This window comes from Cervus elaphus, chromosome X (assembly GCF_910594005.1).
Source record: "Cervus elaphus chromosome X, mCerEla1.1, whole genome shotgun sequence".
NCBI classification, from domain to species: Eukaryota; Metazoa; Chordata; class Mammalia; order Artiodactyla; family Cervidae; genus Cervus; species Cervus elaphus.
In genome coordinates, this window is record NC_057848.1 from 41,792,112 (window position 1) to 41,914,007 (window position 121,896).

At 40.9% G+C, this 121,896-nt stretch overlaps 1 protein-coding gene and 1 non-coding gene across 2 annotated transcripts; both read left to right on the top strand.

The window, feature by feature from the left end:
• The first annotated feature begins 52,617 nt into the window (after positions 1-52,617).
• IL13RA1 (interleukin 13 receptor subunit alpha 1) lies at positions 52,618-120,533 on the top strand. Its single transcript, XM_043896062.1, has 11 exons — positions 52,618-52,781; positions 58,841-58,980; positions 64,473-64,611; positions 65,844-65,964; positions 77,776-77,963; positions 81,091-81,242; positions 87,177-87,224; positions 87,509-87,641; positions 91,136-91,232; positions 94,658-94,742; positions 118,065-120,533. The coding sequence occupies exons 1-11, from the start codon at positions 52,703-52,705 to the stop codon at positions 118,155-118,157; spliced, it is 1,275 nt and encodes a 424-aa protein (XP_043751997.1). The 5' UTR covers positions 52,618-52,702; the 3' UTR covers positions 118,158-120,533.
• LOC122691116 lies at positions 57,445-57,572 on the top strand. Its single transcript, XR_006340352.1, has one exon. It is a non-coding gene; the product is annotated as a small nucleolar RNA SNORA35 (small nucleolar RNA).
• Positions 120,534-121,896: the final 1,363 nt, after the last annotated feature.

Consider the following 121,896-nt stretch of genomic DNA (forward strand, 5'->3'; position numbering starts at 1 on the left):
TGCATGGAATATATTTTTCCATCCTCTCACTTTCAGTCTATATGTGTTTTTAGGTCTGAAGTGGGCTTCTTGTAGACAGCATATACATGGGTCTTGTTTTTTTATCCATTCAGCCAGTCTGTGTCTTGGGGTTGGAGCATTTAATCTGTTTCCACTTAAAGTAATTATTGATATATTCCTAATGCCATTGTCTTAATTGTTTGGGGTTTGTTTTTGTAGAACTTTTTCTTCTCTTTTATTTCCTCACTATATAGTCCCTTTAACATTTGTTGTAAAGCTAGTTTGGTGGTCCTGAATTCTCTTAACTTTTCCTTGTTTGAAAAGTTTTTGATTTCTCCATCAATTTTGAATGAGATCCTTGCCAGGTACAGTAATCTTGGTTGTAGAGTTTTCTATTTCAGTACTTTAAATATACCCTGCCATTCTCTTCTGGCCTTCAGAGTTTCTGCTGAAAGATCAGCTGTTAAACATATGGGGTTACCCTGTATGTTACTTGTTGCTTTTCCCTTGCTGCTTTTAATATTCATTCTTTGTGTTAGTCTTTGTTAGTTTGATTAGTATGTGTCTTGGTGTGTTTCTCCTTGGGTTTATTCTGTATGGGACTCTTTGCACCTCTTGGACTTGATTGACCATTTCCTTTTCCATGTTGGGGAAATTTTCAATTATAATCCCTTCAAAAATTTTCTTATACCCTTTATTTTTCTCTTCTTCTTCTAGGGCCCCTATAATTCAAATGCTGGTGTATTTAGTATTGTCCCAGAGGTCTCTGAGACTATCCTCAGGTTTTTTTTTTCATTCTTTTTACTTTATTCTGCTTTCCGCAGTTATTTACACCATTTTATCTTCCAGCTCACTCATCCATTCTTCTGCTTCAGATATTCTGTATTGATTCCTTCTAGAGTATTTTTTTTTATTTTTTTGTTTTGAGTTTATTTTTATTTTCTTTTCTTTTCTTTATTTATTTATTTATTTTGGTCATACATTGATATGAATCAGCCATAGAGTTACACATATTCCCCATCCCGATCCCCCCTCCCACCTCCCTCTCCACCCGATTCCTCTGGGTCTTCCCAGTGCACCAGGCCCGAGCACTTGTCTCATGCATCCCACCTGGGCTGGTGATCTGTTTCACCATAAATAGTATACATGCTGTTCTTTTGAAATATCCCACCCTCACATTCTCCCACAGAGTTCAAAAGTCTGTTCTGTATTTCTGTGTCTCTTTTTCTGTTTTGCATATAGGGTTATCGTTACCATCTTTCTAAATTCCATATATATGTGTTAGTATGCTGTAATGTTCTTTATCTTTCTGGCTTACTTCACTCTGTATAAGGGGCTCCAGTTTCATCCATCTCATTAGGACTGATTTTAATTTCAGTAATTGTGTTGTTTGTCTCTGTATATTTATTCTTTAATTCTTCTAGGTCTTTGTTAATTGATTCTTGCATTTTCTCCATTCTGTTTTCAAGGTTTTTGATCATCTTTACTATCATTATTCTGAATTCTTTTTCAGGTAGTTTGCCTATTTCTTCTTCATTTATTTGGAATTCTGTGTTTCTAGTTTATTCATTCATTTTTGTAGTATTTCTCTGCCTTTTCATTGTTTTTTTAAACTTATTGTGTTTGAGGTCTTCTTTTCCCAGACTTCAAGGTTGAACTCTTTCTTCCTTTTGGTTTCTTCTCTCCTAAGTTTGGTCCAGTGGATTGTGTAAGTTTTCTATAGGGTGAGATTTGTGCTGAGTTTTTTTTTCCTCTGTTGAGCAGGGCTGAGTGAGGTGGTAATCCTGTCTGTTGATGATTGGGTTTGTATTTTTGTCTTTGTTGTTTGGATGAGGCATCTTGCATAGGGTGCTACTGGTGGTTGGGTGATGCCGGGTCTTGTATTCAAGTGGTTTCTTTTGTGAGAGTTCTCTCTATCTGATACTCTCTAGTGTTAGGAATTCTCTGGTAGTCTAGGGTCTTGGAGTCAGCGCTTCCATTCCAAAGGCTCAGGGCTTGATCTCTGGCCAGGAACAAAGATTCCACAAGTGGTTTGTTATGGCATTAAGTGAGATTAAAATAAATACCCAAACGCAAGAAACCAAAGATGAACCCCAGACAAATGGCAGTTACAAAATCAGACAAATAGTAATTAAAATAATGGAATATACACATACACATATACACCTGTAAACAAAATCAAAACAGTCCAACAAAAATAAAGTACAATAGATTGACCTAGTGAACAAAGGAAACCGAAAATGATATCTACCAGTTAAGATCAAACTAACTAAAGCACAAGTTAAAAAACGAAACTAATGCAATGTGCCATGTGGGGAATAAAGCAGTGAAAACAAAACTAATAAACATGTTGAGAGGAGAGGAAATAAAGAAAAGAAAGAAGAGATATGCAAAGTTAAATAGAGGTAGATAAAGAAGGTTTATATTCATTAAAGATTAACTGCAAGAGGAAAAGTAGAAAAAGCAAACAAATTGATAAATGTAGAAAAATATAATAATATGCTTCAAAAATTTAAAAATTAAAATTTAAAAAAGGGAAAAAAAGAAAGGAAAACACCACAAAACTGCAAAAGGCCAATGTAGGGGCAGAGGTTTATAGCAGCAATAAAAAGTGTGATTTAAAAAAACCCTCAAAAGCTTAATTGTATTTCATCGTGCTAATAAAATCGACAACTACAATAGAGGGGGGACAAAAGAAAAAGAAAATAATCCAAAAGAAACTGCAGAACAAGTCAAAATATAAGAATAGTAAATATTTTTCTTGTGTCACTGCTGTCAGTGTCCTTTCCATTGCTGGGAGTCACAGTCCACCTCACCCGCCTAGGGTGCCTTCCAACACTGTGCTGGTCTCTGGACTTGCTGTGGGGGCAACTCAGACTCTAATCTGGCCCTACTCCTGTGTGTTCTTGCCTCCAATGTACACAGCTATAAGAAATAGTGCGTTTTCTTTTGTGGGAGCTCTCAATGTCCTTTTATATATCCCATAGACGCAGAGTCTGCCTAGTTGATCGTGTGGATTTAATCTGCAGCTTGTACAGCTGGTGGGAAGGTTTTGGGTCTTCTTTTTTAGCCACACTGCCCCTGGGCTTCAACTGTGGTTTATTTCCACATTTGCACATGGGTCGTCCACTTGGGTTTGTTCTTGAGGCTGCCCTGGAGGACTTGGGTCTGCCCCAGTGAGGGCCAGCTGCAGAGGTGGTGCACCTGCTTGGGTCACAGGGTTTCTGGCAGCACCAAGTACTCAGGATAGTTGGAAGCTAGGGCAGCAATAAATACAGTGCTCTAGAAGGGTATTGTATTTATTACAAGGCAATGGCAACCCACTCCAGTACTCTTGCCTGGAAAATCCCATGGATGGAGGAGCCTGGTGCGCTGAAGTCCATGGGGTCACTAAGAGTTGGACACGACTGAGGAACTTCACTTTCACTTTTCACTTTCATGCATTGGAGAAGGAAATGGCAACCCACTCCAGTGTTCTTGCCTGGAGAATCCCAGGGACGGGGGAGCCTGGTGGGCTGCCGTCTCTGGGGTCGCACAGAGTCGGACACGACTGATGTGACTTAGCAGCAGCAGCAGAAGGGTATGGCAACCAATATTGGCCAGTACACTCCAACATTCTTGCCTGGAGAACCCCCCTGACAGAGAAGCCTGGCAGTCCACAGTCCATAGGGTCGCAGAGTTGGACACGATCGAAGCAACCCCATGTGCATAGATGCAAGATTATTTTTGCCTGTGGCAGCTCTGCCCCAGTGAGGGTTGAGCAAGAAGGTGGCTCAGCTGCTTGGGTCACAGGGGCCATGGCGGCACCAAGTGTTCAGGGACACGGACTGCCTCTGCTGTAGGAGTTATCGCCCTATCAGAATCTTTTCTGAGCCTCTGGTAGCTGGCGATCAGAAGACCTCTTTGGCTAGTGTTTCTCTGTAGTTCTGCCCATTCAGGCACTTAGCGATCTCCCTTGCCTGAGGTCCTTTGCTGTTGTTCAGCGTGTCAGGCACATAAAGAGGCCCCACTAGCTGGAGGTCCTACTCTGTAGTTCAGCACATCAGTCACTTCGAGGAACACCCTGGATAGGGTCCGGCTCTGTAGTTCAGTGCAGTCAGAAGTTTGATGGGTCAGCCTCTCTACTGTTCAGCTGCCAGTGCTGGCATGTGGGGAGAGAGAGGCTGTGTCGATGGCTCCAGCAGTATTGTCTTGCTTCCATGGCTGCCTGGCTTTCCTCCACAGGCACTTTCCACCACAGTTTCCTCCCTCACGTCTCCTAGGTCGGTCTTGCCACAGTCAACAGAAGCTCTTGCCCTGGAACTGCTCCACAATCCCGGAGCTCCAGCTTCCAGCTGCTGTGCCTTGTAGGGGACATGCTTCGCTGTCTGGGGTATGTATGGCTGTGGCAAGGACTGTCTGATTCTCATTCCATTTAGGCTGCCACAGATCAGCTGTTTCACTCTCAGCCTTAAATGTTTCTCCTCTGACCCAGACAATTGCCCCAATGTGGGGATCAGACCCCTGCTTCAGTTCCAGCACCCACCAAGGGCAGGTCCAGTCCTAGTAACACTCCTGTTTTTCTCCCTAGTTGTTTCGTCCTACCGAGTTTTTGCATGGTTCTATTAGAAATACCAAGGGAAAATTTCACACAAAGATGGGCTTGATAAAGGACAGAAATGGTATGGACCTAACAGAAGTGGAAGATATTAAGAAGAGGTGGCAAGAATACACAGAAGAACTGTACAAAAAAGATCTTCACGACCCAGATAATCACAATGGTGTGATCACTCACCTAGAGCCAGACATCCTGGAATGTGAAGTCAAGTGGGCCTTAGAAAGCATCACTACGAACAAAGCTAGTGGAGGTGATGGAATTTCAGTTGAGCTATTTCAAATCCTGAAAGATGATGCTGTGAAAGTGCTGCACTCAATATGGCAGCAAATTTGGAAAACTCAGCAGTGGCCATAGGCTGGAAAAGGTCAGTTTTCATTCCAATCCTAAAGAAAGGCAATCCCAAAGAATGCTCAAACTACCGCACAATTGCACTCATCTCACACGCTAGTAAAGTAATGCTCAAAATTCTCCAAGCCAGGCTTCAGCAATACATGAACCGTGAACTTCCAGATGTCCAAGCTGGTTTTAGAAAAGGCAGAGGAACCAGAGATCAAATTGCCAATACCCGCTGGATCATCTAAAAAGCAAGAGAGTTCCAGAGAAACATCTATTTCTGCTTTATTGACTATGCCAAAGCTGTTGACTGTGTGGATCACAATAAACTGTGGAAAATTCTGAAAGAGATGGGAATACCAGACCACCTGACCAGCCTCTTGAGAAACCTGTATGCAGGTCAGGAAGCAACAGTTAGAACTGGACATGGAACAACAGACTGGTTCCAAATAGGAAAAGGAGTACGTCAAGGCTGTATATTGTCACCCTGCTTATTTAACTTATATGCAGAGTATATCATGAGAAACGCTGGGCTGGAGGAAGCACAAGCTGGAATCAAGATTGCCAGGAGAAATATCAATAACCTCAGATATGCAGATGACACCACCCTTATGGCAGAAAGTGAAGAGGAACTAAAAAGCCTCTTGATGTGATGAAAGTGAAAGATGAGAGTGAAAAAGTTGGCTTAAAGCTGAACATTCAGAAAACTAAGATCATGGCATCTGGTCCCATCACCTCATGGGAAATAGATGGGGAGACAGTGGAAACAGTGTCAGACTTTATTTTTTTGGGCTCCAAAATCACTGCAGATGGTGACTGCAGCCATGAAATTAAAAGACGCTTGCTCTTGGAAGGAAAGTTATGATCAATCTAGATAGCATATTAAAAAGCAGAGACATTACTTTGCCAACAAAGGTCTGTCTGGTCAAGGCTATGGCTTTTCCAGTGGTCATGTATGGATGTGAGAGTTGGACTGTGAAGAAAGCTGATCGCTGAAAAATTGATGCTTTTGAACTATGGTGTTGGAGAAAACTCTTGAGAGTCCCTTGGACTGCAAGGAGATCCAACCAGTCCATCCTGAAGGAGATAAGTCCTGGGTGTTCATTGGAAGGACTGATGCTGAAGCTGAAACTCCAGTACTTTGGCCACCTCATGCGAAGAGTTGACTCATTGGAAAAGACCCTGATGCTGGGAGGGATTGGGGGCATGAGGAGGAGGGGACGACAGAGAATGAGATGGCTGGATGGCATCACCGACTCGATGGGCATGGGTTTGGGTAGACTCCGGGAGTTGGTGATGGACAGGGAGGCCTGGCATGCTGTGATTCATGGGGTGGCAAAGAGTCGGACACGACTGAGCGACTGAACTGAACTGAACTGATATACTCTTTTTGAGTCTTTGGGTACTCCTGTCTGCTCTCAGCTGGTGTTCTGCAAGCACTTCTGTGTCTGAATGTGTAGTCCTGATGTATCCATGGAGAGAGATGTACTCCATGTCCACCTACTCCTCTGCCATCTTGTTCTACACCGCAAATCAGATTTGAAGCAATTACTGACAGTTGCTTTAGCAGTTGTTCAGGTAGTAAACTATTTTGTTCTTTGCACCACAGTGCCATTAGAAGTGAGTAGCTATGCAAGTCTGGGTTGATCTACTGTGAGCATGGCTAAGAGTCTCTCAAGAAGAGTCCTAGAAGAGTGAAATGATTGGCTCAGTAGCCAGATCCTTAAATGAATAGCCCTGTTTTAGCTGTAAGAAACTAGATACAGTTGGCTCTCCATATTCACAGCTTCCAGATCCAGGGATTCAACCAACTGCAGATCGAAAATATTTGAAAAAAAATTTCCAGAACGTTCCTAAAAAGCAAAACTTGAATTTCCTGCATGTAGGCAGCTATTTACATAGCATTTACATTGTATTAGCTATCATACATTATCTAGAGATGATTTTAAAGTGCAGGGGAGGATATGCATAAATTATATGCAAATACTATGTGATTTTATACAAGGAACTTGTGTATCTTCAGAGTTTAATATCCATGGGGGAAGGGGGACAGTGGTCCTGGAACTAATCCTCTGAGGATACCAAGGGACAACTGTACTATCATTTAGGTGAGATCCTGAGTGAATTCCAAAATTCAGGAATTATTTTAATAACCATACAGCCTGCAAAACTCTGTTTTCATAATACCTAGCATTCTAATATTTGACTGACTTAGTAAAACGCAATCTGAAACATATAGGAGCAAAGATCTGCTCACCACTTACAGCCAAATTATGTCATAATTAAATAGTTAAGACTTTTATGTATATACTTACCTTAAAACCAGAGTACTCTTGAATTATCCTGGTAAATGTCATTCCTATATTAGGCTCCTTAAATCTGTGTTTACAACCACTCTATACATGGATTGTCACTCAACTATTTTAGCATCTTCACCACAGATGTAAAAGTCATGGCCTGATGGTCTGGTCCCTCAGTGCCTGAGCCCTATTGAGCTTACATAATGTCTCTTTGCTTTCCTTAAGAAGGAAAATAGCCAATAAGATAAATATTTGCTTCAGAAACTCTTCAGACTCTCAAGTTTTTATGACATTAAGACCCCTTAAAAGAAACAAGGATAACTACAGCCCTTTAGAGAACACATTCTTATTGCTGGTTCCAGAAAGGAGAACCTCCTATGTCCTGGTGTGAACATTTCACTGCTTGCCTGAAGACACTCCCCTGGGTGAGACCATCACATGGAGGGTGTACTTACAAATGGACTGACCATGGTTAGTGCCAAAGGACTGCAGTGTAATGGTGGGGGGGGAGAAGAGAGATTTCAAGGGAAACAGGAGCTAGTTGACTATCTCTGCTATAGGAGCTAGTTGACTATCTCTCCTCTAGCTAGAGGAGCTAGCTATCTCTCTTATGGTATCTTGTATGCTTTCTCTTAGAAAGGACTATGGGAAATTTATTACAGTTAGTCTAAAGTTGCACTGCGTGACCAGGAGTCCAATTTTCTGACCATGGTCATCTTCTCAGTATGGAGAAGCCAGGCAGCTAGACTGTCATCGTCCCATCTTTTAATGAGATGAGTCATCCCAGTCTCCTACTCTCCCATTCTCATGACAGGGAATCTTGCCAGCCTGAGGAGTCTGGAATCAGTGATCTGTTTCCTCTTTTTGTCATCTTTACTTCTGTTAGCCCACTTAGGAGTGAGTGTAAAGCATCCCAAGGCATATCTTTGCTGCTTGGTTTTCCGAGGTCCTCTTTTGTCTCCTTTCCAAAGCAGTCAGGTGATCAGGACTAGGCAGGCAGGGAATCATTCCACTTCCTTTATTGTCTGTATCTCAGGTTCAGCCCCTGAGTACAGTGGGGATATGTCTGTCTTCACCATCACTGTTCTGGGGTATGTTGAAGGGTTAATCACTCAGTCATGTCCGACTCTTTGCGACCCCATGGACTGTAGCTTGCCAGGCTCTTTTGTCTGTGGAATTCTCCAAGCAAGAATACTGGAGTGGGTTGCCATTTCCTTCTTCAGGGGATCTTCTGAACCCAGGGATCAAACTCAGGTCTCCTGCATTGTAGGTGAATTCTTTATCATCTGAGCCATCTGGGGAATACTTTAATCAAATAGACTACATAATTTGTCACTAGAAACTGTCCAGTTTATGGGGTTCTGTTCTCCATTGTCCATAGGAAAAAACAACAAAACTCCTCCGTTACAATAATATAAAACAATTATAGGATTTTAAGCCAATATATATTACAGTTATAGAATTTGCATGCAACTGTATGACCTAGCCTTGAACTCTAAATTATTCAAATTGAAAGCAAATTATTCAATTTACTGCTATTATGATGATCAAGATATTTAGAGCAGTCATTCTATACAGTCCTTTTTCCCTTGCTAAAAAACAAAATTCAACTGCTATTGTTCAGTTGCTCAGTCATGTCCAACTCTTTGCAACCCCATGGACTGCAACACTCCAGGCTTCCCTGTCCTTCACCACCTCCTGGAGTTTGCTGAAACACATGTCCACGTATTCAGTGATGCTATCCAATCATTTTATCCTCTGTCGTCCCCTTCTCCTCTTGCCTTCAATCTTTCCCAGCATCAGGGCTTTTTCCAATGAATCTGTTGTTTGCATCAGATGACCAAAGTTTTGGAGTTTCAGCTTCAGCATCAGTCCTTCCAATGAATATTCAGTACTGATTTTCTTTAGGATGGACTGGTTGGAGCTTCTTGCAGTCCAAGGGACTCTCAAGAGTCTTCTCCAACACCACAGTTTGAAAGCGTCCATTCTTGGGCACTTAGCTTTCTTTATGGTCCAACTCTCATATCTGTACATGACTACTGGAAAAACCATAGCTTTGACTATATGGACCTTTGTCAGGAAAGTAATGTCTCTGCTTTTTGTTCAGAGTCAGCTGAGTCAGTTTTAAAGATTAGGCTTTATTCAGTGACTCACAAGTCCAGCAGGATCCCATGTAGCAGATTGAAAGGAGCTCTGAAGAGCCATAGAAAATGGAAGCTTTTTACAGGTAGAAGGAGTCAGGTCAAGGAAGTTATTCTAAAAGAGACCTGATTGTTTCAGGCAAGGTCACCTTCCTCTGGAGCACAGCAAGTTTCTGTCAGTTGGATTACCTCACTAATGCTGACCAGGAAATTCCAAACTTGAAAGTAATACATGTACTTTTTTGACTAGTTAAGATTACCTACCTGGAAAAGGCTGAAACTACAGTTAGGCTATATATTATATCTCAGGTTATGTGGGTTTAACACAAGTGACTCCATTTTGGACCTCTTGTCTCTGTCTCTCTCTCTCTTTTTAAAAATTTATTTGGCTGCACCATGTCTTAGCTGGGGCATGTGGGATCCAGCTCCCCGAGCAGGGGCTGATCCCACTACCACCCTGCACTGGGAGTGTAGAGTCTCATCCTCTGGACCACCAGGGAAGATCCTTGTCTCTTTTTTAACACCCCAAAACTTGGGTTTTATGAATCTGCTGTCGTATTTCCCACCTGTCTTTCTCATTTAATTTCTATAAACCATGACTATTATATTTAGTTCCAGAGACCAAATTTTAGACCCTTGATATTATATATTATACATTATATGTTATATATTCTATCTTATATATTATATATATTTATAGCTAATCAAGAAAATCTTGCCTTCTATTGGTTTGTATTAATGAAAGCTGTACAGTCATGATGTATCATATTTAGGTGTACATTAGTTTAGGCAAATGTTGAGTTTTTAGTGAAGTTTTATAAATCAATATTTCCAATTACAGTCTCATATAAAATAACTATTTTTAGTCACAAAATTTGAGATTTATTATTTCCCAAAGGTAAATATAATAATATAAAATAAGATAAAATATAGCTGTGCATTGAAATGTCAATTATCTGTTTAGCTCCATAAATGATGACTTGACAAAAAGATATGGCCTGGATATTCCTTGGCCCTTTTCAGTGTTATCTGTTACACTATATCAAAATATGAAGCCCTTTGTAAAATTTCTTCAAGCTTTTATAAGAGGAAAATTTTTTATTATAGACTTTATCACAAAGATGTGATTTGTAGCAACACAAATGATATGACACATTACTGCCACCAGAAGCCATTTGCAGGCTTCCTACTAAAGTTTCAATGCTAATTTGAGAACCTAATATTGAAAGCTTGAAAACTAAGTTGGGACTGTTCAGTAAAGAGGTTGGTATGCTCTTATTTCATCTAATCTGTGCATGAGATATCTGTTGCTTTTGATCACACAAAATGGATAATTTTTAAAATGTCTATACTATTATGAATATATATGTTTCTATGCTTATAGGGTATAAAATTATTAATATATTTATGAAGTTTTTCATTTAAAAATTTTTTTTGCATCAGCTTACATAATTATGGTGTATATTTGGAAATATTGACTTATTTTCTCTTCACTTAAAATTATTTCCCAAGTCTCCAGGAAAGGGGCATGGGTATCTGCATATTGAATAGCTCCCAAGTGAACTTGAGAACCACTCTTAGAAGATGATCTATAAACTCATATCAAAAAGTTCACTGTTGAGGCTCTTTTCTGACCATCTATTAAAAAATTTTTTAAACATTTTATTACCTCTCACTTTCTGTTGAATTTTGCATTTTACAACCTTTCATTTTTCTTAATGAGTAACCAGATCTTCTTTGTTTTTTTAATATGCTGCCTTTGTAATACAGCTTTGAAGACTTGAGTCGGTATTGTTTTTCTTTGCTCTTTCTGCTTTACATCATTTTAAATAGCTAAATGTCAGTGATAAATTGGAATATGCCTGTGATTTCGTATACACTGCTTTTTTTGGCTGTGGCTATTTTGCTTGTGATAAACATGCCATTTCTTTTGTTTTAGATAATACAAGAAGACCCAATGCATTCTCCCTGGATGAGCAACACATTACATGTATTTTGTGCAATTAGTGGTACGTCGAGTGACCGAAGTTATGGTTCCCCAGGATACACTGCTGAAATATGAGGACATGCAGATGTCAAGTAACATCAAGACTGAACTTTCTCAGGAATATTTGGAGCTGTGCAAATGTTAAAAATTTAAAGATTTGTTATACACAGAGTGTTTCTTCCTGACACCAAAATTTTCATGCTTTCATACAGGGTGCCGTGTTACGTATTTGTAAATATTTAAGCAACTTGAAAGAGCCTGGAAAATTGCACCACTGTGCTTAGTTTGTACTTTTTAAGGTAAATCTATATACTGAGAAGTAGAGCTCAAAGACTTTAATTTGATTTGCTTAATTGTTACTTATGGCACTGTGTAAAATTGTATAATGGAACACAATAAAAGGTAAAACTTCTTTGTAATTAGAAGTGAAGGAAATAATACTTTGAACTTAGCGTTTTTCTTAACAGGAAGCTAAATTCATTATTATACTAGTCCTTGGAGGAAAAAAATGATAAAATTTTCACAAAACATGGATACTTCCAACTGAGGAGATAATTTGAAACCTTGCCTACCAATGGTCCAGACTGAGCTAAAGGAAACAAAAGCATTATGTAAAAAAGGAAAATTTCACAAAGAAAGGATATATATAGAAATACCAGGCTTACCAATCCTTCAAGTTTTGATCCAATGATGCTAGGTATTCCAGTCAGTGGTCTCTCTAACATACAAGACAAGGGATTCCTTTGTGGCCTGTGTTTGCCTAGCAAGCAGTCTTTGTTGCCAAAGCTTCATTAGCTGAGGCTGTCCATAAAGCTAAACAAACATCTCTGAGATATGCAGTCAGTATATACTATGCAACTTCAAAGAGTTAGCAGCAGAATCTGAGGGTAGGGATTTTTGTAATGATGATTTTCTTCAGTTTAGAAGATTAATAAGTATTTTGATAGAACTTGATGATCACAGCATTTCTTGGGTCAATATACATAACCACCATGTATTTAGCAGCTGCTGGCTAAGGATTACATCTCTAACTATGCAGAAACCTCAGATTAACTAAATAATTCAGGAGAAACCAAGATGTGAAGGACATTTTTAACTTAAACTATCCATAAAATTTTGACTGCCTTTCATGTAAACATTAAGTCTTAGATTTATTTTTCATATGTAGTTTAGCCTATTTTATACACAAAAAAGGAAAAAACAGACACTGAAATATAAGTGGATTGCATGGAGCTTTGGCTTTTTAAATACTCTGTGATTAAGTAAATCTTAGAGCTTATTATGCACCTGGCTTGGCCATTTTTCTTTACACATCATTTTTAAGCTTTCAGGAGAGCATTAAATTACTTATGAAAGGTTAATTTTGTATTTTAATAAGGGGTTCAGAAATTCCAGAAGCAGTCTGTAATTTCTTAATATCTTGGAGTAACATGAAGAGTCAGTTTCACCTTTAAAACTATTATATTTGGCACATATGTGTAAAAAATCATCACCCAGAGAGAGTGCTGCCTTCTGAGAATGAGGTGTATTGGGGAAACAAGTGTTCTTTTGTCAATAACCAGTCCCTATCTTATCCACCAGCATGGCATTGTGCCCCGTGGGTCATTTTAAAAAGTATAACAAATGACCCCTGCCCTCAAGGAAGTTGCAATCTAGTTGAGGAGGCAAGATAGACACAAAAATAAATAATACAAGAATTAACAATATAAGACAAGATAAGTTGTCTCTGAGGACTGCCAAATGAATGACACTGTCCATAACTCATATCATATTCAAGGGATGAGGAGCTGCTGTGAGTTTTAATGTTCAGGGATGACTTTATGGAGAAAAGTAAGCCTTGAACAGGCTTTCAAAGATGAGAAGCTATTCTAGGCAGGAGGACCATCACAAGCAAAGGTGCAGAAATAATTTGTAAAAGTTCAAGGGATGGTGAAGAGGCCAGTTTTGTTCAAGGGAGTAATGGATTCTGCATCTAGAAAGAAAATTCACACCTAGATTTTGGAAGGCCTTTAATACCAGGATAATAGTATTTGGACTTTACTCAATAAACAGAAGGAAACCAGTCAAGGTTTTTGAATGGAGATATTACTTGACTAAACATTATTTTTATGAATGTAATCCTTTATATTGCTGCCAGATGCCTTTGAGTCCAAGAGAGATGGACATATGGAAACCAGTTAGATAGTTATTACAGTAATCTAATTATGAGTCCATAAGCCCATAGATGTGAACAAGAATGGAGAAGAAAGGACAAGTGCAAGAGATACTGTGTTGAAAGACTGGACATGATTCATTGATGGCCAAGGAGAAGAAAGGAAAAGTTAAAGATAATTTTGTGTCCTGTGGCCACAGGTCATGGCACAATTTCCCTAGGTTTTTTTTCACCAGCTTCCAAACTGAGGGCAGAAATGTATATAGAGAGAACAAGGTGGGTTAGACTAGAAAAAGCCAGCTAAATATGCTTTGAAACACTGTGTATGTTAGGTATTACTGTTTATATAGTTTAAAGATTCCATGGCTGGTGCACTGGGATGACCCAGATGGATGGAATGGGGAGGGAGGTGGGAGGAGGGCTCAGGGTGGGGAACACATGTAAACCCATAGCTGATTCATATCAATGTATGGCAAAAATCACTACAATATTGTAAAGTAATTAGCCTCCAACTAAAATAAATAAATTTAAAAAAACAAAGATTTCATGAAGTGATCTGCTCTCTACAGATGAATTCATATCAAAGAATACATTTCTGCTATAATGATTATTTTTGCAATTAAGCTTGACTCCAGGTTTCCCTGGAAACTACTGTTTTGATAGTCTTTGAACAGCCTGTAAAATGGGAATAAAGTCACCATTAGTAGTATTAGTTTATCACGACAATGGTAACCCATAGAGAAAGTAAGCAATTCCATGCAGATTTTCTGAGTAACCAATGCACCAATGGCATCATGTCCATAGATGTTATTATTATTGTTACCACATTTATATGAATTGACTGCATATATAAATACTGTAAATATCTTTTTAGGGAAATTTCTAAGGAAATCAACTAGACCATTCAGGTATGACTTAAATCAAATCCCTTATGATTATACAGTGGAAGTGACAGATAGATTCAAGGGATTAGATCTGATAGAGTACCTGAAGAACTACGGACAGAGGTTTGTGACATTGTACAGGAGGCAGTGGGCAAGATCATGCCCAAGAAAAAGAAATGCAAAAAGGCAAAATGGTCCTCTGAGGAGGCCTCACAAATAGCTGAGAAAAGAAGAGAAGCTAAAGACAAAGGAGAAGCAGAATATACTAAGGAGAGGTGGCAAGAATACACAGAAGAACTGTACAAAAAGGATCTTTATGACCCAGTTAACCACGATGGTGTGATCACTCATCTACAGCCAGACATCTTAGAGTGCAAAGTCAAGTGGGCCTTAGGAAGCATCACTAAGAACAAAGCTAGTGGAGGTGATGGAATTCCAGTTGAGCTATTTCAAATCCTAAAAGATGATGCTGTGAAAGTGCTACACTCAATATGCCAGCAAATTTGGAAAACTCAGCAGTGGCCACAGGACTGGAAAAGATCAGTTTTCATTCCAATCCCAAAGAAAGGCAATGCCAAAGAAAGTTCAAAGTACTGCACAATTGCACTCATCTCACATGCTAGCAAAGTAATGATCAAAATGTTGAAGCCAGGCTTCAACAGCATGTGAACTGTGAACTTCCAGATGTTCATGCTGGATTTAGAAAAAGCAGAGGAACCAGAGATCAAACTGCCAACATCCATTGGACCATAGAAAAAGCAAGAGAATTCCAGGAAAACATATACTTCTGTTTTATTGATTATGCCAAAGCGTTTGACTGTGTGGATCACAACAAACTGTGGAAAATTCTTCAAGAGATGGGAATACCAGACCACCTGAATTGCCGTCTGAGAAATATGTATGCGGGTCAAGAAGCAAAAGTTAGAACTGGACATGGAACAACAGACTGGTTCCAAATCGGGAAAGGAGTATGTCAAGGCTGTATATTGTCACCCTGCTTATTTAACTTATATGCAGAGTACATCTTGTGAAATGCCAGACTGGATAGAGCACAATCTGGAATCAAGATTGCTGGAGAATTATCAATAACCTCAGATATGCAGATGATACCACCCTTTATGGCAGAAATCAAAGAAGAACTAAAGAGCCTCTTGATGAAAGGGAAAGAGGAGACTGAAAAAGTTGGCTTAAAACTCAATATTCAGAAAACTAAGATCATAGCATCTGGTCCCATCACTTCATGGCAAATAGATGGGGAAACAATGGAAACTGACAGACTTTCTTTTCTTGGGCTCCAAAATGACTGCAGATGGTGACTGCAGCCATGAAATTAAAAGATGCTTGCTCCTTGGAAGAAAAGCTATGACCTACCTACATAGCATATTAAAAAACAGAGACATTACTTTGCCATCAAAGGTCTATTTAGTCAAAGCTTTCTGGTAGTCACATATGGATGTGAGAGTTGAACTGTAAAGAAAAGTGAGCCCCAAAGAATTGATGCTTTTGAACTGTGGTGTTGGAGAAGACTCTTGAGAGTCCCTTGGACTGCAAGGAGATCCAACCAGTCAATCCTACAGGAAATCAGTCCTGTATATTGATTGGAAGGACTAATGCTGAAGCTGAAACTCCAATACTTTGGCCATCTGATGTGAAGAACTGACTAATTGGAAAAGACCCTGATGCTGGGAAAGATTGAAGGCAAGAGGAGAAGGGGATGACAGAGGATGAAATGGTTGAATGGCATGACTGATCTGCTATGGACATGAGTTTGAGCAAACTCTGGGAGTTGGTGATGGATAGGGAAGCCTGGCGTGCTGCAATCCATGGGGTCACAAAGAGTTGGACACAACTGAGCGACTGAATTGAACTGAAACATCTTTTTTAAAATGAAACAAAAAGCAGCAGTGGTAGCAACAGCCTTGGAACCATGACCAACATATCGTAGAACTAGAGATGACTCACTGGTTAATTAAGAAACTAAATAGGTCAGCATAATAAAAACCCAAGCCTTTGATTATAAATACTAGTTTATCTGAAATGCAGAACCTGATCAATTTATTGAAATCTTAGGAATTTCCTAACTCTTGAAAATATTAATACTGAGATATTTCAGGCTTCTCATACACAAAATGGTGGGCTACCTTCAGTCTTACACTAACAGTACACTACTTCAGCTATCAAAACACAGGGAGAGGAGTAGAATAAAAGGTGATTAAGGGTGGGGAATGACTTTGTATCACAGGACTATTCCCCTGTCCTGGGAATTGGCCAGTAAGAGTGCTTTGTTCATCTTGTTTCAGTGACAATGCTTTCTTTCTAGTCGCTAGCCACACAATGGTTACTGTAAGAAAAGTGTATATGTATGTTTATCCAACTCTGGATTGACGTTGCGACTAAATTGTTCAAAGATTGTGCCTCTATGTATGACATCTTAAGACTTTTCCAACATACTTTCTTGTCTTCTCTTTTCCTCTTTGTTAAGCTGTAATTTGTGCACCATACAATTCACCCATTTAAAATGCACAATTCAGTGGGTTTTAGTACATTCGCAGTTGTGTGACCATTACCACAATTAATTTTAGAATATTTTCATCATTTCCAAGGGAAATCCCATACTCATAAGCGGTCACTCCCCTTTGCCCACCAACCAGCCCCCAGCACGTGACAATCAGTAATCAACTTTCTGTATCTATAGATTAGTATTTTAGACATTTCATATAAATGGAATCACATACTGTATGACCTTTTGTGACTAGCTTCTTTCATTTAGCATGATGTTTTCAAGGTCCATCCATGTTGTAACTTGTATCAGAACTTCACTCCTTTTTATGGCTGGATAATAACTCCTTTCGTATGAATATGTCATATTTTGTTTGTTTATCAGTTAATGAACATTTGGTTTATTTTTGCTTTTCGGCTATTGTTGATAATGTTGCTATGAACATTTGCCTACAAGTTTTTCTATGGATATGTTTTCATTTGTCTTGGGCATATACCTAGGAGTTGAATTACTGGGTCATATGGTAACTGTGTTTAAACTTTTGAAGAACTGCCAGACTGTTTTCCACAGTAATTGCACTATGAAGAGGAGAGTGTAAAAGTTGGCTTAAAGCTCAACATTCAGAAAACTAAGATCGTGGCATCTGGACCCATCACTTCATGGCAAATAGATGGGGAAACAGTGGAAGCCATGGCTGACTTTATTTTTCTGGGCTCCAAAATCATTGCAGATGGTGATTGCAGCCATGAAATTAAAAGACGCTTGCCCCTTGGAAGGAAAGTTATGACCAACCTCGACAGTATACTAAAAAGAGACATCACTTTGCCAACAAACATCTGTCTAGTCAAGGCTATGGTTTTTCCAGTAGTCATGTATGGATGTGAGAGTTGGACGATAAAGAAAGCTGAGCACAGAAGAATTGATGCTTTTGAACTGTGGTGTTGGAGAAGACTCTTGAGAGTCCCTTGGACTGCAAGGAGATCCAACCAATCCATCCTAAAGGAAATCAGTCCTGGGTGTTCATTGGAAGGACTGATGTTGAAGCAGAAACTCCAATACTTTGGCCACCTGATGCGGAGAGCAGACTCATTTGAAAAGACCCTGATGCTGGGAAAGATTGAGGACAGGAGGAGAAGGGGACGACAGAGGATGAGATGGTTATGGCATCACTGACACAATGGACATGGGTTTGGGTGAAGTCTGGGAGTTAGTGATGGACAGGGAGGCCTGGCTTGCTGCGGTTCATGGGGTCACAAAGAGTCGGACGTGACTGAGTGACTGAACTGAACTGAACAGTCCCAGCAGCACTAAATAAGGATTTTAATTTCCTCATATTCTCAACAACACTTGTTATATCTGCCTCTTTGATTATACCTTCCTAGTAGGTGTGAAGTGATATCTCAATGTGATTTTTGTTTGCATTTCCCAGATGGTTAATGAAGTTGAGCATTGTTTCATGTGTTTGTTGACCACTCTTATACGTTCTTTGGAAATACATCTATTCAGATTCTTAACCCATTTTTAAACACTGGTTTGTCTTCTGATCGTTGAGTTGCAAAAGTTTTGTATATGTTCTAGATGCAAGTTTCTTATCAACAATGTGATTTCCATATATTTCTGGGGTTGACTTTTTACTTTCGTAATGGTGTTCTTTGAGACAGAAGTTTTTAATTTTGGTGTAGTCTAATTTCTCTATGTTTTCTTGTCATGTGTGCTTTGATGTTGTACCTAAGAAGACATTGCCTAATCCACGGTCGTAGAGATTTATACCTATATTTTCTTTGAGTTAAAATTTTTTTTAAATTTTACTACTTACCCATACTTTATTTACAAATTGCAAGTCTTCTTATGGTACATAAAATGTTTTCTGTAGTTCATCTCAGTTTTGTTCACACTGAAGTGAGTTGTTTTCTATGCTCAATTGCTGCTGCCGCCAGTGATTTGTTTTCTTTCAGGATCGAGATGGGCACTTTCATATATAATCTTATTTTTAATTCCTTCTCTGGCAAGTCTTTCCTGGATTCTTAGCTTTGCATAATTATACCTACAATGGAACCAGCATCCTAAAGTCACCAAGATAAATCCTCCTGCTCCAATGTCACATAATCTTCTAAATCTACCTTCCCCTTCCCAGGGTCCCCGGGCTCTGGTGCAGCCGCCATGGGGACTATCAGCACCTCCGAGTTTTATAGTTTTAACTCTTACTTTTAGGTCTTTGATTCATTTCAAGCTGGATTTTGTATATGGTGTGAGAAAGGGGTTCCAATATTGTTTTGCATGTGGATATCCTGTTGTCTTTGTACCATTTGTTGAAAAGACATTTTCCCCCTTGAATTGTCTTAGTACTCTTTTCAAAAATCAATTGACCATAAATGTATGGTTTTATTCTGGGCTCTCAGTTCTATTCCATTGATCTATATGTCTGTCTTTATGCCAGGACTACATTGTCTTGATTAATGTAGCTCTATAGTAAGTTTTAAAATTGGGAAGTGCAAGTCTTCCAGCTTTGTTCTTTTTCAAGACTGTTTTGGATATTCTGGTCCCTTGCATTTCCATATGAATTTTAGATTCAGATTGTCAGTTTTTGCAAAAAAAAAAAATAAATAAAGCTGAGATTTTGATAGGATTTGCTGTGAATCCATAATTTAATTTGGGGAGTATTGCCACCTTAACAATATTCAGTTTCAATTCAAGAACATAAGATGTTTTTCTGTTTAGTTTGGTTTTCTTTAATTTCTTCCAACAGTATTTTGTGGTTTTCAGAGTAGAAGTATTTCTCTTCCTTTGTTAAATTTATTCCTTGGTATTTTATTCTTTTTAATGCTATTATAGAGGGAGTTTTAAAATCTCATTTTCCAGTTATTCTTTGCTAGTTTATAGAAATACAACTGACTTTTGTATATTGGCCTTGTATCCTGAAAGCTTGCTGAATGCATTTATTAGCTTTAATAGTTTTTTCTTTTTGACTGATTCTTTAGTGTTTTCTATATAATATTGTGCCATCTGGAAATAAAGAGAATTTTACTTCATCCTTTCTAATCTTGATTCTTTTCATGTTCTCATTTGGCACTTGGCTAGGACTTTCAGTTAGAAAGTTAAATAGCAGTGGTAAGAGCAAGACATTCTTGTGTTATTACTCATCTTTGGGAGAAAGCTTTCAAACTTTCACCTTTAAGTGTAGTTTTAGCTATGGGTTTTTCATAGATGCTTTTTATCAGGTTGAGGAAGTTCCCTGCAACATGATTTGCATCTGTTTTCCGATTCAATCAGTTCCCCCAGTAATCATATGATCCCTGTATGACGTATAGGGAAATAGATGACAAATGTACCCTATTAAGAAAGAGTACATTTCTTAATGTTAATATGACATGTACTGTATGACATATAGGGAAATGGATGACAAATGGTTAAGAAATGTACTCAAGATACACATCAAATTAGAAATGAAATCAAAACATCCTAATTCAGAGTCCAAAGTGTTTTCAGCTATTATATACTATTTCCTACAGTCTCCTGCTGCAGCTTTGTACAGAGACCCAAAAAGTTTCCTCTCTTCCACTTTTTTACTAAGAAGGTAAGCCCCTTAAGGGTAGAGTCTCTTCTGATTTTTTGTCTCTGTTTCCCTGAAACATAAAAGCACCTGCCAAAGAATAAGTACTTGAACAGTCTCAGGAAAGCCAGTTTAGATAAGCAGATCCTTCTAGAGCTTTTAGTATGGGCAAGGCAGTGTGAACAATACCCCAGCCCTCAAAGAGATTGTGGCTGAGGAAGATAAGACATAGTCACATAAGGAGATATAAGAAGGTCTGATAATAGCTAATCAGTGGTCATGACAAGTGCTTGAATAGGCAGAGCTTTTTTAGATGTAGAACAAAAAAGGATTCATGAAGGATGACAGCCTTGAAGGATGGGTAGGAACCAGCATGTGTGTGTTAAGGAAGGACCTTAGGCAGTTTAGTTAAAAACTTCATTTTAACTATTATATGAACACTGACCATTAGAACCGATCACTATAATAACAGCCATGCAAAGGAAAAATAATAATAGAGTGCATATAAAAGCAGGTAACATTATCTTGTTCTTCTGACCTCCTTATCCTTTTGCCTTAGACTCAAACTCAATAAAGCAGCTTTTTATTCTTTGGTCAGAACATTTTCACTCTAGTTGCTTTGTCCCCATGTTAGAAAAAATTTGAAGCCAACCTCAGTCAAATTCTGACCAACAAATCTTGTTCTTTGTGTTTTGCAGCATTTTGTAATAATCACAGATTCTGTAGATCGCCTAGGGCTGAGAGTCTTACAGGCTCTGGACTTCTCATCTGGCACGCTGAGTGTGTGCCTCTGATAGGAAACCAAGGGAAGCTATCATATGAACTGTTGAGGGCTGTAATCTGGGAATTGTCGACCATCTGTCACAATTTTTTGATCTACCATTGTAAGCCAGCTATATGGACGATCAAGGCTGTATTCAGTGGGTAGATACACAGGTGCATGCTAAGTCACTTCAGTGGTGTCCAACTCTGCGACCCCATGAACTGTAGCCTGCTAGGCTCCTCTGTCCATGGGATTCTCCAGGCAAGAATACTCGAGTGGTTTGCCATCCCTTCCTCCAGGGGATCTTCCCAACCCAGGGATCCAACCCAAGTCTCTTGCATCTCCTGCATTGCAGGCAGATTCTTTACCTACTGAGCCACCTGGGATATAGAGGTAAAAGATTATAATTATAATCTAGTAGTTATTCCAAGGGTGGCCTTTTTCTGTCATTAACTGAACTGGGTCTTCTGGATTCTGTATCTGTTTGAGAGATGTAAGTAATAGTGCCTAGCACTGTTATACTTGGGTGTTTGATACCGAGAAGCAAATCAGAGCTAATATAGACATGGAGTTCTGTTCAGTGCAAAGCTGACTAGGTCCTATAGTGCTCATGCACTGAATTATTTCATAATTCTTCCTTGCCAAAGTCAAGATTTGAAATGCTTCCAGAAGCACTGTAATATGAAGATAGTACTAGATATGAAGATAATACTAGAAGCCTCCATAGCCCAAACTAAATCTAGATACACAAACACACAAAATGAAAGAGGCTGAGTGAAGGGAAAGGGCTGAGCAGCCAGAATTGGCCCTACCAGAACAAGTACAGTGAAAGTGAAAGGCTTCTGGGAGGAAACTAGGCTTCACTTTGTTCCACCGGAACACCAAGTAGGTACAGGGTCAGCTGAATACAATTCAGGTCACATGCAAGAGAAATTATGTTCAAGGAGGTAATCGGGGGTATTTACACAGAATGTTTTGTTTTTGAAAATAAGGCAATCCCAACACCACCACCACCACATCCTCCTTTGTTATGGAAAGTGAAAGTCACTCAGTCATGTCTGACTCTTTGCGACCCAATAGACTGTAGCCCACCAGGCTCCTCTGTCCATAGGATTTTCAAGGCAAGAATACTGGAGTGGGTTGCCATGCCCTCCTCCAGGGGACATTCCCTACCCAGGGATCGAACCGGGCTCTCCCGCATTGCAGGCAGACTCTACCTATATGAACCACCACGGAAGCCCACTGACAAAACATACAAAGATGCTGGCTGATAGCAATCAACACTGCCATACTGGCACAGGCTGACTGCATATGAACCCTGCCCTGTGTCTGTCTTCCTGAACAGTAGCCAGTTATTGATCATTGTAGCTTCCACACACATCTGAGCACCGACCATCTGTCCCTTATGCCCCCAAACTCTCGGGCCTCTCTGCTTACCTCCTCTGGCTTCCTTCCACTATCAGAATGACACAGAGGTGGTTTTCGGTTTGCGATTGAGCTGATATGAGTTACTCCCTCAGTATTTCCTCTCTAGAGAGTCTCTAAAGCCATAGCCTCCTTCAGTTGAATTTAATGTATGTTTCTCATTTGGATTTGTCTTGTTCACAGATAACCGGCTCCCTTAAAAAAGATGAAAAAGTTTTCAGTTTCCCTCCCCCATTTCCTACCCATTTCTCTGCAGCTACAGAAATCCTTTGGGGAAAATTCGCCCACCCAATCTTGTTTAAAGACATTTCATCCTCACTTCGGGTGATGGGACCTGGAGTGGAGGTCTACAGTCTCTGGGTCTAGCAGTCAAGTGCTGGCCCCTCCCTCCCTAGGAAGTCAGCTACCTCATCATCCCACCCCCTCTTCCAGGAGGTAGCAGGGCGGGGTGGGTATCTTGCACTTCCTCTTTCCAGGAGGCCAACAGGCCACCACATCTTTGTAATTTTGACAAGGTACACACACGCACCTCCATTGATTCAGGACTTTATTTTTATGTCTTTCAGTAGATAGTCTTCTCCACCTAATGCTTTTTTCCTTCAGGGCTAATATCTTAGAAGTCTTGGGTCTTATTAGAGGAATTAAACTGCTTTATACTTGGCAGCAGTAATAGAACTGAAATTGTTTGTCCAAGTTAACAAGTTGGAGGGTCACTAGTAGTGAGAAAGACTTCACCAGGAAGTGGAAAAGACAGCTACAGGGATGGTTAGGCAGACCTTGAGCATCCTCAGATTCCTAAACATAGGCTGCCTGTAGACCAACTGCCAAGTTAGAAATGAGGGTCAGGCTGCCTGCTCCTGCTTGTGGTATGCAGGTATGTGTGTATATACCCTGACCTTCCCCACCATCACCCTGCTGGCCGACCTCACACATACTCACTTCTTTGGTTATTCCTTTGTTCCCTGGTCCCTTAGATCTTAGAACAGTGGTTATTAATTGGGATTTATCATTGGGCAGGATCAATGCAAGACATTTGGCAATGGCTGGAGACATTTTAGGAAGTGGGGTAGAGACCTGGGGTGCTGCTCAACACCCTACTGTGCACAGGCAGCACCCCACAACAAAAATGTACCTGACCTCTAAGGTCAGGAGTGCGGAGTACCACTACCACCTGCCTCACTGAACTCCCTGAAAGCTGCTCCACCGGCTGGTTCGTCCTCAAGGACCCTTTTGCTGGTCATCCCATCAGTAAATCCACTGGGAGATCTCTTTCCTACTAGGGACTTTTTTACCCTCAACTGCAACTGTTACCCACTTGTGTTCCTGCATACTGGACTTTCCAGGAGGCGGTAGTGGTAAAGAACCCGCCTGCCAATGCAGGAGACGTTTAAGAGCTGTGGCTTCCATCCCTGGGTCAGGAAGATCCCCTGGAGGAGGGCATGGCAACCCACTCCAGTTTTCTTGCCTGTAGAATCCCATGGACAGAGGAGCCTGGCGGGCTACAGTCCATAGGATCACAAAGAGTTAGACACAACTGAATGGACTTAGCATGCACACACACACGTACCTGCATATCACAAGCAGGAGTGGGCCTCCTGACCCTAATTTCTAATCTGCCACTTGGTCTACAGGTGGGCTTTGCATACACAAGCTCATTTTATACTAACTGCAACTTTGTGAGGCAATTACTAATATCACCCACCACCTTATGACTGGGGAAGCTGAGGCACAGTGAAGCTAGATAAGTTGTTTTAGATCACACAATCAGTAAGTAGTGAGCTAGAATCTGAACCCAGGGAGTCTAGTGTAGAAATTCACACTCTGAACCACCACATGGAGATGAATCAAGGGAAAAAGAGGACAGATGCAGGAGAATAAAATGATGAAGAAGGAAGGAAGGAGGAAGAAAGCTTCAGTTCCCTGACATCGGAAGGCAGTTGCTAGACGGTACCCAGCCTCTTTTTCTAGGCCCTTGGATTACCCACTTCTGTCTCTTTACCAAAGCTTCCTAAGTACATCAGACTTAGGCAAGAGTTCAAATCAATGAAATAAATGGTGTCCAGAGGAATCACTGTTTTCTTTCATTAAAAATTTTTTATTGGAGTACAGTTGCTTTATAATGTTTTTGTCAGTTTCTGGTGTACAGCAAAGTGGATCAGCTACATGTGTACATAGATCCCTTCTTTTTTGGATTTCCTTACCATTTAGGTCATCACAGACCTAAATCATCTGAGTAGACCTCTACCATCTGAGTAGAGTTCCCTGTGCTGTACAGTAGGTTCTCATTAGTTATACATATACATATACATAGTAGTGTATATGTGTCAATCCTAATGTTCCGAATTTATCCCTCCCCAACACCAGCTTCCCCCCTAGTAACCAGAAATTTGTTTTCTACATCTGTGGCTCTATTTCTGTTTTGCAAATGAATTCATTTGTACCAATTTTTTAAAGATTTCACATATAAGCAGTATCATATGATGTTTGTCTTACTTCACTCAATATGACAATCTCTAGGTCCATTCGTGTTCCTGCAAATGGCATTATTTTCTTCTTTTTTATGGCTGAGTAACATTCTAATGTTATTTTTATATAGTAAAAAAAAAAAAGCAATGGTTTTCCAAAGGAATCTGAATTCAGGAATAGAGAAATGCTACATTTTGGTTTTGCTTTTCATCTCTCTACCAAAGCACAACTTAGGACAACAAAATCAAAAGATCCATTTATGTCCTCCCTCACCATATAGCTGTAATTTCAACAAGTGTGTGCATGTGTGCATGCCAAGTATCATCAGTCGTGTCAGATACTTTGCAACCCCATAGATTGTAGCCCACCAGGCTCCTCTGTCCATGGGATTCTCCAGGCAATAATACTGGAGTAGGTTGCTGTGCCCTCCTCCAGGAACTGAACCTGAGTCTCTTGCGTCTCCTGCATTGCAGGTGAATTCTTTACCCACTGAGCCATCTGGGAAGCCCAATTTAAACAAGAACAGGCCTTAAAATCCTAGGAAGACTGGAGACTAAACTGAAGATCATTCCAATTCTCAAATAAATTCTCAAAAGCCCTCTCGTCTTCACCTGCACCTTGCCACATCTTTAGGGTTCTAAAAGAAATGACAGCTTTATGGCTAAAGCAAACACTGGCCCTGAGAACAAACCTGGAACTCTCAGCTCCTTACCCAAAGAGTGGGAAGAAGACTATGGGGTTTGCCGTGTTTACTTTGGTAGGTAGAACTGGAAAGGTATCAATATTCCCCGGCTTGGCATCCAGCTCCAGCCTCTCTCCTAAGTTCTACAGCCTATACCCAGTTGCTTGCTGGGCTTCTCTTGGAGACCCATGGGTACTTCAGGATCACCATGCCCCCACCTGGCCTCCTGCTCTTTCCTGGACACCTGCTCCTCTTCTTGTGTTCCCCATCTCAGTGATGACAATATCTCCCATCCAGTTACCCAGGCCAGGAACCCATGAGCCACCTAGGTCAGCATACGTTTTCTGTAAAAAGCCAAATGGGAAATATTTGAGGCTTGGCCAGACATACGGCCTCTGTCGCAACTAGTCAGCCCTGCCGTTGCAGAATGTAAGCAGTCATTAGACAGCATGTAGCAATTGCGTGGGCTGTGTTCCAATCAATCTTCAGTTAGGTGCACTAAAAAGTTTTCACATAATTTTCATAGGTTCCAAAATGATAGGTTCCTTTTGATTTTTTCCCAGCTATTTAAAAATGTAAAATCCATTCTTAGGTTGTGGGTCGTACAGAAATAAATGGGCTGGATTTGGTTGGTCTAGAATCCTCACGCTCCTTCCTTCCCACATCTAATCGGGCAAGTCCTACAGAACTCAGTTCCTGAACACATCTCGAATCTGCCCCACTTCTTCATCCATACGTACACCATGTGAGATCTTTGTCCATATCTACACCACTTGTCCACATGGCTTCCTGACATGGACAGTTAAACAAAATTGAAGACTGCAAAGAAATATCCTCTCTGACTATGGTAAGCAGAAGTACATGTCCCTCCCAGGTTAAGTTCCTCATAGTGTGAAGGATAGGCTAAAGAAGAGTTTGCTTCTTTCTACATCTGGAACTGCAGAAAAAATCTGTTAATGACTGCCAGTGTTTCATGAGGTGGCGTGGGAGGAGAGGGGAAATGATGCTCTGTAATCTAGTCCATATGAAAGGGACTATGAAGCAGAGAATGGGAGAGAGCTCCTGAGTACACGCTGGCTCTGTCTAACCACAGGGGCTGACTGCCTGGCCAAGGTCGGGCCCTTATCTCCAGTGATCTCCAGACTGAGACACTCAGATCCACTTTGGTTAGGGGCCATGACATCTTCAGGTGGCTAGAACTCAGCTAATCTGCCCAAGACAGCCGAAGCATTGCTCCTCAGTTCCTAGTCCTCTGTCCTGTCTACACCTTCAGTGAAGCATTGTAGAGCAGCAGCATTCTTCCCTGGAAACGGGACCAGTGGCCAAACATCCCTGGAGTTCACCCTATCTGTAGGATGACAGTCACCTAGTCCTGGTGGGAGCAAGAGATGTTAGGCAAATCACTCTTTGATGTCATGCCTCCCGTGTGAAGAAAGGGGAAAGCCAATTTCATTTCAATTTTATTCATTTGCTGGAATTTAAGAAATATTTTAGATTTTTAAAAATATTATTGAAGTGTGATTGATTTCCAATTTTGTGTTAATTTCTGCTGTATAGTAAAGTGATTCAGTATACACACACACATATATTTTCTCATATTCTTTTCCACACAGTTTATCATGGGATACTGAAAATAGCTTTTTGTGCTATGCAGTAGGACTTTGTTGTATATTCATGGTATATATAATAGTTTGCATTTGCTAATCCCAAACTCCCAATACTTCCCTCCCCCACCCCGCTCCCTCATGGCAACTGGAAATCTGTAAGAAACATTTTCAATTTCTGATTGTTTCTTTTTTCTATGTTGCCAAGGATAGGATGATTAGAAGTAACTACATGTCTTTTTCCTTTCTATAAAAGTGAACTACCACAGCAAACTGCTCCTTGAACAACACAAAGCTCTGTTCCAAAACAAACACCTAAAAATGTTGTATAAAATACAGCATCACACATAGATATTTCACACTGTCTCCCTTCTCCTCAAACCTCCAGTTTCTTCTCTATCGTGTCACTCTCAGCAAATGATCTTTCTTCTGATTTCACTGAAATAATAAGAATCAGAAGAGGATGTCCCCATCTTCCCTACTGCCAACTCTCCCAAACTCTATGCTGTCTTTCCTCCTGATCTCCCCCATCTCATGGCCACGTATATGCTGATGACTCCCACAGGCATGTCTCCAACCCAAATATCTCTAAACTTGCAAATGCTATGCCCAACTGTATCATGTCTCCCCTTGCATATCTCAAATTTAACCAGGTCTCTTGATTTCCATCCCCCAAGCCTGCTTGTTTCCCAGAATTCCTCATCTCTGTAAATGACATCACCGCTCAATGTTTGCTCAGGCCAGAAACCTAAGACTTGGCTCTACCACCTCTCTCTGTCTCACACACACCTTGTCTTGATCCTTCAGCATATACTTTTGGCTGAACCTTCACAATATACCTGTAATTTTACCCTTTCTTGTCACCCCCATTCTGCTGTCCTGTGCTAAGTCACTTCAGTCATGTCTGACTCTTTGCAACCCAATAGACTGTAGCCAGCCAGGCTCCTCTGTCTGGGATTCTTCAAGCAGGAATACTGGAGTGGGTTGCCGTGCCCTCCTCCAGGGGATCTTACTGACCCAGGGATTGAACCTGGGTCTCCTGAGTCTCCTACATTGCAGGCAAATTCTTTGCCACTGAGCCACTGGGGAAGCCACGTCCATTACTACCATCCTAATCTGAGTGACTTTCATCTCCTGCCTGGCCAACCACAGTAGTCTTCTCACTTACCTCCCCCCATCCACCATTTACTACCTTAGAGTCTATTCATAACTCTACAACCGAAGTGGTCTTCATAAAACTTAAGACAAGGACTTCCCTGGTGGTCCAGTGGTTAATACTCCATTCTTCTGTTGGCAGGGGGCACAGGTTTGATCCCTGGTTGGGAAAATAAGATCCCACATGCAGCGTGGTGAGGTCAAATAAATAAATAAAACATCAGTCAGATCGTGGCATGCCCCTCTGTTCAAACCCTCCAGTGGATCTCTTCTCACTCCAATAAAAGCAAAAACTTGCTATGCTCTGGCTGATCTGGTGCTTTGGCATCTTTGGTGCTTTTGGCATCTTTCTCTCTCTCCACTTTCTCATCATGCTCCAGTGACACACACCCTATTGTTGTTCCTTGAACATACAGTGTCCACTTCCACCTCAGGGCACTTGGTCTTACTTCTGCCTGAAATACGCTCACCCAAATGCTGGTCTCCCCTGAAATAATAACCACTCGCTCCACTCCCAGCAGTCCTCATCCCCTTAGTAAACATGCTTTACTTTTCTCCATCCCAACTCATACCCTCTGACATTATGGTATTGCATTTTCTGGTTTGCTTGTGGTCTGCCTCCCTCAATTAGAATGTAAGCTTCATGTGGGCAGGGTTTTTATCTTCTTCACTGGTATAAGTCCTGCTCTGAAAACAGTTTCTGGCTTCATAGTAGATGCTCAATAAATAATTATTGAATGACTGTCTAAAAGGCACAGTTGAGAGTACAAGAAAATAAGGTACCAGAAAGGATGAGAGAACTAAAAACTAGAGTAGTATATGGGCAACTTGTCATCTAATGACTTGAGATTTGATCTCTGTGGCCAAGACTGTTAGCCCCCAACATACATTCTCCTGTGTATCTAAAACCAAACTCCTAATTTTCAGTTGGACACAGTCACCCAGAATAAAGACTACCATGACTAAATTCTGACCAATGGGATATGAAAGACAATGTCATTTGGAAGCTACTAAGAATCTTCCTTAAAAGATAGCTGCCATGTCCCTTTTTCTTGACCTCTTGTTCTTTTCTGCTGGCTGGAATGTAAAAGTGAAAGCTAGGGCCTTCTTGGACTATGAAGTGACCTGAGATACAGAGGCCACATAGACTAGAACAACAAGATTGAAAGAGCTTGGGTACCTGAGGACATGGTGAAGATAAACACTCTATGCCAGCGTGGACTGCCTTTCTCTGGACTGGTATATGAGTCAATTTTCCTCTTATCAATGTCTCTATTATTTTTGGAGTATCAGGTTCAGCTCTCAACTTAACCTAATACTAACCAGTTCAATGTACATACAGAGAGAGGAGCCAAGGTTTTGGGACCAAGACCCTCATATTAAACATGGACCATTAATTAGTTATTCCCTCAGTGAAATGGAAAATTAGGGGAAAACATGTGTCCACTGGCAGAGGAGACTAAATGAAAGATTGCCTACCTAGGCCTGGGTTCTGTCCAGAAAAATAGAGTTCCCTTGGGAATTCATAACCCCTAATAGGGAAGAATACTGGAGTGAATTGCCATTTCCTTCTTCAAGGGATCTTCCTGATCCAGGGATCAGATCCTCATCTCAAGTCTCCTACATTGGCAGGTGGATTCTCTACCACTGTCGCCACCTGGGAAGCCCCACTAATAGGGAAGGATTTTTTTAAAATACGGTATAAAAAGCACAACCCAAAGGGTGGAATGATAAATGTGAGTATATTAAATTAGAAAACATAATTCTGAATGACAAAAGACACCATAAATGAAGTTAAAGACATGCTGAAGAATACATAAGAAACAAAGGATTAGTGCAAGAAAATATAAAGAATCCTGTAAATCACTAAGAAAAAGGCAATGTAGTAGAACAATGGGAATAGGACATGAAGAGGTACCTTACAGGAGACTTTTAATGACCAACAAACAAATGAAAAGGTGCTCAACCCATATTGATTATCATACTGATTATGGATATTGTCATTAAAATAGTAACTCACCCTTACTCAGACCCTACTATGTGCCAAGCAAAATTCTATGTGTTTTCCATAAGATATCATTTCACATCCATCAAACTGGCAAAACTTTTAAAAGCACAACACATATCAACTTTTGGCAAGGATGTGAAGCAATGGAAAGTTCCTGGCACTGCTGGTGAGAATAGAAGTACTTTACAGAGAAATTTGGCAATATCTGGTCAAGTTGAAGATGCAGATATCTCTTCTAGATGGACATTTAGAGAAATCTATACATAAACGAGCAGCAGCAGCAGCAGCATACACATACCCAAGAATTTTCAGAGGAACCCCATTTGTCATAGGGAAAAAAATGGAAAAGATATAAATGTCCTCCATCAAAAGAAAGGATAAATAAACATAGACCTTCTGGAATTCTCTACAAAATGGAAAATGAGCTAAAACTACATGTATCAACATGAAGGAGTCTCAGAAAGTGCTAAATGAAAAAGGTGTTTCAGAATGATACATGTACAGATTACCATTTGTATATAGTTTTTTTTATTTATTTCATATTGGGGTATAGTCAGTGAAAAATGTTGTGACAGTTTCAGATGAACAGCAAAGGGACTCAGCCATATGTATACAAACTTCCCCCACCTGCCTCCAGCATCTAAGCTGCCACATAACACTGATCAGAGTTCTATGTGCTATATAGTAGGTTCTTGTTGGTTATTCTTTTTAAATATAGCAGTGTGTACATACCCATTCCAAACTCCCTGACTATCCCTTCCAACCACAAGTTCGTTCTCTGTGTATATAGTTTCAAAATATGCAAAAACCCTATATTATTTATGAATACCCTCACTGTAGTAGTAGTATAAAAATACTCAAGATAAGGGCACTTCTAGGGAGAGATGGTGTCTGAGGCTGAGAAAGGTGTATACAGGGTGTCAACTCTGTAACGTTTTGATTCTTAAGAAAGGAAACTCAGGTACACTAAGGTTACAGTTTATTTTTACTTATTTTTTAAAGTGAACTTTTATTTACTAGTTGCTTTTATTTATTTAAAAGCTCCAGCCATACTTCTTATTATATTTCAAAATGTTTTAAAATTTATTTGTTGGGCTGAGCCTGGTCTTCATTGCGGCACAAGGAATCTTTCCCGTTCTTTCCTTTTAAGTTGTGCAATGTAGGATCCTCAGCTGTGGCATGTAGGATTTTTTAGTTGTAGCATTCGAACTTTTAGTTGGAGTATGTGAGATCTAATTCCCCGACCAGGGATCGAACCCTGAATCCCTGCACTGGAAGCAGAGTCCTAGTCACTGGACCACCAGGGAAGTTCCTAGGGTTACAGTTTAACAAAGCTAAGTAACGGGTATATGTGTGCTCAGCATGTTCAGTTCATTTCATTTCAGTTGCTCAGTCATGTCCAACTCTTTGCGACCCCATGGACTGTAGCACGCCAGGCCTCCTTGTCCATCACCAACTCCTGGAGTTTACTCAAACTCATGCCCATTGGGTTGGTTAGGCCATCCAACCATCTCATCCTCTGTCATCCCCTTCTCCTCTCGCCTTCAATCTTTCCCAGCATCAGGGTCTTTTCCAGTGAGTCAGTTCTTTGCATCAGGTGGCCAAAATATTGGAGTTTCAGCTTCAGCATCAGTCCTTCCAATGAACACCCAGGACTGATCTCCTTTAGGATGGACTGGTTGGATCTCCTTGCAGTCCAAGGGACTCTCAAGAGTCTTCTCCAGCACCACAGTTCAAAGGCATCAATTCTTCAGAGCTCAGCTTTCTTTACAGTCCAACCCTCACATCCATACATGATTACTGGAAAAACTATAGCTTTGACTAGATGGACCTTTGTTGGCAAAGTAATGTCTCTGCTTTTTAATATGCTGTCTAGGTTGGTCATAACTTTTCTTCCAAGGGGTAAGCGTCTTTTTATTTCATGGCTGTAATCACCATCTGCAGTGATTTTGGAGTCCAAAAATAAAGTCTGCCACTGTTTCCACCATTTCTTCATCTATTTTCCATGAAATGATGGGACCAGATGCCATGATCTTTGTTTTCTGAATGTTGAGCTTTAAGCCAACTTTTTCACACTCCTCTCACTTTCGTCAAGAGGCTCTTTAGTTCTTCTTCACTTTCTGCCATAAGGACTCAGCATGTTAGTCTCTATATATTTCTGTGGACTTGAAATATTAACAATAAAATATATAAAAAATAAAAGTAATCCAGTCATTTAGAGAAAAAAATTAGAAAATGGCTAAAAAATGACATAATTGCATCATACAAAATGTTAACATTTTAATCTAAGTTTTTTCTTTGAATTCTAATATTTATTGAGCCTGTACTTCATGCTCAGTCAGGATACGGGGCATTGTAGATGTCTTGAACCAGTAAAACTATGACATCCTGAATGACACCTGCCATACGTGTTGCCAAAATCTCCAGCATAGGGTTGCAGCTCTGTTAAGAAATATCTTTGAAATGTAGGTTTAAAGCTTCTCACTGCACAAATATTCACTATTCATCAAAGAGGTTACCCACAGTTTTCTGGAAATAACAGTAACTAATACTTTCATTGAGCATTTACTATAAGGATCTGTTCTAAGCACTTTATCTGTATTAACACATCTAATCCTCACAACAACTCTCTGAAGTAGGTGACATTATTATCATAATCATCCCTATTTTCAATAGGAGGACGCTGAGGCACAGAGAAGTTAAGTAACTTGCACAAGGTCACACAGTTGGTAAATGATGGAGCCAAGATTCAGACCAGACAGTCTGGCTCCAGAGCCCTTGCTCTTAACCACTGTGAAATCTTATTTTCAGTATTGCTAATTTTACAATAATAATGCTTTCAGTTTGTTGTGTGTGGCAAATGGACATGAGTCAATAATTGAACTCCAATGTGGCACTGCCTTAATTAATTTCATTTCATGTGTGTATGGCTTGTCTCCTTAATCAGAGAGAAAGCTTCTGAAAGGCAGACACCATGTTTTAAGACAATATTTTTTTGTAGATCACTAGGTCATTCAATAGTGTTATTTGCCCACAGAAAATTTGCAATAAATATTTACTGAATGATTGAAGCGAAATACAAGAAAATCCATGAACCTTTCCACATGGAGGCATAAAAGGTTAACTTCCTAGGTCAATCAGGAAAGATATTCCTCAAGAGACTTTTCTATGATCTTGGTTTTCATTAATCTTTTTGTTAACAAAAGCTTTACTGAGATATAAAGTGAATTTAATGATTTTAATGCCATTGAGTTGTATGATCATCACCACAATCAACTTAAAACCTTATCATCACTCTGCCTCAAAAAACCCTGTGTCCATTAACACCACTTTGCAGCCTTTCCTCTTTTCTTCCCACATCTCCTCCCAGCCCTAGGCAAGCACTAAACTAGTTTCTGTCTCTAAGGACTTACATCTTCCAGACATCTTTCAATACGTGGTTTTTTGTGACTAACTTCTCTTACTTAGCTTAATATTTTTAAGGTGGCTGTTGTTCGACTCTTTGTGACTCCATGGATTGCAGCATACCAGGCTTCCCCGTACTTCACAATCTCCAGGAGTTTGCTCAAACTCATGTCCATTGAGTCAGTGATGCCATCCAACCATCTCATCCTCTCTCGTCCCCTTCTCCTTCTGCCCTCAATCTTTCCCAGGAACAGGGTCTTTTCCAATTAGTTGGCTCTTCACATAAGGTGGTCAAAGTACTGGAGTTTCAGTTTCAGCATCAGTCCTTCCAATGAATATCCTTAACAACGTACTATTATTTGGTAGTAGACTCATTAAGTATTTTATGCAAGCAACTTACTAACGTATTGCAAGATTCCAGACATATTTATACTTAGTTTTAAAAATAGTATTTGGTAGTAAAATATTTGTAACACAAATTTTTTCCATTTTAAGTGTACAGTTCAGTGACATTAAGAATATTCATATTGCTGTACAACCATCACCAATATCCATCTCCAGAACTTTTTCATCATCCCAATCTGAAATGCTGTGTGCATTAAGTAATAGCTCCCCACTCTTCCCTCCCCTCCAGCCTCTGGCAACCACCACTGTTCTTTCTGTTTCTATGAATCTGACTCTTCTAGATAAATCAGATAAGAGGAATAATACAGTATTTGTCCATTTGTTACTGGCTTATTTCATTTAGCATAAAGTCTTCAGTGTTCATCATTGTTTTAGCATTGTCAGAATTTCCTTCCTTTTTAAGACTGAATAATATTCCACTACATTTTGATAATCCAGCCATCCGTCAAGGGATGTTTAGGCTGCTTCCATGTTTCAGCTGTTGTGAAAAATGCTGGTATGAACATGGATATACAAATGCCTGTTAAAGTCACTGCTTTCAATTCTTTTAGATATATATCTAGAAGTAGAATGTGTGGATCATGTGACAACCTTGTTCAACTTTTTGAGGAACTGCCAGACTTTTCACAGTAGCCAGTTTTCCACAGTAGCTACATCATTTTATATTCCTACCAACAGTGACCCAGCATTCCGATTTCTCTAGATCCTCATCAAAACCTGTTCTTTTCCTTTCTTTTTAAAATAATAGTCATCCTGATGAATGGGAAGTGGTACCTCATTGTGGTTAAGATTTGCATTTCCCTAATGATTATGCCATATTTTTCCTAAGCTATATTATCCAAGAACTACCTTACGAGATTGAAAAAAAACTGTATACAAAACAAATAATCCCCACACACATTACTAAATTTACTTATTTGAAGTCAAGTATATCCCTTACTGAGGAAAGTAAATTGCATGAATATGGTAGTTCCTGGGATGGACACTTGTCATAGGTTAATCTTCCCAGGAAGTGAACTCTGAGGTAGTTCGGAGTGCAGGCTGTTAAGGAAGGAGTGCCCTTGGGATGAACACCTGTGGGAGATGGGGAAACAAAGTTGAACTGTGGTTCCCAAAATTTTTAAGAGTTTAAAGCAGTCCTGAGATCAAAAAATTTGAGAGCCACAGGCCTAGAACATATTAGGGGAGGTAAAACCCCCTCAGAGTCACTTCAAATCAAATTCTTACCTGACTACTAAAACTGGAAGACCCAGGACTTCCTTGATGGTTCAGTGGTTAAGATTCCATGCTCCCAATACAGGGTCTCTGGGTTCAATCCTGGGTCAGGGAACTAGATCCTTCATGCTGCAACTAAAATAAAAAGAAAAACTGCATGCCACAATGAAGGTCAAAGATCCCAAGTGCTGCAACTAAAACTTGATGCAGCCAAAAATATAATTCTAATACCCTCTCTTCTATTTTCTCCCTCTCTCTCCTCTATTCCTTTTCCTACTTTTTCCTAAAACTGTCTCACGTTTCTAGGTGTGTTTCACTCGGCACCAGGTCTCCGGCATATAGTTTAGGGTTTTATTGTTTCTGGCTGCACTGGGTCTTCATTGCAACATGCAGATTTAGTTGCCTAAGGGCACATAGGATCTTGGTTCCCCAACCAGGGATGGAAACCATGTTCCCTGCATTGGAAGGAAGATTCTTAACCACTGGACCACCAGGGGAGTCCCCTCCAGCATATGTTTGTCTCACCACCTTCCCCACATCTTTCCTGTGGATTTCAAGAAATTAAACTGCTCCTATTTTCCACACTGGCAGAAGCATTCACTTTGGTGAAGACAGTTATAATACATTATATATAGTTTGTATTTTTAGAACTTCTAGAATGACAGAGAGGCCTTTTGTTATTGTACATGCCAACAAGGATGTATAGAATCTCATTCACATTGTAAGCTGATATTGCAATTTTGGAACGAACTTCAAAAAATACTGACAGCATCTATTTAACGTTTACTATGAAGAATAAAAGTATATACAAAATTGCTATCAAGAGATTATGAGATGATTTGAGAGAATAGTATTGAAACATGTACATTACCATATGTAAAATAGATGACCAGTGCAAATTCGATGCATGAAGCAGGACACCCAAAGCTGGTGCTCTGGGACAACCCAGAGGGATAGGGTAGGGAGGGAGGTGGGAAGGGGGTTCAGAATTAGAAGAAGACATGTAATACCTATGGCCGATTCATGTTGATGTGTGGCAAAACCCATCACAGTACAGTATTGTAATTATCCTTCAATTAAGATAAATAAATTAATTTAAAAAAGAGATTAGACTCTCATATTTGTGTGAAGCCCATTCAAAATACAGATGTTCAACACCTCAGTTTATTTCAATCCAAGCACAGAAACCACCAGAGAACAGAAAAACACCTAAAACTCCACCAAGTTCCAATGTTCCCCTAGTGATATAATCTCTTTTGAAAGAATGTCATGCTACACAGAACATAGAAAAACCGAAGACATGAAGTAAGTGGGGTGAGGAATCGTCATGGCAATCAAATACCAGGTAAGAAGAAGTCTTTCTTTTTGGTCTGGGGAGATTTTGTTTTTTGGAAACATAATGTGTTATTTTCTCCAGGCATCACACATGTGCACATGCACACACACAAAGTACGTAGCTTGCTAAATTTAGCTGCAGTTCTGTCACAACAATGATGACAAAATTTTCTTCTGACCACAATGTGTTTGAGTACAAATGGTTCCTCTTTCCAGGCTCTGCTTAGTACATATACAAATTCCTAGTATGGTGACACCCACACTCTCACAGTGGGACAACTTCTTGAGAGCAGACAGCCAGGATCCAGCCATCCTCTCTAGGAAGAGACACAAGGAATTAAACTGTTTCCTAGCTGGTGGGTTCTGCGGCCTTATAACCATTTCACAGAAACTGATAATCGCAGCTGATTCAGTTTCACTGTGGCCAGCCTAGAATGACACGCAAATGAAGCCCCGTGTTGGGGAGGACCTCCATCACCTTGTGGAATGGGAATCAGTCAAGGTGCCACTGTCTTCTCCCACACCTACTGTGCCACAGAGCCGCAGCACACAGACTCTTCCCCAAAGGGCTTCACCACCGAGCTGCCTTGGGGATGGAGGGCTGAGCAGAAACAGGAAATCAAATGGCCGTAAAGGAGAAATGAAAGAAAAGGGACTGAAAACAAATGGGATATTGTCAGCAGAAAGGAGAACAACAGAAGCAGAACCGCAAGATACAAGGGAACACTAAAGATGAAAGAGTACTAAAACTTCTAATAATAGTTCCCATTTAGGAGTGCTCACTCTGTGTTAGGCACTGGATAAGCATTTCATGTGAGTTTGTTCATCTCATTCAATACTGACAAGAAACACTGTGGTATGCATATTTTACAAAAAATAAAACATGCTCTTGCAATGAAGAGCCCCCCCCCCAGCCATACACATTTAAAAGAAATCAAAAGAGGAGGTGATAAAAAGAAACAGAAAAAAATGGCACAAATGGAAAGCACAAAACCAGATGGTAGAAATAAGTTTAAACATATTAGAACTAAACTCTACAGTTAAAAGACAATGATTGCCAATAGGATAGAAAAGAAAGAAATTTGCACTCTATGCTGTTTCCAAGAACACATCTAAAACATAGTAGCAGAGACAGGTGAGTAAGGATGTGTGGAAAGGTACAAGGTACACACTACTAACCAAAAGAAAGCTTATGAAGTTAGACTAATATTAGTCAAAACAGAACCCGAGGCCAATAACATTCACAGATTAATGAAACCTACTTCATTGTGATTAATAACTTGGTTCTCTATGTGCTTAATCCATCAGTCATATCCAGTTGTTTGTGACCCTTTGGACTGTAGCCCACCAGGCTCCTCTGTCCATGGGATTCTCCAGGCAAGAATACTGGAGTGAGTTGCCATGCCCTCCTCCAGGGGATCTTCCCAGCCCAAGGACTGAACCCATGAATCTGCATTGGCAGGCAGATTCTTTATCACTAAGCTATTGGGGAAGCCCTCGATGGTTCACTATGAAGCTATAACAGTTCTAGATTTGCATGCCGCTGATGAAATAGCTTCAAAAATACATCTTTGTAAAGCAAAAATGAACAGAATTATAAGGAGAGCTTGATAGATCCACCATCAGAGTATCATAGTGGGAGATTTTTAACATGTCTCAATGACTGACGGGTTCAATAAGAAAAGAAAAAACTCAGCAAGGGCATGGATTTGACCAACACCACCCATAAACTTGATATAATGTAAACACACAGAACACTGGGCTCCATAATTGGAGAATTGTTCCTCAAACACTCATGGAACATTTACAAATATCAACTATGCATTGTATCATAAAGCAAACCTAATCAAATCTGCACTGCTTGGTACCATCCTGGGAAGTGAGGATGCAGAGGAGTTAAGTGTTGGCCTTCGCTTCTGTGACTTAGAAGTGGGGAGGCTGGCCCAGAGAGCCCAAGGCCACGGCCCGGCACCAGGAATGCGACCCACAACTTGGTCTAGCTGCAGTCATGCTGCTTTAAGTAGCAGAGTCAGAAAGAGCAATCCAGGTAGGGAGCTGTGGGTGATATGGTGTCATTTCATTGGGGAACTAAATCAAGATAGGTGTTGCTGCTCCCCTGCCCTCCCCCAAGCCTGGTGTTTTCCAAGTGAATAGTGAGACTTTCATTCTTTGCTTGCTGAAGCAAATGTCCAACAGCCTGATAAGCAAAGTGATCTCTAAGTTCAGTTCAGTTTAGTTGCTCATTCATGTCTGACTCTTTCTGACCCCATGGACTGCAGGATGCCAGGCTTTGCTGTCCATCACCAACTCCTGGAGCCTACTCAAACTCATGTCCATTGAGTCAGTGATGCCATCCAACCATCTCATCCTCTCTTGTCCCCTTCTCCTCCCACCTTCAATCATTCCCAGCATTAGAGTCTTTTCAAAAGAGTCAGTTCTTCGCATCAGGTGGCCAAAGCATTGGAGTATCAGATGCAACATCAGTCCTTCCAATGAATATTCAGGACTGATTTCCTTTAGGATGGACTGGTTGGATCTCCTTGCAGTTCAAGGGACTCTCAAGAGTCTTCTCCAACACCACAATTCAAAGGCATCAATTCTTTGGCACTCAGCTTTCTTTATAGTCCAGTTCTCACACCCATACATGGCTACTGGAAAAACCGAAGCTTTGACTAGAAGGACCTTTGTTGGCAAAGCAATGTCTCTGCTTTTTAATATGCTGTCTAGGTTGGTCATAACTTTTCTTCCAAGGAGCTTTTCTTCTTTTAATTTCATGGCTGCAGTCACCATCTGCAGTTATTTTGGAGTCCAAGAAAAGAAAGTCTGTCACTGTTTCCATTGTTTCCTCATCTATTTGCCATGAAGTGATGGGACCGGATGCCATGATCTTCGTTTTCTGAATATTGAGTTTTAAGCCAACTTTTTCACTCTCTTCTTTCACTTTCATCAAGAGGCTCTTTAGTTCTTCATTTTCTGACATAAGGGTGGTGTCATCTGCATATCTGAGGTTATTGATATTTCTCCCAGCAATCTTGATTCCAGCTTGCGCTTCATCCAGCCCAGCGTTTCTCATGATGTACTCTGCATATAAGTTAAATAAGCAGGGTGACAATATACAGCCTTGAGGTGCTCCTTTCCCGATTTGGAACCAGTATGTTGCTTCCTGACCTGCATACAGATTTCTCAGGAGGCAGGTCAGGTGGTCTGGTATTCCTATCTCTTGAAGAATTTTTCACAGTTTGTTGTGATTCACACAGCCAAGACTTTGGCATAGCCAATAAAGCAGAAGTAGATGTTTTTCTGCCACTCTCTCGCATTTTTTGATGATCCAAGGGATGTTTGCAATTTGATCTCTGGTTCCTCTGCCTTGTCTAAATCCGGCTTGAACATCTGGAAGTTCACGGTTCACGTACTGTGAAAGCCTGGCTTGGAGAATTTTGACCATTACGTTACTAGCGTGTGAGATGAGTGCAATTGTGCGGTACTTTGAATATTCTTTGGCATTGCTTTCTTTGGGATTGAAATGAAAACGGACATTTTCCAGTCCTGTGGCCACCTCTGAGTTTTCCAAATTTGCTGGCATATTGAGTGTAGCACTTTCACAGCCTCATTTTTTAGGATTTGAAATAGCTTAACTGGAATTCCATCACCTCCACTAGCTTTGTTCATTGTGATGCTTCCCAAGGCCCACTTGACTTCGAATTCCAAGATGTGGTTCTAGGTGAGTGATCACACCATCGCGATTATCTGGGTCATGAAGATCTTTTTTGTATAGTTTTTCTATGTATTCTTGCTACCTCTTAATATCTTTTGCTTCTGTTAGGTCCATATCATTTCTGTCCTTTATTATGCCCATCTTTGCATGAAATGTTCCCTTGCTATCTCTAATTTTCTTGAAGAGATCTCTAGTCTTTCCCATTCTATTCTTTTCCTCTATTTCTTTGCATTGATCACTGAGGAAGGCTTTCTTATCTCTCCTTGCTATTATTTGGAACTCTGCATTCAAATGGGTATAGCCTTCCTTTTCTCCTTTGCCTTTTCCTTCTGTTCTTTGGAAGTGCAAATTAGCACACTGATGCCCAGAGCAGTGTCACAGCTTTGCAAAGAGCCCCCCTCCTCAGAGAAACACCTTGGATAGAGGGGATGGAGAAGAGGCAGGAGGGACTGGAGATTTCAGTGTTCAGATGTAAATAGCAACTGCCCTACACATTCTAGACAAACAATGGAGACTTTTCAGGGCCAGAAGCTGCAGGAAACTAACATGCAAATGATGTATTTGCATCTTTAAAGTGAAGAGTCCTGAGTCCTGATGTACCAGCACAGATGGGGTTGTTGAAGACTTGATGGTGTGTACAGACTGGTCCTGCCTGGGTCAGGGAAGGGGGAAGGACCTGAATAGGGCTTACCTGCAGGATGGAGAGTGCAGTGAGAAGGTGGCAGGGGTCCTGCCTAAGACCTGGGCTAGTGGCCGCAATGATAGCACCCCAACCTGAGCCCAAAGGAGAAGCCCTGGACTAACAATGAGGCACAGAATCCCTGAGAAAAGAAGAGAAAAGCTGAGAGAAAAATAGCTGAGAAAAGAAGAGAAGCTAAAGGCAAAGGAGAAGAGGAAAGATATACCTATTTGAATGCAGAGTTCCAAAGAATAGCAAGGAGAGATAAGAAAGCCTTCTTCAGTGATCAATGCAAAGAAATAGAGGAAAACAACAGAATGGGAAAGACTAGAGGTCTCTTCAAGAAAATTAGAGATAGCAAGGGAACATTTTATTCAAACATGGGCAAAATAAAGGACAGAAATGGCATGGACCTAACAGAAGCAGAAAATATTGAAAAGAGGTGGCAACAGTACACAGAAGAACTATACAGAAAAGATCTTCATGACCCAGATGACCACGATGGTGTGATCACTCACCTGGAGCCAGACATCCTGGAATTCGAAGTCAAGTGGGCCTTGGGAAGCATCACAATGAACAAAGCTAGTGGAGGTGATGGAATTCCAGTTAAGCTATTTCAAATCCTAAAAAATGAGGCTGTGAAAGTGCTACACTCAATATGCCAACAAATTTGGAAAACTCAGAGGTGGCCACAGGACTGGAAAATGTCCGTTTTCATTTCAATCCCAAAGAAAGGCAATGCCAAAGAATATTCAAAGTACCGCACAATTGCACTCATCTCACACGCTAGTAACGTAATGGTCAAAATTCTCCAAGCCAGGCTTTCACAGTACGTGAACCGTGAACTTCCAGATGTTCAAGCCAGATTTAGACAAGGCAGAGGAACCAGAGATCAAGTTATCAACATCCATTGGATCTTCGAAAATTCAAGAGAATTCCAGAAGAACGTCTACTTCTGCTTTATTGATTATGCCAAAGTCTTTGACTGTATAGATCACAACAAACTGGAAAATTCTTCAAGAGATGGGAATACCAGACCATCTGACATGCTTCCTGAGAAATCTGTATTCAGGTCAAGAAGCAACAGTTAGAACCAGACATGGAACAACAGATTGGTTCCAAATTGGGAAAATAGTACATCAGGGCTGTATATTGTCACCCTGCTTATTTAACTTATATGCAGAGTACATCATGAGAAATGCTGGACTGGATAAAGCACAAGTTGGAATCAAGATTGCCAGGAGAAATATCAATAACCTCAGATATGCAGATGACACCACCCTTATGGCAGAAAATGAAGAAGAACTAAACACCCTCTTGAGGAAAGTGAAAGAGGAGCGTGGAAAAGCTGGATTAAAACTCAACATTCAAAAAACGAAGATCATGGCATCCAGTCCCATCACTTCATTGCATATAGATGAGAAAACAATGGAAAGAGTGAGAAACTTTATTTTTTGTGGTCCAAAATGACTGCAGATGTTGACTATCGCCATGAAATTAAAAGAAGCTTGCTCTTTGGATGAAAAGCTTTTGAAACCTTTTACCTCAGATTGGGACTTGTACCTACATGGCTGGGACTTGAATCCAGCCAAAACTGTGCTTGGGACTTGAACCCATGTGGCTGGGGCTCAAACCCAGCCAAAACCCACAGTACCTGGTTTCAGGACCTAATGAAACTCAGCTACTTGACGTCTCATCACAGAAAGAATTCAGTGAGAGACAAAGCGACAGGTCAGAAGAGGATTTATTCAGACTCAGAGAGAAGCACGCTCCACAAACAGAGTGTGGGCCATTGCAGAGGGTGAATGCGGCCACCAGGAAATGTGGCATGGTCACTAGGGAGAACAGTGTGGAGAGTCCTTAAAAAACTGGAAATAGAACTGCCATACAACCCAGCAATCCCACTGCTGGGTATACACACCGAGGAAACCAGAATTGAAAGAGACACGTGCACCCCAATGTTCATCGCAGCACTGTTTACAATAGACAGGACATGGAAGCAACCTAGATGCCCATCAGCAGATGAATGGATAAGGAAGCTGTGGTACATATACACCATGGAATATTACTCAGCCATTAAAAAGAATGCATTTGAATCAGTTCCAATGAGGTGGATGAAACTGGAGCCTATTATACAGAGTGAAGTAAGTCAGAAAGGAAAACACCAATACAGTATATTAATGCACATATATGGAATTTAGAAAGATGGTAACGATGACCCTATATGCGAGACAGCAAAAGAGAAACAAATGTAAAGAACAGACTTTTGGACACTGTGGAAGAAGGCAAGGGTGGGATGATTTGAGAGAATAGCATTGAATCATGTATATTATCATATGTGAAATAGATCACCAGTCCAGGTTCGATGCATGAGACGCATGAGATGCAGGTGCTCAGGGCTAGTGCACTGGGCTGATCCTGACAGATGGGATGGGGAGGGAGGTAGGAGGGGGTTCAGGATGGGGAACACATGTACACTATGGCTGATTCATGCCAATGTATGGCAAAAAACCACTACAATATTGTAAAGTAATTAGCCTCCAATTAAAATAAATTAATTACTTAAAAAAAAGAAATGTGGCATTGTTAGTTTTTATAGGCTGGGTAATTTCATATGCTAAAGAGTGGGAGGACTATTCAAACTATTTTGGGGAAGGGGCGGAGATTTCCTAGATTTGGGCCACCGCCCACTCCTTGGTTTTTTAACAGTACTGTGAAACTGTCATGGCAACTCTGGGTGCGTCATTTCACTTGTTGATTGAGGATTAAGGTCTAGTCTTGTCTGCCTTTTGGTCCCATTTGATTCTAATCAGTTTATGTTGTGTCCTTGGGCTATGTCATTCTTTCAAAAGTTGTGCCTTGCCCCTTTCTCTCCTGTTACACTGTGACCAACATAGACAGCATATTAAAAAGCAGAGACACTACTTTGCCAACAAAGGTTCATCTAGTCAAAGATATGTTTTTTCCAGTAGTCATGTATGGATGTGAATGTTGGACTATAAAGAAAGCTGAGCACCAAAGAATTGATGCTTTTGAACTGTGGTGTTGGAGAAGATTTTTGAGAGTCCCTTGGACTGCAAGGAGATCAAACCAGTCAATCCTAAAGGAAATCGGTCCTGAATATTCACTGGAAGAACTGATGCTGAAGCTGAAACTCCAATATTTTGGCCACTTGATGCAAAGAACTGACTCATCGGAAAAGACCCTGATGCTGGGAAAGATTGAAAGCAGGAGAAGGGGACAAGAGAGGATGAGATGGTTGGTTGGTATCACTGACTCGATGGACGTGAGTTTGAGCAAGCTCCAAGAGTTGGTGATAGATAGGGAAGCCTGGCATGCTGCAGTCCATGTAGTTGCAAAGAGTTGGACATGACTGAGCAAGTGAACTGATTGACAGAGGCCTTTCCTCCAAAGAATCAGAAAGCAGAAGAGGATCAGTTCCATAGAAGAAGGGTTTGTGGCCTGAAGGGAGTGAGGCTGTGGAGCCCCTGCAGGTGATATTGAATGCTCTCAAGGGGAAAGAGAGAGAGGGTAGGGATGCCAGGCCCCAACCCCCCATCCCCGTGTACTCTTTTTAGCAGAGTGCCCCAAGTTGTTTGGCCCATGGAAGAATCAGCCTCCAGGCCCCTGTGATCTAATGGTGGAGCCCGTATTTTGCCTAGAGGCGGACCCTGTTCCTGACTGCCCAAACCTTAAACTGTCCTTCCACTACCTTCTTCCCTCTAGGCAAGAATGAAGAAGTCTTGAGGACTCATCTTAGACCACCAGATCTCCTAAACACCACTTGTATTATGTATGTCACTACATACGCTCCTGAAAGTCTCCTTATTGATTCTGAGATCCAGCCATAAGCTGACTGCTGTTCACTCATGTGCTCTCTCCCTCCCTCCACTTCTCCAGCCCCCTCCCCACTTCTTTCTCTAAGTTCTGGTCATCCTTTAAGGTCCAGTTTAACTCCCATCTATTCCAAGAAGCTCTCACAAGCAATTCCATCCATATTGGTTTGTCTTACCTTTCTCTGAAACCTGTAACACAAAAGAGCATTTTTGCCATTTATGTTCATTTGCTTCATTTTTTCTAGTTGTTTTCTATGTCTTTCCATAACTTAGGTTGGTAGTTTCCCAAAGGCAACAGCCAGAACTATTGCCTTTTGTTGGTTGGTTGGTATCCCAGACAGCACCTAGCAAAGTATAATTTATTTGTTCATTCAAATATATTTATTGAGTATGTACTATGTGTCAGGTGTAGTTCTGAGTGCTGTGGATACAGCTGGGAACAAATCAGAGCAAATTCCCTGCCCTCCTGAAGCTTATTTTGACTGTAGAGAGACAGAGTGACCCATGATGGGAGATAGGGAGTATTGATGCGGTTTTCAATTTTCAAGGAGGTGGTCAGGACAGGCCTCAATGAACAATGATCTTAATGAGGGGAAGGAGTGGGGCAAGATGCAGAGGACATAGGCAGGGCAAAGGCCCTGAGGCAGAAGTGCAATAGGCCTGTGTGAGGAAGGGACTGGAGGTCCCTGGGGCTAGAGGAGGGCACACTGGGGGACAGCAGTGGGAAAGGAGGTTAGCAAGGTAGGATGGGGTAGGGCCTTGGAGGCCATTGGAGAGTTCTGAGGAGAGGAGTGCCTCGTTGATTTCAAGAGTGGAGGTCCCCTAAAAAACTAAAAATAGAACTATCATAGGATCCAGCAATCCTACTCCTGGGCAAATATCTGGAGAAAACCATAATTCAAAAAGATACATGCATCCCAGTGTTCACTGCAGCACTACTCACAGTAACCAAGATATGAAAGCAACCTAAATGCCCATCAACAGAGGCATGGATAAAGAAGATGTGGCACATGTATGTAATGGAATATTACTCAACCATAAAAAGGAATGAAATTGTGCCATTTGCAGAGACATGGATGGACCTGAAGACTGTCATACAGAGTGAAGGAAGTCATAAAGAGAAAAGAAAATATCGTATAATACTGCTTGTATGTGGAATCTAAAAAATAAAAGGCTACAAATGAACTTATCTACAAAAAAAAGAGTTACCGAGATGGTTACTGGGAGGTAAGGGAGAGGGGGATAAAATTGAAAATTGGGATTAACAAATATACACTACTACATATAAAATAGACAACTAATAAGGACCTACTGTACAGTACACAGAACTCTACTCAATACTCTGTAATGGCCTATATGGGAAAAGAAGCTAAAAAGAGTAGATATATGTACATGTATAACTGATTCACTTCGCTATGCACCTGAAACTAATACAACTTTGTAAATTATAACCCAATAAAAATTGTTTTAAAGAGTCAATTTAATCACTACTGTTAAGTGTAAAGACATAGAGATCAATGGATTTCACGACATTGACGAAGACTCTGCTCAGCACCTTTCTACTCTGCCTAAAGTTAAATTCAGAGGATCCCATCACAGGCCTCTTGTGTCAACAGCACTGCCTTGAGTGTACCCCCGCAACATTTCTAGATGGAAAGTACTTGCTGAAGAGCAAAGAACCTATGAGTTAATTAAACCCAGACTGATCAGGTTACATCCATCTTTATAGTCTCCATGGTGCCACACTGTGTCTTCCCTCTAGCCACCACAAATAAACTTAGAACTTAAGTAAGATTATTGTGCTTGCATGCTATACACATGGCTTCCAGAGAAGCCCCTGGTTGTTGTCCCTTCCAATCAGATTGCTGGCCCTAAGCTCCTTCTAGGTGGAAATCCTGGAATCACCCTGAACAGTCTCTGGCTTCCAGAAACCTGAATCCAGTGGGAAAAATGGACATGCCTACAATCCTCTGTATTGTTTGCTACAGTAGAGGAATTTGTCAAGTGCCACGGGTACTCAGGGGCTTTCCAAGTGGTGCTAGTGGTAAAGAACCCGCCTTCCAAAGCAAGAGATGCAGGAGAAGAGGGTTTGATCCCTCAGTTGGGAAGACCCCCTGGAGGAGTGCGTGGCAACCCACTCCAGTATTCCTGCCTGGAGAATCCACATGGACAGAAGAGCCTGGTGGGCTGCAATCCAGTGGGTTGCAAAGAGTCAGACACGACTGAAGTGAGTTAGCACACAGCGCACACACACACACACACACACACACACACACACACACACACACACACCCATGACCTATAAGGGTGAGGCAATAAGGACCTGAACAGAACAGCACAGGTGAGGATGGGAGGAGAGTAGATCTGAGAGGTGGTTTCCCATCTAAGTGTTCTTGTTGAGTTGCTCAGTTGTGTCCAACTCTTTGCGACTCCATGGACTGCAGCATGCCAGGCTTCCCTGTCTTTCACCAACTCCTGGAGCTTGCTCAAACTCATGTCCATCGAGTCAGTGATGCCATCCAACCATCTCATCCTCTGTCGTCCCTGTCTCCTCCTGCCTTCAATCTTTCCCAGCATCAGGGTCTTTTCCATTGAGTCAGCTCTTCGCGCCAGGTGGCCAAAGTATTGGAGCTTCAGCTTCAGCATCAGTCCTTCCAGTGAATATTCAGGACTGATTTCCTTTCGGATTGATTGCATTTAAGTGACTGCATGGCTAATCGGTGGAATGGGCAAACTATATACACTGGATCCAGGGAAGTGAGGTGTCAAGGATAAGTTTTAGCATTCATGTCTCACTGATTTTTAGTGGGCAGAGGGATGGTAGCTGGCTAAGGATAAAGTTCAAAAGGTTACAGAGTATCCTAGCTCAGAATTTCTCAACTATTGTCTTTTTGCACTGGGAAAGTCTACTGTGGGTGATGGTCCTATGCCCACTAGATGCTGGTAGTACACGCCCCCACACTTCAAGTCATGTCCTCCCAAAATATCTCTAGACCATGCTGCCAAACGTCCCCTGCAGAGGCAAAATTGCCCCTGTTTGGGAACCACTGCTCTAGCGACAGGAGGGAAGTTCCCTGTTTGCTATTTCCCTTTTTGCTTCACATCACAGTGGTGATGAGGGTCTGTGCTGGTTTTGCTTAATAAAATGTAGAAGACCTTTTGTGAGATCTTTGCCCAAGGAGCCAGAAATCTTGGTTAAGCCCTTGGTCTGTGCTAGGGTCTTGTCCTTTATGAACTTTGGAGGTGGCGTTTAACTGGCGGGAAGGAGATTTGACGGTGGAAAGAAGGATATCATTCTCTCCTCCCAGATATTTTCTTGCGCCCTTTTCTAGGGCTTCCCTGGTCATAGCAGTAAAGAATCCACCTGCCAATGCAGGAGATGCAGGTTTGATCCCTGGGTTGGGAAGATCCCATGAAGAGGGAGATGGCAGCCCACTCCAGTATTCTTGCCCGGGAAATCCCATAGACAGAGGAGCCTGGAGGGTTACAGTACAAGGGGTCACAAAGAGTTGGGCATGAGTTAGTGACTGAACAACAAGTCCTTTTCTAACTCCACTTACAGAAAAGAAGAAAGCCCTAGGCAGAAGGGTAAAGATCAAGAAAGCCAACTGGATGCACCAGTCAGCCCAGAACTCCAGCCCCACCCAGTCAAAGCAAAAAGAGCTGTGATTGGGAGTCTCACACCCAAGTCATTAAGGCTCAATGGATTAAAGGTTAAAGCTCAACTTGATGTTGACTCATCAGGACTTTGATTACACAAAACCAAAATGAGAACTCTGTGTTTATTGCAGTCCCTGGAAAGTCTTCCTTTTGTCTTCATCTTCTTGCAGACCTGGGCAGTGGCCTAACTCAATCCAATATGGTCTTTGAATAACTGTACACAGAGATTACAAATAAGAGTTTGATGCTGAAGAAACAGCCTTCCTAACCCTTGCCTAGCCCTACCAAAAAATTCTTTTTTCAAATGTTGCTTGATGTTTAGGATCTAGAGGAAATGAAACTGACTTATATATAAGACTCTTACTCAGGACAGCAAGCCAGGACTACCTTGGCCGTGCCACTGCCTGGGTTTTTTTTTTTTTTTCCTCACAGTCCTCACATTTTCAGGGCCTTTTCTGGAGGCTAATGACAAGTCATGATCTTATTTTCCAATCATTTGCTGCCATTACTGTTCATTTCATTAAGTACTCGCTCAGTCTATGCGAGACAGTGCCCATGGTGGCACTCAGCCAGTCCCCAGGGACTCCTGTTCCAACTGGAGACTTCTTTAAAGGCAGATAATATAATCATTTTGGAATGGAAACATTATTATAAACTTATTTATGTTATGTCATAAATGTATAATGTTTATAGCAAAAGTCAACAAGTGTATCTGTGTGGTGATGGGGGAGGGGGTTCTTATGTTAGAGGGTGACTGGCATATTTGTGGGGGGATTTAGAAATAATAGTAATGTCTCAGTTCTGCTGGTTTTGATAGTTTACATAGTGTTTTCATAAACATTATTTTGTACAGTAATGTACACATGCAAGGGCTTCCCAGGTAGCTCAGTGGTAAAAAAAAAATAAACCACCTGTCAATGCAGGAGACACGGGTTCATTCCCTGGGTCGGGAAGATCCCCTGGAGAAGGGCATGGCAACCCACTCCAGTATTCTTGCCTGGGAAATGCTATGGACAGAGGAGCCTGGCAGGTTACAGTCTGTGGGGTCACAAGAGTCAGACACAACTTAGCTACTAAACAACAACAAAAATATACTGTCAAGAATTTATTCTGAAAACTGAACCACAAGACTCAATATCTCAAGATTCAGAGCAGGCAGGCCTGCCTTCTGGAAGCCTCTCCTGCCTCTGTTCTCGAATAAGTTGTCCCTTCTTTGTGTCCCACAGTTCCCTGTTCTTGCCTTTATGATCTCCCCTCACAATGGCTGCAACTTTTTGTTGGCAGGGCCTGCTTTTAATGACTTTCTACCTCAGTTTACTGAACTTGAGGGTCTTAATACCAAGAGTGAGGCCATTGTTTTGGATAGGTTAAACATTCCCATGCCCTTTGAGTAGACTCTTCATGTGCGCTAAGTCACTTCAGTCCTGTCTTACTCTTTGCGACCCCATAGACTGAAGCCCGCCAGGCTCCTCTGTCCATGGGATTCTCCAGGCAAGAATACTGGAGTGGGTTGCCATGCCCTCCTCCAGGGGATCTTCCCGACCCAGGGATCAAACCCGTGTCTCATGTCTCCTGCATTGGCAGGCAGGTTCTTTACCACTAGTGCCACTTGGGAAGCCCCCGTGTAGACTCTAGGTATACTATCAGTATTTTTATTGCTATACTTTTTGCAATAGACTTTAGGTGTGTAAATTGGCTTAATTCAACCAAAATACATCCCATTTAGTGGGTCTCATCATCCATCCAGACAAGACTCTTTTTCTTTTTTTTTTTGGCAGGGTGAGGGGAGCTTCCCAGGTGGCTCAGTGATAAACAATCTGTCTGCCAATGCAGGAGATGTGGGTTCAATCCCTGGGTCAGGAAGATCCCCTGGAGAAGAAAATGGCAACCCACTCCAGTATTCTTGCCTGTAAAATTCCATAGACAGAGGAGCCTGGCTGGCTACAGTCCATGAGGTCAGAGAGTTGAACACAACTAAGCACATAGCACATAATGACAAAATAATCCCCTCTCAATGGTGTCCATGACCTTATCCCAGACAACTGTGCATATGTTTGTTACCTTATATGGCAAAAGTGACTTTGCAAGTGTGATTAAATCAATGATTTTCAAAAATTAATTTTTATTGACATATAGTTGATTTACAATGCTGTTTTAGTTTCTACACTACAGCAAAGTGAGTCAGTTATACATATACATATATCCACTCTTTTTAAGATTCTATTCCCATATAGGTCACTACAGAGTATTGAGTAGAGTTTCCTGTGCCATACAGTAGCTTTTTTATTAATATAAATCAATGATTTTGAGATAGGAAGATGATCATGGATTATCTAGTAGGTCCTATCTATTTTTTCCCTTTTACACTAAAGATATTTTGTACACAAATTTTAAAAGATTACACTCCATTTACAGTTATACTGGCTATATTCCTCGTGTTGTAGAATACATCCTTGCTACCTATCTAACACCCAGTAGTTTGTACCTCCCATTCCCCTATCCCAACCACTAGCTTCTCTATATCTGGTGGGTCCAATCAAATCACAAGGATTTTTATAAATGAAAAAGGAAGGCAGGAGGGTCAGAGTCAGAGAAAGAGATGTGACAAGGGAAGCAGAGGTCTAAGTGGTACAGGAACCAGTCAAGGAATGTAGGCAGTCTCTAGAAGCTGTAAAAGGCAGGGAAATAGATTCACCCTCAGAACCTCCAGAAGTGAACACAGGTCTGCCTACAGCTTGATTTTAGTACAATGAGACTTCTGACCTACAGAATTCTAATATGAATATAATAAAACTGGGTCGTTTAAAGCCACTAAATTTGTGATAATTTGTTACAGCAGCCACAGGAAAACTAAAGGGTTCTTCCTCCATCCTCATCGTCCTTAATCCTCACAATCACCCACTTTCAACCTATTCAGTGCATATTTTTCCAGCTCACCTTCCATCTCCCAATATATATCTATGAAAAAGAAGTGTGTAGAAAGTTGGCTGTGAGTTTTGAAAAATCCAAGTACATAGTATGGTACTCTGTTGTGCTCAAACGCTCAGTCCTGTCTGACTCTTCGCGACCCCGTGATTGTAGCCCGCCAGGCTTCTCTGTCCATGGAATTCTCCAGTCAAGAATACTGGAGTGGGTTGCCATGCCCTCCTCCAGAGGATCTTCCCACCCAGGGATCGAACCTGGGTCTCCTGCATTACAGAGAGATTCTTACCAACTGAGCCACCTGGGAAGCCCAGTATGGCACTGTCTCTCATATTTAAAATTTAGCCTTTTTCTTTCTTTCTATGTTCAACTTAGCATTATGTATCACCAGCATTCAAATTTATCTTCCATTAAATATACCTTCACATAACGCGCTCCCACCAAGGGCCCTCTTTGGTCTTCCAAGCGCACCGTGTGAAGTCAGGCCTGGGATTTCTAACCCTGGACTCAGAGTTTAGGAAACAAGGGCTGAGGCCAACGATTGCACTCTGAGACTCCAGAAGTCCAGGTCAAGTCTCCTTCCCGGAGCCCGCCCTGCCCTGCCCGGGTGATCGGCTGGGCATGTCCGAGGCTCCTCCGGGCTGCCCACCGTTCGCACCGAGCCCGGCGGCGCCGGGGCCGGGCCGCGACGAGGTCCGGGCCGCTCTGCCTGGCCGGCGATCGAACTCCCGGGACGCGACGGAGGCTCGGCTGCCGCGGGGCCAGGTGTCGCGCCTCGGAAGCCGCTGCTGGAGCCGCGGGCGCCCCGCCCCTCCGCGGCGCTGGCCCCGGGGTTACCTGCGGCCGGTGGGCGGGGCGGCCCTTCCCGTCTGCGCCGGCCCCCCCCAGCCTCCAGGGCGGCGGAGCCGGGAAGTGGGAGAGGGAGCGAAAGAGGCGGAGACTGCGGAGGCTGCAGCCCGGCCGGGCTCCGAGCGAGGGGCTGCATGGAGCGGCCGGCGCGGCTCTGCGGGCTGTGGGCGCTGCTGCTCTACGCCGGCCGTGGCGGCGTGGCTGCGCCCGCGGGTGAGTACGGTCCCCCGGCCGGGGCAGCGGGAATCGCGGCCGAGAGGCCCGCCGGGGCGCCTGGGGCCGAGGGCCGCGGCGGGAGTCGGGGTCGAGGGCCCTCTTCGGGACAACCCGCGGCCGCGGCAGTAGGCGCCTCCCGCGCCCCGCTCGAGCTTGGGGGACCCGGGACGACCGGGCTTTCCCGGATCCCGGGCGGCGGGGGCGGCGGGGCGGGAGGACGACGGCTTGTCGCCACACTTCCCTTGGCCGTCGGGCAGCGCCGAGGAGCCTGGCGCCAAGGCCTGGGGCCCGAAAGGAGTTCGCGGGGTCGGCGGCGGGAGTGTCGCCCGTGGCCCGGAGAGGGGATGAGGGGCCGGGAGCCCGCGGGGACGGCGACCAAGGTCCGGGAGAGCGGGTGACGCTCCGAGGCTCCTTGCGCGGCGGGTCCAGCGAGGTGGCAGTCGAAGGGAACCTCTGAAGCGCCTAGTCCCTGTAGGCAAAGGACGTGTCTCCTCTGTCGTACAAGAAATCCATGGGAAAAATCCAGAGCACCATCCGCGTGGATGCTTTTTTCTTTAGTAACTTTTATATTTTGGAATAATTTTCGATTTAGAGAAAAGTTGCACAGATACGAGTTCTCATATACTCCTCACCTGGTGCGGCCATTTAAATTAATCAACCCGAGTTACTGTGAAAACTTGGGGGAGGGGGCACTAATGAATTCCTGAGGGACAGATTTTGGCCTGAGCGGCCTTCTGGACGTGTTTTTGGTGACGATAGTAGCTCCAGAGTTGATAGGTTTTATTGTCACGTTGACACGAACACCCACAGTTTGTTTATTGCTTTTTCAACCGGTGCTTTGGGCTTTGAAATCCAAGTTGAAATGTTGATTAGGAAACTTGGATGCCCTCTATTGATTCAGTCAACAAAACGTATGCAGACTCTGTGTGCCCTGTGCCAGGCAGTGTTCTAGGGGCAGAGAATACAGTGATGAGCAAAACAGATCGAGTCCTTGCCCTTTGGAGCTGGTATGCTATTGGTAGAGTCGGAATAAGGGGGGAAAAGTAAAATATAAAGTATGTTAGAGGGCAATAAGTACTATGGAGAAAAACAAAGCAGTCCAGGGGTTTGCCATCGTAAATAGGGTGGACTACGTAGACTGCCACTGAAAAGGCGGCATTTGAGTAGAGACTTGAGGGAAGTTTGTAGTTTGTCAGTCATTCATTCAAGTGCCTGCCTTCTTTAGTACTGAGCCAGGTTTTGTGCATTGGCTTAGAGCCTTAGAGTATATTGTGTAATCGTTGTGCCCCCCATGCTCCTACTTCACTTGGGGGGGGGGATCTGGTTTCCATAATCATGGGGCAGCTACAGTCCAGAGAAGGGAGGAGAGTCACCCATCCCCTTGGTTGTTGTCATTTAGTTACTTGGTCACGTCCAACTCTTTTGCGACCCCATGGACTGTAGCTCTCTAGGCCCCTCTGTCCATGGGATTTCCCAGGCAAGAATATTGGGGTGGGTTGCCATAGCCTTCTCCAGGGGATCTTCCCAACCCAGGGATCAAACCCGCATCTCCTGCATTGCATTGTATTGCAGGCGGGTTCTTTACGGCTGAGCCAGCAGGGAAGCCACCCATCTCCTTAGTCTCCTGATTTTCACAGTGCTACTCCAGTCCCCTCCCTCCTTCAGACTCCCTCTCCCACACACCTCACACCTGGAACAACAAACAGCTGACTCTAGCTAATACTGGCAATCCCCAACTTAATCAGTTTTGTCACAGAGGTTCATTGGTGACTTAGTTACTTAGAAATACAGGAACTTTTTCCCATTGGAAATATTGATACAATTGCATTAAGATATGGTGGGGGGAAAAAAAGCAAAACAAAACAGGGGACTTGACTATTATAATGGTCTGACCTTTCCCAGCTGTGGGACTTCAGGACTGGTCATTTCCCTCCCTTGTGCAACAGTGTTCTCTGTGAAAGGAGATTGAACTCTGTAAGTTTTAAGGGCTCCTTCAGCTCTAATCTTTTGAGTGTTTATAAAAATGATTAGGTTACCAGCTTAGTTTTAGTCTGTTTAGATTGGTAAGCCCACATTTTGGCATTCTTAATAACAACTAGCATTTATATAGTGTTTACTCTATGCCGGGCAGTGTTCAAGTTTTCCACTTGACCTATTTTATCTTTCCACAGAACCTCTCCTGTTGGTGCTGTTACCATTCTTGTTTTGTATAGGAGGAAACTGAGGCACAGCAAGGCCCAGAGGCTTGCTCAGAGTCTCGTAGGTGGTAGACTGTAGGAGGGAGCTAGGCTTCTGACCCCAGCAGTCGCTTCCAGAGACCATGCCCCTAACCACTGCATTCAGTGCCTCCCTCTGCAGAAATGAGGGGAGTCCTTGGCTGGGAGGGGAGCTGGGCCTCTCTCAGAGCAGCAGGGCAGGACTGGTTGGCATTCATGCAAGTGTGTACAGGCCGTTGGTAAAAAGCGAATGATCATGTATTGGGGACTTGCTTAATGACTGCCAGACTGTGTAGTCCAAACAATAAGTACCATAGGCATTCAGAAGAGGGGAAGCTGAGGGCTGGGAATTCTGAGGAAGAAATAAAATTTGAGCTAGACTTTTAGGGTAGGTGACATTTGAGTTGGTGGAGGAGAAGTTATTCCCAGTTCAGGAGGAGAGCAGGAGCAGAGGCTCAGAAGTAATGGCGGTGTGCCCCTGTGGGCTCAATGAGGAGTCCAGCTTGGCAGGAGGGTGCATTGGCCAAACCAGTCAAGGCAGAAAGGCTTCATTTGCCCTTGAAGCTGAGTTGGGGTGCAGAGGGAGGGGAATGACACTGAAAGAGAGGTCAACAGGAAGACTTGACTGAGTGTGGGGCTGGGGGGGTCACCAGAGTGCAAAGCTCTGCAGGAATCTAGGATTGGAGGTGGCCCCTAGAAAAAGATGGGTCATGCACATCTTCTGTCCAGGCCCGGGCCTTACTGCTGTATGTTTGCCTGCCTCATGAGACCCAGCAGAGCACCTGAATATGATCAGGATAATTAAGAGAGGTGTTGCAAGGAAAGCACTAAAAGAGGTTGATGATTAAGATGTAAAGGAAGGAGATGGATGACTCACGTATGACTTGTGATTTCCTTGACTTTTCCCAACATATGCATGCTTCTGCCAGCTCCTGTGACTGAACGAGAGGGAGCACAAGCTTTGAGTTAAGCCTTCTTATTAGAGACAGCATTGAACATATTCATTCGGAATTAGAATGGGATCTTGCACTAAATGACCATACAGAGTCACTTGAGGTTTGAAGTTTAATCAAGGGTAGTTAACTTGAGTCCCCCTGGCCTTCCCACTCCCCTTTCCAGTCAGTGATCAACCCTTAAGAAATGGTTGGAATTAGGTGCCTAAGAAAAGTTTATCAGGCAGATAAGCTTGTTCTGTCTCTAAGGCCATGGGCAGATATCAATTCCATAGAAAACCAAAGCAACCGTTCAGAACTGTTGGTCTCTTCAAAAAGAAAACACATAGCACGTATTTACATAGCCCTTGTTCTGTGCCAGGCACTGTTTGGGGCTTTTCATCTGTAGTAACTCATTTAATCCTCATAATAACAATTTTCTTTGATTATAATTATCATCATGTTATAGATGCAGAGAGAGGCAGAGAGGTTAAGTAACTTGCTGGCTAGTAAGTAACAGAGCTGGCATCTGAGTTCAGGCAGCCTGGCTCCATAGTCTGTGCTCTTAATCACTATACTATGCTGAAATGAAATGTCTTACAGATGAAGAGCTGTTAGAGAGCTTTACAAGAAGCACAGTCTCCACTTGTTTATGAATTAGTCTGGATGTATTATACCCACATACATGTATTCAGATACGTTTAAACATTTGCAGATTGTATTTAAACTTTCTGTGAGTGTGTGTTTTAAAGTATAGGAAGTAGAAGAATCTCAAGAGAAATGGAAGGAATTATTAGGGAAAAAAAGGATGGCAGAGAGCCACAAATACCCTAAAATGCAAACGAGTTAGAAGATCTGACTAAAGGATGTGTGTGTGTGTCTCTGTGTGTTAATCGCTCAGCCATGTCCTACTCTTTGCGACCCCATGGACTGTAGCCCGCCAAGCTCCTCTGTCCATGGAATTCTTCAGACAAGAATACTGGAGTCAGTTGTCATTCCCTTCCCCAGGGGATCTTCCTGAGCCAGGGATCTACTTCAGAACAAATGGGCAAAAAAGAAATCCATTTGAGAGATGGGAAATAGGGGAGGCTAATGTTCTATTAAAACACCAAGGTTAAAAGATAGATTTTAAAAAGTCTGAAACTACCTTGAAAATTGGGGTATGATTTAAAGCGAACCATAAATAGGTAATATTTTTATTGTGAGGGCTTTAATTTCTGTGTGGGAGTGGGAGGTGGGTGAGAAGGCAATAAATATGTCAGGAAGGGCTAAACCAGCTCTCCTGGACTTTTGGTGCAGTGCGTTTCTGGAAACTGCACAGTAAGGGAGATAATCCTAAAGTAGAGTGTGGTCTCCAGTAGGAACAAAGTTTTCATTAAAGGCTGTATACCTGATAAACGATTTGTCTTCAGAAATATCATTGATGTGATGCCAGAAAGGCCAAAATGGAATAACTGTATATTAAGTCCTAACTTAAATCCTAACTTTTAATCACTTAAAATCTTACCTTAAAATCATTGTCGCCTGAGCCATTGGTGCCCCCTGGCACCAGCTGGGTTTAAATGCAGTGCAATAGGAACTCCCTGCTTCTACAAGGACTTGGCCTGCTATGGGCTGCTCCTCCCCACAGCTGGGCCTTTGGTCTACCTTTCAGAAATGCTAATGGTAGTTGAGTCAGGAATGGTGGGCCGAATATTGAGAATTCAGGGCCGGTGCAGGCTGCTGTGTAGAAAACTGATTTTGGGGGGAATCACAACTACATAGTGCCTGTCGGGTTGATGTTTTGGGACAGATGGCATTTTTTTGTTCCGTTAAAAAGGAAGGTAATGCTGTAAATATTGCATATCATGTAAGAGGCCCAGAGTACTCCAAAGTGTTGGCATAGAGTATAAAATATAACTACCCATTGATAAGTTAATATAGCTGTAGTTCTTAAGTAATTAATAATGATTAAGTTTCCATTAGTTTAAATAATTGAGTTTTGGAATAATTTTCGACTTATAGAAAAGTTGCAAAGATAGTACAGAGAAGCCCTTATCCAGTCTCTGGGGGGTGATTTTGGTAGTCCTGGAAGTTCTCAGGAAAGTTTGAAATGATATTTCCTTTCCCTCTCTGTTTCCTTCCCTGCATTTGGCAGAAGCATGAAAACTCCTTTCCCTGGTCTTAGAGCTGAGTCCAAAATAATAGAGTCAGTAAATACTTGGTGGAAACAGTGGTGGGTTTTCTCCAAATGAAACACATTTTTCAAGACATTGGTTCACTGTTTCTCCTCTTCTCTTCCCTCTTCAGATTCGCCAAAGCTACAGTTCCAGCTGTTTAGTGTCAGACCTCAGGGGAGCAACCAGGGCTGTTAAATCTCTCTCTCAGTACTTCTTTGGAATAGTCATTAAAAAACAATTACCAGGTCACGTTAGCAAGCACAGTTAAAGATGAGCCGCTTCAACACATTCACAGAACTGCTGAGAGGGAGCTGTCTATATCGAGTGCCCTTTGGTGAGGAAGTGTAGGGGACCCCAAATACCCACAGGAGGAAAAGTTGGACATTTAAGAATATACTGTCCTCTGAGTTTACCCTATGGCAGGTGATGCGGCATGGGAGCCACACTTCCTGGGTTTGCATCTCAGCTCTGTCATTTACCAGCCATGGGATATGGGGCAAGTGACTCAAAGCCCTTGTCTCGGTCGCCTCATCTTTACAAGCTGATAGTCCCTGTCTCCTAAGGTTGTGAGGACTGAGCAGATTCATTTGTGGAGAGTACTTAGGATACTACCTGGGTCAGTAAATGTTAGCTCTCATTAACTCAGTTTTATGTTTCCTGGCCTCTGGGACTTGGAGGAAAAATGAAATGAACCATTGAAAACACTGGCTGCTGTTGATAAATGTGTTTCCTGTGCTTGATTTGAACAGAATCTCAGCCACCTGTGACAAATTTGAGTGTTTCTGTTGAAAACCTCTGCACCATCATATGGACATGGAATCCTCCTGAGGGAGCCAGTCCGAATTGTAGTCTAAAGTATTTCAGTCATTTTGGCAACAACCAGGATAAGGTAAGTTTTCTGGAACAGATCACACTGATAAGGTAAAGTGAACAACTGTGAGTTGGAGCTAAGAATGAGCCACATTCTAACTTCAAAGTGGGGTTTTTACTTTAAGTTGTGTCCAAATTTTTTAACTGGGAAAATTATGGAAACAACTATGTCCAAAACTGTGAACATCAGAAAATATTTGCTAATCAAATACAATTGAGGTTATTACTGTCCTAGGAAATATTAGGTATCATTGTCTAGTAGGCACTCCATAAATAATTAATTATGTTAAAATTGGTTCCTATAGGCACTCCATGAATAATTAATTATGTTAAAATTGGTTTCTGTGTTGCTGCCTGAAGCACTGTATTTATATAAGACTCTCAGTTTCTCAGGGAATTTTCTCATTTACCATCTCATTAATCACATGCACAGGTAGATATGCAAGATCTATGTGATGCCAAAGAAAATGGCCATATGGAAAGTGAAAAAAATAAGATGTCTGTGAAAGGTGGGATTGACTAGAAGATTCCCTGATGTTTGAGGAAAAATGAGAGAAACTTTCAGCTTTTCCCAGTCGGATGTGCAACCGATTTCAGTGAATTTTTGTTAACAAGATTTCGGATTCTTTTTGATAATCATATTTAATGGAGATTTCTCTTAAGAGCCTTATTGGTTTGTAGCCCCTTATAGTTGACAGGTTCCTCAAAGCATCATATTTTCTGTTCAGAACTGTTTTATACCTGTATACACTCCTTGGTTTCTGCATTTGCAGACTCAACCAACTGCAGGTGGAAAATATTTAGGAAAAAAAAATCCCAGAAAGTTCCAGAAAGCAAAACTTGAATTTTTCAAACTGGCCACTATTTCCATATCATTTACATTGTACTAGGTATTATAAGTCATCCAGAGATTATTTAAGTATAGGAGAGGATGGGCAGAGGTCATATGCAAACACTAGGCCATTTTAAATAAAGGACTTGAACATCCACACATTTTGGTGTCCACAGGAGGCCCTGGAACCAATGCCCCTCCCATGTAAGAGAGGTGACTCTATCTTCTTTCAGTGTGTGGGTGGGGAAGATGGAGGATGTTTGGGGTTGAATTTGCCCAGGATTTTGAGGAGGCCAATGAGAAGTTGTTATTAATGACAGTACTTTGGCTCAGTGAACTGTGGAATCATCATGTCCAGGCAGTTTGGTGGCAGGAAGAGTCTGGAGAACTAGTTAGTGCACCATGCAGCTAGCTCAGTGGCCTGGGGTAAAGTCCTTAACCTCTCTGAGCCTTCATTTCCTTGTGTGTAAGCTGTGGCTTTACACCTCTCTGGCTTGCTAGGACACCAAAACTAATGAATGGGAAAGCTTAATGAAGTGAGGATGAAATGGGCTCTCCCTCTGGAGGGGAACTTGCTAATCTGCCTTCCCACAGAGGTGTTAACTGTAGTTTAGATGTCGATTGATAAGAGACTGATCAGTTCCGAGTATTTGCCTTTTAAGAGAGGTCCTCCAAATGCGGAAGCCAGTGAAACTCTGGTAGACCAGTTCCCCTTTTCACACTGTTGGCTTCCTCTTGTTCCCAAGGATGGGCCTTAGACAGTTGGAGTCTTAGTGACAGCTTCTTGTAGTTCAGCCTTGAGAAATTACAGGAAAGACCCTTTTTAGTGTGTCACCTAAATAATCTAACTGAAACCCCCAGGAGAGATCACCATCTTTCTAACAGGGCCTTGTTCATTAGCCTGTCAGCCATGCTCAAGGATCAGTCAGCTAAATATGCTGATATGCCAACCTAGAAATGGGGCTGACTCCTCAGTATAGTTACAGAAACTTAGATATAAAAGTAACTTTAGGAGGCAGTGGAATCAGAATTGGGTTGGAAATTTTGTCTCTTCCCCTTTCAAGTCTTGTGGCCTTAGACAGGCAAGTCATTTAACTTCTCTGAGCCTGAGCCTCCATTTTCTTGTTTGTAAAATGTTGGAGGGTGGGGGAAGTCTAGTAAAAATACTTACTTCATATGAATGGTGTACATTTATGAAAGGAGATAAGGTTTGTGATATACCTGGTACAGTGTTAGTGTTCAGTAATTGTTAGCTTTTATTATGATTACTGTTAGATCGAATCATGTAAAATTGTTTCTTTTATAGGTCATACGTATGGTTCAACCAGTATTATTGTTTAATCTTGGTCCCTCCCTTTTGCTCCCAAAGAAACCTATAAAGGGTGGCCTCTGCCTAAGGCCTATTCATTTATTGCAGGCATTTGCAGCATTGAAGGCTACCAATGTCAGGATTGTGATAAACACAGATTATCACTTCCAATCAGTGATGGGGGATTTCCTGTCTGGTCCTTTTGAAGTTTACAATCCTGAGTCTGAGAATCAATGGCAGGAGAGATTTTCTTCCCCTCTCTCTGTACTTTGAATATAGCATTAAGGTTGTGAGATTACACTGGGATGTACATATTGTTATTGTTTAGTCACTAAGTCGTGTCTGACTCTTGCAACCCCATGGACTGTAGCCTGCCAGGCTCCTCTCTCCATGGGATTTCTCAGGCAAGGATACTGGTGTGGATTGCCATTTTCTTCTCCAGGGGATCTTCCTGACTCAGGGACTGAACCCACATCTCCTGCTTGGCAGGTGGATTCTTTTCCACTTAGACACCAGGGAAGGCCCATGGGGTGTATATATGCTTTGAAGCATATTGATGCAGTGGCATTATAATAGCATGTATGTGTTATGGTGTTTTTGTGACCATCTAATGGTCCCAGATTGCTAAATGAGGTAAATCATTGAGGTCATTTTCAGTCTTCAGATTGGAGAAACATTAAGATGAGACATAGAGAATCGTAGATAATTTAAAAAAAAAAAATAGAAGACTAGTTCAAGTGGCTGCCCTCCACCAGTGTTTTAGTGATATCTAATCTGGCAATTAGAAGGATCTGGCCTCAGATTTTAGATTTCTTTCATCACCAAGAGACAGGTGAGTCTCACTCGGTGAATAAATTAAAAGGCTGTTGTTCTGTCTAGGAATCCAAAGAGGCTAAAGGTCAAGCTGACCCCCCTTTCCTTCTGAGAAAGGATTAGGAATTGGGAAAGCTGCAACCTAGCCAAATGAACATTGGTCTTGAGGGGGAGGGATAGGCTCAGGACTCTGGCCTTGATTTCTGATAAATTTTCAAAGAAGCCCAGACTCTCTGAGGGGTGGAGCATAATGTCATACAACAGCTACCAGTAGAATGAGTCACCACAGCCGAAAGTCACGTGGGAGCCATCAGACATACTTCATCAAGATCTGCTGGGAGGGATTTGGTTCCTGGTCTGATAGAGAGAGGCACACTTGACTTGGCAGTCATTGACAACTGGGATTCCTACTTTATTCATGCCAGTTTAATATTATTTGCCTTGAGCTTCAGAAGAGAATATTTTTTTAAGTATTTTATCTTTTCCCCTACCATGTCTTTTCTAAGTTATTTTATTATTCATATGCCCAAAACAAAAGATTCAGATTTAGGTACTAAAGTATGTTTTTAATTTAAGAAATTCTATTTATTAAAAATACTTGTGTAATAAAACTCCCCAGCCCACTCACTGGAACAATATCTAGTATAATAAGAGAACTGAGATTTTTCATTGATGATTCTCACTGATGGCATTTGACCATACATTTTCCCCTGGGTGTCCTCAAAGGGCAAACTCAAAGAATTATCAAGGATTCTTGGTCAGGGCGGCTCCTTCAGGGGTATATTTTTTGCTCAGTAAAATAGTGTGGTTGGTGAAATGTGCATTCAGAGCTTCCCTGCCATCATCACCAAAAATCCTGAGACTGGTCATCAGCTTCACAGGTTGAGAAACCTCACTTCCTCAGCACACATTCATCAATCCAGGGTCAGTTCCTTACTTCATCATGGGAACAATAATGCCAAAACATTCTCAAGAGTCTTTTGAGAAACCTCATTTCCTCAGCATGCATTTATCAATCCAGGACCAGTTCCTTACTTCACCATGAGAACAATAATGGTAAAACAGTCTCGAGAGGCTTTTGTTGGCACAGCTAGTATGTTCCATCCCTGTAGGCAGCAACTATATGGAAAGCCAAATGATAAGTAGGTTCCTTGGCAAGGAGTCAGGAATTTGTTGTGAAAATGTCCTTGGCTCAGAATAGCTGGAGGCACCACTGAGGGTAGGCATGGCTTTGCTGCTGGGACAAACCTACTCAATGTTCATGGACCGAATCACCTTTTCTCCCCATCACAATTTTGTTTGCAGACATTTTTTTTCTTTTCTTCCAGGGCTGACCAACGAACTCCTCTTTTAGAGTGCTGTCTTGGCTAGTCCTTAGAGCTATTCAGTGTCTCATAAAGTCTTTGTTTTTTTCCCTGTGCCTCTGCTATGGTTTGTTGATTGATGATTGGCTGGCTACCTCTCAGAGGACATCCTTGGGTCCTCATTTTGAGAGTCTCTCACAGTCGCCTTCATGCTCAGCTGCTGGCAGGCGTGTGAAATGGCAGAGTAGCCCCTTTAGAGTGGTAGATAGAGGTAACTCTGACAAAATTTCTCCTTCATGGCTCTCAGCACGTATATAAAAGGAAATGCTGTCTCCAACTTGAGTCAGAAACTATTACAAAACAGGAAGCGCCTTGGAACTCTGATTAAAAGCAGCTCCGTTCTTAATAATTCCAACTCTTTCACCTTGGAAAATGTGAATTTCCTGAAGAGTCCTTTAATCTCATTATTCTAAATCATAACACGATTTGTGATTTTTATCTGTAGGCTGTCTATAAGTTGGCTTTCTGTGGTTCCACAAAGCTTACCTTTCAGAATAAGAGTGTGCTGCACTCAGTGCATATAACGTCAGCCCTTATCATTCCTGTTTATGTGAGATCGTCAAAATGGTCAGTGCAGAAAGATGTTTGGTGAAAAGTCGTTCCTCAGCCCTCAGGTTCCCCTTATTTACTTCCTCTCCTCAGAGGTGTCCAGAGTTGCCAGATTCTTAGACCAGTTCCTTTGACCTTAGTCTTGATGTTACACTGCATCTACTTGGAATTGAATTTTGATAATCTCACTGTGTTTCCTTTGAGATTGCTCTTAGACAGTTGACATGTTAGCATGGTAGGTTTATAGAAAATGTCATGATGTTTATACATGAAAATGTGAGGAACTGTCTTTTATTTCTACCAGGGTTTCTCAATGGTGGCACTACTGCCATTTGATGCAGGATAATTCTTTGTTGTGAGGTGGGGGGAAGGCTGTCCTATGCCTTGTAGAGGGTTTAGCAGCACTAGATGCCAGTAGCAGTTCACTCTGCCCCCTGCCGGTTATGGCAACTAAACATGTTTCTAGACATCAATAAATGTCATCAAGGGGTGGGAGAACAGAATCACCCCCAGTTGACAATCACTGAACTGCATACCATTTGCTAACTTTTCATTTTCTTTACACATTTCAGCATGCAAATGTTTTATTACATAAATGTATTTCTGTGCATTGGCTACAGCAATACCAAATTTCTTTACCTTAGAAAATTGCTCCAGAAACTCATCGTTCAAAAGAAGTGCCCCTGAATGAGAGGATCTGTCTGCAGGTGGGGTCCCAGTGCAGCACCAATGAAAGTGAAAAGCCCAGCATTTTGGTGGAAAAGTGCATCTCTCCCCCTGAAGGTAACAACTGAAAGCACTATCTCTTGGCATTTAGAGAATACATCCAAATTATCTACCTGCTTATGTTCAGTGTTCATTAATTCTTTCCATTTTCAAACACTTAAGTCTAATAAGTGTCAGGCACTTGTACTAGATGCTGACAACACACTGATAACTGTGAGATGCTCACAGACAACTTGAATGAATAATGGTAGTTATAGAGTACTGAATAATTTGGAAAGTAATATACAATGGCACACCCTCAACGCACACACGCACACGCCTTTCCCCTGAATCGAGCTTCTTAAGCTTATTCTGTGAAATGACAAAGGTGTGTATTATTATCCTGATTCATTTTATGAGGAAGAAGGAAACTGAGTGAGTTGCTGTAGATCTTCAGATCCTAGGTCCAGTGCCTTAAAAAAATAACAGCCATGTTATTCAGTATGGGTAAGAGGCTGGGATCATGGTTTATAACAACTTAACCTCCCCTATTCTCATTTCCCGAGGAGTTTAATAATCTGAATAAAGCCTAAACTGTATTATGACCAAAAAATGATTGGTGATGCCAAAAATTGTATTATGACAAAAAATAGCCTTTTAAGGATCACGAGAGATAGCAGGTGTGAATTTTAAACAAAGGCGTTTAAGTTAGAGATGTTATATCTTAACTTAAAAGGCTTTCTAAGCATAGAGATTTCAGATCAATAAGATTTTCTGGCTCCTAAGACCATAACACACAATAGGCAGTGACTAAGAGTTATATTTTGCTTACCTTTCCCTAAATTGCTTCAAGAGGAATGTTTTTTTAATTTTTAAAACAAGATGTGTCAGTATTGCTCAAATGACAGGAAGGTAAATTATAACTCAGTAAACGTATTTTTTTGTAACGACAAGTAGATCTAATGGTTGTTTATGTTTTCACATTCATTTGGGAAACTTCATAGTCATTTCCTATGATTGAAATATTGTTTGACCTTTAAACTCTGTCTCTAGTTAGGAGTACAAGAGTTAGGGTCCCTTGATAGTAAAGATGTCTTCTTAATCTGAGATGAGAGAGAAAGTTGTGAGCAAATTAGATTTGGGTTTTCTCCCTCCTGGGTGCCTTCTGGGTCAAATGGGAGTGAGAGGTTAGGGGTCAGTTTTCTGGGAAAGCAGCCTGAAGCACCCTCATCACCCCCAGGCCTCAGAGTGATTGGCTAGCTGGCACTATAAGGAGAGGACAGTCGTAAACTCTTGGCTGGATGTTCTAGGTGATCCTGAGTCTGCTGTTACTGAGCTCCAATGCATTTGGCACAACCTAAGGTACATGAAGTGCACTTGGCTCCCTGGAAGGAATACAAGTCCTGACACTAACTACACTCTATCCTACTGGTGAGTATGGACAGTACACTTACTGCGGAGGGACTGACTGTGATTGCATTAGGAACCTTTGGAACTAACCTAGTTAAAACATAAACAGAATACCCTATTCCTTTCTACAGTTTGCTGCAATGAAAAATGCATCTGCTTTTGGTGTCTCATTTAAAAAGAAAACCTTAAAAAATAATTATAGATCCTATCTACCCTTTACCCAGTTGCTTCCAATGGTAACATCTCATATAGGGTGCAGTATTAAAACCAGAAAATTGACATTGGTACAGTCAGTCCACTGACCTTATTCCAATTTCACCAGTGTTCCGTCCAGGCATTTGGATGTGTGTGTAGTTCTATGCGGTTTTATCATATGCAAAGATGCAGAACAGTTCCATTACCACAAGGATCCCTCTAGTTGCCCTTTTATTTATTTTTTAAAATCAGTTAATCAGTTTGGCTGCACCTGGTCTTAGTGGCTACATGAGAGATCTTTAATTGTGGTATGTGGGATCTAGTTCCCTGACCAGGGATTGAACCCAGGCCCCCTGCATTGAGAGTGAGGAATCTTAGCCACTGGACCACCAGGGAAGTCCCAAGTTGCCCTTTTATAGCTACACCCACCTCCTTCCTGCACCCCCTCTCCCCACACTCCTCTCCCCCAAGTCTCTAACCTCTGGCAACCACTCATCTGTTCTCCATCTATAATTTTGTCATTTTAAGAATGTAACAGGAACAGAATCATACAAAATATATTAATAACTGTCAGAGGCTGACTATATTTTTCAGTCTCTGCATAATACTCTGGAGATCCATCCAAGCTGTTGTATATATCAATAGTCCATTCCTTTTTCTTGCTGAATGGTGTTCTATGATATGGATATATCAGTTTGTTTAACCTTTTATTCACTAAAGGATATCTCGGTTATTTTCAGTTTTTTTGCAAGTATGAAGAAAGCTGCTATAAATATTCATATTCAGGTTTTTATGTGAATATCACTTTTCAGTTCTCTGGAACAAATGCCTTAGGGTGTAATTGCTGGATCATATGGTAATTGCATATTTAGTTTTATTAAAAAACCGCCAAATTATTTCCTAGAGTAACTGTATTGTTTTACATTCTCACCAGCAATGTATGAGTGATTGGTATTTATCTTTCAAAAGGAAAATTATCATTCCCAGAGTTTAAAAAGTAGTTTAGTGCCCCCAGACAATAACTTATATTTCCTGTGTGTGACTGTATCTACAAAATTTGTTAACTTTCTAAATTAATCTTTCATTATTTCCTTTCCTTTGGAGCCTAGAATTGATTATTAACAACAGAACAGGGAAGAAAGAACCAGGATAATCAACTGAATTTAATAAAACCTCAGCATACATAGTGGGTAAAGCTCTGAATGGTGAGCAGAGATAAGAAACCTGTCTCTTTACTCCTGGAGCTTCAATGTAGAGGTGACAGCGCTGGACACAGTTGTTTATATAGAAAGAAGAGTGCACGATGGAGGCTTGCAGAAGTGTAGATAGGCTCTGTGAGAAGTGAGGGTGGAGCTTGGCATGGTGGTGGAGCAAGGTCAGAGGCATTGCTGAAGGGGTGGACTGCCCAGATGGGGAAATGTCTCTGAGGCTGGAGGCTGGCGCTGAGGCAGAATGGTCTCAGGACTGGGGGTATTTAGTTTATGTGATTCCAGGTAGGGAATCAGGAGGTCTGATGTTGGCAGAGTGCCCTGCACGTGGCCTTGTCCCCCCATCTATCGTTCATTCAGACTGTTTCTGAGAGAGTGGGGTATGGAGGGCCACATCCAGAACTTCTGAAGTTATAGGATGAACAGGGCCTTTATCCTGGAATGTCCATTTTGCCCAATGACTGGATGAAAAATATGAATATTTTTGGTATGTGACAACCCTCATGGCTCTATCATGGAATAGGACACCAAAAAAATCGCATGAATTTTTGAACAGAAACCTCCCAGGTGGCCTGGGGGTTGGCATTCCCTCTCTTCCCCTGTCCCCAGAGGTGCTCCCAGGCAAGCTGAGGGGCACGGTGGGTGAAGGCAGACAGCATTGAATTCACGTGGGTCAGTCTGGCGTCCCCCTGACTCCCCAGTACAGATCATTCTCATGTGAGGTTTGCAGTTTCACTTGCCTGCTGGTGGTACCTGTTGCTTCTCCTTTAAGCCCTTCAGTGGTTCCTGGCGCCTGCGGCCTAAAGTCCAAACTCATCAGCAGGAGCAACAAAGCCTTTTATGCTTGCTCTCCTAACTGGCTCTGTCGCCTCAGTGTCATCTTGCACCCACCACCCAGCCCACACTGAACTTCTTTCAGTTCCTCAAACTCACTCTTCAGACACTCAAACAGAAGAGTGGCATACAGACCCGGCATTCAGGCAGAATAGCAGAAGCACTCTGCATGCCCTTGTGGCCCAGGCCTCGCCGGTTCACCTGGACACTTCTAACTTGTCCTTCTTATCTCAGCTCAGGCATCTCTTCCCTTCCAGAAAGCCTTCCTTGACCTCTCTAGCCTAGGTACGTGCGCAGTTGTCATGTACCATGGCACCTTGTACTTTCCTGTGTCATAATACTCAGCACATTGTATTGTCATTTCCTGTTTACTTAGTGGTCACCCTCTCCAGGCTGCCGTCTCCCTTGAGAGCAGGGGCTGTGTCTTATTCCACCCCATGCCTGATACACGGGAGGTGCTCTATGAATAGGTTTTTGAACGTTTGGTAGTATCCAAAGTTAGACAACATTCAGGATTGGGGTGAGGACTTGGGGGCAAGGTTAAGCAACTCAGGAGCATTATAATTCAGGAATAAAAAGAAAGAAGGATGGAATAGATCTGCCTCCCCAAGAACTAAGCCTTTAAAGAAGCAGCCTGGCCCTGGTGATATTTTGGTGAAGTCTGGAGAGAGCCATTACTATAGACTTTGAAGTCTTATAACTTGTAGGATCCCTGAGTTTATTAAGCTATTAATTCCCCTTGGTTTTCCTAAAGTTGTTATTGGTAAAATCACAGGGAAAACCTTCAAAGAATCTCTCTTTAGCAGGGGCAGGGAAAGGAAGGGAAGAAATCTTAAAACTTTATCTCAGTCCATGGCAGACTGTGCAGGAAAGTAACCCAAATATAGAAATTAGGGTAGCTCTGAGAGAGATGATAACCTAGCTCTTGGAGTTCTTATTAGACAAATTTAGGGAAGTGCCTTGGAGCATGTGTTTTTATTTAGTTGCTCAGTTGTGTCTGACTCTTTTGCAACCCCATGGACTGTAGCCCATCAGGCTTCTCTGCCCATGAGGTTCTTCCAGGCAAGAATACTGGAGTGGGTTGCCATTTCCTCCTCCAGGAGAACTTCCAGACCCAGAAATCAAACCCACATCTCCTGCGAGTCCTCATTAGTTATCTGTTTTATATATAGTAGCGTGTTGTACTCAGTCACTCGGTTGTGTTTGACTCCCTATGGCCCCACTGACTGTAGCCTGCCAGGCTCCTCTGTACATGGAATTTTTTAGGCAAGAATACTGGAGTAGGTTGACATTTCCTCTTCCAGGGGATCTTCCTGACCAGGGATCAAACCTGCATTTCCTCCATCGGCAGGTGGATTCTTTACCATTGAGCTACCTGGAAAGCCCCAACTTGGGGCATATACCAGCACAAAATGAATCTTAGTGCAGATTATAAAACTAGCATCCCCTCTGGATGAACAAATTATCAAAAACTGGCCCAACCAAATAAGAAGGCATTCTTCTTCCTCTGGGCTGAAGTGTTCATCTTCAGCCCAGTACTTACCAAAGCTGACCGCAATGGTGCTTGAGCTGGTTGGCTGGCTTTCAGCCCTTAGTTCCTGCTGTGGTGCAGGGATAAGCTACAACCATGGGATAGCATCCATCCCAAGAGAGTGGGGGTTTGCTGGCATGCAATGGTGGGGGGAATGCAGCAGGGACATCACTTCTTGTCATACACATTCCTAGAGTCGGTCATTAGCATGGATTCTTCCTATAACATGGACCTGTACTGTCCAATACAAGAGCCACTAGTCACACATGACCGTGTTTACATTTTAATTTAAATTAATTAAAATTAAATTAAAACTTAAGTTGCTCAGTCTTACTAGCCAATTTAACATATGGCTAGTGGTTCCTGTACCAAACAGCACAAATTTCCATAATCTCAGAAAATTATATTGGACAGGCTGGTATAAATTCTGTACCTTTTGCCCTTACCACCTTATTCTCTTTTCTGGAGCCATACTGCTTGGGTTCAAATCCTGACTCTCTTTCATACTAGCAGCGTGATTGGGGCAAGTCACTTCTCTCAGCCTCAGTTTTGTAATCTGTAAAATGGGAGTAGTAACAATAGTGCTGCCTCTTAAGGATGTTTTGAGGGCTGTTATATGAAGAGTGTTTGGAGTTGGCCTAATTGCTAACATCTGTAGAGTAATCATGCAATACATGCTAGCTATATGGTTTTTTATTATTCATCCCCACTCCCTTGAGGATGCAGCCAGTACACAGAGCTGACCTCTTCCACCACCTCACAGAATTGGCACCTAGCCCACACCTCTTCCTCCCTGCTCTCCCTTAGAGAGATCCTTTCCAATCAAAACCACAGAAGAAAGACACATGGCTCATTCATTATCAGTCAGAATTTGTTTAAATACTAGTTTAAAATCACGTCAAACAAACTGCCAGAGACTTTTTCCCTAATCTCCAGTCAGAAAAACGTGGAGTCATTTTTGAAGCCCCAGGGCGATGACTTCCAGTTTTTCAGGGATAGTCTGGCATTGAAGGGAGCCTGACCTTAATAGCTACAGACTAGCCAAGCCAATGAATTTTAGGGAATTTCTTAACAAACTTATCATCTTTAGAGTGCAGGAAATAGTCTTTAATTTGTCCATTTCCTCCTTCTGTCCTCAGGGTGATTGTGTGGATTTCAGTGCGTGGTTTTTAACAGGAAGCACTCAAATGCCTCCTATCTTAGGTTATCATCTAATCTTTCACAAGATTTCAAAAATTTTCTCTTCAAAATCAGTATTTTCCCTTTTGTTATGGTTTCTAAAGTATAACAAAAGATTTTTAAAAAATTACTTATCTGGAGTCCATGAGAATGTGTGAAATACTCAGGGTACAATGAAAAAGGAATCTCAAAGGTTACTCATTAGAGGAGTTCCTTTCATTATTGAAAAAAATTAACTTTCTACATAGTTCTCTTTAGTTATGTAACAATAATGTCGTAAGTTTCTTCAGTTTCTATTTCTGTGTGGGTGCAAAACATTTCAGGCCTGTCTAATCTAAGAACCAGTCATGGCTGTAACTTAGTTTTTTAAAAACTGTTTTCATTCATGAACCACAGGGGCCAACAACCAGGAGATATACTATCTCTTAAAGGACAAGGTCACTTTCTATATTGAAACATTTCTTTGAACAGCCTTTGAAGAAGTAAATACTTTAGATATGAATTAAAAAAATTTTTTTTGTTTTCATTTTTTTAAAACGACATTTTTAAAGCAGTTCTTGGTTTACAACAAAATTGAAAGGAAGGTACAGAGATTTTTCCATATACCAACTGTTCCTACAATTAATAGCTTCCCCCATTATCGATATCCCTCACCAATAGTATATTTGTTACAATTGATGAAGCTACACTGATATACATCATCACCACCAAAATTCTATATAGTCTATATTAGGGACACACTCTTGGTCTTCTACATTTTATGGGTTTGGACAAATGTATGACATATATCCATTGTTATAATTACCATACAGAGTACTTTCATTGCCCTAAAAATCCTCTGTGTTCCACTAATTCATCTCTCCTCTACCCCAACCCCTGGCAACCATTGATTTGTTTATTCTCCTGGTTTTGTCTTTTCCAGGATTTCGTCTGGTTGGAATCAGACAGTATGTAGCATCTTCAGATGGGCTTTTTTCACTTAGTAATACACATGTAACATTCCTCCATATCTTTTCATGGCTTGATAGTTCATTTCTTTCTGGTGCTTAATAATATTCCACTGTCTGGATGTATCACAGTTTATGTATCCATTTAGCGACTAAAGGACATTCTGGTTGCTTCCAAGCTTTGGCAATGATGAATAAAGCTGCTTTAAACTTTTGTATGCTGGTTTTTGTGTAGATGTAAGGTCTCAATTTCTTTTGGTAAATACCAGCACAATTGCTAATCATATGGTAGGAACATATTTGGTTTTTAAGAAACTGTCTTCCAAAGTGGCTGTACCATTCTGTATTCCCACCAGCAATAAGCGAAAGTTCCTGTTGCTCCACACCCTCATCAGCATTTGATATTGCCAATGTCTGGATTATGGGCATTCTGACCAGTGTGTAGTGGTATCTTGTTGCTTTCATTTGCATTTCTCCAATGACATGTGCTTATTTGCCGTCTGTATGTCTTTGGTAGAGTGTCTCTGAAGATCTTTGGCTCATTTTTTAGTTGAGTATTTTGCTTTATTGTTCAGTTTTAAGAGTTCTTTGTATATTTTGGCTGATAGCCCTTTATCAGATGTGTCTTTTGCAAATATTTTCTCTCCTGCCCCTCCAGTGTTTGGCTTCTTTTCTTATTCTCTTGATATTATCTTTTGCAGAAGTTTTTAATTTTAATGAAATTCAGCTTATCAGTTATTTCTTTTACAGATCATGCCTTGGATGTTGTATCTAAAAAGTCGTCACCATACCCAAGATTGTCTAGGTTTTCTCCTAGGAGGTTTATAGTTTTGCACTTTACATTTAGATCTGTGATCCATTGTGAGTTTAGTTTTGTGACGAATATAAGGTCTGTGACTAGATTCTTTTTTTTTGCATGTGAATATCCGGTTGTTCCAGCACCATTTGTTGAAGAGACTATCTGTGCTCCATTGTATTGCCTTTGCTCCTTTGTCAAAGATAACTGACTGTATTTATGGGAAAGATATGCTTTTTATAAGACTGGATTTGTAGCACAGTCCCCTGGAGAATTGCTGTCAAAATGCTTATCTTAGTCCCTGGGCAAAACCTTCTAAGTAGGATTCTCTGGGAGAGGGGTGGAGGGACCTGCATTTTTCACATGACCACAGATGATTCTCAAGTAAACAAATCAAGGGTTTGGGACTCTTTCCTCTTAGTTCACTTTCTAGATTGTCTTCCTTTTCTGCAGAACGTTTGTACATCTCCCTTGTGACTGATGATGTAAGGCTTAACTCTGTGTCTTCTGCTAGTTACTATAAAACAGAATCCTTTGATAACCTAAACAAAAACTGTAATGAGCACATTCTGTCTGCCTCTACTGTGCTGGATGATCATTGGGGAAAGGTCAATGTAGAGGTTCTTGGAAATGAGAAAGAAGATATCAGAATTTAGAGCCACACAGTAGAGTAAGACACTTAGGATGACCCCATGCTATGGAACATTGATCTGGCAGTGGTTCAGTTCAGGTCAGTTCAGCCGCTCAGTCATGTCCGGCTCTATGTAACCCCATGGAATCTAGCACGTCAGGCTTCCCTGTCCTTCACCATCTCCCAGAGTTTTCTCAAACTCATGTCCATCAGGTTGGTGATGCCATCCAACCATTTCATCCTCTATCATCCTCTTCTCCTCCTGCCTTCAATCTTTCCCAGCATCAGGGTCTTTTCCAATGAATCAGCTCTTCACTTCAGGTGGCCAAAATATTGGAGCTTCAGCTTCAGCATCAGCATTAGTCCTTCCAATGAATATTCATGATTGGTTTCCTTTAGGATGGACTGGTTTGATCTCCCTGCAGTCCAAGGGACTCTCAAGAGTCTTTTCCAACACCATAGTTCAGAAGCTTCAATTCTTCCATGCTCAGCTTTCGTTAGGGTCCAACTCTCACATCCATACATGACTACTGGAAAAACCGTAGCTTTAACTAGATGGACTTTTGTTGGCAAAGTAATATCTCTGCTTTTAAATATGCTATATAGGTTGGTCATAGCTTTTCTTCCAAGGGGCAAGCGTCTTTTAATTGCATGGCTGAATTAATAATTCACTGAATTAATAATGCACTGCATGCACCATCTGCAGTGATTTTGGAGCCCAATAAAAGAAGTCTCTCACTGTCTCCACTGTTTCCCCATCTATTTGCCATGAAGTGATGGGACCAGATGCCATGGTCTTTGTTTTTTGAATGTTGAGTTTTAAGCTAGCTTTTTCAGTCTCCTCTTTCTCTTTCATCAAGAGGCTCTTTAGTTCCTCTTTACTTTCTGCCATAAGGATGGTGTCATCTGCATATCTGAAGTTATTGCTATTTCTCCCGGCAATCTTGACCCCAGCTTATGCTTCGTCTAGCCCACCATTTCACATGATGTACTCTGCACATAAGTTAAATAAGCAGGGTGACAATATACAGCCTTGAGGTGTTCCTTTCCCAATTTGGAACCAGTCCATTGTTCCATGTCTGGTTCTAACTGTTGCTTCTTGACCTGCATACAGATTTCTCAGGAGGCAGGTCAGGTGGTCTGGTATTCCCATCTCTTTAAGAATTTTCCAGAGTTTGTTGTGATCCACACAAATCAAAGGCTTTGGCATAGTCAGTAAAGCAGAAGTAGATTTTTCTGGAACTCTCTTGCTTTTTCGATGATCCAGGGGATGTTTGCAATTTGATTTCTGGTTCCTCTGCCTTTTCTAAATCCAGCTTGAACATCTGGAAGTTCTTGGTTCACGTTCTGTTGACGCCTGGCTTGAATAATTTTGAGCATTACTTTGCTAGTGTGTGAAATGAGTGCAATTGTGCAGTAGTTTGAGCATTCTTTGGCATTGCCTTTCTTTGGAATTGGAATGAACACTGACCTTTTCCAGTCCTGTGGCCACTGCTGACTTTTCCAAATTTGCTGGCATATTGAGTGTAGCACTTTCATGGCATCATCCTTTAGTATTTGAAATAACTCAACTGGAATTCCACCACCTCCACTAGCTTTGTTCATAGTGGTGCTTACTAAGGCCCACTTGACTTCACATTTTAGGATTTCTGGCTCTGGGTGAGTGATCACACCATTGTGGTTATATGGGTCATGAAGATCATTTTTGTATAGTTCTTCTGTGTATTCTTGCCACCTCTTCTTAATATCTTCTGCTTCTGTTAGGTCCACATAATTTTTGTCCTTTATTTTGACCATCTTTACATGAAATGTTCCCTTGGTATCTCTTATTTTCTTGAAGAGATCTCTAGTCTTCCCCATTCTATTGTTTTCCTCTATTTCTTTGTATTGATCACTGAAGAAGGTTTTCTTATCTCTTCTTGCTATTATTTGGAACTCTGTGTTCAGTTGGGTATCTTTCCTCTTTTCCTTTGCCTTTAGCTTCTCTTCTTTTCTCAGCTTGTAAGACCTCCTCAGACAACCATTTTGCCTTTCCTTTTCTTCAGGATTATCTTGATCACTGCCTCCTGTACAATGTCACGAACCTCCGTCCATAGTTCTTCCGGCACTCTATCAGATCTAATCCCTTGAATCTATTTGTCACTTCTGCTGTATAATCATAAGCAATTTGATTTAGCTCATTCCTGAGTGGTCTAGTGGTTTTGCCTACTTTCTTTAATTTAAGTCTGAATTTTGCAATAAGGAGTTCATGATCTGAGCCACAGTCAGCTCCCGGTCTTGTTTTTACTGACTGTATAGAGCTTCTCCATTTTTGGCTGCAAAGAATATAATCAGTCTGATTTTGGTAGTGACCATAAGGTGATGTCCATGTGCAGAGTCATCTCTTGTGTTGTTGGAAGGCAGTGTTTGCTATGACCAGTGGGTTCTCTTGGAAAAGCTCTGTTAACCTTTGCCTTGCTTCATTTTGTAGTCGAAGGCCAAACTTACCTGTTACTTCCAGTATCTCTTGTCTTCCTACTTTTGCATTCCAGTCTGCTATGATGAAAAGGACATCTCTTTTGGGTGTTAGTTCTAGGTCTTGTAGGTCATCATAGAACTGTTCAACATCAGCTTCTTTGTCATTAGTGGTTGGGGTATAGACTTGGATTACTGTGATATTGAGTGGTTTGCCTTGCAAATGAACAGAAATCATTTTGCTTTTCTGGGATTGCATCCAAGTATTGCATTTCACAATCTTTTGTTGACTATGAGGGCTACTCCATTTCTTCTAAGGGATTCTTGCCCACAATAGTAGATATAATGGTCATCGGAATTAAATTTGCCCGTTTGTGTCCATTTTAGTTCACTCATTCCTAGTATGTTGATGTTCACTCTTGTTGTTTGACTACTTCCAATTTACCTTGATTCATGGATCTAACGTTCCAGGTTCCTATGCAATGTTGTTCTTTATAGCATCGGACTTTACTTCCTTTACCTGTCGCACCCACAACTGGGGTTTGTTTTCGTTTTGGCTCCGTCTCTTCATTCTTTCTGAAGCTATTTCTCTACTCTTCTCCATATTGGGCATCTACCGACCTGGGAAATTCATCTTTCAGTGTCATATCTTTTTGCCTTTTCATACTGTTCATGTGGTTCTCAAGGCAGGAATACTGAAGTGGTTTGCCATTCACTTCTTGAGTGGAGGACGTTTTGTAAGAACTGTCCACCATGACCTGTCTGTCTTGGGTGGCAGCAGGCCACTGTTGACCCACGCCTCTGCTAGAGAGTCCTGGACACTCACAGGCAAGTCTGGCTCAGTCTCTTGTGGGGACACTGCTCCTTTCTTCTGGGTCATGGTGTGCACAAGGTTTTGTTTGTGCCCTCCAAGAGTCTGTTTCCCCAGACCTATGGAAGTTCTGTAAGCAAATCCCATTGGCCTCCAAAGTCAAATTCCCTTCTCCAGTGGACCACGTTTTGTCAGAACTCTCCACCATGATCCATCCGTCTTGGGTGGCCCTACACAGCATGGCTCATAGTTTCATTGAGTTAGACAAAGCTGTGATCCATGTGATCAGTTTGGTTAGTTTTCTGTGATTGTGGTTTTCATTCTGTCTGACCCCTGATAGGTAAGGATTGTGGTTAAAGGATACTAATAATGTCAGAGAGATCAATCTGGAGAAGACATGAAGCCTCAAGTGATTAGGGCATGAAATAGGGTGAGGGGAATATCACAGAGAATCCCAGAGGGTTTGCAAAGAAAGAGGTAACCGAATTTGGTGATAAGATATAAAAAAGGGGGGAGGGGTGACTTCAGAGGCTCTAATCTAATCAAGGAGCCCAGAGAAAATGAGCTCTGGCTGATGGCAATTGGGATGGTTAGAAGAAAAGGCAGTTTGTCCAGGAAGAGGGGGCATCTGTCTTGGCTGTTGAATTTGAGGCAAGAATGGAACTCTAAAGTGGAGCAGTTAGAAATCTGGGACTGGCTCCAAGGCAGTAGGTCAGGATTAGGAATCCTCAGTGAAGAAATTCTAGTTGAGGAGTGGAAGTGATAAGTGGGCGAGTGGATGAGGGAGTAAGAAATAGAGAGGAATACACAGAGGGCTGAAGACTGGATGTGAATTCTGAGAATAGAAGAAAGGAAAGGAACAAGCCAAGAGAACAAGGAAGGAGCAGACAGAGGGAGTAGGGAAACTTGGAATTGAGCAGATAAGGCATTTTCAGGAAGCATAAAATTTCTCATCCTGGCCTCGTACCATTTCCCATACAGAAGAGGAAAAAGAGTCAGGACTCCTATGGTTTCCGTAGCTATTGAAAATACCATATTCATGAAAAAGGAACATTCATTTCTTCCTCAAGTGTGAAATGGAGCCATATTATAAAACAGGGCTTTAAAAAAAAGCTACCCTGCCAGATTGCAAATATGGCTTTTCATGGACATCTTTAATCATTTGAAAATAAACAGACATCTGTATTTGTTTCTTGCATATGTAGTTAAAAAATAATGCAGAAAGTTATCTCGTTTTATCTTGTAGGCACAGAAGCCTAGGAAAAACTCTTCAGTGTGAAAACATCTACAGAGAAGGCCAGCACATTGCTTGTTCCTTTGATCTGACTAAGGTGAAGGATTCCAGTTTTGAACAGCACAGCGTCCAAGTAATGGTTAAAGACAATGCAGGAAAAATCAGACCATCCTACAATATAGTGCCTTTAACTTCTCATGGTAAGTTTTAGAAGTACTTCACAACAGTGTGGATCAAAGTATTATGTCATCAATACGACTGATAAAAAAATGATGATTTTGGTTTGAAGATCTTCCCAGAAAAAAGGGACTATATTCATGTATCTTTTTCTTTGTTCCTTGTTAAAAGTAGCAAGCTTGTAAATTCTCATATTTATTGTGCACATATGCCACATGCTTTATCCATGTTTACTTATGCATATGCTGAGCCTTAGAGCAAGCAGTTAGTTGTAGAACTGAGATTGGGACTCAGGCTCTCTGACTTTTTTTTAACAATTTTAAATGTTTAGTTATTTATTTGACTTCACTGGGTCTTTGTCGAGGCATGCGGAATCTTTGATGTTCATTGTGGCAGACAGGATCTTTAGTTACAGCATATGGGATCTAGTTCCCCGACCAGGGATCAAACCCAGGCCTCCTGCATTGGGAGCACAGAGTCTTAGCCACTGGACCACCAGGGACGTCCCTCTCTGACTCTTAAGATCTGTTCTCTTTTACTTACACTCCAGAGGATGCTGCTGCAGAATAAATGTGATTTAATATAGTTCCTGAATAACCTGTCTCTTTGTTTAACAACAGCAAAAAGCTTAGACTAGAGATGGAGTGATCAGGAGTGATATTTAAACTGTCTAACATTCTGAATAACCCAGGCACAGATCAATGAGAACAACCACTGCAGCCGAGTTTCAGTCCATTACAAAGAGCCCTCCCTCAACTTGAAAACAAAATACCTGCTTAAGGTCTTATCTTCATCACTTGGGATATGGCATATACACTCTGATTTCCTCTTCATCTATAAAAGGGGGATACACAGTCCCTCTTGAACTCAGAGGATTGTTGTAAGGTCCGAATGATGTGACATGTGTAAAAGCATTTTGTAAATCTCTAAAGCAGATTTGTATGTTCTTAGTCACTCAGTCGTGTCCGACTCTTTTCGACCCCATGGACCGTAGCCTGCCAGGCTCCTCTATCCATGGGGATTCTCCAGGCAAGAATACTGGAGTAGGTTGCCGTGCCCTCCTCCAGGGGATCTTCCCAACCCAGGGATCGAACCCAGGTCTCCCACATTGCAGGCAGATTCTTTACCGCCTGAGTCACCAGGGAAGCCACATTATATTTATTTATTTGCTGTAGTATCCCAACAGGGAGCTCCGATTCTAGCTAAAGTGGTACACAGAAAATTTACAAGAAAATAATCATGAATTGACAAAGGTTCCCAAGTCTGTGAGCAGAACACTATTTACTGCCCTTTCAGACAGTTATGGAAGTGAATTCTAATAGTGCACCCAAGGCAGCTTAGTTTGTAAGCTAGGGGTGAGGTTGAGGCAACTTGCCAAATGGGATCATTTGAACCAAAGCCCTTCTCTCTCCTCCCCTTTGCTTGGAAGCTTGTCCTTGATGGACCTTTTAAAGCTCATTTTTCTGCTCTTCTAGCTAGAGATGAGTGGTGATATAAGAGATGAGTGGGAGATTCTTGTTAGCCAGAAGGGGATGTTGTGAAGTTGTTTTCTGTTAATTATCCACTCTCTTTTGTTGCTTGGTCTTAAGCATAGTTGACTCCTGAAAAACTGAATTGACTAGGCTAATTTCTTTTTTTAATTTCTTTTAAATCATGATTATAATTATATAACATTAAATATGCCATCTTAACCATTTTCAAGTGTACAGTTCAGTAGTGTTAAATATATTCACAGTGTTGTGCAGTAGATCTCTAGAACTCTCTCATTTTGTAAAACTGAAACTTCATGCCCATGAAATACTAATTCTCCTTCCCTCACCCCTCCCCCTTCCCCCAGCCCCTGGTAACCACCTTCCTACTTTCTGTTTCTATGACTTTGACTCCTTTAGATACCTCTTATAAGTGGAATCATACAGTATTGGTCCTTTTGTAATGGACTTATTTCATTAGCATCATGTCCTCAAAGTTCATCCCTGTTGTTTAGTCGCTCAGTCGTGTCTGACTCTTTGCGACCCTATGGGCTATAGCCCGCCAAGCTCCTCTGTCCGTGGGATTTTCTAGACAAGAATACTTGAGTGGGTTGCCATGCCCTCCTCCAGGGGATCTTCCCAGTCCAGGGATCAAACCCACATCTCCTATGTCTCCTGCATTGGCAGGTGGGTTCTTTACTATTGCACCACATGAGAAGCCCTTCATCCCTGTTGTAATCTATGACAAAACTATGCTGATGTTTTCATTGTGGTCTTTGATTGGCATAAATGAGTGCTGGCTGGGGGAACCCCTTGTACTTGATGCCCCTCAGTACCATCAGGAAGAGTCCATCTGGACCCAAGCACTTCTTTACCCCACCCTCTTATTGTAGCTAAATGTCTGGATTATACCCCAGCCATGCCCTAACCAGATGCAGGTCAGAATCTGTGTCATCTGCCAGCCCCAAAGATGTTCCTTAGATCTATTTTGCTAGGCAGTTTAAGCTTCCTACAGGGGACTTCCCTTCTGGTCCAGTGATCGGGACTCTGAGCTTCCATTGCGGGGGACCCAGGTTCAATCCCTGATCGGGGAAATAAGATCCTGCATACTGTGGGGTGTGGCCAAAAACAAGAAAAAGAAACAAAGAAAAAAAAAAAGCTTCCTACATTAATTGTGATTAATCAGAAATTCTAGAACTGTATGCCTGATCATGTAAGGCCATTAAAAGCATCAGACCTATTTTGATTTACCTTTGTGACCTTCATTGTCTCTACACATAAGTGCTGTGTTGTGTTTAGTCGCTCAGTCCTGTCCAATCCTGTGCCACCCCATGGACTGTAGTCTGCCAGGCTCCTCTGTCCATAGGGATTCCCCAGGCAAGAATACTGTAGTGGGTTGCTATGCCTTCCCCTAGGAGGTTTTCTCAACCCAGAGATCGAACCCAGGTCTCCCACATTGCAGGTGGATTCTTTACCATCTGTGCCACAGGGAAGCCCAAGAATACTGGAGTGGGTAGCCTATCGTTTCTCCAGGGGAACTTCCTGACCCAGAAATCGAACCGGGCTGTCTGGCATTGCAGGCGGATTCTTGACCAGCTGAGCTATTTGGGAAGCCCATATGTGTATCTCATCAAAATTAACTCTGGAAATTAATTTGTATTCTTCTGTTTCTGTTTTTCAGTGAAACCTGATCCTCCACATATTAAAAATCTCTCCTTCCAAAATGGTGACTTATACGTGCAGTGGACAAATCCACAGAATTTTCAAAGCAAATGCTTGTCTTATCAAGTAGAAGTCAATAACAGCCACGCTGAGACACATGATATTTTCTATGTAAGTTTTTTTTTAGATAGTTGTTATTTAGAAATTTTTCTTGCATTTCTTACAGTGTCATAAATTGAAATATCAATGAAAAGTAGCTCATAGATTTGTCACCTGATGATGATGGTTTCTCTGAAATAGCATGTGGTGGAAGGTTTGACGGTTTATGGTAGTATTGCCTACAAGAATTCAGTCATTCATTAATTCATTTGCTGAAAAGTTTTTTTATTACATGTCTATCATGTACTACCAGGCACTATTTTATGTGCGTGTGACACCTGATAAAAAAAATTTTTTGCCCATGAAGCTTACCTACTAGAAAATAAGTGCATAAATGAGCAAACTAATTTTAGAGAATGAATGCTATGCAGAAATTTAAGTGGGGTGATGGCAAGGCCTGAGGGAATATTAGGTAGGGTAGGTATCCACAGTGATGAGATTTGAGATGAGACTGGAACAATGAGCAGGAGCTAGTCATTTGATGATCTGGAGGTGGAGGGGACAGCATGGTCAAAGACTCAGGCAGGAATGAGCTTGGCATGTGTGAGAAACAGGAGACTGGCATAACCAAAACATAGTAGGAAGAGGTGTCTGAGCCTAGAGCCGGGATCAGATTATGTAGCTACTTAGAGGCTCCTGTATGGTCGTCCAGTTTTTTTTTGGAGCTTGTAGCAACTAGAGTAGTCAATACTGAGTAGTTAGTATTTTTTGGATCATGTACATTTATGCTCTTTGGAATCTAATATAAAGCATGCTGATAAGAGGTCCCTGTGGAGTAGGAAATGGCAACCCACTCCAGTAATCTTGGCAACTCACTCCAGGAAATTCCATGGACAGAGGAGACTGGCAGTCCATGGGGTCGCAAGGAGTTGGACACACTGAGCGACTGAGCATACACGCATGCATTGGAGCACTCGTCCTAACAGGGTGTGGCATAACCTCAGGGCCCAGTGGCATTGTTATGCTTTAGAACAGAGATCTCAAACTCAGGCCTCAGACATTTTTGTTTGGACCACAAAACAAAGTGGGGTTTTGTTTGCTTGTATATTACATTTGAATTTTCTGCCCAGATTGAAAACTGTGGTACCTGAGGGTGTAATTGCTATAAGGTGGTGCCTTAGGACCACAGGGACTGTGCGACTCACTTGAGTTACCTGCCTGGGCCCTGTGTCCATTTGAGTTTGAGAGATTAGAAACCATGGGCTTTTACAGGAGTCCTGCAGCTCACATGTGGGAAGATCCCTTGGTTCACTTGTTTTAGCTCATCATGGGAATTTCGAAAACTAAAGTATTTTATTTACTAAAATAAGCCGCTGTTGACAGGCTGTAACTCTGGAGGGAGCGACCAGGTCCCCAGCTGAGCAGAGCTCTTCTGGGCATTTGCAAATAAAAGCGTTTGCTGAAGCAGAATAATCATTCTTCATCCCAGAAATCAGGGTCCCCAAATAATGCCACAAAAGGAAAAAGCAAAGGGCTTCCAAGCGGGGAGGGGGTGAGGCTTGAATTTACAACTAAGTGAGTTATCAGAAAGTCGAATATGCTTGACTATTCCAGCCTTGACTGCTCTCTTCTGTCTGAAATCCAGAGACACATGCCACTTGTATTACTCACTTGGCAGTAAATGATGTCCTACTAGTTACCCATGATCTTGACTAAAAATATAAGCTCCTGTAAGGGGGAGGAATTAGGTGGTATTTACTTTGTACTGTTCTGGCTACTAATACCAACTAATATGTATTAAGCAATTGCTGTGTATTAGCTATTTTAATTGGAGAAGGAAATGGCAACCCACTCCAGTATTCTTGCCTGGAGAATCCCAGGGATGGAGGAGCCTGGTGGGCTGCCATCTATGGGGTCGCACAGAGTCGGACATGACTGAAGCGACTTAGCAGCAGCAGCAGCGGCAACAATAGCAGCTATTTTAATAAGTACTTCATCTGAGTTGTCTCATTTAGTCCTCACAATGACCCCAAGGATCTAGGCCTGTTACAGATGAGAAAACTTCAGTCTCAAAGGTTATTCCTAAGGTCACATTTCTAGTAAGGGTTAGAGTCCAAGATTTCAGCAAAAGTCTAACTCCAAAGCTTTTATTCTTAATCCCCTGGGGACTACCTCAATACTTCCTCTTGCTAGTAATAGCCATCACTTATTACTCATGATATATTACAAATACAGTCTTCTATGTACTTCTTATATAGTTGCTCATAGCAATCCATGAAATCGGTTCCTTTTTAACCTATGTTTTAGTGAGAAACTAAGGCTCAGAGAGGTTAAGTAACTTGCTACAGGCCACACAGCTAGTAAGTATGACTTCAGAGGTTGGTCTCCATGTATTGCATTTTAACCAAGAACTCTGGGTATAAGACCATGTATACAGTTGTCAATTAATAAATTCTTATTGAATTGTTACCTTTAAAAAAAAAAAACTTCTGAACTGAAGAGAGCACATATACTGTGGAATTTATCCATCAAAACCAGAACTGTAGTCAATTGGAATTAACTCTGTTTATACACTTGAGTTTAATGTTCTCTCTCTTAGCAGATGTTCACCAGCTGCTCCATCCCCTAGATTGTCATCAGCTTTTTGTGTGCTCACTGATTGTGAGCTCAGCTGGTTAGACCCTTTCTTGGTTCTTCTTGCAAGACTTTTTGAGGAGCTATTTGGCCTGGTGTTCTAGTTAAGAGGGGGAAGTAGGCTGGAGCATGAACTGGTGCCATCCATGGCTCTGGGTCAGGGTTGCTTATGACAGAATCATAAAGCATGAAGTGACTTGTCTTTGGGCATGCCCATCCCCGCCAGCTATCCGCTTGGTGATCTGTGTCCTTGTTTCCCTTTTCTCACGGAAGTATCTGAGCAGCTGATAAACTACACAAGGAGATTTACATTTGAACAAGAGCCCAGAACCATCAATTTACACAATAATTTGCTGACTTTGGAATATATACATCAGGGAGATGGTCCAGGGGAGGGGGGTACATCAGCCTGCAGCCTGGTCCCTCAAGGGGTAGTTGCCACTTGTGATTCCCCAGCAGGCCTCTGACTCCATATGGCCAGCACTGGGGTACAGTAACCCCTGAGGAGCTTTTTCTCTGACCTTATATGAAGTATTGATAGGATGGCTCATCATCATTCAGTTGGCCTTTCACTCTTCACAAATGCTGGTAGGAATCATTCGGTGAATGACATTGAATGCCCAGAATCATAGCATATGTTCTGGTCTTTGTCCCATGTTTACACATCTCTGATAGAAGTTGACTATTTTTTCCATTTGTACTGAGGTATGATTGGCAAGTAGAAATTATATGTATTTAGGTTGTGCAATATTATTTTAAGGTATACAAGGTTATAATAATCATATACATTATGAGATGATTATCACAATCAAATTAACACATTCATCACCTCACAGACTTAGCTTTTTTTGTGGTGCAAAAACAAGATCTCTCAGCGAATTTCAGGTATACAGTACAGTATTATTAACTGTAGTCATCATGTGAAAGTTGCTCACTCATGTCCAACTCTTTGTGACCCCATGGACTATATAGTCCATGGAATTTTCCAGGTCAGAATACTAGAGGGGGTAGCCTTTCCCTTTCCCAGGGGATCTTCCCAACCCAGGGATTGAACCCAGATCTCCTGCACTGTAGGTGGATTCTTCACCAGCTGAGCCACAACGGAAGCCCAAGTATACTGGAGTGGGTAGCCTATTCCTTCTCCAGTGGATCTTCCCAACCCAGGAATCGAACCAGAATCTCCTGCATTGCAGGCAGATTCCTTACCAACTGAACTATCAGAGAAGCCCCATTAACTCCCCAGAATTCATAACTGAAAATTTGTACCCCTGACCAACATCTTTCCATTTTCCCCACTCGCCAGCCTCTGGCAATTACCATGCTGCACTGCGCCTCAGTAAATTTGACTTATTTGAATTCCACATACAAGTGAGATCATATAGTATTTGTCTTTCTCTGTCTAACTTATTTCACTTAGCATAGTGCCCTGAAGTTTCTTCCATGTTGTCACAAATGGCAGGATTTCCTTGTGGTTGCTAGATCATATGATAGTTCTATTTTTAATTTTTTGAGACACCTCCATACTGTTCCAAAGTGACTGCACTGGTTTATATTCCCACCAACAGTGCATGAGGGTTTCCTTTTCTCTACACCCTCTCCAGCACTTGTTATCTCTTATCTTTTTGACAACAGCCATTCTGTCATCGGCAGTGTAAGATGATTGTGATTTTGATGTATATTTTGCTAATGATTAGTGTATATTTTATACACTAGTGTATAATAGTGTATGTTAGTGATGTTGAATGTATTTTCATGGACCTGTTGCCAAAAGTAGACTATTGAAATGAAGCAAGAGACTTTCATGTGTTGATTTTGAAATATCTGCATTTTAGGAATTGGTTATTCTCTTTACATCATACAACAAGTGACTTAAATTGTGTAGAGGAGAAATTTTCATTTTCTTTTCTTTTCTCTAACTCAGTCATTTAAAAAAAATAATTTTGTTTAACTTTTTTATTTTTGGCTGTGCTGGATCTTTGTTGCTGCTTGGGCTTTCCTCTAGTTGCAGCAAACAGGGGCTACTCTTTCTTGTGGTGTGCAGGCTTCTCATTACTGTGGCTTCCCTTGTTGCGGAGCATGGGCTTTAGGGCACACGGGCTTCAATAGTTGTGGCACATAGGCTCAGTAGTTGCAGTTCCTGGGCTCTAGAGCACAGACCCAGTAATTGTGGCTCATGGGCTTAGTTGCACCCCAGCATGTGGGATCTTCTTGCACCAGGGATCGAACCTGTGTCTCCTGCATGACAGGTGGATTCTTTACCACTGAACCACCAGGCAAGTCCTAACTCAGTCATTTTTTGATATATTATTGGGCTTCCCAGGTAGCGCTAGTGGTAAAGAATCTGCCTCCCAATGCAGGAGATGCAGTTTCGACCCCTGGGTCAGGAAGATCCCCTGGAGAAAGAAATGACAACACACTCCAGTATTTTTTTCTGGAGACTCCCATGGACAGAGGAGCCTGGTTGGCTACAGCCCATGGGGTTGCAAAGAGTCAGACATGACTGAGCACCTGAGCACATATTCTCAACAAGGGAGCATAATATTTTTAAACTATGTATTGCTATGTAGTATACTATAGAAAAATTGCAGAAGTCATTATTCACAAATGATTTGTCAGTTACAAAACCAGCTCCCCATAAGCTCAATTGTGACCTCTTTTGGTCACTACTTTCCCAAAGAGCAATTATTATCTGGACTTCTAATCCCACTAGCGCCACCTGAGAAGCCCTATATTGGGGTATAGCCAATTACCAATGTTGTGATAGTTTTAGGTGCACAGTAGAGTGACTCAGCCATACATACACATGTATCCGTTCTGCCCCAAACTCCCCTCCCATGCAGGCTGCCACATAACATTGAGCAGAGTTCCCTGTGCTGTGCAGTAGGTCCTTGTTGGTTATCCTTTTTAAATGTAACACTATATACTGGTACATCCCAAACTTCCTAACTGTCCCTTCCCCCAACCCTTCCCCCTGCTAACCATAAATTCATCCTCTAAGTCTGTTAGTCTGTTTCATAAATAAATTCATTTGTATCATTTCTTTTTTTAATTTTTATTTTTAATTGAAGGATTATTACTTTACAATGTTGTGTTGGTTTCTGCCATACAAAAACGTGAATCAGGTATAAGTATACATATATCCCCTCATTTCTTTTTAGATTCCACACATCCTATGATATTTCCTTTCTCTGTCTGACTTACTTCACTCAGTATGACAATCCTAGCACCATTTATTTTTTTAAAAACCTCCCTTTTCCCCACTATAACTGGTCTTCTGTTAATGGTATAAAAGAAAACTTGTTAAAATGGTTAAATGATATAAAATGTGGTCTTTAATTTCTTTTGAATTTATGTATTTTTTATATTTTCGAGGTTGAAGAGGCCAAATGTCAGAATACAGAATTTAAAGGAAACCTAGAGGTCAGTAAATTCAACTTGAACTATTTGGACTTAAACTCATATGGTAATTGGTGATGAGGCAGGGTAAGCATATCCTAAATTTGAGGAAATTTGAGGAAAACAAACTACTTTGTTCTGTGGATTATTGCTAATTTTCTTTTACGAGAGTTAAAGTCAGATAATTTGCATTGCAATACAAAATCTTCATCATATACAGAACTTGGCAGATAATTATATTTAGAATTCAGAAGCAGAGAAAGAGAATAAACTGGTAATATTCCTTGTATTTTTATCTTGTATCTAAGGGTACAATTTGTTTCATGATTCCTGGTATTCGTTCTGATGCTCTGAACACAGTCAGAATAAGAGTCAAAACAAATAAGTTATGCTATGAGGATGACAAACTCTGGAGTAATTGGAGTCAAGCGATGAGTATAGGTAAGAGAATGGAATTTTTCATTAAAATTTAAACCATTGATGCATGGAAACTAAATTGAGGCAGAAAACATTATGGGAAAGGACTGTTCTTCATTCTTGACATCAGCCAAAGAACACTTACAATTGAAATGTACTTTCTGTTTAATTATTATCAAATCACTCAGAGTTAATTTACATTATGCAGCTCACTGAAAATTTGCCATCCAAATGATGTTATTCTCTCTTCTGTCCTGTTTCCATCTTTGTGAACAACCTAAACAAAACTACAGAAGGCAGGCATGATTAAATCTGCAGATTGTGCAGTGCTAGAGGACTATCCTATGTGCTGGTAACAGAATCAAGTGTACGACAATGACCTTGATGACATTTTATAGAAATAAACCTGTATCTGGGCTTCCCTGATAGCTCAGTTGGTAAAGAATCCACCTACAATGCAGGAGACCCTGGTTCGATTCCTGGGTTGGGAAGATCCACTGGACAAGGGATAGGCTACCTACTCCAGTATTCTTGGGCCTCCCTTGTGACTCAGCTGGTAAAGAATCTGCCTGCGATGTGGGAGACCTGGGTTCGATCCCTGGGTTGGGAAGATCCCCTGGAAAAGGGAAAGGCTATCCACTCTAGTATTCTGGCCTACAGAATTCCATGGACTGTATAGTCCTTGGGGTCGCAAAGAATTGGACGTGACTGAGTGACTTTCACACTTTCAGGTTTGAAAAAAAATCAGCCTCACTTATTAATTGAGAGGCTGTACAAGCTATGTGCTAGAATCAAGTATAGGATTGGAAGGACATGTGCCTTATGGATATGTGTATTGTGGGGTGGGAGCTAGGCTTTTATTAGATGGTAAGCTCAAAGTGACTCAACATCAGACCCTTAAATGTCCCCCAAAGGCATATATAGTCATGGGCAGCAGTGATAGTACAGCATCCAGAATAAGGGGATGCTGCAGCATGTGGCACAATGTCCTGGCTACATCAGAAGTGTGCAGCATTCCATCCTGGGCACCACATTGTAAGAGGTGCATTAGGAGACTGGAATTTTTCCTTGAAAGCATAATCAAGATGTTGAAGAATGTTAAAATTTGGGGAGGCATAGTTAATGAAGTAAGCCTAGGGAGTCATGATTGCTGAATTCCAATATTTGAGGAAGTGTCAAGTAGAAGAGAGAATAGGCTGTCTTTTTTTGTGGCTCTATGGGGCAAAACAGGACCAACTTAAGAACTTCCTAACAGCTACCTAACAATAAGAGAAACAGGCTATTGAAGTAATCAAGCCCTTTTAATTGAGAGATTGAACAAGCTATATGCCAGGCTACATTATATTATTGCATAAGAAATTAGTGTCTTAAAAACAGATATTCACTATCTCACAATTTCCATGGCTCAGGAATCTGGGCACAACTTTGCTAGGTACCTCTGGCTCAAGTTCTCTCGTAAGGTTCCAGTCAAGCTGTTGACTGGGACTGTGGTTCCATCTGAAGGCTTGACTGGGGCTAGAGAATCCACTTTCAAGATCACTTATATGGTCATTGGAAATCCTCATTTTCACACTGGCTGCTGGATGGAGGCTTTAGAAGGTTTCATTTTGAACCTCCAAAAGATATGTTCAAGTTGTAATTCCTTGTACCTATGAATATGACCTTATTTGGAAATAGAATTTTTACAGATGTAATCAAGTTAAGAAGAGGCCATAAGGGCTGAGTGAAGAGTGAAAAATGAAAGTGTTAGTCGCTCAGTTGTGTCTGACTCTTTGTGACCCCATGGACTGTAGCCCGCCAGTCTTCTCAGTTCATGGAATTCTCCAGGCAAGAATACTGGAGTGGATTGTCATTCCTGTCTTCAGAGGATCTTCCCCACCCAGGGATCAAACCCAGGTCTCCTGCCTTGCAGGCAGATTCTTCACTACCTGAGCCACCAGGGAAGCCCTTAAGGGCTGAGTGAAAAGTGAAAGTGAAAGTGAGATCGATCAGTCGTGTCCGACTCTTTGCGACCCCGTGGACTGTAGCCCACCAGGCTCCTCCGTTCATGGGATTCTCCAGGCAAGAATACTGGAGTGGGTAGCCATGTCCTTCTCCAGGGCATCTTCCTGACCCAGGGATCGAACCCAGGTCTCCCGCACTGCAGGCAGTCGCTTTAACCTCTGAGCCACCACGGAAGCCCTCCAATGACTAGTATCCTTATCAAAAGAAGAGAGAATATACAGAAACAGAGAAGGCCATGTGAAGATGAAGGCAGAGATTGGAGTGGTGCAGCTACAAGCCAAGGAATGCTAAGGATTCTTGAAAGCCACCAGGAGCTAGGATTTTGGCCTTCTGGCCACCAGAGCTATGAGAGAATATATTTCTATTGTTTTGAGTCAACCAGTGTATGCTGATTTTTTACAGCAGCTCTAGAAAACTAATATGGAGGTCTCTCTCAGTCCCTTGCCACTTGACCCTCCCCACAGGGCTACCTCATAACATGGCAGCTGGCTTCCCCAAGTGAGTGGTCCAAGCAAGAAAGAGCATATGAGAGAACACCCAATATAAGAACCACAGCCCTTTATAACCTCGTCTCAGAGGGACATTCCATCACTGTTGTGGTTCACACATTTAGTCTAGCCCACCCGAAAGGGGAGAGAATTACACAAGGGTATGAATATCAGGAGGCAAGGGTCATTTAGAGTCATCCTAGAGGCTGCCTAACAGAAGGCTAGGCCCTGATGATGCTTTCCGGATGTTCATGCCCTCATGGAAAAGATGAGCATATAAATAGACATATGCCATTCTAAGTGTTAGGTGTAGCAAGGCAGTTAATGAAAGGCTTTGGAATTGGACAGTGCTGGGTTTTAGGCTTGACTCCATTACTTATTAAGCCCTCTGGACAAGCCATTAAACCTTTCTCAGCCTTATACTTCTCATCTGTATAAATGGGAAATAATATTATCTATCTCTAGAACTTCCCTGGTGGCTCAGCAGTAAAGAATCCACCTGCCAGTGCAGGAGATATGAGTTTGATCCCTGGGTTGGGAAGATCCCCTGGAGGAAGAAATGGCAATCCAGTCCAGTGTTCTTGCCTGGAGAATTCCTTGGGACAGAGGAGCCTGGTGGGCTGCAGTCTATGGGGTCGCAGAAGAGTTGGACACGAGTTATCGACTAAAACAATGACAACAATAATGCTAAGCAACCAATAAAACAAGATAGTGTTAATGAGATGACATATTTTAAAAATATAACTTCTTTGTTAATATTGTCTAAAACCAATTAAGATATCCTGGTTTCAGATGATCCTTAAGGTGCTTATTTATCCATGGAATTTTAGGCACCAGAGCAGGACTTCCCCCCAACCCCACTATTAACATAACAGAAGACAAGATAATTGAAGAATTTAGGGGAATATTTTGGTGTAGAGGGCAGAAATAGCTGTAATCTCGTTAGTCTAATATAACAAGATTGCTTAGTTTATTTCTCAAAAGGTTTTATTTCTCATGTCTTTCTGTTTGCTTTCCATTTTCCAGGTCAGAAGGCCAATCTGACATTTTACATAACCACATTACTCATCATTCCAGTCATTGTTGCAGCCGCAGTCATTGTCCTTCTGCTGTATCTGAAAAGGTAAGGCAGCTGCTCAGGCAGGCCTGACACTTTCTGCTAGCCTGGCTGCTATGGTTATCATTCTTTGTGGGTGTGTTTGATGTCTGCCCAGTGTGTTGGCAGCATTTTGGCTATACCTGGCTTTTGGTAGGATGGCGTGGCAAGTATTACTGTGCCCGTTTTCTGGTGAGGAAAGTCTTGGTCTTCCAAGGTGCTACTCAGGCAGTGCTCTGTTTGTACATTTTTAGAATGTTGATAAGACTTACGTTCACTCAACCCTCTAAAACACCTAATTTGTCAACCGTTAGTTGCTAGTTCATAAGTTTTAGAAATGGAGATCATTAGCAATTTAATGACTTGTTTAATGTGAAGGCAAAATGGGTTGCTACTTAATGCTATAGGATAAAGTACTTCAAGTTCTAAGACATGATACTCATTCTTGGAGAATTTTTTACTTTCTGGATTTCATCATAGGGACTAGTCTGGTGCTATTGTTTGCTCTTTCAGGAAAATACCTAAAGTTGGAATAAGTTTACTAAGCTGGTTCTAGAATCAATATTTTATCATTATTTCAGTATTCTTTAAACATGCATGTCTTGAGTGCCCATTTATGTGCCAGCTCAGTTCAGTTCAGTTGCTCAGTCATGTCTGACTCTTTGCAGCCCCATGGACTGCAGCATGCCAGGCTTCCCTGTCCATCACCAACTCCCAGAGCTTGCTCAAACTCATGTCCATTGAGTTGGTGATACCATCCAACCATCTCATCCTCTGTCATCCCCTTCTCCTCCTGTCTTCAATCTTTCCCAACATCAGGGTCTTTTCCAATGGGTTAGTTCTTCACATCAGGTGGCCAAATTATTAGAGTTTCAGCTTCAGCATCAGTCCTTCCAGTGAATATTCAGGACTGATTTCCTTTAGGATAGACTGGTTGGATCTCCTTGCAGTCCAAGGGACTCTCAAGAGTCTTCTCCAGCAGCACAGTTCAAAAGCATGAATTGTTCGGTGCTCAGCTTTCTTTGTAGTCCAACTCTCACATCCATCATGACTACTGGAAGAACCATAGCTTTGACTAGATGGACCTTTGTCGGCATTATGTGCCAGGCACTGTTCTAATTGCTAGAGTTGTGGTGCTGAACAGGACAAAGTCCCTACCTATGGGTTCACATAGTGAGTAGTAAAGTTATGGAGTTGGGCTGGGGAGAAAGGCTAGGAAGTGATATGAAGCTAATCTTACATGGAATGCCAGGGAAGGCCTCTCTGAGAAAGTGACATTTGAAGACAGACTTAAAGGAGTGAGCCAGTCAGATATTCAAAGAAAGAACATTCTAGGCCAAAAGAACAGCAAGTGCAAAGGTTCTGAGGCTAGAATCCGCTTAGTGTGTCTTGTTAGAGGAGAGCATACAAGGGGGGAGAACAAGAGGATATGAGGCAGGAGAGGATATGAGGCAAGACCAGATCATGTAGGCTGTGGCATGGAATTGAGTTGTTATCCTAAGCATGATGGGAAAATATTCGAGAGTTTTAAGCAGGAGAGGGATGTGATTGGATTGACAATCATAAAGGATCATTGTATTGCTGAGTGAAGACTTGACTTGGGCAAGAGTAAAATCAGGTAGACCAGTTAAGAAACATTGTAGTGTTTGGGTGGAAAGAAGAGAGTAGTGTAGGCCAGGAGGTTTGCAATGAAGGTAGTAAGAAATATTCTGATGTGGGATGTATTTTGAAGATGAAATTAATAATAGCACTTGCTGATGGCTGCTTGTTTTTGGAGGTGTAAGAGTAATTGAGGATTCAAGGGATAACTCTTAGATTCTTGGGTTCAGCAACTGAGTGAATATTGCAGCCTTTTACTGAGATGGGGAAGATTGGGAGGAGATCTGGCTTTAGGGAAAAGGTGAGGACTTCAGTTTTGAACATGGTAAGTTTGAGATGCCTATTAAATATCCAGGTAGAGATGCTGAATCATTACCTGTATACATGAATCTGGAGTTTAAAGAAGAGGTTTGGACCAGAGTTAGAAATTTGGGAGTCCTCAGCATATAAATAGATTTAAAGCCCTTAAGACCAGAAGAGAGTGCTTATAAAGTGAGGGAGATAAAGAGGACAAAACACTGAACCCTAGGACACATCAATATTTAGAGACCTAGGAGATGAGGTAGGTCCACCAGAGGGTACTGTTGGATTGGCCAAAAAGGTCATTCGGGTTTTTCCACACCGTCTTACAGAAAAACCTGAATGAACTTTTGGGCCAGTGTAATACTATCAGATGCAAAAACAGAATTCAGACAAAATGGTAATTCAACAAGATACATGCACTGCTATGTTCATAACAGCACTATTTATTTACAATAGCCAAGACATGGAGACAACCTAAATGTCCATTGACAGAGGAATGGATAAAGAAGATGTAGTATATTTATACAGTGGAATATTACTCAGCTATTAAACAATGAAATAATGCCATTTGCAGCAACATTGATGCAATGGGAGATTATCATACTAAGTAAGTCAGAAAGAGAAAGACAGATGTCATATGATATCACTTATATGTGGAATCTAAACTGTGCACAAATGAACTTATTTGTGAAACAGAAACAGAATCACAGACATAGAGAATAGACTGATGGTTGCAAGGGGGAGGGGTGTGAAGAAGGGATGGATTGGGAATTTGGGATTAGCAGATGCAAACAATTATGTATAGAATGGACAAATAATAAGGTCCTACTATATAGCACAGGGAACTATATTCAGTATCCTGTGGTAAATCATAGTGGAAAAGAATATACGTTTATGTGTATAAGTCACTTTGCTGTATAGAACTAATTAACACAACATTGTAACTCAATTATACTTCAATTAGAAAAATTGAAAAAAATTTAAAATAGAGAGAAGGCAAATTAGAAAAAGAAAAGAAAAGTTAAAGAGGAATGTCCCCTGTTCTCAGAAGAATTTTTTTTAAAAATTATAAATAGCAGCCTCCCATCTGATCTGTGATAAAGTAAAACACCATTGTTACTTAAATGATAGGGTATAACACACACACAGACCCACACACACAATTATAAGTATGTGATGTGATGGATATGTTAATTACTTTGATTGTGATGATCTTTTCACAATGTACACCTATATAAAACTCACTTTGCACACCTCAAATTTATACAATTTTTGTTTGTCAAGTATACCTCAATAAAGCTAGAAAAAAATTTAAATGATAGATTATAAGTAGTCTGCTACTGATGGGTCCTTTGCTTTACCCACACTTGATATTCTTGAGACATTGATTTCTCAGCCTGCTTTAGAAATTTCTTCACAACTGCATTATCACTAAAGATGACTTGTGTACCATGTCTTTTGTCTAAGCCCTCTTTTACTATGGCTGTATTTAAGAGGAACATTTCTATGGACTGGAAGATTTGATCAGAAATGTCCCTGTTTTCTTAAAGGCTCAAGATCATTATATTCCCTCCAATTCCTGATCCTGGCAAGATTTTTAAAGAAATGTTTGGAGACCAGAATGATGATACCCTGGTAAGTTCTGACTCAATGGGGGTGTAAAATTGATTTTATGAGGGGAGGCTATGGGATTAAAAAAATTTTTTTGGTAAAACATACTTAACATAAATTTTACCATTTTAACCAGTTTTAAGTATACAGGTCAGTGACATTAAGTACATTTACAATGTTGTTGGACCATCCTCAACCATCCTCACTATTTCCAGAATGTTATCATCATCCTAAGCAAAAACTGTACCCATTAAACAATAATTCTCCATTCCCCTCGACCCCTGATAACCTCTGTTCTGCTTTCTATCTTTATGAAGTTGCCTAGTCTAGGTACCTCATATACATGGAATCCTACAATATTTGGCCTCTTGTGTCTGACTTCTTTCACTTAGCATAACGTTTTCAAGGTTCATCCATGTTGTAGCATGGGTCAGAATTTCATTTCAAAATTGGTTATTTTAAAGTACATTTTGTCTAAAAGATTAAAGAGCTGATTTAAAATGTTGTATCTCAGGCCAAACATACCATTTAAGAAATCCCCTGCACTGGGAAGACCCAGAGGGAGCGGGTAGAGAGGGAGGTGGGAGGGGGGATCGGGATGGGGAATACATGTAAAACCATGGCTGATTCATGTCAATGTATGACAAAACCCACTACAATATTGTAAAGTAATTAGCCTCCAACTAATAAAAATAAATGAAAAAAAAAAAAAAAGAAATCCCCTGAATACTTCATCCAGCTCGTATCGCTGGGCTTCATTCTCTCTCTGGGGAAGAGAATGTATTTGATCCAAACATGCAGGGGAAGGAGCCTCCTTTAAGAAACTAAACTGATAGGTAGGTCTTCTGACTCTTGGATAATCTTTCAAATTTCATTTGGGGAAATATAAACATAAGATAAACAGTCAAAGGGCTTCCCTCATGGCTCTGTGCTATAGAATCTGCCTGCAATGCAGGAGACACAGGAGATGTGAGTTTGATCCCTAGGTCAGGACAATCCCCTGGAGGAGGAAATGGCAACCCACTCCATTATTCTTGCCTGGAGAATCCCATGGACAGAGGAGCCTGGTGAGCTACAGTCCTTGTGGTTGCAAAGAGTCACACATGACTGAACTACTGAGTACACATGCATGCAAACAGTTGAAATAGATTTTATTCATGCTATTGCCTGGAAAGCTGGCCTCAGAAGACATGGAACTAGAGCAACCTCTCACCCCCCGAACTATTAAGAGTTATGTGGCTACAGACATTCCTGCTGGAATTTGTGGCTGGGAAAGCTAAGACCTTGTGGGAACAACAGAGTTTGTGGTTTCTCTGATAGATATATTCACCCAAATAAGATAATAAAGACACTAAATAAAATAAATATCAATATTATTGTATATATCTTAAAGTAATCACTTCAGGCATAAGACACTTAATTCGGGGAAATAGTAGAGCATAGTAGATAATAGCCTGTGCTCTGGAGTCAGATTGTCTGGATTTGGATCTATGCTGTGTCATGTACCATCTATTTGACCTTTGGTAACTTCCTTAACCTCCCTGTGTCTCAGTTTTCTCACTTGTAAAGTGAAGGTAATAATACGTGGCACTAGCGGTAAAGAACCTGCCTGCCAGTGCAGGAGACATAAGAAATGTGGGTTCGATCCCTGGGTTGGAAAGATCCCCTGGAGGAGGACGTGGCTATCCACTCCAGTATTATTGCATGGAGAATTCCATGGACAGAGGAGCCTGTCAGGTTACAGTCCATGGAGCTGCAAAGAGTCGGACATGACTGAAGCAACTTAGCATGCATAATGTTGTTATGTGGATTAAATTAATACATAGAAATTCCTTAGTGTGCCTGGCAGTTACTTTATAGGTGCTTAGTAAATATTAGTGCTTGGGCCTTCCTAGGTGGCTCAGTGGTAAAAGAATCTGCCTGCAATGCAGGAGACCTGGCTTCGATCCCTGGGTTGGGAAGATCCCCTGGAGGAGGGCATGGCAAGCCTCTCCAATATTCTTGCCAGGAAAATCCCATGGACAAAGGAGCCTGGCAGGCTACAGTTCATGGGATCGCAAGAGTCAGATATGATTCTTTTATTAACTCTTTAGTTAACAACTAAACAACCACAACAAATGTTATTGCTTAGTATTACTATTGATAATACTTTCCATTTCTCTTTAATGCCCAAACAGTTCTTGTAATAACTGGTGGTTCACAGTGGCAGTGATGCTACGTGGCTAGGGAAGGAAGGCACAGAGGCTCGCATGCTGTCAGAGGAGAAGTCATCTGGATCTTTTTCACCAAATCAGGGTCACAGACAGTGGGTAACTCTGCTATATAGGGCACCACTAGGCAGGGAGATCCAGAAGTCAGGTGCCTGATGAAGGGCTCATATATTGTGACCAAGGTGGTCACAGTTGACTGGAATGCTTGTAAGAATATAGAATCCTGGGCCCTGCCTCGAGAAGTTCGAACTCACTGGGTCTGGGATGGTTCCCGGGAAACTGCATACTTAACAGGAGCCCAACAATGATACCTCTCCTGGCAAGATCATTCACAGACCACACTTTGAAAATCACTGTTACAGACATTTTCCTTAGGATTACCCCTCTGTTTTCATTTTGCCAGCTACTGTGGTAAATGCTGGAGGCTAAGAATTGTGCAAGTATTCTAACAATACCTGTAACCAGCGACTGGCAGTCACCCATATGTACACAGTGTATTCAGTGCTCCATCTTCACACCCACCCTGTGGTGCTGGTGCTCTTAGTAGCGTTTTGCAGATGAGGAATTAGAGCCTCAGTGAGGTTAGATAACTTTACTGCAGTCACACAGCAAGGAAATAATAAGGTGGGATTTGACCAAGAACTGTCTGATTCTAGATTTCTCTCTTTCCACCATGCTGCAGGGCCTTTTGTAAGACAGGATGTTTGTCCTCAAGAGCCTCACAGTCTCCTTAGAGTTCTGTGTGGTAGAAATACTGGGTTGGGATAGAGGAGTTCTCAGAAATAGATTTGGAGTCACATTTTGGTTGGTCTCTATGAGAAGGTAGTAGGAATATCATTCTTTGTTTTTTTAACTTTTCATTGGCGTGGCCAATGATGCTGATGCTGGGAAAGATTGAAGGCAGGAGAAGGGGATGACAGAGTATGAGATGGTTGGATGGGATCACTGACTCGATGGACATGAGTTTGAGCAAGCTCTGGGAGTTGGTGATGGAGAGGCAAACCTGGTATGCTGCAGTCCATGGGGTCGCAACGAGTCAGACACAACTGAGCGACTGAACTGACTGACTGGCCTGGCCAAAAAGTTTGTTCAGGTTTTTCTGTAAGATGGGATGGAAAACCCTAACGAACTTTTTGGCCAACCGAATAGTTAAAATTGGAGAAGAGCTGATTACAATGTTGTGTTAGTTTCAGGTGTACGGCACAGTGATTCAGTTATACATATACATGTATCTATTCTTTTTCAAATTCTTTTCCCATTTAGGTTGTTAGATAATATTGAGCAGAGTTCCCTGTGCTATATGGTAGGTCCTTGTTGGTTATCCATTTTAAATATATCAATAGCAGTGTGTACACGTCAATCTCAAACTCCCCAATCTATTCCTTTCCCCCACCCTCCCTGCCCCTGGTAGCCATAAATCTATTCTATAAGTTTGTGGTCTATTTCTGTTCTATAAATAAGTTCATTTGTATCATTTTTTTTTTAGATTCTGCATATAAGCAATATATACGATATTTGTCTTTGTCTGACTTACTCCCAGACGATCTCTAGGTCCGTCTATGTTGCAAATGGGATTCTTTTTAATGGCCAAGTAGTACTCCATTGTATAAATATTACCACATCTTCTTTATCCATTCCCCTGTCGATGGACATTTAGGTTGCTCCCATGTCTTGGCTACTGTAAACAGTGCTGCAGTGAACACTGGGGTGCATATATCCTTTTGGACCATGGTTTTCTCCAGATATATGCCCAGCAGTGGGATTGCTGGATCTATTTTTAACTTCTTAAGCTCTATTTTTAACTCTATTTATTTAACTCTATTTATTTAACTCTATTTATTTAGCTCTATTTTTAACTTCTTAAGGAATCTCCATACTGTTCTCCATAGTGGCAGTACCAATTTACATTCAGTGTAATACAATACACCACATTACAGTGGTGTAGGAGGGTTCCCTTGTCTCCACACCTATCATTCTGACAACAACCTGAAGGGAATGAATTAGAGAGAGGAAGTGCTAGACAGTAGCAAACTGATAATCTAGTCCTGAATTTGTCCCACAGATGTTTTGTTTGGCCAGTGTGGTGTATTTAAAATTTTTCAATTTGGGATCTTAAGCAGGGCATGGACTACCAATTCATCTCAGGCCCTACCATTCCCAATTGCCACTGTGGTTTCACCCATTGACCTAACATGCTAGACCCCTGAAAGGCATTTGAGTTTGCTACCACTCTTAGCAATGAAGACAGTCAAAGTGCCATGACACAAATGCCCAATGTCTGTGAAAACGTGTTTGGACTCACTGATATATATGAGACATATAACCAAAGATATATGAATTTCCAGCTTATTAAATTTCTAAAAAGTGATAATATCCAGTGTTAACAAATGGGTGGGGGACTGGCACTCTTCACACACCACTGGTGGGCCTGTAAAATGCCCTTCTTTCCAGAGGGCAACTCAGTAAAATGTAACCAGAATCATCTTCGATCTTATAATTATTTCTTTAGGAATTTATTTTAGGAAAATAATCCAACAATGACATAAGGATGGCCAATGCAGAATTTGTTTCTAACACGAAAAACTAGAAGCCAAGGAAACATCAACAATCAAGAATAAGTTTTTTAACAAACTAGGTTTTCAAAGCATTTAGTGTCCTAACAAAATACTTATGACATAAGTATAAAAATCGTGCCATAAATGTGTAGTGTATTACAATCCTAATTTTTATAAAAATTCATCAATATATACATAGAACTCATTAGTGGAAGGAAATAGGTCAAAATAATCATCTCTGGGCAGAAAGATTGTGGATAATTGATATTATTTTGTCTCTCCCTCTATGTTTCTGAAATTTCCAAATTGCCTGTAATGAGCATGTATTACTTTTATAATAAAGAAACACCATACAAGTCATTAAGGGAAAAGAGAATATCATGGTTATCCAAGCCTGTGAGATAATAGGGATTTGAACTTAGGTGATGGCAGAGGAGATTGATGCAAGAGACATTATTAAAGGAAACTCATTACAACTCAGTGACTCTGTGTGGGTGATGAAAGGTAGTGAGAGTAAAAATTAATTTCAGGTCTGGGTGATAGAGTGAATGATGGTAACATTGACAGCAAAATCAAGTCAATTATCTTTCTCAGAGACGGGAAAATTGCTTTTTTTCAATTTGCTGTCTAGAGGATAATATGTTGTCCTGATGAGTCAGATAATTCTATAATTTAGTGAGGCAGATACACTGACAAGATGGACCACTAAAAGCATAAGATGTTTTTGTTTGTGGTGGCTGCAGACCATTACATAAAGTTAGTGTTTAAAACTAAAAGTATAATAAAAATGCCAGGCAGGGGAAAGGGTAATAGAACAAATCTCCATGTTTGCTTTTTAACTGGATGACTAATCTGCTTTCTCTACATGGCAACAAACCTCACAAATTGAACTGCATATGCTAGCAGAAAGACTGTCCTTTTACTTCTAGCACCATGGAATTATGGAATGAATAATTACGGAATGAACATTGCCCTAGAGGTCATCTAATGAGGTATATGTTTACATGTTTAGTTGCCTTTAATTATCAAAACTCTAGATTCTAGTCCAGCCCCTCACTTTTAAGATGGAGACACTGGGGGCCACGGAGAAATTTCTCAAGGACTATCACATAGACAGATAATTCCAGAACCTGCACTAAAAGTCATTGTAGCCCAAAGTGACCAGTTTCTAATCCCAAGAAATAATCCATGCCCTTTCTAAACACTTTCTTCTTCCATGCTGTACCATAAGTAGTGGTACTTAAAATGTATTTAGGTGTGGCTACCAATAAATTAAATCTTCTGTATAGTTCTCCTTAAGGTTTCTAGTGTTTTGACAATGTTTTGTTTATCACTGTAGTAACATTTTGGCCAACAGCATTTTTTCCTGTTGCTTTGCTGTTTGCCTTTTCTTTGTGACTAATTGGGCCGCGGGCCATATTTGGGGGGTGGGGGCTTTGCAGAGGGAATTGCTTTTCTTCTGCATCTGCATTTCTTTTTCATCCCTAAAATATTATCTATTCTTCCCCTGCTTCTTGGAAACCAATTTTATTTTTTTTATTTTTATTTTTTTTGGAAACCAATTTTATTTTCAGTCCTGTGCCAGTTTTGAATTCCTGATTAGAAAACAGCCTTTTTAACTTGAAGTTGACTTCCAAATACTGCTGATTTTTTTTAAACTTCAGTATGTATCTTTAAAAGCTAAGATGACCTCACTTTAAAAATGATTATTTCCTTAATATCATCTAATACGGGCTTAACAGGTAGCACTAGTGGTAAAGAATCTGCCTGCCAATGCAGGAGACATAAGAGATGCAGGTTCAATCCCTGGGTTGAGAAGATCCCTTGGAGAAGGAAATAGCTACATAGTCCAGTATTCTTGCCTAAAGAATCCCATGGACAAAAGAGCCTGGTGGGCTATAGTCCATAGTGTCGCAAAGAGTCAGACACAACTGAAGCAACTTAGCATGCATGCATATCATCTAATGCTCAGTCCATATTTCAATCTTTCCAGCTGTCCCGGGTGTCAGGAGACAGATAATATCCAGTTGTCCACCCATAGTGAGGCTGATTGACCATTGTCTTTAAGGTGATAATAACATGTCCCCACTTGCCATCTACACGTTGCCTCCCCTTGTCACTGGAAGATAATCTGTGTGGTGTCATGTTAGCACCCTGTCAACTCTTCAGCTGATGCTTTTTATTAGCCAGTTAGTATCCTTGCTTGATTCAATAATCTCATTAGTGGTTGTGAAATGATGATGATTTTTCTCATCTATCATTTAATCTACATTTCTAAGCTGACACTTTTCTATAAGCACTGCTCTCAATTATCAGCTAGGCTCCTTTTAATTGTTCTCAAGTTCAGTTTCTGCTAGAAAGGCAGGAAACATATTTAATTCTTTCCCTTTAATTATCAATTTTTAAAGTGAGGGTTTGAATTGATAACCACCTCAACTGATATCAAATTAGTCCCCTCCACACCACATTCAGCTAGTTCTTTCTAAGCTATGGTGATTTGAAGGCATGGGGATTTATGATTCATATTGTACAATTTTCTATTGTGAATGTTGCTCTGAAGAAGACAGGCACGTAATCCATTGACTTGCTCATAAAAGTCCAGTGTTTTGTGTGATGCTAAGGTGCATGAAGCCCACTTCACCCCTGTGGGTAATTCACTGCAGGAAATAACCAAATCTTGAATGTATTCTTCAATTGAGATTTGATGTTCCATTATTCTATGACTTTTGTTTCTTTCTTTAAAAAAATATTATTACATGCATGTATTTTTCTAGGATGACTAACAACTAAAAACTAGTTGTGTTCACCACCCAAACACCTATTATTTTTTCACCTAGGATGTTTTTCATCTTTGGCCATTATTCTGTTGTTGATTATCTTATTTAAAAAAATCAATTGGAAAAAAAATCAATCGGGTAAGACTTGAGTCGTGGACTGTAATTTTATGGATTTAGGTTTTTTCTACAAGTAATTTCAAAATTAGACTGACATATAATTGGATAATAGGTCAGAGCTTTTGCTTTTGTCCCTTTAACCTTACATGAACATATTCACAGACATAGTGCTCAAAGGCCCTGATGCTGATGGTGGGTCAAAATGAGAGTAATCAAAGTTTCAGGAATGAAAAAAGGCAATTAAAAAATTAATGTATTTTTAGAAGCTATTTCTGCTGCAGTGTGCTGATTGCTTTTTTCCTGTCCAACACAGTTTAAGCATTGGGTCTAATGAGCAGAAACCAATGAAAAGGTAATATTCAGCTTACTTTTTTTAATTAAAATCATTTTTACAGTCATCCCTTGGTATCTGTGGGGACTGACTTCAGGACCCCCTCAAATACCACAATTCATGGATGTTCAAATCCCTCATATAAAATGGTGTAGTATTTGCACATAACCTATGAATATCTTCTGGAGGACTAACTGCACTTTTACTGGTAAATGGAAAAATAGTAACAATAATAGTAATAACAGTTAATACTTATTGAACTTTTGCTATGTGTCAGACACTTGTCCAAGCCTTTCCTTCATTAATTTGTCCCTCTTCTGCAGTAGGTTTTATCTCTACTCTACAGATGACGAAAATGAAGCACCAGAGGGATTATGTGTAACTCATTTGAGGTTACACAGCTGCTACCTAGCAGAGCTAGGATCTCAACTAACAAGTGTTAGAGCTGGGATCTGAACTCAGGCATTCTTATCCTCTAGTCCACAGTTTTCAAAAAATATATTTCTTTTTTTTTTTTTAACTGTGCTGGGTCTTAGTTGCAGCATGTGGGATCTTTGATATTAGTTGTAGCATGTGAACTCTTAGTTGTGGCATGTCGGATCTAGTTCCCTGACCAGGGATCGAACCCAGGCCCCCAGCATTGAGACTGGGGAGTCTTAGCCAATGGACCACCAACGAAGTCCCCTCCAGTCTACACTTTTAACCAATCATATTATATAACATGTTTTAATAAAATGCTCATATCTTTATTTGAATTTAACAGATGAGAAATAAGCAGGTGGAACTGAAGGAATTTCTGAACTTTTGACAAAGCTATAAAATAATTTTAATGATTATCAAAAATAGCAAATTTTCCATATGTTCTTCCCATTCTCTCCCCATTCTTGAAGTTGTCTAGTATCTACATGTCCAGTGCATAAGGTCATTATGTACTATATTTTCTCCCTCATAGCCCTTTTTAGTGGAGAAGGCAATGGCAACCCACTCCAGTACTCTTGCCTGGAAAATCCCATGGACAGAGGAGCCTGGTAGGCTGCAGTCCATGGGGTCGCACAGAGTCAGACATGACTGAGTGACTTCACTTTCACTTTTCACTTTCATGCATTGGAGAAGGAAATGGCAACCCACTCCAGTGTTCTTGCCTAGAGAATCCCAGGGACGGCGGAGCCTGGTGGGCTGCCGTCTGTGGGGTCACACAGTCAGACACGACTGAAGCGACTTAGCAGCAGCAGCAGTCCTTTTTAGTCTTAATTCTGTATGGTGTGTATTTCATGCTAACTCCCAGTCTTTCTGTTGATGTCGTTCCAGTAATTTTGGTTTTATGAAGCACCAAAAGTTTTCTCAGGATTCATGAGACCAACATTTCCTGAATTATTTACATATTGATGGAGTTTCCTTCATTAATAATTGAAAGTCATTTTAGCTAGATATAAAATCCTCGACTTACATGTTCTTGCCTTGGGTGTCTTAAATATGTCATCCATTTTCTTCTGGCATAAATGTTGTCAAAGTCTACTGACAATTTTCTCTGGATTGAAACACTTGGTCTTTTTTGCCTGGTTGTCAAAAGACTTTTTTCCTTCAAGTCTAATAATTTTATTAGGATATGTCTTGATGTTAGTCATTCTGGGTTGATTTTTCAAGGTATATAGTGTGCGTTTTCAGTATGTAGTTTCAAATCATTTTTTAAAATTTCAGTAAAAATTTCTTTGCTTATAGACTTTGTTATTCTGTCCCCTTATTTTCTTTGCCTGTCTTCTATGTTTGTCACATCCTTTTGATAACTTTCTTTTTGATTATTTTAATCTCATTTCTTTTTGATTTAAAAATCATCATCCTTTTCATCTTCTGTTTCTCTTAAGGTATTATCTGTTGTGTTTATTTGCCCATGTTTCCTCTAGCTAGTCTTCATTTCTGAAATGATTATTTTCTTTTACTTCTATTTCTTGGGTTTTACCATATAATTTCTGAGTTGCTCTTATTTTGAATTTTTATATTCTTTGATATCATGTACATTTTTCCATATCATATAACTTTTTCTTAATATCTTTTCACTAGTTTTAAAACATTAGATTATAATTTTCATCTATTTTTTTGGTGGACATCTTTCTGGCCTACTTTAATTCTGTAACAGTATTATTCTGTTGTTTAGTTTTACATGAAAGTAGTTTCCCTGAAGTTTTAGAAGGAGGCTTGATTTAGGATAGTTTTTTTTTTTTTCCTAATTTCACAGATATAGAGTTCCATCTTCTATTATTTTTGCCAATTTAATTATAGTAAATTCCTTTCTGAAATCTGATTCTGCCTGTTCACCTCCTCTACTTTTATCTGAACTCTAGTTTGTGTCTCCTGGCTCTATCCTAGCCAGTGTGGAGTTTGTTTCCATCAGTTTCTCTTCAGAGTGGACTTGGCCCAGGAAGGGAGCTTTGGGTGATTTTGAGAGCTCAAAGGGCCCAGGTGGCTCTCAGGCTGTCCCATGGTCTCGTTGCATTTGGTCATGCTTGGACAATGCAGACTCCTACCAGACTCACTCACTTTATACATCAGCTTGCTGACGTTTCAGTGAGTTGTCTTAGAGTCCTCACATCTACCAGAGGCCCTGCTGATTCTGTCTCCAGACTCTCCTGTAACTAATACCATCCTGCTCTTGTAGCATCTCTAATTTGGCCATCCAGTCATATTTCAGAGTTCATTGGAGCATCACTTTGATCTGGTCTTGTTGCAGACTGTGTCCGTGGATTTTGGCTTTGCCTTCCTATTTAGACTGCAGACTCACCTTTCCTGCTTGTGCTTTTTATTGTGGCATTTGGGGAAATAGAAGAACTATGCTGCCTTGAAATATATACATTACCATGTGTAAAACAGATAGCTAGTGGTAAGTTGCTAGATAACACAGGAAGCTCAGCCTGGCACTCTGTGAGGACCTAGAGGGTAGAAGGGTGGGCAGGATGGAAGCGTGGGATGGGAGGAGAGAGACTCAAGAGAGAGGGGATATGTGTATACTTATAAGTGATTCATGCTGTCATTAACAGCAAAAACCAACACAACACTGTAAAGCAATTATCCTTCAATTTAAAAAAAATATGCTGCCATCCACGACCCTCCTCATAGGATTTCTCTGTAAACTACAGACCATGGGCCAACTCCTGTCTGCCAGTTGTTTGCATACAGGCTGCAAGCTGCAAGTGGTGTGTATACTTTTAAGTAGTTGAAAAAAATCTAAAGAAGAAAATTATATGAAATTCAAATTTCAGTGTCCATAAAGTTGAGTTGGAACACAGCCATGCCTATTCATCTGTATATTGTCTATGGCTGCTTTCATGCTGCAGCAGCAGAGTGTCAATATCATGATGCACTTGATCAGTTCCCTATTATTGGCCATTTAGATTAATCTAAATTTTATTATTATAGGTATCATTTCACAGCTAATATTAGCATATCCATTTCATTACTTTCTTGGGATAAATTGTTACAGTTAAGATTCCCAGATTAAAGGAGATTATATTCATTTTAAACTCTTGAACTGCCATTGACAAATTGTTATCCAGAAAGGATATACAAGTTAAATATCTTAATATTAAGGATACTGGTTAAATAAATTATAGTGCAGTCATACAATGAAATATTATACAGAGGTTCAAGAAAATGAGGAAGGTCTATTTTACTGATGTATAAAAATATATAATATATGCTGTCTCATTAAACACTCTGGTTCAATATCTAGGGTATTATTCCTTCATATTAAGGAAATGGTGGCATTAGAATACACATACTTAAATTTTTCACAAGAAGCACTAATTACAACTAGGTTGTACTGACTTACATAGCAACCAGTAGTATGACTCACTGGTGGTTTGGTCATGCTTTTGCCCACAGGAATGTATCTAATTTAAAAAAAAAATTTCTTCCCAATGTGATAGATGAGGATAGGGCATCTTGTTTTAAATTTACATATCAAAAATTTTTTTCATTTATTTTTATTAGTTGGAGGCTAATTACTTTACAATATTGTCGTGGGTTTTGCCATACATTGACATGAATCAGCCATGGATTTACATGTGTTCCCCATCCTGAACCCCCCTCCCACCTCCCTCCCCATCCCATCCCTCTGGTTCATCCCAGTGTAGCAGCCCTGAGCACTTGTCTCATGCATCCAACCTGGACTGGTGATCTCTTTCACACTTGATAATATATATGTTTCAGTGCTATTCTCTCAGATCATCCCACCCTTGCCTTCTCCCATAGAGTCTAAAAGTCTGTTCTATACATCTGTGTCTCTTTTTCTGTCTTGCATATAGGGTTATCGTTACCATCTTTCTAAATTCCATATATATGCGTTAGTATACTGTATTGGTGTTTATCTTTCTGGCTTACTTCACTCTGTATAATGGGCTCCAGTTTCATCCATCTCATTAGAACTGATTCAAATGTATTCTTTTTAATGGCTGAGTAATATTCCATTGTGTATAGTACCACAGCTTTCTTATCCATTCGTCTGCTGATGGGCATCTAGGTTGCTTCCATGTCCTGGCTATTATAAACAGTGCTGCAAAGAACATTGGGGGTACATATCAAATTTTATATTTTTCACGTGTTCATTGACTTGAATTAATTCTTCTGTGAAATTCTTGTTCATTGCTTGTTTTTGCCCTGCAATATTCTTTACCCTGGTGGTTTGTAAAACTGTTAATATATCAATTAGTAATCCTTTGGTTTGTCATCATGTTTGCCTTTGTATTGTATTTAGGGTGATTAATGATGTACAAAAGGTTTTTCTTTTTTTCAGTCAAATCTTCCTTTATTATTTTTTAAATTTATTTATTTAATTGAAGAATAATTGCTTTACAGAATTTTGTTGTTTTCTGTCAAACCTCAACATGAATCAGCCATAGGTATACATATATCCCCTCCCTTTTGAACCTCCCTCCCATCTCCCACCCCATCCCACCCCTCTAGATTGATACACAGCCCCTGTTTGAGTTCCCTGAGCCATACAGCAAATTCCCATTGGCTATCTATTTTACATATGTAAGTTTCCATGTTGCTCTCTCCATACATCTCACCCCCTCCTCCCCTCTCCCCATGTCCATAAGTCTATTCTCTGTCTGTTTCTCCATTGCTGCCTTGCAAATAAATTCTTCAGTACCATTTTTCTAGATCCTGTATATATGCCAGAGAATATGATATTTATTTTTCTCTTTCTGACTCACTTCACTCTGTATAATAGGTACTGGGTTCATCCACCACATCAGAACTGACTCAGATGTGTTCCTTTTTGTGGCTGAGTAATATTTCATCGTGTATATGTACCACAACTTCTTTTTCCATTCATCTGTCGATGGACGTCTGGTTGCTTCCATGTTCTAGCTATTGTAAATAGTGCCGCAATGAACAATGGGATACATGTGTCTTTTTCAATTTTGGCTTCCTCAGGGTATATGTCTAGGAGTGGGATTGCTGGGTCATATAGTAGTTTTATTCCTACTTTTTAAAGGAATCTCCATACCGTCTTCCATAGTGGCTGTATCAATTTACATTCCTACCAACAGTGCAAGAGCGTTCCCTTTTCTCCACATGCTCTCCAGCATTCACTGTTTGTAGACTTTTTGATGGTGGCCATTCTGTTGTGAGGTGATATCTCATTGTAGTTTTGATTTGCATTTCTCTAATAATGAGCAATGTTGAGCATCTATTCATGTGTTTGTTAGCCATCTGTATGTCTTCTTTGGAGAAATGTCTGTTTAGATCTTTTCCCCACTGTTTGATTGGGTTGTTTGTTTTTCTGGCATTGAGTTGTATGAGCTACTTGTATATTTTGGAAATTAGTCCTTTGTCAGTTGTTTCATTTGCTATTATTTCCTCCCATTCTGAGGGTTGTCTTTTCACCTGGCTTATAGTTTCCTTTGCTGTGTAAAAGCTATTAAGTTTAATCAGGTCCCACTTGTTTACTTTTGTTTTTATTTCTTTTGCTCTAGGAGGTGAGTCATAGAGGATTTTGCTTTGATTTATGTCATCGAGTGTTCTGCATATATTTTCCTCTAAGAATTTTATAGTTTCAGGTCATACATTTAGGTCATTAATCCATTTTGAGTTTATCTTTGTGTGTGCTGTTAGGAAGTGTTCTCATTTCATTCTTTTACATATAGCTGTCTACATTTCCCAGGACCATTTATTGAAGAGGCTCTCTTTGCCCTGTTATATAATCTTGCTTCCTTGTCAAAAATAAAGTATCCATAGGTGCATGAGTTTATTTCTGGGCTTTCTATCTTGTTCCATTGTTCTATATTTCTGTACCATACTGTCTTGATGATTATAGCTTTGTAGTATAATCTAAAGTCAGGAAGGTTGATTCTTCCAGTTCCATTCCTCTTTCTCAAGACTGCTTTGGCTATTTGCGGTCTTTTGTGCTTCCATATGAATTGTGAAATTTTTTGTTCTAGTTCTGTGAAAAATGTCATTGATAACTTGATAGGGATCGCATTGAATCTGTAGTTTGCATTTGGTAGTATAGTCATTTTCACAATATTGATTCTTCCTGCCCAGGAACATGGATTATGTTTTTGTTGTCTCCATCTGTTTTTGTCATCTTTGATTTCTTTCATTAGTGTCTTATAATTTTTTGTATACAATTCTTTTGTCTCCTTAGGTGAGTTTATTCCTAGATATTTTATTCTTTTTGTTGCAATGGTGAATGGGATTGATTCCTTAATTTCTCTTTTGGATTATTCATTGTTAGTATATAGAAATGCAAGTGATTTCTATGTATTGATTTTGTATCCTGAAACTTTGCTAAATTCACTGATTAGCTATTGTAATTTCCTGATACTATCTTTAGGATTTTCTATTTACAGTATCATGTCATCTGCAAACAATGAGAACTTTACTTCTTTCTCGATCTGGATTCCTTTTATTTCTTTTTCTTCTCTGATTGCTATAGCTAGGACTTACAGAACTATGTTGAATAATAATGGTGAAAGTGGACACTCTTGTCTTGTTCCTGATCATAGGGGGAATGCTTTCAGTTTTTCACCATTGAGAATAATGTTTGCTGTAGGCTTATCATATATGGCCTTTATTATGTTGAGGTAGGTTCCTTCTATGCCCATTTTTTTGAAGAGTTTTAATCACAAATGGGTGCTGAATTTTGTCAAAGGCTTTTTCTGCATCTGTTGAGATGATCATATGGTTTTTATCTTTCAATTTGTTAATATGGTGTATCACATTGATTTGCAAATATTGAAGAATCCTTGAATTCCTGGAATAAACCCAACTTGATCATGGTGTATGAGCTTTTTGATGTGTTGCTGAATTCTATTTGCTAAAATTTTGTTGAGGATTTTTGCATCTATGTTCATGAGTATTATTGACCTGTAGTTTTGTTTGTTGGTGTTGTCTTTGTCTAGTTTTGGTATCAGGGTGATGGTAGCCTCATAGAATGAGTTTGGAAGTGTTCCTTCCTCTACAGTTTTTTGAAAGAGTTTAAGAAGGATAGGCACTAGCTCTTCTCTAAATGTTTGATAGAGTTCTCCTGTGAAGCCTTCAGGTCCTGGGCTTTTGTTTTCTAGGAGATTTTTTTATCACACTTTCAATTTCAGTGCTCGTAGTTGGGTTGTTCATAATTTCTATTTCTTCCTGGTTTAGTCTTGGAAGATTGAACTTTTCTAAGAATCTGTCCATTTCTTCCAGGCTATCCATTTTATTGCCATATAGTTGTTCATAATAGCCTCTTACAATTCTTTGTATTTCTGCATTGTCTGTTGTAACCTCTCCTTTTTCGTTTCTAATTTTGTCGACTTGATGCTTTTCTCTTTTTTCTTGATGAGTCTGGCTAAAGCGTTGTTAATTTTGTGTATCTTCTTAAAGAACCAGCTTTTCATTTTATTAATCTTTACTATTTTTTCTTTCATTTCTTTTTCATTTATTTCTGCTGATATCTTTATGATTTCTTTCCTTCTACTAATTTTGGTTGCTTTTGTTCTTCTTTTTCCAGTTGTTTTAGGTGTAAAGTTAGGTTGTCTATTCAATGTTTTTCTTGTTTATTGAGGTAGGATTGTATTGCTATAAACTTCCCTCTTAGAACTGCTTTTGCTGCATCCCATAGGTTTTGAGTTGTGTTTTCATTGTCATTTGTTTCTAGAAACTTTTTGATTTCCCTTTTGATTTCTTCAGTAACCTGTTGGTTATTTAGAAACGTGCTGTTTAATCTCCATGTGTTTGTGTTTCTTACAGTTTTTTTCTTATAAAAAAAACCTCATCTCATCTCATAGCATTGTGGTCAGAAAAGATGCTTGATACAATTTCAATTTTCTTAAATTTACTGAGGTTTCATTTGTGACCCAAGATGTGGTCTATCCTGGAGAATGTTTCATGTGCATTTGAGAAGATTGTGTACTCTTCTGTATTTGGCTGGGATGTCCTGAAGATATCAATGAGATCCATCTCATCAAATGAATCATTTAAGACTTGTGTTTTGTTACTAATTTTCTGTTTTGATGATCTGTTCATTGGTGTGAGTGGGGTGTTAAAGTCTCCTACAATTATTGTGTTACTGTTAATTTCTCCTTTTATGTATGTTAGTGCTTGTCTTATGTATTGAGGTGCTCTTATGTTGGGTGCATAGATATTTACAATTGTTATGTCTTCCTGTTGGATTGATCCCTTGATCATTGTGTAGTGTCCTTCTTTATCTCTTGTAATATTCTTTATTTGAAAGTCTACTTTTTCTGATATGAGGATTGCTACTCCAGCTTTCTTTTGCTTTCCATTTGCATGGAATATATTTTTCCATCTCACTTTCAGTCTATATGTGTCTTAGGTCTGAAGTGGGTTTCTTGTAGACAGCATATACATGGGTCTTGTTTTTGTATCCGTTCAGCCAGTCTGTGTCTTTTGGTTGGAGCATTTAATCTGTTTCCACTTAAAGTAATTATTGATATGTATGTTCCTAATGCCATTGTCTTAATTGTTTGGGGTTTGTTTTTGTAGATCTTTTTCTTCTTTTATATTTCCTGACTATGTAAGTCCCTTTAACATTTGTTGTAAAGCTGGTTTGGTGGTACTGAATTCTCTTAACTTTTGCTTGTTTGAAAAGTTTTTGATTTCTCCATCAGTTTTGAAAGAGATCCTTGCCAGGTAGAGTAATCTTGGTTGTAGATTTTTCCATTTCAGTACTTTAAATATATCCTGCCATTCCCTTCTGGCCTGCAGTTTCTGCTGAAAGATCAACTGTTAAATGTATGGGGTTTCCCTTGTGTGTTACTTGTTACTTCTCCCTTGCTGCTTTTAATATTGTTTCTTTGTGTTCAATCTTTGTTAGTTTGATTAGTATATGTCTTGGCCTGTTTCTCCTTGGGTTTATCCTATATGGAACTCTTTGTGCCTCTTGGACTTGAGTGACTATTTCCTTTCCCATGTTGAGGAAATTTTCAACTATAATCTCTTCAAAACTTTTCTCATACCCTTTCTTTTTCTCTTTGTCTTCTGGGACCCCTATAATTTGAATGTTGGTGTGTTTGATATTGTCCCAGAGGACTCTGAGACTATCCTCAATTCTTTTTACTTTATTCTGCTCTTCAGCAGTTATTTCCACCATTTTATCTTCCAGATCACTGATTCATTCTTCTGCTTCAGATATTCTGCTATTGATTCCTTCTGGAGTATTTTTAATTTCAGTAATTGTGTTGTTTGTCTCTGCACATTTATTCTTTAATTCTCCTAGGTCTTTGTTAATTGATTCTTGCATTTTCTCCATTTTGTTTTCAAGGTTTTTGATCATCTTTGCTATCATTATTCTGAATTCTTTTTCAGGTCGTTTGCCTATTTCCTCTTCATTTATTTGGACTTATGTGTTTCTAGTTTGTTCCTTCACTTGTGTAGTATTTCTCTGCCTTTTCATTATTTTTTTTGTAAGTTATTGTGTTTAAAGTTTCCTTTTCCCAGGCTTCAAGGTTGAATTCTTTCTTCCTTTTGGTTTCTGCCCTCCTAAGTTTGGTCCAGTGGTTTGTGTGAGCTTTGTATAGGGTGCGTTTTATGCTGAGCTTTTGTGTGTTTCTTTGTTTTTCCTCTGATGGGCAAGGCTGAGTGAGGTGGTAATCCTGTCTGCTAATGATTGGGTTTGTATTTTTGTTTTGTTTGTTATTTAGATGAGGCGTCCTTCACAGGGTGCTACTGGTGGTTGGGTGATGCCGGGTCTTGAATTCAAGTGGTTTCCTTTGTGTGAGTTCTCAGTATTTGATACTCCCTAGGGTTAGTTCTCTGGTAGTCTAGGGTCTTGGAGTCAGTGCTCCCAAAGGCTCAGGGCTTGATCTCTGGTCAGGAGTGAAGATTCCACAAGTGGTTTGTTATGGCATTAAGTGAGATTAAAACAAATATCCAAAAACAAGAAACCAAAGATGAACCCCAGACAAATGGCAGTTACAAAATCAGGCAAATAATAATTAAAATAATGGAATATACATATATACCCATGAGCAAAGTCAAAAAAGTCCAACAAAAATAAAGTACAGTAGATTGACCCAGGGAACAATGGAAATCAAAAGTTATATTTACCAGTTAAGAAAAAAACTAACTAAAGCACAAACTGGAAAACAAAACTAATTCAAGGTGCCAAGTGGGGAATAAAGCCGTGAAAACAAAGCTAACCTATATGTTGAGGGGAAAGGAAAGAAAGAATAAATATGCAAAGTTAAATAGAGATAGATGAAGAAGATTCATATACATTAAAGATTAACTGCAAGGGGAAAAGAACAGTAGGAAAGGCAAACAAAGGAATAAATGTAGAAAAATAATGATAGGTTTAAAAAATTAAAATTAAAAGAAGAGAAAAGGGAAAACTCCACAGAGTTGCAAAAGCACAACATACAGGCAGAGGTTTATAATAACAATAAAAAAATGTTACTGAGGAAAAAAAAGAAAAAACTCAAAAGCTTAACTAGATTTTATAGTGCCAATAAATTGTGCAACTACAACAGAGGGTGGAAAAAAGGGGGAAAAAGGAAAGAAAAAGTCCGCAAGAATCTACAGAACAAGTCAAAACCTAAGAATAATAAATATTTTTCTTGAGTCACTGCTGTCAGAGTCCTTTCCCTCTCTGGGAGTCAAAGTCCACCTCACCTCCCTAGGATGTAGTCCAACACTGTGCTGATCTCTGGACCTGCTGTGGGGGCAGCTCATATTCTAATCTGGTCCAATTGCTATGTGTTCTTGCCTCCAATGTCCTCAGCTATCAGAACTAGTGCATTTTCTTTTGTGGGAGCTCTCATGACCTTTTATATATTCCATATACACAGAGTCTGCCTAGTTGATTGTGTGGATTTAATCTGCAGCTTGTACAGCTGGTGGGAAGGTTTTGGGTCTTCTTCCTTAGTCACACTGCCCCTGGGTTTCAATTGTGGTTTTATTTCCACCTCTGCATGTGGGTATTTCCATTGGGATTCCTTTGAGATTTGCTCCTGAGGCTGCCCTGGAGGGCTTGGGTTTGCCCCTGTGAGGGCCAGGTGTGGAGATGGTGCAGCTGCTTGGGTTGCAGGGGTTCTGGCAGTACCAGGTCCTCAGGGGAGTTGGCAGCTTGGGCAGCAGGAAATATAGTGCTCTAGAAGGGTATGGCAACCAGTATTGGCCAATACGCTCCGGTATTCTTGCCTGGAGAACCCCACTCCCTGACAGAGAAGCCTGGCAGGCCACAATCTATAGGGTTGCAAAGAGTCAGACACTATCGAAGTGACCCTGCATGCGTAGATGCAAGAATTTTTTGCCTGTGGCAGCTCTGCCCCAGTGAGAGTTGAGCATGAAGGTGGCGCAGCTGCTTGGCCTGCAGAGACCCTGGTGGCACCAAGTGTGCAGGGACACGGACTGCCTCTGCCACAGGAGTTGTGGCCCTATCAGAGTCTTTTATCAAGCCCCTTGTAGCTGGTGATCAGAAGGCCTCTTTGGCCAGTCTTTCTCCATAACTCTGCCTACTCAGGCACTTAGAGGGCTCCCTTGCCTGGGGTCCTTCTCTGTTGTTCGGTGTATCAGGTACATGGAGGGGCCCCCCTGGCTGGGGTCTTATTCTGTAGATCTGTGCATCAGACACTTAAAGGAGCACCCTGGGTGGGGTCCTGTTCTGTAGTTGAGTGCAGTCAGGGGTTTGATAGGCCAGACTCTCTATTGTTCAGCTGCCAGTGCTGGCATGTGGGGAGAGAGAGTCTATGGTGATGGCTCCACCCCCTGCATGTGACTCAGCAGTATTGCCTTGCTTCCATGGCTGCCTGGCTTTCCTCCACAGGCATTTCCCACCACAGTCTCCTCCCTCAGGTCCCCTCAGTTGGTCTCGCCCCAGTCAACAGAAGCCCTTGCCCTGGGATTGCTCCACAATTCCTAAACTTAAGCGCCCAGCCTCTGTACCTTCCAGGAGACCTGCGTCCCTGTCTGGTGTATGTATGGCTGCAGCAAGGACTGTCTGATTCCATTTCTCATTCCATTTAGGCTGCCACAGATCAGCTGTTTCACTCTCAGCCTTAAATGTTTCTCCTCTGACTCAGATGATTGCCCCAATGTGGGGATCGGACCCCTGCTTCAGTTCCCCCACCCGCCGAGGGCAGGTCCAGTCCTACTAACACTCCTGTTTTTCCCCCTAGTTCCTTCATCCTACCGAGTTTTACATGGTTCTATATATTCTTTTCCTCTGGTCAGGTACTCCTGTCTGCTTTCCACTGGTGTTCTGCATGCACTTCTGTGTCTGCAGATGTATTCCTGATGTATCTGTGGAGAGAGTTGTACTCCATGTCCACCTACTCCTCCACCATCTTATTCTCCCTCTTCCTTTATTTGTTATATGTAGAAAGCTCTTTCCTACTACAGATTTATATAATTGCTCCTTAATACATTTTTCCAGGACTTACTTGATTTTGTTTTTCAGATACAGGTCTTTAATCCATAGAGCGTTTATCCATATAGGCTGTGAGGTAGGGTTTAACTTTGTTTTTCAAATGTTTAGCCAGTTGTCTTAGTGCCATTTATTGGATAAACCATTACTTTAAGGTTATATGTTTTTAGATTTTTATTAGGTATCTGTGCGTTTTTTTTTTTAATTTATTTATTTATTTTTTCAGTGGGTTTTGTCATACATTGACATGAATCAGCAATAGATTTACACGTATTCCCCATCCCGATCCCACCTCCCCCCTCCCCCTCCACCCGATTCCTCTGGGTCTTCCCAGTGCACCAGGCCCGAGCACTTGTCTCATGCATCCCACCTGGGCTGGTGACCTGTTTCACCATAGATAATATACATGCTGTTCTTTCTAAACATCCCACCCTCACCTTCTCCCACAGAGTTCAAAAGTCTGTTCTGTACTTCTGTGTCTCTTTTTCTGTTTTTTTTAATTTAGTGTGTTAAGATTTTACTTTTAAGTGTACAGTTATAAGAGTTTTAGCAAATGTATGCAATTTTGTAGCTACCACTCCAATCAAGATATAGAAAACTTCATCATCCCTCCAAGTTCCCTCATACTCTTTTACAGTACACCCCCTTCCCTGATCCTGTACCCTTGCAACCACTGATCTGTTTTCTATCCGTAAGATTTTGCCTTTTCCTGAATATTATATAAATGGAATGGTGAAAGTGTTAGTCACTCAGTTGTGTCTGACTCTTTGTGGCCACATGGACTGTAGCCTGCCAGGCTCCTCTGTCCATGGGGTTTTCCAGGCAAGAAAACTGGAGTGGGTTGCCATTTCCTTCTCCAGGGGATCTTCCCAACCCAGGGATCAAACCTAGGTCTCCTGCATTGGCAGGCAGATTCTTTACCATTTGAGCCACCAGGGAAGCCCAAAATAATCACGCAACCCACAGATTTTTGAGTCTGGCTTCTTTCACTTAGCATGATGTTGCTGTGTTGTTGTGTGCCATTGCTTTTATTTTTATTTAACCATTTACTTGTTCAAGGACATCATGACTATTCCTGATTTTTGGCTTTTATGAATAAAGCTGCTATAAACATTCATATAGAGGTCTTTGTGTGGACATATTTTCATTTCTCTTTTGTCAGTACCTGGGAGTGAGATTTCTGGGTCATTCAGTAAGTGTATATTTTGTTTTATAAGAAACTGTCAGACTGTTTTCCATAGTGATTGTGCTATTTTACATTGCCACCAGCAATATATAAAAAGTCCAGATACTCTGCATCCTTATCAGCACTTGGAATTGTCAGTATTTTTTATTGTAGCCTTTCTACTAGGAGTATCACAGTTAAATATTTAGAATAATTTGGATATTTTAAGCAGTGTTTCCCAACTCATCCCTCTATATGTGCTCTAAGACTGGATGCTCCTGACTTGCTGGGTCCATCTCCAGTTGCACAACAGGAGGCAGCTGAATCATCATTGTCATTTGTTTTTAGCTTTTCTTCTTTCCATTTACTTCTCTAGTCTTACAGAACTAGAAAACAGCAGAGCAGAAAGGAGCTTAGAAATAATCTAGTGCAGGGATTGACACACTTTTTCTGTAAAGAACAAGATAGTAAATAGTTTTGGTTTCACAAGTCATTGGGTCTATTACAGCAACTCAGCTCTGCTGTTGTAGCATGAAAACAGCCATAGATGATACAGAAACAAATAGACATGGCTGTGTTCTAATAAAACTTCATTTACAAAAACAAGCAGCCTGCTAGATTTGGCCCTTAGAACATAGTTTGCTGTCACCTGGTGTAGTCTAACAACTGTGTTTTACAGATGAGGGGGCTGAGCTCACATTTCACCCTTTCCTCTGACTTGGAAGGAAGGAAGGCAAGGACTAGGATATTGGCTTTCACCATAAGAGACACACTTAACTTGAGTTCAAGATGTGCTTACTTTGTATGCACAATTCCCTGTTCTTGCAAATGATGTTCCATGAAGTTGTTAATGCAAGGTCTTTCAAAACTTTTAACTGCACTGTCTTCTAGGATATTTTGTATATTGCCCTAAACCTTGATGCCTTTCTGAGCCTCCGACAACTCTGGAGCAATGGTCAAATTTGAGCAGTAAAAAAATAAAGATAGAAACAGTTGAAGTAAGAAAAACATGTCACTCTTTCATTCTTCTACAGATTACTTTGTTTCCAGTTTTGGAGATGTCCACATAAGTTTACCTTTTGAGATAGTTATTAAACATCCTGTAACAATCCCATGCTTTTTTCTTGATCAATTCGTTCAGTTGGCCAAACAGATGAAGAAGATTCTTGGGTCAAAACAACAACAACAAAAAAAAACCTGAAACAAACAGGAAAATATACACTCAGGGTTCCATGCACACAAATCTAAAAATAGGCACTTACTGTGGGTACTCAGGAAAAGAACACTGTTTAGAAAATTCATTATGTGTTTTTTCTTCCCTTCTAGCACTGGAAGAAGTATGACATCTATGAGAAACAAACCAAAGAAGAAACTGACTCTGTAGTGCTGATAGAAAGCCTGAAGAGAGCCTCTCAGTGATGGGGATAATTTATTTTAACCTTCAATGTGACCTTGTGAAGATTCGTTCCGTTCTCCATTTATTATCTGGGAACTTGTTAAAGGAAAACTGAGACTACTGGACCATTTTAAAACAGGCAGCTCATAAGAGCCACAGGTCTTTCTGTTGAGTCATGCACCGAAAAACTAAAAATAATAGGCCCTTTGGAAAAAAGAACGGAGTCATTTTTGTTGAATTATAAAAGCAGACATCTTTTGCGAAGGCTTCACACTAGGGGGCAAAAGCTAGAAAGTGATGATGGCAGTTGAGTTAATCTTATCAAGAGTTGTGACAACTTCCTGAGGGATCTATGCCTGCTTTGAATTCTTTTTCTCAGATAATACCAACACATACTATTTGTAGGAGAACTCATTTTGGGTGTAAATGCTGAAGTCAAACTTGAGTCATAGAGAACATCTAACAAAACAGAATTGATAGAATCTGTTATCTATTGTTTGGGATCCCATTGAGTTGGGGCTACGGCTATTAAAACTCTTTAATAGTCTGGAATCTTCATCCCCTCCAGCAGCATTTTCCTCTGCTTTGAAAGGCCCAGGCATCCATGTCGGCCAGCTGTGACTATAGAAAAAGCAGAGGCAGCTTCTTTACTGAGAACTTTTGAAGCCATTGCAGGCTTTTAATGGCAGTGGAGGCAGAACAACTTATTGGATATTAGAGTTTGAAGGACACAATCTCTAATGATGAATTTCTTCTTCACCACTGCTATTCAGATCAAGTATTTAGCACATGTCCAGATTGTATTGGGCCTCCAGCTGTGAAGTGCTGACTCCCTCAAAGAATTAACAGTCTAGTTGGGGCTCAATCAGTTTTTTCTCCCCACCCGTCATTTTTCAGATGTTTCAGCTCCCCACTCCCCACCCTGATTTCCCCTTTTGCATTCTCCCTCATCTCCCTCTGTGTATTCTTTCACCTCTCATTAGCAATTAGAATATAAATCTGTTCACAGCACCTAGAGGAGCAGGGAGTAATTTGCATCTCAGGAAAAGTGTGAGTAGATTGACAAACAATGACTAATTCTCGCATATTTTGTAACTTCTGTGTGAGTCTGCATTTATTTGAAGGTTTTCAGCATTTACTGTTTATGCATTTTCTACACAGAAAAGTATTCTCTTCACTTAGAACTTTGATATTTGCTTGAGAAAAAAAGAATAGTTGTATCTTTCTCTTTTCCCTTACTCTCCCAAATGGTTATTAGCAGGCTTCGTTTCTAATACTGATAGCCAGCCATCCCAGGCTCCAACGTTAGTCCTTTGTGGGGTTTTTTTTTTTTTTTTGCCTATGTTAGGGCTCCATCCTCACCCATCCCCACAACATATTCATATGTGTATATATATATTCCCTCTATTTCTACTTCCTCTATATTCAGAGTATGGAAATGAGAAGTCCCCTTCCTCACATAGACTCAGATTACTGGTAGGAACTTGAGAACTCTATGTCACAAGTTCTCCAAACATTCATTCATTCATATTAATAAGATAGTGCTAGTTCCAATTCCTGCTCTTAGAGGGAAGGGAGATAAGACATCCCTACTCTTTACAGGTTTGGGCGAAAGTGGCAATGTCCTTGCACCACAGTGGAGGAGGAAATTGGGGCTCATGGCAATGGCTGATGTCAAGATGTTTCCTCCCTGCACTTCTATATTTGAGGTCAGGTTGAGGCTGGAAGACAGGCATGGATGTTCCATTCTGCCCTACTGTTCTCCAGAAAGAATATTTGGTTTTCCTGTGTAGGGAGGGGATCATTATTTCCTAGCCAGATCTTATACTTCCAGAAAATACAACACCTAAATGCCTCACCCAAAGCCATTTTTCCTGTCATCCTACTTAGATGGCAGTGGTGGGGGTTGCTCTAATATTCTGATGATCTAAGGAACTACTGATGCCAGACAGTCCTGCAGCCTGAGAGTGGGAAAATTGTGTTTTGTTTCCATCTTGCTCTTTTGGTAGCAAAATAGTTGGGGGGGGGGAAATGGGGCGGTGAATTATGGGAGTGCCTATGGCTGTTTTATAATTCCTGGTAAGTGATCCCCAGGTCTTGAGAGCAATTGGATACTTTAATACATCAGCTTAATTCCCACTACCTATAGGAAATTAGTAGGTTTGTGTACTATTTGATGTCTAACATATATGTTTTTTTTTCTCCACATAGCTAAGTAAACCCACTGTAAGAATGGTCATTCTTATTCTTTCATTCAGATAAGTCTTTTCCTCATCTGGCACAGAAGGGATACATGAAACTATGTTAACATTTTTGGTAATGCCTTCAACTGGGGATCATTTTGTTTAACTTCTTGCAGAAAAGCTTGAGTAAAATAAATATTGTTTTTTTGTATGTCACCCAAATGTTTTCCTTTTGTCTTATTTCAAAGAAAGTGTTATGAGGAGTAGGTGGCAGAAAAAATTGGAGTTAAAAGAATGTAAGTTGGGAAAAAATTCCAAGACTGCTAATTTATCTTACAACCATTTATCATGAGCTTCTCTGCTGTTCTTGGCATGCCTGGGTTTTCTGATAAAGGTGTGCATGTGGTTTAATATTAGCACAGCCTTTGCAAACAGTACCTAAAGGGACATAAGTATTTGATAAATCATGGTTCTAACAAGGGAAATGGGGAACTGGTCCTTTCTGATTTTAAGCTTCCAATAGAGTGCAGTGTGGGCTTCCCTGGTAGCTCAGCTGGTAAAGAATCTGCCTGCAATGCAGGAGACCCTGGTTCGATTCCTGTGTCAGGAAGTTCCCCTGGAGAATGGATAGGCTACCCACTCCAGTATTCTCAGACCTCCCTGGTGGCTTAGACATTAAAGAATCTGCCTGCAATGTGGGAGACCTGGGTTTGATTCCTGGGTTGGGAAGATCCCCTGGAGGAGGGCATGGCAACCCACTCCGGTCTTCTTGCCTGGAGAATCCCCGTGGACAGAGGAGCCTGGCAGGTTACAGTCCATGGGGTCACAAAGCATCAGACACGACTGAGTGACTAAGCACAGCACAGAGTGCAGTGTACTTCAGGAGACTGTCATGGTATATACATGATGAGGGACCTCTAGTTATGAATGAATCACATAAGCAAGTTAGATGTGAGACTAAGAAAATCCATTTTCAAAAGTTTCCCTTTTAAGAGGTAGTAATATATTTCCATGTTTTCTGTAACTACAGCAAAATGGTTTGAATGTCATGGAGAGTTTCTCATTTGTATTATGTTCTAGGAGTGGGTCTTTAACCTGACATTTGTCACTTACCCTGCAACTTTCCAGGATCCAAGACCTAGGGTATGGATAGGAAGTGCTGGTCTTGGTCAGGTTACTTCTGTAATTATTTAAAATGATACAGGAAGATTCTGGAAATCCATCTCCAGGTAAGTATAGTTTTGATTAAGAAACTGCCTTTTGATTCTCAACACATCAACACTATTAGGACAGAAAACATTTAACTGGGGACACTTGAGGTTATATATCTGTATGAGATCTATAGAAAACAAATTCCTGTAGCTACAAATGTGTTCACCTCATCTCAGGGCAGAGGAGCCAGAATGATCTAAACCCATTTGCTTTCCAGGATAATTTATCATTTTGTCATTTCCATGCAGTCCTGCTCTTTTACAAGCACAACTTTGTGCTCACATGAGTAGTGTTTCATGCTACTAGAATATTAATAGTTTTAGAAGAAAGTAATACTTTGGCCACCTGATGCAAAGAGCCAACTCAT

Bases quoted from the DNA above. Each gene is read 5' to 3' on its own strand.
- IL13RA1 (XM_043896062.1), top strand. From the start codon at position 52,703: ATGGAGCGGCCGGCGCGGCTCTGCGGGCTGTGGGCGCTGCTGCTCTAC. The intron at 77,964-81,090 runs GTAAGTTTTAGA...TCTGTTTTTCAG, and splicing joins AGTGCCTTTAACTTCTCATG to TGAAACCTGATCCTCCACAT. The intron at 87,642-91,135 runs GTAAGAGAATGG...TCCATTTTCCAG, and splicing joins GAGTCAAGCGATGAGTATAG to GTCAGAAGGCCAATCTGACA.